Source organism: Python bivittatus, unplaced genomic scaffold, assembly GCF_059951505.1.
Source record: "Python bivittatus isolate LINGU-HERP-01145 unplaced genomic scaffold, Pbiv_v1 ctg000700_np1212, whole genome shotgun sequence".
Lineage (NCBI taxonomy): Eukaryota > Metazoa > Chordata > Lepidosauria > Squamata > Pythonidae > Python > Python bivittatus.
Window position 1 is genome coordinate 70,298,094 of NW_028277098.1, and position 144,179 is coordinate 70,442,272.

General features: G+C 37.6%; 1 protein-coding gene across 8 annotated transcripts; it reads right to left on the reverse strand.

The window, feature by feature from the left end:
• Positions 1–17,551: 17,551 nt before the first annotated feature.
• NGF (nerve growth factor) lies at positions 17,552–84,723 on the reverse strand. Of its 8 annotated transcripts, XM_088153587.1 has the most exons (5): positions 82,354–83,551; positions 81,614–81,663; positions 62,110–62,285; positions 29,581–29,733; positions 17,552–19,796 (listed from the first exon to the last, which is right to left on the reverse strand). In XM_088153587.1, exon 5 carries the CDS (start codon positions 19,782–19,784, stop codon positions 19,053–19,055), a length of 732 nt encoding a protein of 243 aa, XP_088009713.1. In that variant the 5' UTR covers positions 19,785–19,796; positions 29,581–29,733; positions 62,110–62,285; positions 81,614–81,663; positions 82,354–83,551; the 3' UTR covers positions 17,552–19,052. The 8 variants fall into 8 exon arrangements, with proteins under 8 accessions (XP_088009713.1, XP_088009712.1, XP_025022850.2 ...); XM_088153586.1 differs by lacking the exon at positions 29,581–29,733; XM_025167082.2 differs by lacking the exons at positions 29,581–29,733; positions 81,614–81,663; positions 82,354–83,551 and adding an exon at positions 84,131–84,723.
• Positions 84,724–144,179: the final 59,456 nt, after the last annotated feature.

Here is a 144,179-nt window from a genome sequence, read left to right on the forward strand (position 1 = left end):
CAGAACAGAACACCAGAGTATGGTCAGGGTGATATAATCAGAGTCAGGTACCAAGCCAACATTAAATAGGCACCATGTGGAGTTAGCTCCTTTGTAAACATCTCATGGAGTACAGTCCTAAGCATGTTTATGCAGAAGTCCCACAACACCATTAGGATTGTTGCTAATGATAGGATGAAGTTTTTGTAATGTCTATCAGTAATAATGTGTCTGATTTAGAACTCACTGAGAACAGTGATTAATCAAGATTTTTCTGTTTCTTAACAAGCCATTCCACTTACATCCAGTGGGAATTTTACAGCCAAAGCCAAATAACATTTTAGCAGATCAGCAGTGTTCCTTTGTAGTCTGCAGGTGTTTGGCTCAAAATTGCTACAGAATTCATGGTAGTGCAATCCATACTTAGAATGCCATTGGACACTTCTCCAAGAACAAATCTCAGTTTTTAGACATGCCACTCTCACTGGTACGTGTCAGGTAGCAGGATACACAAACAGGCTGAGGTCTTGCATATTCAATGGTTGTATCAAACAGGGGCTTTTTCAATTTCTACAAAAAGTACAGAAGACCTACTGTATTTTTCATCAAGCCACTGTACAGTGCATAGTGAAAAAAGGGCCTTGGAGAGGCTTGTTCGTATCATATTATCAAGGAGACTGTAACCATCCTGCAAGATTTAAGCTCGAACTTGCAAACTTTGGCATCTTTCCCAATCTAGCTATTTCCTATTTTGCTTTAGAGCAAATCTAGATTATTTAACCACCATTTTGTTTTTTGTTTTTAATTGTATCAGGAAAATCTCCTGGCAACACAAATTATGCAAATTGAAGGAGAAAGATTGTAGTTGTTCCAGGAATCATTAAATAAGTCATAATGTATGAAGCATAGTTAGCAAAAGAGAGGTCAGGGGTGGGTGTTTCCCGTTCAATTAATTGCCTAGTTGAGTGGGTAACTACAGGGTAGAATCATAGCATGCTCAAATGTGGGATTCTCGCTTTGTAAACTGACTCAGTGATGACACCCAACTTCTTTTCATTTACAGTAAACATTAAGACAAAGAATACAGGCTGGTTAATCTGCATCCTGAAATGCAAGCTGAAAATATTAGTTTTATATAGGTCATCAGTTATGTAATTATTACCCTTTCCCCATTAATATTTTCTTCTTTGGCAAAGTCTCCAGTAACCCATTACAAACTGCAATAATAAGATGAGTCCCCTAACTGCTGGTGGGACACTTGGATAAAAGTCATCTACCTTTTCCTATAAAGAAAGGTCTACGTCACATTGAACACAACTTCTTTTATAACTTTCCTCAATAGGTCTTTTTTAGATAGAACTTCAAGTCTGGTGGGGCTTGAAGTGAAGCTCTTACTGACCTGGGCTGTATTATGGAGGACTGAGTATTTTTCCATTGTTTATCTGAGCTTTAACAAAAGAAGAACTTACTGCAAGCATTTCATCTCAGGGAAAAATCACATTCATATGAAAAGCTGGGGGGAACCCTTCTCTTTGTCTTCCATTTCTTGCTCATCCAGGTTTTAAACAAATGCATACATATAGAAATAATTAAATTCAAGGAACTGAAAAATTATAGGTTTAAAATTTCATTATTGTTGGAAAACCAATCTTTGCTTAAAATATTTTGCAATTGAAATAAACTGTGCCTGAATAAAGTAAAATGAGTTTTCATTAAAAAAAATCATGTAATAATCTTTTATCTTTGATGCAGGGTCTAAATTCAAAAGTCCTATACTAGCACTAAAGTTAGCTTTGTCCCATATTTGAAGTCACAGACTGAAGTATGTTACATGTATGTTTGTATGATGATGATGATTAATTATATTTATGAAAAATGCCTTAATAGTTGACAGCACTGATAGTAGTTGACAGGACTGAACTGGAAAGCTAAGTAGGATCATTTTTGATTAGGAGAAAACTAGGAATTCCAGAGCTGGAGGATAGACTGGGAAATGACAAAACATTCCAGAAGGAGGTTGTGACAAACCACTTCCATATAATGCCAAGAAAATTGCATGGATGTGTCCATGCAAATAATCAGCAATTAAGATTATGATCTTAAAGAGATTTTTTATAAAATGATGTATTGGTACATGACATGAGACAAATTATCTAGAGTGTATAAAGGCACTTCAAATGTATGTTGGAAATGTGAACATGAAGGGACATTCTATCATGCTTGGTGGACGTGTAAAAAAGCTTTAAAAATTTGGATTCAAATACATACATTGATACAGAGGATTTTAAAGATTAATATTCAATTGAAGCCAGAACTTTTCCTTTTAGGATTGATGGATACACAGTTGAAAAAGAGTCATAGAAGATTATTTCAATATATGATTACTGCAGAGAGATCATTATATGCACAAAGATGGAAAGATTTGGCACTACCCACTATGGAGGAATGGCTGGTGAAATTGACAGATCTTGCTGAGATGGATAAACTGACTTCTTTGATTAGAGAAAACACAATAACTACATTTATTGGTGACTGGAATAACCTTATGGACTTTCTGCATAAAAATGAAAAAAAAATGAACGTGATTTATGGTTTTGATGATTAGACAGGATAGATTATAGAAAGAAGAGAGTCAGGATGTAACTTTAGAGAGAAAGGCTAACATAGAATTGTACTATAATTATACTGAACATAGATATTATCTTTCCTCTAATCAAACAAATTAATTTGACCATTTCAGCAAGTTCTATCATCTTCACCAACCATTCCTCTGCTGTAGGTATTGCTGCAACGTAACCATTTTTCAACATTCTCACCAGACTTAGTACTTCCTTTTCATCATTTTTTCTTGGATATTAAATTTATAGTATTCATTTCAATTCCACTTTTTAATATACCATTATCATTCCCATAAAAAGTCTCTCAAATACTCCCTTCAACATTCCTTCACTTCAGTTTCAACCCAAATCACCTCATCACTTTTATTTTTAATTTAATTCACTTTGCTAGAAGCTCCTTGGTTAGCCCTCTCCATCCACTTCCAAACCAATTTTTTATTTCCATCAAAATTACTCTTGACTTTCACAGCTTCTCTTAAATTTAATTGTTTCTTGCTCTCTTTGACTACAATTTTTGCAACTTTTTCCCTCTATACATATATCTCATCCTCCTTATTTTGCAGCAGTAAAGCTTTTCACATCCACTGCTTTTTTTCATCATTCCACCATAATCCTTTCTCATATTTTCCATTAACATAACTGTACACGTTTCTGTGCTGTTTTGTAACATAATTCCTTTCACTCTGTTCCAAAGAGTTTCCATGTCAACTTTCTTTATGTCCACTTTTCATTATTCTGTTTGCAGATTAATCTCTCTTCTAATATGGTTTCATACAGGATTGTTCTTACAGTTGTTCTAGATTCAGTCTCATTTCTTTCATGCCTTCTCTTTTCTTCCAGGTCCATTTTTCCCCACTCTTGACAATCCCACATTCAGAACTTCTCATCATCCTTATATCTTTCACAAATTTAGTCTTTCATCATACACAATCAAATCAATAATACTTTCAGATTTCTTTCTTTCTCTGCATATGCATGAATAGATTTAAACTACATATTCAAAATATGTACTTTTCTCCTAAGCATATACTCACCAAACAATCACCCTTCTCATTCGTACATGAATTTCTGAATGGCTCAATCACTTTTTCTGTATTCTCTCATCTTGCTCCAACCCATCCATTCACATCCCCTAATGGGATAATTTTTTCCTGTTGCACAATTTTCCCCAAAGCCCATTCCTATTCTTTCATTATCACCATTCACTGGAGTGTAATATGCAACTATGAATTCCTTTCATATACTGTATATCCATAACAATCCAGATAACCAGTTACATATGAGCTCTTTCATTCATATTTATACCTACACCTTCACTTCCATGCCTGAATTCATCAACTTTACTCTGCATAATCAAACCATTCAAACATATTGCATACTTCCCCTTTGTTTTAGTTTTATAAACATGCCATATATCTATTTTTCTTTCATTTCATTTCATTCATTAATATATTTATACCACACTCTAATACTTCAACATATGGACCACAATCAATCATGGTTGTGGTCAACTGAGCCTTTCGTATAATGCTTGTTAGTAAGATATAGAAGAGACTAGGTTACAGCCTTCACATGGAGCATTCCCTGTTCCATTTTACATCCTCTCCACATTCTCTGCTCCATGTTACAGGCTCTCCACATGGAGCATTCCCTGCTAATGGTAAGGATGTAGTCTGATCAGTATGCTTGAGATAAGATTAGAACTTTGCCCACAGGCATAGCCAAAACCCAGTTTTACCTAACCATGTTCACACTATTCTATGCAACCTAAGATTTCTAGTCTAGAGACTACCTTACAAGCCACCATACTGTTTTGTGGAAACCACCAAGAAGAATATGCAGTATACTGGCACAGTCAGCATACATACACACTCCAGAACATGATCAGAAATTGCTTGTAATTCTATTATCTTAATTATACCAGATCAGCAATCAGCGGCAGAAAGAAATGCATAGATAGTGGGAGGCTCACAGTATTAAGACCATTATTTTCTTAATCTTATTCAAAGATGTAAAAGAAATATGTAATAAATAATCAGTGATGGAAAAATAGTTCTAGCCCACAGCTAGAAGACAACCTAATAATATTTCTCCAATAATTATCACCATGTGTAAAGATTGCTTCAAAGCAATATCTGACAGATTTCACACTGCAGTAGCTTCAGCGTTTACATCTCCTCAGATATGGAATTTTCCACTCCCAAAGCAAATGGCAACAAATATTTACATCATTTAGTTTAATATCCCCCCCCCCCCGCAATTCTCATAACTCTTCAGGGGTCTGATCCCTACAGTGTACTTTGCAATATAATTTCAGCTTATAATAAAATGCATACCTGAGACTAAGTGAGAAAGGACTATTAATTTTTAAATTAGAACAATAAATACTAATGCAGTAGATCATGGTAATAGGGGCTTGTGTTGGTTTTGCTCTGCTATTGAAGTAGAAGATGGAGGAGGAAAGATATACTAGAGGAAATGGCACAGGTGATCCTTGCTTAATGACCACTCATTCAGCTACCGTTTGAATTTATGATGGTGCTGAATGAGTGGTACTTATAACCGGTCCTCACATTTATGTCAGTCGTAGTGTCCCCACACTCATATGATCGTGATCTGGGAGTTTGGTGCTCAGATAGCAGTTACAACATTGCAGCATCTTGTGGTCCTGTGATCACCATATGCAACCTTCTTTGCTGGCTTCCTACAACCAAAGTCAATGGGGAAGCCAGCAGGAGGTTGCAAATGGCAACCATGTGATGTCCTCTCTTAACAATGGTGTGGGATTTGCTTAACAACAGCAACCAGAAGTGCCAGAATTTCCATCACAAAGTGGTGCAGTCACATGACCACGTTGCTTAGTGATGGAAATTCTGGTTCCAATCACCATTGTGAAGTGAGGACTACCTGTAGATGATAAAATTAAGGATTTTCTTCCAGTTGGTCTTATCCATGTCCTGTCTAGGTGTGGTAGGGTTGTTGAAGCCAATGATCAAATCAGTAATGCAAAAAATGTTTGACTTACAGTAGGGTCAAAAGCCAGGCCAAGTTTCATTCATGGCACTTAAGCAGGTGAAGGTTCAACAAATCCAAATGTTGGATGTGAGTCTCAAAAAGCAAATTAATCTCCTGCATCAGTTTTCTATTTCTAGAAGGATTGTAAGCCTTTTCTTTAGGATAAAAAAATACTGGAAAAGATTTATTTATTTATTTGGATTTATTGGCCGCCCAACTCCAGTAATATTTGCCAATGCAGAGCATTAAAACAAATGCAACTTGTAGGCAAAATACAGGTAGTCCTCGCTTAACGACCAGACTTGAGACCGGCAACTCCATCACTAAGCAACAAGGTGATTAAGCGAGACATCACAGGACTGCGACTTGCGATTTTACTGCCGGCTTCTCCATTGACTTTGCTTGTCAGAAGCCAGCTGTGAAGCAGGCAAATGGTGATCACATGAATGTGGGATGCTGTGATGGTTGTAAGTGTGATGACCAGATGTAAAGTTATTTTTTTCAGTGCTGTCATAACTTCAAATGGTTGCTAAACATGGTAGTCATTAAGTGAGATCTACCTGTGTGAAGATGTCAGCCTTACCAGGTAGACCAGACAGGAAACATGACCAGATAAACTAATTCTACTTTATTGTAAAGCTACATTGACAGAATCTTGCAAGTCTGAAAGTACAATTTTCCCACCTTCACTTTTATAGCCTGAGAACTTAAGGAGGGTCCTTCTGAGCCTCTTGCTCCGCCTACTATGCTGTCTCTTATCTGACTGTTTCCTAGGCAACATCTCTTCACCCCATCTCCCAGGGTCTTTCCCACATACCATTATAGAAGATAACCCTGACCAAGATAGAAACATTCATTATGCTTCACTGATGCAAGAATTATATCCTCATTTGAAGTATGAATATGTGATGCTGGGGAATGGCTTTATGAGAAGATGGAGGATGTAGCATTCCAGGCTCAGTAGAACCTCTGAGTTCTACTGATATTGCAACTTTAGCTGGTCTTTAATTTAGAATGTCTTCAGACAATATAGTTTAGTAAAGTCACCCTCACTAATTTTCAGGCAAGAGTCACTTTTTCTATGTTAAGAGTTATATTAAGTACTAAAATCAGTTAATAAAGTAGGATTTCTGGAATATTCAAAGCAAAATATTAACAAAGGCATTTTTGTCTATTGCAAACTCCTTTTCCCCTCTTTTTCTATTTATTTTTGGTTTATTTATGAATTGAATTATTTTCCCACCCGTCTATGCAAATACCACAAAAAGCTCCCGTTATTTCTCATGGGAATTCCTGACATTTGTTCCTGATGTTCTTGCCATTTAGCAACTTGAGAAGCAGTAGCTGCAGCAGCTTGTTAAAAACTTAATTATTGGTTCTCAATTCTGATTTAACATATTGCACTCATAATGATTAGTCAGATACCTAATTCATCTGATTGCCTCTATTTTAACTTTCACTGAATACTAAAATAAAATGTATTTTATAACTGGGATAGATTTTAGCTTTAAATACTTCAACCTGATGTTAAGGCAAACTGAGTAACAAAAAAAATGGTTGAATGCAAACCCACGCATATACACCGTCTTTTATGGCAAATTTCTCTCTATGATACATATTTTTATGTTGCACCTCTCTTTACCCACCTCCAACTTCTCCCTCATCACCTGTGATCCAAGTAGGTTGATTACAACTGAATCATTCTTCAGCAATATACATTGATTTCCCTTCCTTGGTCCAATGCTCTGTGCTTTTCTCTCTCTTTCCCTCACCTGTGCCTTTCTTATTCATTCATTCATTCATTCATTCATTCATTCATTCATTCATTCATTCATTCATTTAAATTTCAGATTTAGTTACCACCCATCTCACTCAAGGAGTGCCTCTGGGTGGTTTACAATAAAACTTCTTGGCCACTGAATCCTACAGGATTAGGGTTAGGGTTCTTCCTATCATATTTGACATTTTCCCCAACACATGCAACATGTTGCTTCAACAACAGCAAATTTGACCACCAGCTCAGCAATTTTCATATAATTTGTGTGCTGGCCATGATATCTCATTTCAAATTTTTCCTACCAGAGTTTTTCGCAATGTAAAAATTAACTCTTTATCCAGCCATGCTTCATCTCAATCACATGCTCGCTACTATAAACCATGAAGCAAGATTCGTGCCATATTGTGAAACTCTGGGGACAAATAAAATATTTTTTAAAAGAAACAAAGAATTAAAAAATGTACAGATATAAAATCAATATTGTATTTTAAAAGTCCTTGCTAGCAGCTCAGCTGCTTAGGAAAATGAAATTGGGGAATGGCTATTTTGGTTAACATGTGTTGAATTATTTTTCCCTTTATTTCATTTGAAATCACCTGGAGTGATGTCCTTCATCTAGAATTATAGGGATAAAATTTAATCTGTTACTGATTAAACTATTATACTTGTGCCTCCTCCGTTAATCCAATATTATTTACTTGTGGGCTTGAAGCCCTGCTGAAAATCTCACAAGACCACACAATGTTCTTGCTTTTGTTCTTCATCCTTCCATATAGCTGGAAAAAAGCTTAAATGAAGCTTCATTATGAAAAGGCAGTTACACTGTCACCAGAACATTCACTAAGCCTGGAACCTTGCTAAGGTTATATGTTAAGAAGAAATCACATGTTCTTAAATTCTCTTCTTCTCCTATAATACTAATGCAAGGCTGTAGAGCTATGAATTTTGCATCCCTCATCATTGGCTATGTTGGGTAGAACACTTGGGAATTATACTTCAGCAATACCTGGAGGACCACACTTTCTTCATTCATGTGCTAAGAGCATTTATATAATGCTGGGAGTCATTAATAGAAGACAATGATCTTATTTGCCGGTTGTGACCAGCAAATGTCATCAAATAATTATTAAGATGTCTTTCCTCAGCCAGTCTTCTAACCAAATCTGTTGAGATCAACTGCACAGGGAGATATTTTTGCAAGTGGAAATTAGTGGGTATACAAGCATCGATTCTGCTTACCTGATTATTATGTGCCTGATTATTATGTGCCATCAAAATTAGTGCCCAATTTTTTTTTTAATGCCTTCAAGTCAGTGTTGACTCCTGGTGACTGCCTGGACAAGTCCCTCCAACTTCCTTGGAAAGGTTTTTCGGAAGTGGTTTGCCATTGCCTCCTTCCTGGGGCTGAGAAAGAGTGACTGGCCCAAGGTCACCCAGCTGGCTTCATGCCTAAGGCAGGGCTAGAACTCATTGTCTCCAAGTTTCTAGCCTGATGCCTTAACCGTTGCATCAAACTGGCTCTCCTTAATGCCCATATAGATAGATTTTCTCCATGAAATTCTGTCTCTGACCTGTAAATTCTAATCAATTCCACCTTCAGATTCTTGGAGCTTGGCAAATATTGGCCTGGAAATACATTTGTCAAGATAGCAGTTGATTCTGCTCTTAGATAAGGACCAGTTTATTTTAAATTGGAAACAAGAGAACAAATGAGGTGCAAATGTAAGATATAGTTATTTGTTTTGTGTACATATAGCTGAATATATTCATACCTTAAGCCAAACTATTGAGTCTAGACTAACCTGGTGTCCTCTAGCTAGTATTATTTGTTTCCTCTTCTGGGTTGTAGGTGCCAGGTTTTTAGGTGTATTGTGCAAATAATCAACCAGAGAAAGAATAGTTTTGCATATGCCATACTTGTCAGAATGTTCTCTTATGCATCTAGTGTTTGCTAATAGCTACTTTCCATATTCTTTAAACACCTTTTGTTTAGCCATCACTGCTTCTCCTTTACTGCCAGAACTTCCCTACCTCTTTAATTAAAAGTTGTCATTTTTAATTAAAATCACAGAATCTAATTAGGCAACAGTCAATGAGCAGGTCCACTGAAAAAGGATTTTATGCATCCAATTGTCCTAGGTAAAGGTAAACAATTACCCTTCTTTGGTACCAGCTCTTTCTAGCCCCATCATAGCTGAAAAAAACCCACTAAATATTTTCACATGCCATCTGCAAGGATTAATGTGATTTTAGGGACACTAAACTAAGAGCTGGACTGGATGAATGTCTGCCTGCAATGGGAAAGAGAAAGATTGTAGCTGAGGTCTTTAACCCAAGTGTTTTTTTCTCAGAAGCAGAGATTGTTGATAATAGACCGAATATTCTGAGCTGAAGATTCTGTACAGAGAAACACTAAGAGAGGCAGAGTCTTCAACAAGATAAAGTCAGTCTTTGAAATCCAGCAACTGTTTTGTGCTGTGGAAAATGGAGCTCTGGGAGACAGGTTGAGGGCCAAAAGCCAGGAAGAAGGATTTTCCTGGCACAGTTAAGGCTGCAGCTTTGTGGGAGGCTCTCTGAGTCTGGGAACTATGTTAACTATGTTAGTTTAAAAACACACCACCTCCTTTGTATAGTGTACAGCTACAACTGTGTGATACTGTATTAGGACTGAATGTAGGAAGTTTACAGGCAGGCTTGAGAAAATTTGTATCCCCAGCCAATAATATTTGACTGAAACACCATGATACACCGAAGGTAATGAATAATATTTCATTTGTGCTTCTGAGGATGCAACAAGAACTACCTGATTTTCTTAAGCAGGTTTTGGTTAAACTCCTGATTGGATGCTTAGCTCTTCATAAAAAAGAAGATATTTACTATTAAAACAATAACATTGTCTATGAAACTATTTTAAAGACACCCAGTTATTGACGTGAACTTCATTAGTTTGGTATTCATTTTGACAAACTGGAATCTTGTTATTTCTGGAACTGAACAAGAGAGTTCCTAAGTATAGAGAAATTTGTCCTGTGGAGGCTTCAGGTCCTTCTGTCTCTGTCTTCCCTCCTGCGTCCCTTCACCCTGGCAGTTCACAAGCAAGACAGGAGAACAACAATCTTCCGCTGCCACTGCGGCTACTCCTCAGCAACTGGTGCTCAGGCATTTTTCTCTGAATTATATGTAGCTACCAGGCTTAGCAGTCATGTCCAATCAGTTTGTCTAATCTGGCTTTTCTCAGCTTCCTCCAGCTGAATTGGGAATGCAGCCAGATTTAGTTAAGAATTCTGAGAACTGCAATCCCATATTTCTGCAAGGAGCCAGATCAGGAAAGGCTTGTGTAATACCTTTAATGTGGTAACTATTAGCACTTCTTATGGCAGCACATTTTGCTAGTCATTTTGAATTTTTTTTTTTTATCAATTCCTTTAAAGAAAAATACAAATAAAATGTCTTGGCCACTGTTTAAACTGTTAGGAAACCAGCCCAGGTCTGGCTCTTCTTACCCAGCTAAACAAATCAGGTTTACTTCATTCTAAAACATTATCCCTAATTGTACTAGTTTTTTCCCTAATTATACTAGTAATACAATTTCAGTACATTTTGTGCTGACTGATACACCAGCTCTAATCTGAAAAAAAATATGGCAAGCATTAAACTTTTGCATTGCAGTGTTCCAATTGGTGCAAGGATGCTAAAGTATGTAAAGTACATTTATGTAAAACTATTATTTGCATAATTTCAAATAAAGAATATGGGCTTGTTTGAACAAGGCATTTGGGGATTTATCTGCAATTACATAACTACTTACATTTTATCTTTAGCAAACATCTGTGATCCCAGAGTTTATCTGGAAGGATTAGATTATGTGACTGCAAAGGAACAGCTCACAACATTTTAAAATGTAAGGAATATTGGGTTGGACGTAAATCTTGGCTTTGAGACTTACAGGCTTGCACTAAGTACTGTGCTAAACCACAGTGTGGGTTTTTGTGTGTGTGTGTGAATCTATCCAGTGGGGCTTATAAACCATGATTTATGACATAGTATTCTGTGCTGTTAACTACCATGGCTTAGCATGTTGTGTTAATCTATCATTGTGCTTGTCTGTAACCATCCACTGTACCTGTTATCATGGTAAATGACTGAACCTTAGCCAAATACTATGTTCAGGTCATCATATACCTGATTACCAGCAATATTATTTGAAAATCATGGCTTGTTTCAATAGAGAATTATCTGCAACTTAAACATTTGTATCATCTAAAAAAGTTGGCACAATATTACTTTTTATTCTGTCTCTTTTATCATCTGGGGAGCAATATGACAATGAGGTTCATACCAAAGCAAACTGTTAAATTTGGGATTTTGAATTCTGTTAGTGAATCCTAGGATACCAAGAATATGCAACTGTTTTATATTTTCATTTTCCTCTGAACTTTATGATTTAAGGCAGATGTAGAGCAGAGACTGTTTTTATCTCATCGCCATAGGTGCAGATGCAAAATATAAGTGTTCAATTTCTTTTTAAAGCAACTTGAAAATAGTTTGAATTCAATGGGACAAATAAAGGGTGGCTGGTCATTTTAAAAGTGCTGCATCTTCTGCAAATGAACTTGAGTGGCAGCTGTCTCCCCTGGCAACAATCTGAAGTGGAGGTGGAACTGGAAGCAGCCTATGTTGGCTGAAAGTGCACCATATGCCAGTCCTTCAACTTATTCCAGCAATTTGGAGACTGAGTCTGTGTCAGAGTTCCCAAGCTCTTTGAAGAGGCGCCAGTTCTAACACATGTTTCTGATTAACCCATTACAGAGACAGCACTGGAGCTGCAGTTTTGTTATGTTGGTGGTAACCTCATGGCTGAGTCTTGATAAAACCCCTCAACTTTCACCATGCCAACAGCACCATATCCCTCTCCCAGCTGCTGGGACTTAGAAGACTGATCCGCATAGCATCTCTCACTTTAGGACATTTACTTGATGCTCTTGAATACTTCTTAATCCATTTCTGGGCAGTGTTTTAACTGTATCTGCAAACTTATTTGCCTTTGCCTTTCTCCAAATAAACCTATACATTCCGTCCATTGCTAGGACCCATTCCCAGTGTGGATGCCCTAGAATCGTCTTCTAAAGTTACCTTTTACCTGACATTTTATGTGAATTTTTTCCCACTGGAAAATGTGGTCTCAGATAATTACACAAAGAGCTACCAACCTTTCCACAATATAATATGCCATGTATGCATTTTATTTACTTTGCGGTTGAGAGCGGTTGCTCCAGCCTATCCCCGTCAGGTATCCCAAATGATCACCTGCCACAAGGGGGAGATGGAAAGCAACAATCGCTTTGCGTCAATTTCCCAGCCCCCAAATAAAAAACCAAACCAAAGAAACAAACACTCAGAAGATTGAATTCAGTTACAGTTTCACGGGGGAAGCTGCTAAGAAATGCTTCTATAAGATTGTACTCTGTATGTCAAGCATACATTTGGAAAGCTTTTCCAAATATGTATCAGCATGGAATTAATGTCAACAGCTACATAGATACTCTTTGAACTGTGATTGACTTTTTCAGCCATTTTTATCATGTCTAAAGCAGAGTCCTAGATTAGTATGATGTTTCAAGAGTTTGTGATTGAAATGCATTATACTCCCCCCCCCCGCCCCAGTATTCTTGCCAACTAAATCTAACCTCCTGTTTTGTGCAGGAATCAAAACTAAAATTTCCTCAATAAATGGCTGCCTAGCATCTGCTTCAACACATCAGGAGAACGGCAGTTCACCACCACCTCCATTCAGAATTTTGTCAGTAAAAGTTAATTACAGAGAGGCCTTTTTGTTTTTGTTTTCCCAATATTCCTTGCACTATGTGTGTAGACAAACATCCTAATATATAAACTTACTTCATGAAATGCTAAACATAGGAATTTACCTGCAGTGTGATTAAACACTCTAGTTTATTTAATCTTAATCTTAATCTTAACGTTAACATTAACCTAACCCAGTGTTGTCCAAACTTGGCCACTTTAAGATGAGTGGACTTCAACTCCCAGAATTCCCCAGCCAGCACTGAAGTCCACTCATCTTAAAGTGGCCAAGTTTGGACAACACTGACCTATCCTATCCTATCCTATCCTATCCTATCCTATCCTATCCTATCCTATCCTATCCTATCCTATCCTAATCTCACCTCTAAACAGTGGTATCAGTCTGGAAGCTGCAATCTATTCATATTCAGGGCTACAATGAATGTTCTTTATAACATAAGGACCATAAATGAAATAAAATGAGATTGCAGCTCAGATCTACAACGAAAAAGGGCTCCAGCTTGTGTAAAACAGTAGGCTAAGATGCTCTTTTAATGCAATTACTTTTAAGTGTATGTCTTAAAATACAAAAGAATATGTAGGCTTTATGCTTACTTACAAGTATCTCTTGCTTGAATCTTGCAAGCATAAACTATGAATGTGCAAAAAATCATGGCTCAGGAATATTCTTTACCAGGAGGTATATGAGAGTGCAGAATCTCAGCTCATGAGGCTTATAGAATCATAGGATTGGAAAGGGACCCTTGAAATTTCAAATCTAATACCTTGCTCAGGGCAGGAATCCTCATACTATCCCAGGTAAATGGCTGTCGAACCTTTGCTTGAAAGTCTCCAGTGATGGAGCATCCATTACCCCAGAAAGCAGACTGTTCCACTGCTTAATTGCTCTCACAGTCAAGAAATTCCTCTTCATTTCGAGTTTGGATCTCCCTCTGTAAAGCTTCCACCCATTGGTTCTTGTTCTATCCTCAGTGCTATGAAGAATAAATAAATCCACACCCTTCAAGTATTGGAAGACCATTATCCTATCTCCCTTTAGCCTTCTTTTCTTTAGATGAAATATACCCAATTCCTTTAACTGTTCTTCATAGGATCTAGCCTTTAAGCCCTTCACTCTTCTCTGAATTATTTCAAGTTACTCATCCTTCCTGTATTGTGGTGACCGGAACTGGATACAAAATACCAAGTGTGGTCTGACCTGTGCAGCATAGAGTGGAATTATGACTTCCTGTGATCTTTACCTCTATTGATGCAGCCCAAGATTGTTTTGGGTCCTTTGGCAGCTGCAGTTCATTGCTAGTCCATGCTTAATCTATGGTGTACCACGATACCCAGAGCCTTCTCATAAGTACTACTGCTGAGCCAAGTACCTCCTATCTTGTAAAATATTTTTCCTACCTAAGTGCAGACCCTTACATTTCTCACCACTGAACTTAAAGTGTGGATAGGACCCAATATTCAAGTCTATCAAGATTCATTTGAACCCTGAGCCTATCTTGTGAGGAGTCAGCAATTCCCCCGCCTTTGTATCATTTGAAATTTGATAAGCTTCTATCTCCTCATCTAAGTCTAGCTGATGAGTCTGTAGTTTCCTGGGTCCCCTCCACCCCCTTTTAAAACGATTAGAACGTGTGCCAGTGTTTCTGCAACTTCCCCTGTACTCCGGGGGTTTGAAGATTATAGTCGTGGTTCTGAGATAACATCTGCCTATTTAGCAGTCTGGGATGTAATCCATCTGGTCCCAGAGACTTAATTCACCCAAAGCAGCGAGATATTCTTTCCTTACCTATTTTGATCTGCATTTCTCTTCATGGCTTCTGACTGATTGGGCCACTTTTTCCTTTTGTGGAAGGACAGATGCAAACTAGAAGTTAAGCAGTTTAGCCTTCTCCACGTTGCAAATCACCATCTCACCATGTCCAACTAGCAGACCAACCCCTTCCTTGACTTTCCTCATATTCAACTCATATCCAAAGAATGCTTTTTTGTTATCGTTGGTGTTCATTGCAAGCCTTTGTCTTCCTTATAGATTCAGGCTATTTCCTGATATTCTGCTTTTGCTATATGCTTTTTTCATTTTTTTTTCATTTGTCCTTTTGTTTCTCAGTTTATCAGAGACCTTTTTATGAAACCATGCCAGTTTCATCAAGTGACTCCCATTCCCCCCTCCCCATCATTCCTATTGTTTATGTTTGGGCCTTAATTATCACGTTTTTCAGAATTTCCCAACCCTCTTGAATTGTTTTTCCCTTCAGGATTTCATCCATGGGATCCTTCCTACTTTTTCCCTTAGCTTATTGAAGTCATCCCTCTCAAATCTGGACCATGAATCTGACTACCTTCAGGTCTCCCTGCCTACAATATGGTGAATTCTAGAGTCACATGGCCACTCTCTCAAGGTCCCTACAACTTTCACTTCCTCAACTACTTCTTCCCTGTTAGGGAACATTAGGTTCAGTACAGGTGATCTCCTAGTTCTCTCCTCCATTTTTGGAGTTGAAGTTGTCTGTAAAGCATCTCAAGAATCTGTTGGCTTTCCCACTTGCTGTAGCCTTTCTCGGTTCATGTTTGGGTAGTTGAAATCGCCTATTATCACAGTGATGTGTTTCTTGGATACCTTGCATTTGTGAAGATTTTATCCACATCTTCTGCTTGATTGGGCAGCCTGTAACAACACCCACAGTAGTTTCATTTTCTTTTTTTCCTCCTTAATTTTCACCTAGACACATTTGACAGGATTTCACCTGAATGAAAATATATATGCGGAGAGAGAGAGCCCCCTCCTCTTTTGTTGAGTCTGGTTTTTTTGAACAAATTATATCTTTCCAGTACCATATTCCAATTATGAGTTCCATCCCATCAGGTTTCAGTAATACAGGTTTTAGTAATACCAACAATGTCTTATTTGCCCCTCCATACTAAGACTTCAAGTTCTCCTTGCTTGTTTCCCATACTTTGTGCATTAGTGTACAGGCATCTGATCCCTATAGTACTACCTTTCTTAGGTTTGTCTGTTGCATCTCCTGATGTAGTCCTGAACATCCCTTCCTTCTTACTACTTCCTTTGGTAACAATGCTGACTGTAAAGCAAAAATTGCCATTTTATATTTCCTAGAATGCCACTAATGGGAGAAACCATTTTTGTGATGTCTAGCATTTTACCTCTCAGGTGAGGCTTTATGGAATGAATTTTCCCCTAGAAAACTCTGGCCAATAATTTCCCAAAAATCTTCTGCAAATTGTGATGTTAAATCCTTAGACATTGAAGAATAAAACTATTTTTTTTCCTTTGAAAGTTCAGCTCAATGATACAACTTTGGGTTCCTTTGAGGGAGGCTGAAAATAAAATAAATTAGAATAAAGAATACAGCACCAAGAACTTGCACCTATGATGTAAGCAGTCTCTGTTCCTTGTGTCCTCTAGGGATTAGTTAATTGACTTCTGAGCTAAATTTGGCCATTTAAGTGATGACTCTTGGTGAAAGAGGGTTTTGAAGGATAACTGAACAGCTGTTGAAACATGACTTGCTGGCAATCCATTTGGAGGAGCAGGAATTGGAGACATAATCCATCTGCTTTCCCTTCTATTCCTTGTGGCAAAATTAATAACTGAGTAAGAACCTTGTGAAAGGCCAGCAACAACAGCAAGTTTAAATGCAAACAAAGTGAATTTTTGTTTCTGCATTTTTCACTAATTGCATTTCTCATTTAGAATTTACAGAATGTCAATGATAAGGTTACAACTACTTGTAAATACCAATATAGATGTAAAAAGCAGTTTTTTTCCCCAACTGAAATTTGTTTATTAGAACTGAAAAACTCTGTAGCTTGAAATTTGTATGATATTTATCTTGAACTGACTTCTTAAAAAAACAGATGCTGCTTTTTCAAAGAAAACAATGAAACTTAAGGTTTTTTTTAAAAAGCAGATTGAATGGGCTGAAACATACATTGTAAGTCTTACCCAAAGGGCTAATGTCACTAAGATTAAAAAGCTTTCTCTAGTGTGGGAGAGAAATTGAGAAAAGAAAGTTTGCTTATGGGTTATATTCCTTTAAAAATTGCCAAAATCTATTTTTAAAACTTATGTAAACAAACTCACTTCCAACCCCAATATTAGTTAGCCAAAGGAAGTCGTCTGCATTTTTACAACAATATTATAAAAAAGTATTTTCCAACTTGGCTCTGTCCAGATGTGGTTGACTTCAATTCCCATCATTTCCACCCAGCATGTACAAATGTAATACTAGTTGAGAATGATGGCAGTTGAAATGCAGTATGGATGGATGGCACGAAGTTTGGGAAAGTTTAAAATATAATAGAAAGAAAAACGCTTGGAAGGCCATACTTTTAACTCCAATGAATCATCATAACATCTTGGTGAACCAATTCTAAATACCCTACACATGCACACTAATCATTTTTCTTTCTGCATCCAATCTTCCAACTGCTGGCTGCAATCAATGATGTATTCAAGTTCATTCATCCTCTGAGTGAAAACTGTTGGGCAATTCTGGGCAGCACGGGGGAGGAATATCATTTGCAGCAGATTCATAGGTAACTTCCACTGACTTCAAAGGAACAAGATGATTTTTATTCCTAAAAATCAACAAAAATGTATCTTTTCATTGTAACAGAAAGAAAATACTGTTTCCTCAGGTATCCCTTACTACTTATTTTTGTGTATATTCAGCTTTGATTAGATGAAAATTATTTCACAAAGGTAACATTTGGGCTATAAAATCATCAATGTTTAGATTAATTCATGGAATTTTGCACTGGTCCCAAACCTAACAAAAGTCAGTGGCAATTGAAATGGAAATCTTGTAATTATTTACCATGGAGAAAGCCTGATAAATAGAACACAGCATGAATAAACTTGAAGTAAATACGTACTGGACTGCCATATGAGACAATAATCCTATGTATACTTACTTGAGAGCAAATCATATTGAAAACAGTGGAACTTATGTGTGAAATTGGATTTTATATCTCACAGAAACAACAATGAGGACACATTTGTTCTATTAATTTAAATGGGATTGACTTAGAAGTATACTTAGCTGGACTGAGGCTGGTTTTATAGTTTTGCCAGCAGCTGACTAGAAAGTAGCTGCTTTTAACTACATATTATAAACTAGATAGCAAAACGTTTGCTCAAATGTTTTCTATAATAGGAAAGATAAATTTTTATACAAGTTGAAAGAGAAAGACACTGTGATTGCTAATATTTATTCTATACATAGTTGTACAGGAATATCCCCCACTTAACTCAAAGGAACTTTCTTCTGAATAGATTTGTATGGGATTGCATTGAAGACAAATTTAACAAGAAGTCAGCTGCAAATCTAATATTTGGAGTACCTAAACAGAAGGAAGTCAGCATAGCTGAAAAAAAATGGCAGTCGTGCATCTTATCATATTGTATTTTCAAATGTGTAATCTGAATGAATGCAAGATTTCTGGCCAGAACAGGGAGAATTTTCCTAATGGACTTGTATAATGACTTTTGGTCTAATTTAGAGTAACAGAGCATTGCATATATAAATAAAAAGATCAGGTGCAGTGCACTGAAAACTGCCATGCATTCTCTTCAAAATCTTTTTTATGACAACCATGTTAATAAAGTAAGGGAAAGCTAAGAAAACATTTGCTTAACAGAAAGAAATGCCATTAATGCACACACCATATATTCAGTTTTCAAACAATTTAATAAATAATGAGGATTCATTTATTTCCTTGTATAAAGTATAAATATATCATAGAGTCCTCATAACTTAAAATAATTTACAGGCTGAGGTAGGGGGCTGGGAGAAAGTGGGTACTGGAGTAATGGTCAATCAGAGGTTCTCAGTTTTTCTACTGATTACGCAGACACAGGCAGTGTCAATCCGAATGAAGCGCCAGGATGCCTGCTTGCCTTCCATGGTTAATGCCTTAACAAATGTGTGTGTTGTGGTGCAATAAGAATTCCAATGCCTGGCATCAATGCCTCTGCACCCACTTGATACTGGTTTTGGATCTCTGCACTTGGTCTCAAAAAAGTACTGCTTATAGGCATTGTTATTAAGGTTTACATCCACCATCACAGTCACCTGTTTGCCTTTGATGTCCGTTGCTGTGGTTTTGTTGGCAACCCAGACGCTGACACTATCACACACAGAATACTCCCCTCGGTTATGCACAGGATGAGTTGCACGTTTGGCCCGGATATTCCTATTAAGAGAGTCTGCGCTGTCCAGGAACTCCACACTTTGGCCATCTCCTGACAAAGGTGGGGGCTGAGTGCTGAACAGAACACGAGGTGACTGGAACCGCCTCTTCTGAAAAAGCTTTGGATCCACAATGATGTTTGCTGCTGACCCAGTTTCTTGATCCTCTGCCTTCCTAGGAGCAGGATGGTTCTGATCTCTGTGTTGAGATGTTTTCAGAACATGGTGAGTTTTAGTCCAGCTGGTTTCAGAAAGGTCAGATGTTGCAGGGGAGCCCAGTGGGGCATTATCTTCAGATTTTGGTGCTGCCCATATGCCAATCAGAAATGCTATAATCAGAGTGTAGCACAGCATGGACATTACGCTATGCACCTAGGAGAGATCAAACCAAGATTATTACTGTGAGCAATGACAACATGCAAAAACATGCATTCCAAGATGAGTGGAGATGTGCTGATATAGCAACACCAGTGAAAATGTACAGTTAAGAAATTTCATCTTCTTACGAGGCCCAGCCATGTGGATACCAGATGTTGCTTTTCCCCTTCCCATTGCAGAAAGGATTATTGAAATAGCAAGTCTGCTTAATAAAGTGAGGACGCCAGGAAATAATACTTGGGTTACTGTTAATTCCTGAAGTACTAGAAAATAACTTATATTGAGCAGCGTTTTGGGTTTATGAATAGGGAGAACAGATCCCGGCAAGAATCTCTGTGGGCTAAAGTGGAAATTCTACAGTAAGAATCATGTAAAAAGGAAAAGTAGCTCAAATATACTTTTTCTTGCATCTAGATTTCCATGAGCCATATGTTCCCCAAAAGAGGAAGAAACAAGGCTATTGCCAGACTTGACACAGGTACCTGAATGGGCTGTGGAAGAATAATTTCTTCTAATCTGCACTTACTTCAATTTCTTAAAAGTTTCTCAGATAATAAGTAGTAAAATGCTACTTTTGCTACTGAAATAAAAGCTATATGCAAGTCCTGACCTGATGTTATTAGTTGTAGAATTGTCAGTTTCCCCAGAGAAGTATCAGTACAGTAGACCTTGAGAGAGAATCCAACACCCAGGTAAATCTGCTTAGATTCATTGACTTTAAGGTTTGTTTTTTTTTTAAATCTGTGCTCAGTCGTTACCGACTCTGCAGTGACTGCTTGGACGAGTCCTTTGCAGTTTTCAAGGCAAAGTGTTGGATTGTGGCCATGGTTTAAACTGAGTAAAAGTTCTGAAAACCGATTTCTCTTTCTCTTGCACTGAGTAGACAAAAGCCTAAAGCCTCTTAGATGGGAATGATTCAGACTTTGTTGTTATCTTTAGTTCCGCCATCCATTCTGAAAACTTCAAGACAAAGGCCAGTCACTATTGTGCGGGCTCTCTGACAAACCATAAATCCTCTTGTTCAGTGAAGTTATACTTTACTACAGCTAATAATTTGTGTCAAATTCAAAGCCCTTTTTTTCCAGAATTGTTTGGATAATTTATACTTTGAGGTATACCCAGAGATAATTTATACTCTTAATAGATAGCAGATTTAATAGATAACAGATCCTAGGATACTCATCAATTAGTCAGAGTGGTTGCTAAGGTTGCAGATTCTATGCAAAGTATTTGCTAAAATCACAAGAAAGGAAAATGCTAAGAGGCAATCTACCCAACTTTTCAGGTACAATATCTCAGTTTACAAGAATAGACAGCCAATAGATGGCAGCAGAAGGTTTGAGTTTTATCTTGTTATTGCCATCTAATGTCCATTTTGATTTATGCAACCCACATGTATCCCTACATCTTCACCATTCTGACTCCACTACAAAAGCTGGAGAGAAACAGAGCTTCCAGCTTGTGCTAGACGAGGGACATTAGTTCCAAACCAAATCATGTTACAGCTTAGAGAGGCACCAGATGCTTTAATTTCTCAGATTTACTTGGAGCACTGGGGCCATGGCAGCAATTCAGAACATGTCAAATGAGTTTCCTGATGTCAACAGACATGTTAATGAAAAAAGTTTGTGCAACAAAATTGAAAGACAATATAGGCACATCTTGAAATAAGTCTATATCAGTATTGCTTGCATGTAAGTCCTTTGTAGATTCATTGCTCTATACTAAATAGGAAAGAGAAGTTAGGTATGATAATAAAACGTTATTTGGGTTTCTAACAGTGTGGAGGAGGAGATGTTACTTTAACATATAGCAACATTAAAATAAGGATTTTTGAGATTTTTGACATAAAAATCTTAATTGGATCTTATTGTTCAGAATTAGATTAGCAAGAAATTTAAAAGAAAGAATTAAAAGGAGATAATGGAGAATATTGTTATTTACTTTTACATATTCAAGCAGAGCTAGGTTCTGCGAAACGATGTAGAGGCTTTAAGAAAGGAAACTGGATAATTTGTCTATTCAGAGTCTGGTTGTACACAACTATACGCTCAAGCAGAAGTGCAAGCTTAGTCAAGTAAGATTTTCACAATAGTTGAAACATTAATAATGCCACTGCTGTGTTAATAGGGAGAAAATATAGTGTGACAGGTGCAAATGTCAACTGGTTCAGCAACCATTAAAATAATAATTAGCAAGTTGTCTCTGCATATGAACGATCCTGATTGTCCCAAGATATTTTGTTATCTGACACAGAATGGTGGTCTGCATCCACTTGGCAGCCTGTCCGCACTTATGTCTGTAGGGGTGCTTCAGCTTCCCCCACCCACCTATCTCCCCCCCAACTATGCTCTTTTGGCCCCCTGTATTCCATGACCCCTGCCACCCGAGCATGCCTTACCTGGCCCTTCATGAGGCAACTGCTGGCCGCACAAGGCTTTCTTCCCAAGGTCGTGCACATGTGGTTCCCTCATAAGACCTGGGGAAGATGGCCTCACGTGGCCAGCAGCTGCCTCATGAAGGACCAGGGCAGGCATGCCTCGTCAGCAGTAGGAGCAAGAAGATGGCAAAGGTCAGCTGGGGTGGCTCAGCACAGAGCTGCAGGGGCCTTGGAGTGCAGGGTGGCGAGGGTGACTGTGGCTGGGTCTGGACTGGGGTGGCTGTGGCTTCACACTGCTGTGGCTTCCTGGGTTGCTGCGGCTTTGTGCCACGCTGCTGGGGCTTCTCAGGGTGTTGCAGCTTTGAGCTGTTCTGGTGGGCTGGGCTGGAGTGGCTGAAGCTTCCAGGGGCAACTGTGGCTTTGCATGCCAAGCAGCCCCAAAGCTATGTGGTTCTGGGGCTGCTTGCTGCCTCACAAGGCAGGGTGCAGGGTGGCCAAAAGGGCAGAGATGGGAGGGAGATAGGCGGGTGGGGGGAGTTGAAGAGGAGGCAGTCCCTTACTGAACCGAGGCTTGGGAGAGAGCAAGTCTGGAATGGCTTGGATTGGGGTGGGTCCTCAGCTAATGACTGGAGAAATTCAGTTAATGACAGCAACCGCTGTGCATGACCTTGGGAAGAAAGCCTTTATGAACACATTGCTTAGTGAAAGAAATTCAGGTCCCAACTACCATTCTGAGTTGAGGACTACCTGTAGTTTGGTAGCAATGCATTCATCCATGCTCTCTTTTCTAAAAATTCAAGGGCACACATATAATTCACTGAATCAGCCTACCACACCCTTTTAACATTCTTAGATTTGCTATCAATCAATTTTTAAAAATAATTGCTATTAAAGGAATATTTAACAAGTAAAAACTATAAGAGAAAATACAGATTATAAAAAGAATAGTAAACAGTGAAAAAAGAAAAGAGGAAAAGAGGAAAGGAAAGGAAAGGAAAGGAAAGGAAAGGAAAGGAAAGGAAAGGAAAGGAAAGGAAAGGAAAGGAAAGGAAAGGAAAGGAAAGGAAAGGAAAGGAAAGGAAAGGAAAGGAAAGGAAAGGAAAGGAAAGGAAAGGAAAGGAAAGATGATAAAGAAGGAACTTCCAATCTTCTTGATAGCAGTTATAGATACATTTTTACTTTGCCCTTTCTCTCTAAGGTTACATCATAATTTCCTTCTTTCCATAAACTACCCTTTCTAATCTTCAAACCCATAAATCACAAGTTCATTTTTCTCTGTTTTCAGCAAAAAGTCCATAACGGGTTCCCAGTCACTAATAAATGTGGTTGTTGATCTTTCTTTAATCAAACAGATTAATTTTGCCATCTCTGCTAATTGTGTCATCTTCACCAACCATTGCTCCATTGTGGATATTTCAGAGTCTTTCCATTTTTGCACATATAATAATCTTGCAGCAGTAATCCTATAAAAACATAATCTTCAATGGCTCTTTTCTAACTGACTGTCCATTAATCCCAGCAAGAAAAATTATGGTTTCAGTTGAATGTTGATTTTTAAAATTCTTTGTATCATTATATGTATTGGAACCCAGAAATTTCTGGCTTTTCTACAAGTCCACCAAGTATGATAAAATGACTCTTCATGTTGTGCACATTTTTAACAGAAATCTGAAGTACGTTTATACATTCTATACAATTTTTCTGGTGTCATATACCAACAGTACATCATTTTATAAAAATTCTCTTTTAAGTTTTAACATAATATAAATTTCAATCCTTTTAACCATATATTTTCCCACTGTTCCATCTGTATATTGTGTCCAAAGTTCTTAGCCCATTTTATCACTTATTCCTTTCATTTCAAATTTCAATACAAGTTTATACATTTTAGCAATTACATCATCATACAAATTCATCATTTGTATATAGTTCAACTTCAAATGTCTTCTACTGCTCAATTCCGAATGTCCTATTATCTACCTTAAATCTTTCTCTTAAGTATGCATACGAAAACCACTGAAAACTAAATCTCTCTGCAGCCAATTGCTCTTTTGATTTTACCTTATATTCTCCATGTTCCTGTTCTAACAACTCTTGATAAGTTAACCATTTTTCTTTACCTATTGTTTCTTTCCTTTAAAATGCTTCTCTTGTTGAGACCCACAAAAGCATTTTCAGGCACAGTCTGGGTTTATATCTGTTCCATTTTCTCAATATGTATAATGATTCTTAAAGTCTACATTAATATTAACTTTATCATACCATAGGAACCATGCCATCTGAACCTCAGATTCAGATGCCTTTCTAATTCTAAAATTCTCTTGTTTCTCAGCAGAACCCACTCTTTCACCCTGACTAAGCAGCAGGCTGCAGCTATCAATCAAATTATTAAAAATAATTTAATGATGTGTACATCCTTTACCTTAATCAAATGGTCTTTTTGGACTAATTATTATAATAATTAAATCATATAAATGGAATCCTCATAATGCAAACCTATTAGTATAATTGGTATTCTGTTATGATGAAGTAATTTTGAGTAGACAAAAGAAGACAATCGTTATTTCATACAGATAAATATAGGAAAATCACACTGTGTTTTAAAAAGAACAATTAGCACTTTGCAACTCAAATGATACACTAAGGAAAGGTTAAATACAAAACAGATGAGAAACAAAACAAAATGAAACTTTCCATACTGCTAAAGGTATTATACCCAAAACACAACATATTCTTTTCCTAGTAGCACAGTGTCAAATAACTGATGGCCGGCCGGCCGGCGGGGGGAGGGGGGGGAGACAATCCATTTCCTCAACCCCACAGTGAAACTAATGGCTCTATAGTTCTGCAACATCAAATTATTAAAAGAAAAGAATCTGAATTTTTATAAATTCAGAATACTTCAGCAAATTATAACCTGGCTTTATGTTTACTTTTTCAAAAGTTTCCCTGAATGCACAGGAGCTTATTTAAAAAACAAAGAAAAGTGTCCAGAGTAAGTTTTAAAGATTAGTTATAAAATCACAGTAAGCCTTTTTAAAAAACATAAAAATCATTTGCATGCCTCCAAACTAAAGGTAGTTAAAATTAATTAAAGGAGGCAACATTCAGGCAATAATTGTGCCACAAACAGGAACTATAAAATGCCCACAAAGTATGCTACAGATCAGACCTGTGAAAGTCTGTGGTAGATTCTGCTACATAAAGGAATTAAGCATGTTGAAAACATCCAAAAAAATAATCAGTTAATCCTTGTCACAATTCATTAACTCAGGTATATCCCACCATTCCTCAAAGAGTTCAAGATGCTACAGAATGTTCCCTTAATCATTACAACAGCCATTTTGAGATACAGGTTGGACTGAAGTAATAAGTGACTTTAAGTCACCTGCTGAATTCCATATCAAGTGGGAACTTAAGCCAGAATCTTCCTGGACTCATAACCATCACTTTAACCAAGATTCCCCAAGATAAGGTTTTGGCATTGGAGACAATCAAGCCTAAAATGCATCAGTTTTGAAATCCCAGACTTGGACTATAATTGAATCACACTCTCTACTCTCTCAAGAGAGACAGGAGATGTAGTTGGGTATTTTAAACTTTGTGCTCAGCTTCTGTTTCTTGGCTATAATCCCTACCTTATGCTGGGAATTAACAAAAATTGCCTAGTGTTGGTCAGCAATCCATAAATTTTGTGGTGATGACCTTCCTTCTTCCCAAGCTCAGGGTCTTGCCACTGATCTCACTTTGTACCTCTGAAGCACTGTACAGCTCACAGGAAATTCTCAGGCCCTCTCTTCATCTCTAAAGTTGGAAGGGAGGAGGCAGGTCCTTTTCAATGGGGGGAAAACAGATACCTCTTCTGTCAAAGAACTGTGGGAAGGAATAGGGATTTGCCAAACATACAGTATCTGTCAGGTACAGAGGAATGGCTGCCCGTCTCGACCTAGAAAAGGAGAATGATCAAGCCCTGCCCCTATAGATGACAATGTTAAATTGGTCAGTCTCTACAACCTGTCTCCAGAAGCAGCCTGCATCGCTCTGTTTCACACATATTATAGAATTTAAAGTAGTGAACTACATCAGTTACATCTGTAGGACAGACAACCACCTCCGCAAAAAAAGCTACATTTAAAACAAAACAAAAGAAAAGAAAAACTTGTATCTATTCACAGTCCTCATTAATGTCAAAGGTCCATTAAAACAAATACAGCCTTAAGACTTGGAACTTCTCCCTAGACAAGGAGTTAAGTTAGAGAGGAATACCGAACAGCAAGAGGATCTTTTTTGGCCCACTCTATCTTGTGGTTTTCTGGTCACTTTGGGAGTCACCTTATTATTATAGTCTATGGCTAACAAGGCATTCAGCTGTGGTTCAGGGACAAACACCATTTTTGGGAAATGCTGGCACAGTGCACTGAATAGATTCTGTACTGGGTGCTCAAGCTGGTTCTCTCTTTTCTTCTGGGTCATCCAATAACAAAGATTCCAACTGAAAACTCCGACTGCAAATCTAGTCTTTTGCAGCAGAAGGGGAAGCTTATTAGCTGATGCATTTTTCTATTATCTATTTCTTTCTTCTAATTCCTTATACTTCACTTCCCTATGTATTCAATTGTCTTCTTGCCTTCCACCATCATTTTCCTTGCTTTTCCTTCTCCCTCTATTGTCCCGTGAGCTTCTTTGTGCCTATTTCCTCCTGTTTGGACTATCCATTGAAATAGACTCCCCTTATCAGTCCACACAGCTTTTTAAATCTCAGCAATAGACATGCTCTTGCTGAGATTTGCACTCACCAGCAAATAGCAGCAACTCCTATTAGTGATGTCATTCAACCTGGTACCCTGCTCCATCAGGAGAAGGCAATAACCTCCAATGGTGTTTGTTCCACCAGAATGAGGTTTATTTAAACTGTGGAGCAGAATATTTTTGAAGAAAGTTGCAAAAGCAAATACACTTATATCATAATGGACTGATGGCTTGATTAATTACATATACAGAAGTAAAACAACTAGAAAAGCTGATTAAGATAAGAATAAGCCATACTGTGTCTTTCGTCTTAATGTCTCAAATACGTTTCACTTTTGCATAAATAACCAATTTTCATACATTGGTATATTCTTTTTCCTTCCTTGCCACAGCTTGGAATCTTAGGCTGGCAATATATTGGCAGTCACTAACATCATGTTATTGATCAGAGAGCTGCTCCATCATCACAATCTTTACTGCAATCAGATATGAAAATGAGAACGGCTTCAGTTTACTATGAGGCCAAGGCGAAACAAAAATAAAGTAAAACTGCTTGGAGTGGGTGCTGTATTGAAGCAGAAGTGTTGATTTTAACAATAGTTCTAAAATTTAAATCTTTCAAAGCAACAGCTTCCAAAGTTTAAAGGGGACATGGGGACAACTCCTGAATATTGTGTCTTAAATTCCCATATAATCAACATATGGATAATTTTTTCCCTGAAATTACAGACTTACAGGTATGGACTATCTTATGTCCTATCCTAATAACTGGGGGTGGGGGTGGGGGAGAAACAACCAGCAGAAAATCAAACTAATTATCTGATCTACTTTCTTGCATGCAAACCTTCTGATTTATTGATGTACATGACTACCAACAATATTCATTTTCTTTAGATTTAGGCTCCTGGAGACTACTAGAGTTTTGTATCATTTGAACTTATTTTTAAACATGCAGTTTGAGAACAAGTGATGGCTCATACTTTAACACTCCAACCAACACCCCAAAATCTTCCAGAATGCTATTAAATGTCTAACTCTCATCCTGAATCTAACACTTTAGCTTCAGAAAATAAAAAACTGCATGTTTTGTTCTTTCTTTGCTCTGATCTGTGCATTAACACATTCCATAACTGGGAGGAGGACGGAGGGAAGCTAAGCCATGATTCCCAAATGTCTTGATCTGTTCCAGAAGAGTTCAGTTATTGAGAGCAATCTCCATAACAAAAAGTATTTGGCCATTCTGCATGGGCCTTTGAGAGGACTCCAACAGTCCTACTAGTTCTATTAAACCCTGTCCAAATATAAATCTTATCATCAGGAATTACAGGGTTGGAAGGGATCCCAAAAGGATCCCTAGCCAATCCCAATCCCTTTAACAATATATTTTATTACATTGTAATCTATGTTCTGGACTACAGCCTTTGTTAATCAATTTTTTTTTTGCTCCACACATATGCCAAAATTCAAGTGTTCTCATCTTCCCACAAAATACAAAATGTACTGGATTACATTTGTGTAGGACTATCCTATTAAAATAACATTTTTGCATAAAATCTGCCACATTAAGCATTGTTAATCACAAAGCTACTAGCATTGGCTTATGCCAAAAATAACTGAATAGCATTTCCAAGCGCTGCCATCCTAAGCAAACACAGTCTCTATTTCAACCGGCAGTTTGTTTTAACAAGAAAAAAGTTCCCATTTCAGCAGTATCTTTAATATTCTTTTATTCTGTATTTTCTGGATAGTGTAACAAGGATAAATCCAATAAATGCAGCTCTGTCAAGCAAATGAAATTAAGGACAGTATCTGTCAGTATTTTCTTAGCCTATCCAATTTACAGGGATTAACATCATATACCAAAATGAACAGTTTATTTACAAGTTGTCAATCCAGATCTAAATTCTCTTTTCCCCTTCCTATTTGAACTAGATGAAACCTATTCATTTTAATAGTAAGCAGCCAAATTTATGCTCCTTGCTTATGTAGGATATCACTGACAACCAAACTAGGTCATTTTTTAAGTGCAGTGGGGGAGAAGAGGTGTCTACTCAAGAACAATACAATAAAAAATAAAAATCCTATTCCAGTTATAAAATATGATTCAATAATTATTAATGCATGCACAAATAGCCAATGCTAGTATCCAAAATCAATATAAGCACTTAACATTTCTAATATTCACATCAACAATGTTTTAGAAACTTAATTTACAACATATTATTTATTATACATTATAAATATTACAATAGAATGCCAGTAACATATACATGCTTTTCCTGGGAAAAGTAGATGCTTTTGTTTCTGTCATGGTGAGACCTAGTTTCTTTGACAGAGTGACTGGTAAGATTTAGAAATATGTAAGGTTAAGAATTAATCTTTATTCCCAGCATTGCAGCTCTCTTGCAGCATAATTTGTTTACCATTATTGGTGATCTGATTAAAACACCTTTTCACACTCTTCCAAGTAGTCTACCAGCTCTCTAGAACTTTGTTTGGATACATATCAATATTCTGAAAACTTCAAAATATTCTCCTAAACCTATGCAATTTTTACTGAAAAATTACTTAGCAGTAGTCAGTCAGATGCTAACACAACAAAGAGTCAAATACTATTAACTTCTGCAAAACACTACCTGGATTACTTACAGTATGTCAATCAGAGGTTGTGTCTGATGTCTTGCAGTGGTTGTGTCTATTTAAAACAAATGTTTATCCTGAAAATGTCTATAACACTTAAAATTTGTCTCTTTATGAACTAGGATTGGATAGCTCATATTCTTGATCTTTGCAGATGAATTCCTAGGGAAATTTGAGAAAGTTTTGAGTCACAGCAGATAGTATCACTTTTAAGATCTAAAATGAACAATTTATATCTCTGAAACACAGATTTTTGCCTTGGTGAAACCCCTCCAGAAGCTAAAATCAGAAAATTCAATGTGAAACATCAGTTTGAATTTATTACAAAGAAATTGCTTAATATAACTACTGTATAGTGTTAACTTTGTCTGATGTTGAAAGCTAAGCAGGGTCTGGCCTGGTTAAGACTGTGATGAGAGACTACAAGCAAATTTCACAACAGTAGGACAGACTGGGAAGTTAAGAAACCTCCCAGAAGAAGGAAATTGCAAATCACTCCATGCTATTTCCCAGAAAACTATATGGACCTTTCCAGTCATTTAGAATCGAATTCAGTTCAAAGGAGACTTTGCATTTTACAAAACTCACTGTTATTTCTCAAATTCTCCAATGACAACTGTCACAATATTACATAGCTATAATTTCAGTGGGGTAAAAATATTGCTTATCCTTGCAATTGTCTTACATTTCAATATTACAAATATTTCTGCACATCTAAGCGCAGATTTCACCAGACTGGTTCACTTCAAATGCATTGGACTTCAACTCATATAACATCTTGGGGGATTATTTGAATTGAAGAACCAAGTTGGCAAAGCTGTTTGAGTTTCCCATGTATTTCTCAGATTTTGTATAGTGATGTTGTTGGATGCTATGATCAAACTCTGGTTTCATTTTCTGAAATAAATGGTTATTCATATTGCTAACATGAAGGTAACAGAAGACTTGCTCACATCCATTCTACATTCCCTTTCCTTTTGTGGTTTTCAGAACAAACAGTTAGTTTTAAATAATTCCATATAATTTTGATATACACTAAAAGATCAGCTCATATTATCACATTACACTGTGTGCCTAATTTCACAAGGCTACACCAGATGAGGCAAAGATAATTGTTAGGGAAGAGTGGCCCTTTATTACACATGATACAAAGGATATACCTTCCTCATAACTTTTTCAAAAAGGACTCAACAACTACTTCATTCAGTAGACTTATAGTTCTTGAACCTGTATTCTTGAAGTTACTGTTTATGGCAGTTTACCCCAATGTTGTTCAGTTGAGATCTGTTGGACTATAATTGCCCTCATTCCCAGAAGATAGAGAGTAGGTTGCAGAAAGCTGGTTTGTGGTTATTTTAGACTGGAATATAGTGACTCTGGTACAGGGTTGTTAGTTTTAATTTTTTGGTAAAAGCTGTCTTGAGCCCAAGATATTTTATGCCCAGGCAAACATGTCTTTCACTATTCCATGAACAGAAGACGAGCACTAATAGTCTGATTCAAAGGGAATGAATAGGATCCTTAACTTAAACTTCCAGCACTTCACTCCTACCCTTCTCCAAGCCTCTGTCAATTATGACCACTGCTTGATTCTGCCTAGAATTAGGATCAGCTTGGCCTGAGCTTCGAAGTGGGAGTATATAAATATTTTAATTAAATAAAATACACTATTAGTATAATATACTATAAGTATCCTACCCTATATTTAAATAATATCGAACTATAATGCTTTTGATTTCTGACAAAATGTCAATGACAGGGATGGCTGGGCTATCAAAGAGTGGTTTCAGCTTGTCAAGAGTTTCATTAACTCAGTAGCAAAGGTCAGGGGGAGAGATGAAAGCCTGCTATCCTAAATTTCCTAGATATACATATAATTGCATTAAAAAACCCTCACAATCTTCTAGGGTTTCGTCTTTCTGGTTCCATTTGACCATGACATCTTGAACAAAGAACAACACTCTAGCCAGGGAACTGGCTCGGGGTTAACAAAAGTGCCATAGATCCCATCTGCCCTGAGAGACGTGGTTTATTTGAGTAAGAGAATCCTTGAGATTAAGTGAAGTTTTCTTTTTTTCCCACACCTATAGAATGAAGGAAACCCGGCACTCTCTCCCTCACCACTAACCCCATGCAATTTAGACATTTAAGACTAAAAAAAAAAAAAAAATGAATTCAAACAATTTCAAGCATAAATTGGAATTTTTCTCCACCCCCAATCACAGCAATGATTTTCTTTCAATAATCAATGTCCAGTACCTAGTCATTCACTTTTGGGAAGAAAAATCATCTTAATTTCTTAATAAAGAGTGACCCCTCTGAAACAGCCAGATGAAACAGAATTCTGGTAGATTAAAAAAAAAGTTCAGTTGGAAGTCTGGCTTTGGTTTCATGTTATCATCCTAGCTTAATAATGATGTAGCTAATTCCAAATTTCTATTTCTCTCTAAGAATCAGTAATTGGATAATCTTGATATCTCATTTTACAATCCAGATTTGGATTACACTTTTTTGGAGGTACTTTCACTGTGGAAGTCTAATTCATATTAGAGTTGTGCAAACATGTCCTTTTGAAATTATCCATTCTTTTTGTGGGCAGAGAAATTGGGGAATCATTTCATGGAATTTCTTCAAGTGAAAGAAAAATTCTCACCAATTTCTCAAGTATAAGGATCACCACAGCGGTATTAATAGGATATTTTATTTTCTAAAGGAGCATTGTAGCAATGTTTTGGCAACCTAGCCACCATTTTGTATCCTCCGCAATTCCTTAAGTTTGTTTGGGGGCATAGTGAGAGAAAATGAAGCTTCTAATGAAAAATGGTGATGAATATTCAGATAAATTCTACAAAGGGCTGCTTTCTTTTTCTGGGCAGGTGAAATGTAAGGCAAAAAACAATCTGAGAAATTTTCTCAGAAAAATCTCCTTTGAAAAATAATGGTCACTATTTTCACTCCCCAATCCCTCAAAAGCAGTTTGAAGACAATCTGCAATTGACTTCTGCCAACCTCAAAATACTGAGACCAAGAACCAAGGACTTCATGTAATCACTGTCCTACCCTAAGCTCCCAAGTCCTAGAAAAACAAAAAATCCTCTTATTCCATTCCATACAGAAAGGATACAAACAAAACAAAACAAACAAACAAAAAACCCAAAATAAAACACAACCTTGACCCCCAGCCCCCAACAGCTACATCCTTACTTCATGTTAATAAGGACACATGTACCTGGCCATATGCAAAATAAATAAAAAGGGAAAAGAAAGGCAGTTTCTGTGAAAGGGAGATGAAAAGCCATCAAGCTGCTTCTCCCTTTAGAAAAATCTGCTAGGGTCAGGAGCTGGCAGGTGAAGTGAGGAAAGAGTTCCTGCAAATGGAGAAACAGAACACCCACAAGCTCCACAGAGCAACAATATTTTAAAAAGGGGTAGTTTTAGTGCAGTTTTAAATACACTGCAACTGAGCACAGCCAGATTTTGAACACATCTGGCAATGGGGAATTGCAAAGCTTGAGAGCTGGTTTTGAACTGTTGCAGAGTCCTCATGTGGGAGAGCCCTTTGGCCCAGCCCCAAATCTGTCACTCTGTGTTGCTGCAAAAGAGCTATCTCAGTTATTACAGTTATGTATTAATTACAGAGCAACACTTCTTAACAGTTAAATGTAATCACATGGACAGGAATATAACATTTTTAGTTATCATTTTGAACGTGATGTATTTTGCTTCTCTTAAGCGTCTTTCAGATATCTGGCAGCAGACCAAAGTATTCACAGGCAGTGATTCCTAATTCACCTTCATTACTGCAACCACCAACTTTTTTGTTTTGCTATACAACTGTGTGACACCGAAGATACTATAATACACTGTGACAAAAAACACTCGTTTAGTATGCAACTGGATACACATTTAAATGGGTGCAGATTCTGCCTATATGGCTATAAATGAAATACATACTTGAATGGGAATTCTAACATGCGTAGAGCTCAGTCAGGGATTCAGAGTGACAGCAGTACCATCACTGCAGATCTAAGTGTGAGGATTGCCTGGCATAGGGATGTGTAATCATGCTCATTATACAATCTCCTCATAGGCTAGAATCACCAGGTGAAAGCAGAATTTTAAAAAATGGTATCAGAGTAGGAAAAGAAGAGAACAGTGAAAAAGACACTAGTAATGTTTGGGGATTGCTTATGCATCTCTTAAAATGCTCAATAATGTTTAAAAAATGTAATGCCATTCTAATGGATTATTTATCATGAGGATTTTTTTCCTTGTTTCTAGTTGGAAAAATCATGGAGGCCTATGTTTTAGTCCACACATATGAATACAATCTGTTTCAAAGGTATTATTTTTGACAGTTGATTATGTGATATGCATGCTGATAAAGTGCTAAATCCTAGGCAAACATGAGGCCTAAAATATTTTAACTGATCCTCTAATAAAGAGAAAATGTGCTGAATTATTTGGTCATAATTTTCCCTTTGTCTCGTTATAATGTATTTGGCTACATTTTCCTTGTGGTCTGTAATACTATAGTTTCCTTTTTGAGTTCTTACCCTCCTTAGTCTCCTGCTTTGTAAAGTAGGTGCGTTCATTGCTTTGTTATGGCTTCAAATACAGAACATGAAGAACCGAACAATGCATTTAAAACCTTAACTGTGCAATCAGTAGTTAAAGGCGCACTGTTGGACTGTGTGGTTTTCAGTAGAAAATCAAACCAAGGTTTTGAGGTTATGTAAACTCGTGAAACCTTTGTTCAGTTGATGACATAGTCCATAATAGGTCTAAGTGGCACCAATAGGAATCTGGTAAGTTTTTAATGGAAACAAATGGCAAAGCTGCTTCCAAGAGCATCAACATATATATACATACATACATACATACATACATACATACATATATATATATATATATATATATATATATATATATTTATGTTGAATAATGTACTATCAATTCTCTCCTGCTTCTATTTAACAGTCATAAGAATGGATAAGCTTTTGGGGATCAGAGCCTGCAAATTTATCATTTTTTTTTTAAAACCAGACATAGATGTCTAAAATTTGGAACTCCTTGAATAGTATTTTTTTTAATTTGGACTTTGTTTCTCAAGGACTACAGCCAAATTATCCAAAATGTCTGTCATTATTTTGGGTAATGTAGAGCTGGCAATTTTACCCCTTTCTCCTTGTAAACAGCACTGCATACATTAGGCTTTAATTCCTTCTTTATCTCATCTTATCTTCCTTCTGCGGTTAATATTTTTTTCATACAAATTTTAAAAGGCTTTATATTTTGCAGAGGGTTTTTCTTTTTCGCTCAAGCTGCATAGCAACAGTTGCATGGTTGTACTCAGACATGCAACATCCTGCTCATTTATCTGTATGAGGCTTCTAAGTGTTTCTACAGAGGAATATTTTATAAGAGCAGAGCTATAGAGAACGAGGGTGGCTGAATTTTCTGTTTTATAGGAAGCTGGGTGTGGATAATTGAGATATGAAACTATCTACTTATTCAATTTTAGCACCCAAGCCAATCTACAGTAACTATAATTTATGGCATTGTTGGAAGATAGTGTGCCCTGTTTCTAAAAATCAGATTAAAATTGGTGATGCAAGCATTGGTGGCATCGGGAGCCAAGTTTGTCTTGTGAGAAAAAAGACAGCAAAGGGCAACACCCTCGAAGAAACTATTACAAAACTGGACGTATCTCAAAAGGTGAGCAGAATGTTGAATCTGATAATCTCTATCCTGTGAAAGTTTGCAATGGAGAAGCAAACCCATATTAATTAAGCAGTTCATATTAATAATGCCTTTCAACTTGATAATCAGCATGGATTCATTTATCTCTGGACTAAAAGTTGAAATGTAAATAATATGCAGATAAATAAACTGAAAAATTCCATATGTTTCTAAGTACCAACAATAGTCAGTGTCAATCCATCCCTTTTAGGCCATATCATTTTCTGAAGAGTTGGCCACCGAGCTCTGTATTGTTGCTTTGACAATTCTAAGTGCTAACAGGGTGATACAGCCACTGCTGAGTTATGTTGACATATGAGATAATTTAATCCAAATTAGATAATGAAGACGAAAATGATCTCAGAACAAACAGTTCTAAAATTAGCACTGTGGAAGCCAAGCGTACGTATGCTCTGTGGCAAATGGCTTTTTAAATAAATGGTAGAAGAATTGTGTACGACATTCAAACAAGAATGTGCACTTGCTATTCTGGATTCCACACACAGACACATTTTATAGTCATTTGCAACTATCCCTATCTGATATGTCTATTTAATATCTGATATATACTGGACTTATTACTGAATTCCAATTCAGTACAGCCAATTCTAATAGCTTTAGTCTCAAACTATCTGGAATAGATCAGGTTGCACTAGTAAAAATATAAATGATATAAAAACAAGCCACAGAGTACATTTATTCTGTGAATATCATCATAGTATTTTAAATGGCTAGGAGCATTTCAGTAATGACAAATGTTAAAAAATACTTCCGACTATTTATCGATCCATTGTCCAAGCATATCCAGAAACTAGAGGAGGCCCACGTATCCTGAGAACAAAGTTATTCTCTTTTCTTTTTGTCTATTGAGTAACTTTTGTGATCTGCTTCTTACAAACATGTGTAGTCCTACACATACCTATTCAGATCAATTAAGCTTACTCCTAAAATGAGTGGATATAGAAATTCAGTCTCAATCCACTACATACCCAGTTAAATGAACTGGAACTGAGAAGTTTATTATTTATACCATCCTTTGATGTAGAAGTAGGACAATATAAATAATTCAACTAAATCAACACATATATTAATCTGAAAGTGAGATTTATCAAAAGGTATGAGTCTTAAATTATACAGAGATTTCTTAGAGTCAAACCTAATGGGAGCTAGGATTTTCTCACAATGCAAACTTCACTGCTGGCTCAGGTGACATAAATATAAGCAGAATGCACAGATCATATCTTAGGAGGAAGAGGAGAACATCCAAATTCTTAAGAAATAAAGCCTTTTTATCCACTTTATCTGCATAGGGCTAAAAATGATTATTTGCAAATACTACTCGTTTTTAAAATTGTTTGCATAATTAGTAGGACTGTGCACACATTCAGAAGCGTTTTGGACTTTATGTGAGCACAGTACCTATATGCTATTTACGAAAGCATGCCTACTTTTGCAGGCTTCTAAATAAGCCTGGAAAAATGTTGCAGTTGCTTTTAAAGTCATATTTAATATGCCCTTTGGAGCAGCAACCTCCAGGAGATTTGTACAGCCCCTGCCTTGTCTGCCTTCAGCCAATCATTGGAAACTTTTTCCCCCCTCATGCTTTGGGTTAGGTGTTTGAGCAGGGCTCTTGAAGTTGCGGGTGATATATAGGATGTTATGTTGTCCTCCGGCCAATGGTTGTTGTTATATAATATTCTTTTAACTTATGAAGCCACCCAGCATCATTTTGGAATTGGGTATCATAAAAATCCAGTCAGCCAGTCAACTCTCTAAAGCAGGAGCAGCTTTTTTTCCCCCTAGGATGCACAGAAGCCTGAAAATGAGGTTCAAAGCTCTTCTTCCTAACCATTTTCCAAGCATGTACACCCCAAATAATTAGCCATCTGTGGTGGAATAATCAGATTTGATGTTTCACTCTTAATTTATGTAATTTGTATTTTAGCTTTCTAGAAGAACAAATCTAAGGGTAGCAATGATGAATTATAGACTAAAAGACAATCATATCACATTATCATAATACGAAACAGGATATTTTAATGTATAAGAATTTGCTTTGAAGTACAGGACCTGGCAATACTCCTTAGGAATATTGAGTCAATAACCATCTAATTAATCAAGATAGGACTGGACTGTGCACTGAGGCCAATAATCACTGAACCATTGTAGTGCAGACAAAAGCTGTACAATTAAGAAAGGTGAGGCTTAGCCGAACAGTAAATTCCATGAATCATCAGGGTGGAGTTGAGGTTGTGGTAAGAGAACTATTATTTCTTAACTATATTTTCTTCCATGTGATTATGAAATTATGTAAACATAAAATTATATAAGTGGCCATGCCTTAGCTATAAACAACCCACTGTCTATTAGTTGCTTATGGCTTCTGAGGAGTGATTTCCTGACCACTGTTAAAATTATTCAGAAAAGGCCAGCCTTTTTTAATTCCCCCCATCCCCATTAATTGCAGAGATAAGCCATATAATCATATTTCACAAGAAAGAGTTGATTATAATATCTACAATAAATCTGCCCCCCCCCATCATTTTCTAAATTTTAAGAAAATTCAGAACAAATGCAATTCTTCAAGTATGCTGAACAACATGGGTCAGTTTTTTGTACACTAATTCTTCATGCCTCATTGGTGGTTTTTGTTTTAAAATGTGTGTAACAAACTGGAAGAGAATGGCAATGAGAATGGCCAGGGTATATGAATGAAATACAATATATGCACACACTAATTTCAGCAAGCTATCTGAACAGGTACCACATGATATTCTGAGCAGGAAGCTCATTGTGGACTGGGTGGCATGTCACTTAAGTGGATACATTACTGGCTTGAAATGTGTACCCAGGGAATGCTTCTCAGTGGTTCTTCATCAAACAAGTGGGCTGACACAAGGCCCAGGCCTCAGCTTTCTACTCATCAACATTTAACACATAAGAAAATGAACTAGGTTTAGAGAAGGGCAAGAAGTATGATTAGAGGATTAGGAACTGACAGAGATGGAAGAAACTGGACATATTTAGACCCGAGAAGATGGGGGAAGCATATGATAGCACTCTTAAATACCTGAAAATATACCACTGAGAAAATAGTCAAGACCTGTTCTTTATAACCCCAGAGCGCAAGGTTTAAGTTATGGAATGGAATAATGGATTCAAGTTAAAGAAAAGCATACTGCAGTGAAGTATTAAAAAAAATCCTAACAGTAAGAGCAGATTGATAGTGGAGGCAGAGGAGTCCCAAGCATTCAAGCAGAGGCTGGCTTGGATTTCTTGTGGATACTTTAATTTGGATTGCCACATGAAGAAGTAACTGAATTTAGCATCTGCATCTGCTTTTTTTGGCACTGTTTTCATTTTCACATTTTCTTATCTTTGGATGGTCAAGGGAAACCAATTATGATTCTATAATTCTTCCTTGCCATTTTTTTCTGAATATTTTCAGGCTGAAAACAGGCATTCTGCATGAATATAAGTTCCATTAAATCAAGTAAGGATATGAAAAATAAAGAATGTGTTGAACTGATGTCTGGAAACAGCTATAGAATAACAGGGCTATGAAATTTTTCCTCTCCAGGACTGAAATTGAAATAAGTTGCATTTGGCAAACCAAAGAAGATAACAAAAGGGAGAAAATTGGAAAATGCAGGAATTTCAAGGGATCTTAAGTTTAATATTCCATACTGTCAGAGATGGGGAACTTGAGGCCCTCTAGATGCTTCTAAATAGAGTTCCCAGCATCCCTCGACACTGGTCACACTAGCAGATGTTGCAGTTTAGCAACATCTGGAGAGGCACAGGCTCCTCAGCTAAGATTACGTTACAAATTAATCAACTCTAACCTGGGGCCCTCTAGATATGTTGGAATTTAATTATTTTCCAGATAGGAACTCTGGTGATTGAAGTTATAAGTAATGATCAGCAAATCCATCGTTTTCACTTTTCATTCTCACTTCTAAGAATCTGTCAGTTTCTCTAATTTCTGTACATTTTTTCATGAATATATCCATTTTTGTACAGATTTTCCCTTAATAACTATTGCTTTCTTTGGGAAATTGCAAAATTCAGAGAAATGTGAAATTTGAAGGCTAACCAAATTTCAGTTCATGTATAGGTTTGAAAATGCGAAATTAAATGAGTTTGCAAAGTGAATTTCTCTCTGTCTCCTAACTCAGCATATCTGAAGGGCATGAAGACAACCGAGCTCAGAGAACCCCAAGGACTCCACAGCATCTGATTCACCTGAGCTTTAAATATAAATTCAGATATTGCTTGTACAGCACTGTGGGATCATAAATACCTAGTACTTTAGGCTTACATCAGCTTGTCCAGTAATATTGTACTTTAAATTAAAGTAATTGGGTAATGATTTTAGCACTGTATTTAAGTAGAAATTAAGAGTTTGTCACAAAATCCCTAATAAGGATGAGTATGGTTACAAAAGCCATGCAAATGGATTCAGTTTGAAGAGAAACTGAATTAATTTCTAAAGGCCATTTGAGTTTTTCTAAAAAGAAACAAAATAGCTTGAAACAAATAGTTGTCTGCAAAATGATTGCACTGCATAAAGGATGGAGAAACACAATGAGTTAAGAATACAAAGGATGTATTTTTTTCTTTTTACCAAAGTTTATTTTCCAAAACCTGTTTCATTAACAAAATGGAGTCTATACAACAGTCTCAACCACTTCCTCGTTTTATATGCTGTTAAGCCACTTAGCACCAGAATCATTAAAGTGTTAACATTGCAAAAAAAAAAAAAAAACCTATTTCAGAAAAATATTGGGGAGGGAGGGAACTGAAAATGTTTTTGATGGCTAAGATTCATTCTCCAACTCTTTTGCAATATAACATGAGAACATGAGCTGGGCAAAATGCATATTTTGAGAAGTTCAAACAGAAAATCACAATATACTTAATTTCAAATACTGAACAAAAATGTCAACTTAGAAAAGCATTTCAAATATGAAAAAATACAATTTTTTTTGCAGAAATTCATTAAGTATTTCCAAAATAAAGTCTACATTCCTTTAATAATGCCTTATTGATGCAGAAACATCTTGGAGTTGCAGTTGGACTCGGATTTAATTATAGGCTTACAATTACTTCAAATAAGATCTATTTAAATATATCAATCCTGGAAAATTGCAATTTACAACTAAATGGTTCAAGTGGTTTTCACTAGAGCTACTGTATGAAGTTCACAATAATTTCAGTTAGCAAATGAGAGAAATTTGTATGAATAACCTTACATTTCTATTATATAGCTGAACATTTTATGTTATTTGGCTACATGATACTCAGACAACATTCAAAGATTCTGTCATTAGCCACCTGAGTAATATGGCAGCTCCTGCTGGCCCTTGAATTTTAAAAATATGCATTTCATATCAATCAATCAATTTTATTTACGGCCAAAAGGACCAAAAGCAAGTTACAAATATAATCTAAACTTGGCATTAGATAAAACAGTTTAGCAAATAAAATATTTAAAAAATATTAGTTAATACACTTAAAACCCTAACTCACTGATTTATTACTAAAAACCTTGTTTTTATAGCCATAGTTAAAAATCTGGCTGTTGCCACTGTAATCTCAGGATTTTCATCCGTGAGTAAAATTTTTACAAACTCAGAAGTATCTCTTCCTGGTTTGGATTTTAAAATAGGCCAGATAAACTTCCTGACAAAGACTCTTATAAAATTTACAATACAATAAATCCATTGTTTCAGGATCAGTACCATTACAGGGATAAAATCTTTGAGAGATGGGAATTTTTTGAAATCTACCATATAACATATTTGATGACAACACCTTTAATCTGGCTTTCGAAAAGGCTATTCTGTATTTACTTAAATATAAGCTATTCAAATATTTAGGGAGTTGAAAAATATATTTGTAGTTATTCCAGAAGTTACAGGTGAACACAATACTTTGGCTTTAGCCATTAATTCCTGTACTGAATTATCCCATAGTCATTGATACAATGAAATGCTGATGACATAGCCTTAGAAAATACAGTGGGGCAAAAAAGTATTTAGTCAGCCACCAATTGTGCAAGTTCTCCCACTTAAAAAGATGAGAGAGGCCTGTAATTTTCATCATAAGTATACCTCAACTATGAGAGACAAAATGAGAAAAAAAATCCAGAAAATCACATTGTCTGATTTTTAAAGAATTTATTTGCAAATCATGGTGGAAAATAAGTATTTGGTCCCCTACAAACAAGCAAGATGTCTGGCTCTCACAGACCTGTAACTACTTATTTAAGAGGCTCCTCTGTCCTCCACTTGTTACCTGTAGTAATGGCACCTGTTTGACCTTGTTATCAGTATAAAAGACACCTGTCCACAACCTCAAACAGACATACTCCAAACTCTGCTATGGCCAAGACCAAAGAGCTGTTGAAGGACACCAGAAACAAAATTGTAGACCTGCACCAGGCTGGGAAGACTGAATCTGCAATAGGCAAGCAGCTTGGTGTGAAGAAATCAACTGTGGGAGCAATAATTAGAAAATGGAAGACATACAAGACCACTGATAATCTCCCTCGATCTGGGGCTCCACACAAGATCTCACCCTGTGGGGTCAAAATGATCACAAGAACGGTGAGCAAAAATCCCAGAACCACATGGGGGGACCTAGTGAATGACCTGCAGAGAGCTGGGACCAAAGTAACAACGGCTACCATCGTAACACACTATGCTGCCAGGGACTCAAATCCTGCAGTGCCAGACGTGTCCCCCTGCTTAAGCCAGTACATGTCTGGGCCCGTCTGAAGTTTGCTAGAGAGCATTTGGATGATCCAGAAGAGGATTGGGAGAATGTCATATGGTCAGATGAAACCAAAGTAGAATGTTTTGGTCTAAACTCAACTCGTTGTGTTTGGAGGAGAGAGAATGCTGAGTTGCATCCAAAGAACACCATACCTACTGTGAAGCATGGGGGTGGAAACATCATGCTTTGGGGCTGTTTTTCTGCAAAGGGACCAGGACGACTGATCCGTGTAAAGGAAAGAATGAATGGGGCCATGTATCGTGAGATTTTGAGTGAACACCTCCTTCCATCAGCAAGGGCATTGAAGATGAAACGTGGCTGGGTCTTTCAGCATGACAATGATCCCAAACACACCACCTGAGCAACGAAGGAGTGGCTTCGTAAGAAGCATTTCAAGGCCCTGGAGTGGCCTAGCCAGTCTCCAGATCTCAACCCCATGGAAAACCTTTGGAGGGAGTAGAAAGTCCATGTTGCCCAGTGACAGCCCCAAAACATCCCTGCTCTAGAGGAGATCTGCATGGAGGAATGGGCCAAAATACCAGCAACAGTGTGTGAAAACCTTGTGAAGACTTACAGAAAACGTTTGACCTCTGTCATTGCCAACAAAGGATATATAACAAAGTATTGAGATGGACTTTTGATATTGACCAAATACTTATTTTCCACCATGATTTGCAAATAAATAAAATCAGACAATGTGATTTTCTGGATTTTTTCCCCCATTTTGTCTCTCATAGTTGAGGTATACCTATGATGAAAATTACAGGCCTCTCTCATCTTTTTAAGTGGGAGAACTTGCACAATTGGTGGCTGACTAAATACTTTTTTGCCCCACTGTAAATAATCAGGATCAATGCCAATCTGAATAATCTTTTGAGTCTCCTGTTTAAACCACATATCTACAAAGGATTCATTTGGGATTTCCTGAAGCAATCCTTCTTTGTTCTTAAAAACATATATTTGTAACTAAAATTTAATAGTGCTTACTCAAGCCTTTGTTTTCAAAGGGCATTGCCCAGTTTCCAAGAGAATAACAGAATTTGGAACATAGCTTGGAACACTTAAAAGAGATCTTTAAAAATTCACCTGCAATTGCCCTATGTTATTATTAGCAAATGTGATCCAAATTGAAGCTCCATATAAAATTTGAGATGCAATTTTGGCATTAAAAACTTTTATTGCTGCAGGGACAAATCTTCCTCCTTTTGAGTAAAAATACTGAAGCAATGCCGTCGTAGCAGATTTGGCTTTCAGAAGTATTGCCTTACAATGATGTTGCCAGGTTAGGGCACGGTTAAATAAAATGCCCAGATAACTAAAATTCTCTACTTGTGTTATTATATGACCTTGCATTTTCCTGATGTACTTTTAAACTTTTTTTTCAAAAACCAAAATTTTAGTTTTATCATAATTAATCTGTAATTGTTTTTCTTGGCAATACTAGTGCCTCAAGTAGGTGTTTTAGACCCAATTGCATTTCAGAGAGCAAAAAGAAAAACAAAATATTACAAACCTTTGTACCTCTTTGTATTCAACAACTTCAACAGTTGGATATTTTTCTGAATACAGCTGGCTTCTTATAGACAAGGGCTGTGGGGTGGCAAGGAAATCTCAAGAATTGCAGACTTTACTTAAAATGAAGCATTACTTTTATTTCCAGAAAAGGGTTTGCTCCTACCAAAGTATTTGCGCTAATAGTGCAGATACGCACTTTGGAAAATATGGCTCACAGGTTAAGTAGTATTAATGGTACAACACTGACAACTGAATGTTTGCCACAATTTACCCCGCTGCTTCCACCAATATTGGATGTCAGCATGTCTTTAACTCACCAAGTTCACTGACAGAAATGACAAGTGAAATTCTCTCCTTGGCTGTGCCAATTCTACTTTTACAGGTAGGCAATATGGCACTAAGACAAGCATAGGAAGTGCTCTCAACCTGCCCCAGCTGTGGGATTTCCGTAGCTCAGATATGCTGGTTAAGCAGCTCTTGAACTGAAGACAAAAAAGCCCCACAAACTAGAAACTGTGAGAAATGTGCAGCTGCATTTTATGTGCTTCTAAAACAAAGGGGGGGGGTGGATTTAGGGCCACAGTGGATGGAGAAAAAGCTGTAACCCTTTCCTGCACACTACTATTTGTATGGGGAGAAAAGCAGCCTCTGATGCTATTGGAAAACTTGGGTGTTTCACAGCAGATGCAGTAACAAAGGAACTGTTAATGATAAATAGATCACTGTGCATTAACCTTTACTTCAAAGACTAACGTTAGTTTATAAACCCAGGTGATCTCACTCATTTCACAATTATATCCCTAAACAATGCTACCAGAACACAGCCCTATGACAGTATCTTTTAAAAAATAGTTAATTAATTAATTAATATGTCACATTTATATAGCTGCCCATCTCACACAAAGCGACTCTGGATCTGAATCTTTTCTTTATGGATTCTGGATAAAGAATCTTTTCTTTATAACAGATGCATATTTGCTCTCTATGTTCAGGAGATTCTTTCCTGTTCCTAAACGAGAGAGGTCTGTTGTCCATATGAGACCTTAGGGACTAGCTGTTTCTACCACATGAATTCTCTCTTTGTTGCCTCGTATTACAACTCAAAAATACTCTTAATCTTGGAAAAAAGTTAATAAAAAAAATCTAGCAAGAGCTTAAATTACATTTAGTTCAACGATGGATCAAATAGGTGAACAGATTCAAATCTGGGTAACATTTATTCTGTGCAAAGAATGCCCATAATCATTTTTGATTTGGTTTTAATCATGCTATTTAAAAGCCAACCCAGTTTAAATTTTGTAAACAGTAGTCATTATATATGATAGAAGATTCATTGTTGATTTTCATTACATTCTGTCATATAACCTGAAGTCAGTTATCAGCAGGGATACATCCAATGCCTTTCCTCCAAATACAGGATAACCAAAAAAACCTCACACCCTTCAATAATACCTTTTTTATTTGCCAACATGGGCACCTATATATCACTTGGGAAACGTAAATTTGAATTTTCCTGAAAATATGCTTAAATTCCAGAGATTCTACAGTTAAGCTACTAATTATAAAGATGAGCTATGGCAGTTAGCGAAGGTGACTTTTTTAGTCACATTGATTTCAAGCTATTGTGACTGTACATATTTACTTTCTTGCACTAATGTTTAAAGTTGCATATTATATGACCACATCAATTTGCAGTTAATATCCATGCAAACAGTACTGCAGTATGCCTATAATCAAAACAACTACAGCTTTTCAGGTGGCAAAATCAGATTTTAAAAATTACTGGACAGAAACATGTTTGAATGTTCATGTTCTAGTAGCATTTCTTCTGCTGTTCATTTAAATTCTTACATTTTTTGTAGATGCTAATTCAATTAAAGGTCCAAAAACCTCATTAACTTAATATGCTTGGAACCAACATTCATTTGGCTCTGTTCAGATAAGGAAGGTAGATATGGGTGCTTGAAAATTCAGAAAATGTAAGTATTTTGAGGAGTTATTGATCCTTCCACATTTGAAATCTGCCTCTAGACAGAGGAAAATTAAATGCTGGAATACACAAACACACACATGCACACACACACAAACAAAATGGATTTGCATTCCAGAGAAAAAAACAAACTGCTACTGTAATTCTATCATGTTATAGGTTTCTATCCATTATTATCTTGGTTCTGCCTGGAGGAGTTAAATTTCTTGTTTTCCTTGTTTCTCATTTTTCTATAATGCATCCAAAAGTAGTAGTGAATACTTTATTGTACTTGGTCTAGATTCTGGAAAATTAACTTAATCTGCACTTTTTGGATTACTATGCAGAGCTGAATACAATTATTCTTCAGATAGCACAGATCTCTGAATAGACTTCTCCATTCAAGAATTATGTCCAAATACACACACACACATATACTGTATATGTACACACACATATACATACATACTCCATTAAATGTATTGTACTTAATTACCTAATTTTACCTCTAGATAAGATCTTTTATATATGTATAATAAATAAAATACTTATTAAATACTCCTTGCTCAATGAAACTGCAAATGGAGTTTCCTGATGGTAACACGACTATCTGTATAATATATAACTTTTTCTTATTATGGGATTTATTAACAAATCTATTAAACTGAGGAATTTTGCAAAGTAAAATGCATATATTGGGGAAAGTTGTATACATCAAGAGAAATTGGAGACAAAATATATGTGTGTTGAGACAAGCTACAGCTGGAATTTTTTTAAAATAAATTTGAAGAATGATGCAAAAGCATGATAGAGTAAACGTGAATTGACAGACCAGATTATCAGCCATTCAAATACACCTAATGGGCAGAACAGTAGGAGGCACGTGCAGAAAGACGGCATTATACAAAGAATAATTCCTCTAATGTGCAGAGATAATATAGCCCATGAGAATGTCTTTGTTTCTTCAGCACGGTTAGTTTATTCACAAAGCTTTCCAGCTGTGTTAGCTGAGGTCTAATCAAAAACCAAGAGGAATACTATTCAAGCCAGAAATACCTTTAGTTCTAGGCTAGAATCCTATGAAGGTATCAAACGCAGCACAGGCCACCCACTGTTGCTTGGTTCATGGCTCCCATTCAGGGAAGTAGAAAAAAAGGCAGGCTTGAATTGAATCTTGGCATGACCTCCCCAGATCCTGGGAACAAGGATGAGTGCGTGTTCTCATTTTTTGTTTGCCAATGCTGGAGGGAAAGCAGCTGCTACAGACCTCACAAAACAGGTCATTTTGTTGCCCATGGAATACATTAATGAGGTCTGGAAAAAGAAACTGATGAGAGTCAGCAAGCAAAATGGAACAATTTCAGGAGATAGTTTCCTTTGACACCTTCTTTCACAATACACTGTAGATATCTTTTCCTTCAGAGCTACCAAAAAAATTATGGCCTTAGGTGTAAGAGTCAGCAGATAAAACTCAGAAGTTTTCCAAATGCCAGAATACATCTGATACTATTCAGAAAGCTATCCATGAAGGCTTTGTTTATATTTTTTATTCCTTTTGGCAGCATCCTTGTACATTATCCAATATACATTGTTATGGTAAATGCTGCATGGACAAGGAGTATGAAACGTAGCTAAATCTAATTTGATCCAAGACCAGCATAAGAATATGTTTAAAAATATGGGATTATAGATTCTCCCAAATTCATTCCTTCCTTCCTTCCTTCCTTCCTTCCTTCCTTCCTTCCTTCCTTCCTTCCTTCCTTCCTTCCTTCCTTCCTTCCTTCCTTCCTCCCTCCCTCCCTCCCTCCCTCCCTCCCTCCCTTCCTTCTCTGATTGTATGTACCATCAAGTTGTTGTGAACTCTTAGTGACCACATAGGTAAATTTTCTCCATGATGATCTATCCCTAACCTGGTCCTTCAGGTCTTCCAACAGCACACTCATCGCCACTGTAACTGAGTCCATCCACTTTGCTCCTGGTCATCCTCTTTCCTTTCACCTTTCCCAGCATTAGAGCCTTCTCCAGAGAGCTAAGACTTCACATAATGTGTTCAAAGTAGGATAATTTGAGCCTGGCCATTTGTGTCTTGAGTGAGAACTCTGGGTTAATTTGTTCAATGATCCATTTGCTTGTTTTCTTGGCTGCCCACAGTATTCTCAGGAGTCTTTTCCAACACCAAAGCTCAAAAGCATCAATACTCTTCCTATCTTGCTCTCTCAAAGTTCAATTTCCATAGAGTATCACAGGGAATACTGTGGCTTGCACAATTCTGATCTTTGTAGATACAGACACATCATGCCATTTGAATATATTTTCCAAGGACTTCATGGCTGCTGTACCAAATGTTACTTTGTGGTCTATTTCCTGCATGCATGTTACTTTACTAATGATGGTTGATCCTAAAAGGCAGAAGTACAGTATCTACCACTTTGATATCTTCATTGTCAGTTCTAAGGCTGGTTGTTCTATCTGTTGTTCTTAATTTAGTTTTCTTTATATTTAATTTTAGTCCCATTTTTTCACTGTGCTCCTTGACTTTTATTACTAGGACTTGCAGATTCTTTGCATTTTCAAGTATCAGGGTAGTGTTATCAGCATAGTGTAGGTTATTGATGTTTGTTCTTCCAGTTTTAAAATCATGCTCATCTTCCTTCAATTTCCTCCATGCTCATCTTCCTCCAATTTTAAAACCATGCTCATCTTCTTCCAATCCATCTTCCCTTAATATATATTCAGCATGTAGGTTGAATAAATATGGGGAGAGTATGTAGCCTTGTTCCACTCTTTGCCAACCTGATGCCAGTCTGTTTCGGTATGTTCTGTTTGTGGCTTCCTGATCTGTATATAAGTTTCTCATGAGGACAATGAGATATTTCAGGATTCTCATTTTTCTGAGCACATTCCACAGCTTGATGTGGTAATCACAATTGATGAAGCACAGAGTGACTTCTTTTTAATGCTCTTTGGCTTTCTCAGTTATCTAGTGTTCATCAGCAGTAATATCTTGGGCTTCTCTAAAGCCAGCTTGAACATCTGGAATCTCTTTTTCCATGTAGGGCTCTAATCTTCATTGGATGATCCTAAGCATTATTTTGCTAGCATACAAAATTCAGGAAATTCAGGACACGGTGGCACGGGGCTTAATGACACTGGAGTTTGCTGGTCAGAAATGGTCGGCACTCCAGCGGTTCAGGCCCAGCTCCGCGTGACAGGGTGAGCTCCCATCACTCGTCCCAGCTTCTGCCAACCTAGCAGTTCGAAAGCAATTCCATCTGCAAGTAGATAAATAGGTACTCCCATTTTGGTGGGAGGAGCCAGCAGCATTGCGCAGGGAGCAGAAACTGGTGCAAGACCCGACCTAATGCTGGACATGACCGACGTGACTGGCAGGAAAAAGACCTACAAGGAAGGAAAAAATGTGCTTTGTGCTGTAACTCCCTAGCGACCGTTGCTGGCTGGATAGCATAGCCATTAAATTGTTAGATAGAATTAAAATTGCTTAATTGTATATGCTGTACTTTGTGAACCGTCCAGAGTTCCCCATTGGGGGGAGATGGCCGAGAATAAATCCAATGTATAAATATAAATATAAATAAATATAAATATTGTACAATAGTTTGCACTGTTAAGACACCTTTTTTTTGGTATTGGAATGTAGACTTACCTCTTCCAATTGGTTGGCCAGTGGGTTGTTCTCTAGATTTGCAGGCATAGCTTGGTTAGAACCTTTATTGATTCTTCTTATGTTGCTTGGCATATTTCTGTGGGTATTCCATCAGTTCCTGTAACCTTCCAACTTGGTAATAGTGTGCTGATCTAACTTCATCTTCTAGTACTAGAGGTTCTTGTAAGTAGGGAATATCTTCTTAGGTATCTTGGATGTTGACATCTCTACAGTACAGTATTTCAGTATACTACTTCCACCTTTGTTTGATCTCCTTTGAAACTGTTACTATCTGTCTATAGGCATCCTTTAGCATATCAGTTCGAGGTTGGGACCTCCTTCTGAGTTGAGAGATCTCTCTATTTATACACAGACTATGTAAGATAACTAAAAGATGAAATTTCTAGCATAGAATTCTAAAGTATTTATAGGACAAAAACCTACAAAGAACTACCTAGTAAGTTATATTTGATATATTTGTACCATATATAGTGATATATTAAAATATGAGACAAGAACTGTATGCTATCATAAAAATAAAATTATGAGAAAGTGTTACACTATACTGCTTAAAAAATGAATAAAGGTGAGAGTATTACTAATACACTATAACAATAAGACTGTTAAACAAGGTGACTAGAAAATGAAACATAACAGATAATAATACAACAACGAAATTACATAAGTGCAGGTTTAGTGAGATCTATTTAACTTTTACCAGCAGTCAGTTCCCAGTGAATGTTATAAGCTACTGCACAACACTTAGGAACACTGTATGTTCTATATCAGTTTGACAATTTCTTCCTCTTCCTTCTGAAACAGTCCTTAATCTATTCATTTTGCCCCTCTCAGAGTCACCTTGGACACTACAACTTGAAGAAACACTTATCTCCTATAGTCTCTTAAGCATTGCCTCACCTTTTCTCTAGTGCTGTTCCTATTTCCTGAAAGGTTTTCAGATTTATCAGACACATAAATACAGAAGATACTGGCCTATGTGCAAGTCTTTCAAAGGGTGTAAAGAACTGACTGAATAGGTAGTTCCAGTTTTCTTCAAAGAGGAAGAGTCATATAAAGGTTGACCATGCCAGAGGTTGCTTTTTAATAAAGATGCAAACGAAAATAAAAGTGCATGGAGGAACTGCCAATTTGAAGTAATGTATTTTCTTCCTAGATATAGCCCTACAGTGTCTGAATACAGTCTCTTCTTCGAGAATGGAGCCAAATATTGAGAACTTATTTCCCAATTCTCAAGACCCTGCGTATTATGAAATAAAATACATGTACCTAATAATTGGCAAGGCACTTATTGGTACTTTATTTCTAAATAAAAATTCATGTGCTTCCAAACAAAATTGATTCTAGACAGAAGTTAAAAGAGAATTTAATCACATATGAATCTAAAGGGAATCCTGGAATTTTTACCATTAAATGTTCAAGGTTCCAGACCGCTGGAGATTCTCTCTTTCTCTCTCTCTCTCTCTCTCTCTCTCTCTCTCTCTCCACCACCCCCTGCCCCCAGCTCCTATGGGTGGTATGTGTCTTCCTCAATCTTGGGTCCTCTACCAGAGGCCTGGGAGTTTGAGGGTTCTGTGCAGTATCTTAGCTGTTCTTAGCACTGCATTCTCCTGGACAGAGAGCTTGGATGTTGTTCCTGGGATCTGTTGGAGCCACTTTCCCAGCTTAGGAGTCACAGCCCCAAGTACTCCTATCACCACTGGGACCACTTTGGCCTTTACTTTCCATATCCTCTCTAGTTCTTCCTTCAGGCCCTGGTACTTCTCCAGGTTCTCATACTCCTTCCTGATGTTGCTGTCACTTGGCACCGCTACATCTATCACCACTGCTGTCTTCTGGTCCTTGTCTACTACCATGACGTCTGGTTGATTGGCCAGTACCTGCCTGTTCGTCTGGATCTGGGAGCCCTGTTACTCTCCACGACCTTCTGTGGAAGCTCCCATCTAGACTTGGGAGGGTCCAGCCCATATACTGTGTAGATGTTCCTGTTCACAATGCCAGCGACTTGGTTGTGCCGTTCAGTGTATGCTGATCCTGCCTGCATCTTATACCCTGCCACAATGTGTTGGACTGTCTCTGAGGCCTCTCTGCACAGCCTGCACCTTGGGTCCTGTCTACTGCGGTAGACCCCTACTTCTATGGATCTGGTGCTTAGTGCTTGTTCTTGTGTCTTTTAGTCCAGCCCTTTCCAGCCACTGGTAGGATTTCCCAGTGTCAACCACCTCAGCTATCTGTCGATGGTACATCCCATACAGGGGCTTGTCTTGCCATGGCACTTCCTCTGCTTAAACTTCCTCCCATGAGCTGCAGGCATTCTCTCAGCAGCTCATCTTTGGGTGCCATCTTAGTGATGTACTCCTGGATGCTCTGGGTTTCATTCAGGACAGTGGCTTTGACACTCATCAGACCCTGCCTGCCCTCTTTGTGGCTGGTTTACAGTCTCTGGGTGTTGGACTTGGGGTAGAAACCTCTGTACATTGTGAGGAGCTTCCAGGTCTTCATATTGGCAGCCTTTATGTCCTCCTTTGGCCAGCTCACTATACAGGCAGGGTATCTGGTGACTGGCAGGGTACACATGTTGATGGCGTGGATCTTGTTCTTCCCATTGAGCTGGCTCTTCAGGACCTGTGTTATCCTTTGGTGGTACTTGGATATTGCTGTCTTCCTTGCCTCCTCAACATGGTTCCCATGTGACCGTGGGATACCAAGGTATCTGTAGCTGTCTTGAGTTGACTTCCAGTGTTGTCTTCCACAGTCCCATTGAGTTCTTGAGGAAAGTCCTTAGTGTCCTGTTGACTTTATATAGTGCCAGGCATTCCCATATCCATGAGTGTGGCACTGAGTTGTAGTCAGTGTATATATATAAAATTTTTAGGGCTGCCCATCTCACAAAAAGTGACTCTGGGCAGCTTACAACAAGATAAAACAGGATTTGGCATTACTGTATTTGTACACACTTGTCAAACACATAGTTAATTTCATCCAGTGCAACTTGATTTGTACTTGTTGGGTTCTTGTCAGGCAAAGTTAAGGGTAGCCAGTGCAACCAGCCAGATACAATTCCATAAAAAGCACATATTACAATCAATTTTGCAAATTTTAGATACAGAAAAGAGCAACCAAATTGCACGACCAATAATTCAATGTAGGGATGTTCTGGAATCACATAATAAAGATTAGGCAGGTAGATGCAGTCTACAGGTTGCCCATGCTGTGCTTTATTATAATGTTCAAACTTTCTGTCATGATATAATGATTTACCACAAAAACAAAGTTTACTGAATACAGGAATGAATGAATGAATGAATGAATGAATGAATGAATGAATGAATAAATAAATAAATAAATAAAAAAATAAATGTTTTAAAATTCAATGGTATAGAGACTATGATTTGATAAACATGAAAAACGGTAACTCCAGAATTTAAACAGTTATCCGGCAAGCTATTTTCTCTATAAGAAAATCTTATCAAAGGTTGTTAGATATATACAAAATTGCTTTATGCTTCTGTGCAATAAACTACGTTTCATCTTTGATTTCCAGTCTTCCTGCTGCAATCAATTTATGTGGTAGATGTTTGTTGCAGAATATTGACAATAAAATAAGGTCTTTCCAATACTGAATAGGTTGGCTGATGATTTTGGATAAATAACCAACTCCCAGAATTCATTTACCACAATATGTTCAAGCTATATAGGTAACAGAGGTAAAGTAGAGCCCTAAAGAAAATGCTTAAATATATTACAGAGTAACAGGTTTCATAAAATATATAAAATGTAAATTATATTATTTGTTCTGATACTGTTTTTTAAAGAGGGTATTGATTCAATTAGTGAAATTTTGATAACTGTTTCCCATATAATTTTCAAACCTGGTGTCTTATCATACAACTACTGTCCAGACTCCTATTTTTGAAAACTGAACTTTAATATCCCAAGATATGTACAATGCGATTCTAATTTTTTTGATCCAAGGCAGCCTTCTCCAATCTTGGCATCCTCCAAATTTGTGAAATTCAACTCTCAATATTCCTCAGTCAGTACAAAAGGTGCTCAGAGTTGGGAAAGCAGATCTAAGGGCTTTCTCCTCTCAAGCTTACCTTTTATTCAAAACAATTTACAGTATATTTAGCACCAATTCTTGCAGCTTTTGGGATCCCTACCCTAAAATTGAGAACCAGTTTGGTGTAATGGTTTAAGGTACCAGACTAGAAACCAGGAGACAGTGAATACTACTCCTGTCTCAGGCACAAAGCCAGCTGGGTCATACTAGGTAACTGTCTCTTTTAGTCTTAGAAAGAAGGCAATGCAAACCATTCTTGAAAATTTGTCAAGAAAACTGCAGGAACTTATCCAGGTGCTCACCAGGAGTCAAGGTAAGAAGTCAAGAGGTCACCCTGCCCAAACCTACAGTGGCAACTATATTGTATCTAAAAAGAACAATCCATCCACTGAAAAAATATTATACAATTCTCAGGTATATTGCTACCGAGATTATGGGTGTTGAGTGCATACTTATTATTAAAGCAATCATATTTATACTAATGCTTCAGTAAACATGCATTTTTCTTCTTGCCCCAAGAGAGCATTCCATGAATTAACTACTGCCTCTAGAAAAGCCTCAGCTCATGTCTTCCCTCCTGCATTTTTCATGGCACAAGCAACATAGCTCTGATGTTGATCTCAATGTGAAATCAATATAGAGATAGTCCTTCAGTTATTCTGTTCTTAGACTATTCAAGGCTTTAAATAACATTAGGCAACCTGTAAAGATGGAAGAAAACTGGTATAATGTATTCCATATGGTGTACATCTGCTAATAATCTAGCTGCTACTTTCTGAACCAATTGAAGTTTTCGGATACCCTTTGTAGAGCATGCCACAATAATCCTTTCTAGATGTAATTCGGCCAGATTAAGCCATGAATAACCATAGGTCATTCCCAGAAAGGGGATCATCATTTTTTTGTGGGAATGCTACCCTACACATTTATTCTTGGATTAACCGAAAGACCAAATCAACTTTACTTCCAACTCCCCTAGATCAAAATTTAGTTTGTACACTCAAATATTTTTTCCAGGCATCAGTTTAACGACATACTCTACCTTGGTATCCAATAGACAAGATAAGCAGAACTATGTCCACCATCCAAAGATCTGATTTTTTCCAGAAGTTTTTATGACATATTGACTAGAATGAATGTTAAGATAGACCCTTATGGGGCCACATGTACCAGAATTCATGGAATGGAGCAGCAATCCCCATAGCACTAATTAACAAACACTATCACTTAAGGTATGCTATATATGAGTCAGGGGATAGTAGACAGCAATTAATATTAATAGCCACTGATAAAAGATGTAGGTTTTCTGGAAAACTTTTGAATGTGAAACTTTTCCTATGAAAATGACTTTGATTCAAATTAGCATATTTGTCTCAATATCCATATTGCATGAGCTTTTGGACTACATTATTTGATGTGAAAAAAAGAAAAGAAATCAAGGCCTATTTCACGAGGTTCAACCTATAAAGAAAATAAAAGTTTTGAGGTTTGGAGAAAAATCATTTTTACTGGGCTGTGGGAAATAATTTAGGCAACAAGCAATAAAATAATATGCAACTTCAATGTAATTTTAGCATCTCAATTTTGTAGAAGATCACCTGAAATGAAACATGATACAACTTTGAAACTCTCAAACTTGGCAGAATGGAAATTTTTCCATAAGGCTTTTGACACCCCACCTCAAAATTTACTGTAGAAATTTCCAGCTCATATTTCTGCTATTGATAACCTGATGTACCACCACCATCCAGTCTCCTTTAAAACCTTTCAAATCAGCTATTTTCATAACAGCTGGCAGTGAATTCCATAGTTTATACACTCTACACTATAATTTTTTTTAGTTTCAGTGGATGATCTTTTCTCTTTTCACATTATCTGTGTCATACATAATATAGTTCTACTACATGAGCCTTTATCTTCATTCCAAACTAGAGACCTAACAGCTGAAATTTACTGGAGTAGGGAGCTGCTGCAGTCCCCTAATCATTTGGTTTGCCCTTTTTTGCAGATTTTCTAGCTCTGTAACAGAAAAATGCAGTGATCAGATTTGTACATAATAATCCTTCTTTGGTCTCACTAAGACCGCAAAATGGCTTTATTTAATAATTTATTAAGTTTATGTGCTGCTCAGTCCAGAACTACTCACTCATTATATTGCTAGTTTTATTTTCAATTCTTTTCCTAATGCTTCCAAGGACAGAATTCACTTTTTTTCCTTTTTTTTTTTTTTTTAACAGCAGCAGCATGCCGGGTTGACATTTTTTGAGCTATCCTCCATGACTACATTATTCCTTTCCTGCTCAGTCACTTCCACATGAGTTCCCACTAATATAGTTATAAAGTTTCGATTTTTGTGCCAACTTCCATTACTTTATGCTTTCTGATACTGGCAAAAACCTGAGAAGGATATAATTATTCAATGGTGAATGCTACTGAAAATCCAGATGTCCAATGTGAACTCCCCATGTTCATTCATCACTCCCCTGTCCATCTTATGCCCTTACAGGAACAATCCAGCCACCCAAAGTCACAATTCCTAAAGCAGTTAGACTGAAGGATTTTAGTCCAAGCTATGATCTGCTTAGAAAGAGGTAGGTTTACAGTCATAGACAAATCCATGATCCCTACTTCAAAACACATTTGCTGCTATGGATAATAATTTATGAATCTTATCAGCTTTTATCGAAATGTAAGGAGACACATTTGGCAGAATTTGTATACATATTCCTACCACTATCTGGTTTAGAGTAACTAAGAATTCTGGCTTAAGCAAAAGAAATGCAGTCCAAATGATAATATTCAAAATATTATACTTGACACTTCCTTAAGCAGAGGAAACTCCCAATGCAGAATAATTATAGATAATATGCCTTTAGCAAAGAGAGAACGAGAGAGAGAGAGAGAGAGAGACGCATGTATATGGTGTTTTTAAAATGCATGATTCCTTATCCTGCTGTAGGCATTTAGTTTTAAACAGATGTCTTAAAAGGAAGCTGAATTGGTATCTGATGATAGAAATGGGCTGGATAATAGAACCGTGTGAAGCTTCAAAGCAATACTTTGTTTCAGCAAAGATTCAAATGAAGCATCCTCAAAGCTGTTTTGAGAAGCAGTGTGGTCCCCTTACTGCTAAAGAAACAAAGTGATTGTGTTTTTTCATCTCACATTGTGTGGTGATGCTGGGTCAGCCAAGGGCTAGCTTAGCATGGGTTGGAGGTCTGTCTGAGATGCCTTGATCAAACACTATAGGCGATCCCAGAGTGGACATCAAAGCTGCCTATACCGGGGCTTCTTCTGGACCACTCAACAGAACTTTTAGCATGCAATGCAGAGGCAGTGCTTGTCGAAGTTTTCCAAGCTGGGTGACTTTGGTGCATGCTGTGGGTGATCCTGAAGCTGCCTAGCCTGCAAACACTTCAGCCAGGGGAAGACTGAGAGGGGCCTTGTTCTGCGTCACTGACCCAAATTGCTTTGCTGAGGTCATCTGGGTCATTTCTTCACTTCAGTGAAGAGAATCATGTTGCCTCCAAAGTGCAGATCACTTCAGGCAGACTTACTAGAGGCAGACTTACTAGATAATAGCGAACAGGTTGAGTCTTAACACTTATAAGTTTATCACTTCTAGGTAAACAGAAATTGTAATAAGAACTCTTTTGGATGGGATAACACTTCTCCTGAAAATCAGGTCTGTATTTTGAAAGTGCTTCTGACCTCAGCTTTGTACCTGGATTCCTAAGTTGTTGTTATTACAGGTAGTGTTCATTTAGCAACTGCCTCAAGACAGCAACCGTTCGCAGTTACAACAGTGACGAAAAAGTAACTTTGTGACCAATGCCCGCATTTACAACCTTTGCAGCATCTCTCTTGGTCACAGGTTCACCATGACAGTTACTTCATGATGTCCTGGGCCTGACCCGTTTTTTTTCTCCCCCTCCTTGCAGAGCAGAAAGAATGCCTAAACAAGCTATCTCTTCCTGAGCTGCTTTTCTCTGCAAGTTAACAAGCTCAACTTTGTGACCTTAATTAGTTGATTAGAACCCTCCAGCCAGCTTGCACTGCTATCTCAAACTGACAAGACCCTAATCAGTTTCAACTAAAGGCTTTTGTTTGCCTCCTAAGGGGCTCCTGTCTCACAGCCACCAGTACGCTAGGCAAACAGCCAGCACTAGCACATTGCTTTCGATGTATATTCCCCATTGTGTGCCTGCTTACTCTCTTGTAATCCCTTCCTCTCCAATGAATGTAAATACAAATATCAATTCTCTTCTTGCCAGCACCAAGATGAGCATTCCAAAGGGCAGGGGAGGGGGGGAAGGGCTATAAATTTTCCCTAAAATGCATTTTTATGGGCGCATTTCCTAATGCATGGATTTTTCAAGGCAATTTTCTCTAATATAATGCATTTTTGTCTATATAACTCAAATACATGCACTTGTAAGCATACATTTACATTTAACTTATACAGATATTACAAATGGGACGTGGGTGCAGTTCCATGAAAATATAGGTGCTCCTTCTAGCTAAGCTTGACTTCTGGTAACTTCATATCCATGGAGGATTGGTTTCCCCCTCCCCCCCTTGGTGTGGAGGGGAGGCAGTAATGTAGAAATGGTTGGCCACTGCCTTCTTCCAGGATTTTTTCCAACTTCCCATTGTAGACTAAGTCGTGGAATTCCCCAATGATCCCCCATCCATGTATTAAGTAGATTTAATGGGCAGGGTATTATGAACCAAATGTAAATGAAGGAAGGGAATGGAGGGAGTTGCATTTAGAAAGATCTAGAAGACCATGAGCCAATTATTGGACTATTATGCTGTTTAATCTAAATCTTCAAAACAAAACAAAGATACATTTATCAAAAGAAATAAAGTAATCTGTAAAATATAATTCATGAAATGTGAATGTGCTTGAATTATGTGCAAGAATGCAACCCTGCATTTATTTATTTGTAAGTAAATTCTAGTAACTAAAATGGGATTCACTTCTAAGAAACCATGTATAGAGATTGCAAGGCACAGTTACATTTTAACTCCCACTGGAACAAATGGAAATTAGCTTATTTCACTGCTCACTAGGATGCTATTCATATGTACTTTTCACACTAAAACAGCTTTTAAAATTTAAAAAAAAAGTTTATTTTGGTTTTATTTTCTATCATAGCGCCAAAGCTGAAAGCAGATCTAGCTCCCTGTGCCAGGAAAGTAGTAGTAGTAGTAGTAGTAGTAGTAATATCCAAAAGATCTGGAAAAGTTTTTGAACAAAATAGGAATAGATAGAATCTTGACTCATAAATTACAAAAAGTTGCATTATTTAGAACAGCATGTACATAAAATAATAACTTTAACTATCCCAGATCTTTGGAAAGGGTGTGATAATTAAAAGTACCAAACTGAATCAGAACTATTTGGTAGACTGTGTGTAAATAGCAATAATATTAATAATATGTTTTAATTATGATAATAATCTGATATCCCTGAGGGAATTTGTGAAGGAGGATAGGAATGAGCAGCCTCTGATGAAATACATTTCAGTGTATATCTGATTAACTACACAAAAGGTCTGTGCACCTGCATCACAAATGAAATTCTGGCTTTCCTAAAAATTGGAGTCAGATCTTTATTATTTTATTTTTTGGCACTGTTTTTATTCTTCCTTAATACTGATCAAGGGGATGGGGGAGAATTTGTGGCCTTCCAGATGTTGTGAACTACCACTCCAGCATAACTTATCATTTGCTATAATATCTAGGCCTGTTGTAGTTCAGCAATATCCACAGGACCTGAGTTGCTCACACATTGTTTTGGTTGTAGATAGGAATGGCAAAATTTTCCATTTTATTCAATAATAATCAGTATGAAGAAATATTACAAGCCATCCTGTCTAGCAAGATGCAATGGTAGAACCCTAGGATGGGAGGGAAGGGAAGGAATAGCATTGATCACTGAAATCCATAAGTGATAAAACATATAAAACACATTAAAATGGTAAAATCTCATATCTAGTAGAGTTACATTAGCATTTGGCGAAGGATTAAAATGAACAAGTAAATACTGTAGGCCAATTAAAGGAGATGTGTTTAAAATCTTCTTAAAGGCCAATGTGAATGGCAATCACTGCATGGTACTGCAAAGTGAATTCCACAGACAAAGCTTGATCCTAAGTGACAGCCACATGGGCCAGATTGGATGCACAGCTCCCTAGATGATTTAGGCAGTGGAAATCTTGCAGAAGGAGGAATACTCTCTGTGTCCCAGGCTCAAACTGTTTAGGGTATTAAAAATAATAAGTAACACCTTGTATTGAATCTGGAACAGCCAGCCAAAACTGGTGTAATACTCTGGAGGCCAACCTGGCTGCAACCTTTTGTACTAACTGAAACTTCCAAATGGCAGCCTCACATAGATCATATTACAGAAAGTAAACCTGGAAGTTATTAGTGAATGTACAATTGTTTTGACACCATTATTATCTAAGAATGGGTATAAGTAGAATGAACAGATAAAAAGAATTTCTGGTCCCAGACTTCACCTGAGCAATCGGGGAGAGATTTCAATTCAGAATCACTCCCAAGCAGCATACCTGTTTTTTCAGAGTGTGACTTGGTCTAGAACAGGCAGATCTATCACAAGTCTAGAATTATGAGTCTTCACAGTGAGCATTTCTACCTTATTTGGATTTAGTTTCAATTTAGTTTTCCTTGTTCAACTCATTACAGTCTACAGGCAAGTATGCAGAGAGTCCCACCACTGGCGGATGATGCTGGTACAGAGAAATGGATTTTATTGACATCCAACATATAGATAAGCTCCAAATCTCCTGATAACCTCATCCAGTGTAATGATATGTGGGAGTGACCTTGGGAGACAGGAGGGAGAACCACATACTGGACAAGTGGCATGTGAAAGATGTCTCAGCCCACTGAATGGGGAGATGTCATGGGAAATGTTTCAAAAGGGGCCCTCCCTAGTTTTCTGGAGAGTAAAAGGAGAGGAGGGGAGAAATACTTTCAGTCTTGCAAGATTCTGTAATGTAACCTTACAATAAACACAGAGCTAGTACTCCCAGATGTGCTACTTTTCTGGGCTACCTCACAGGGCTAACACCCAGCAGTTTGTGTGTGTAAAAAAGCATCAGATACAAAATGAAGCTTTGAGGGACCACATAAATCAACTTCTGAGTGAGACCATCTGGAAGTTTCCTGATAGGAATAGAGCAGTACTTTCAATTCCCAAAACTTCCAGGTGGTCCACAAGGATTTCCAAATCTAGGAAAACCAAAACAATAATACTTTCTCTATCTCCCTCCAAGGATCATCCATCAGATTGACCAAGGCAGCCTCGACCTCACAGCCTTCCCTAAAACACATTTGAAATTGATCTAAAACATTTGTCTTGACCTTGCCCAATCATGGAAGAAACTGGCCTACAGTTGCCCAAGTCTGAAAGGTCAAGGAAGGATTTCTTAAGAAGTGATCTAAAAGTGCCTTCTGAAAACAGGAAGGTAACTTCCCTGCTGTTAGAGAGGTATTTATAATACTGTACTTACTAGTCAACTCCTCTCAACAGGGGATGTCAGTTATGTTGGGTAATGAGGAGGAGGATTATACTTTTTCTTTTTTTCTCAGACCTGAATCATTTACTGATTGTTATACAAGAAGCATCATTCAGAACCTGAATCCCCAAAGTTTTCATCCATTCAATTCTCAAAACTATTAAGATATATTGATTCTAAATAGGACTCTCTGGAAGGGTCAGAAACCCAATTTTTCGGTGGGGGGGTATCTACTCTGGAAAATGTACTATACATGACAGATATTGAAAAACAAAAGGACGCTTATTTGCAGCAACACACATCTCCCATCCCTGGAGATGGGAGATAACTACTACCTAGAGAGTTTATTGCTAGGTCCTGCCAAAGTCAAGACTTAGTGGAATTAGTATCAAAACATACCGACACATTCTGACTCAAGGAGGAGGTGGGTATATAGGCTCTACTTTATAAATTCATCCAGCAAGTGTAGATTACAGTGTAAATCAGGATCAAATCTAATTAGTCAGACTTACGGATACAGCATATGAAAACAAGAAACATTAAGACTCTGTACACTTCCATTGTTTCAGAGCAGCGATTAGGCAAAATCTGACCAAACATCCATATTCCAATCTACCACAAGTCAGTATCAAAGACATAAAAAGAAATACAGTCATGGTTATACTTTCCATCATTTTACTGCAATGACATTTCATTGCACAGCTTCATACAAACTTTTTTCCTTTTTTAGTTATTTAATACGTATTTTAAAGTGTGTATGATCCACCATTTGTGAAGCATTAACACAGACTTCCATCACTAATCCAGTGTTCACAATTTTTAGCTAAAAGTCTGTAAATCTAAGAAAACCCATTATGGGCAGACATGCCAGAATATATTAAAATTGATTCCTATTAAGGAAACACAGACTTTGATTCCCAAGTTCATTTTACAAAACTATTCAGGTATTTAAGAGTGCCCAATACAGTATTAACCATACCTGTACCAGAAAACTATCAGGTGTTCATTTGGATTTGTCTTTGCAGTTACTTTTAGCTTGTAAATATATTTTGAGGCATTTTTTTGTCAGTTACAAGTTGTATTGGCTTTAAACTATTAGTTTGTGGGCAGAAAAGCACCATATTCACTATTCACATAAAATAAAGGAATTAATCAATAGACACAAAATTGGGATTATTGGGAAAAAGAGAAGAATCCCAAACTTATTACACAGAGTGTGAGAAAAAGAAAATACCTTGTCTAAGCCACATGATCCATTTAAATCAGGTTAAGTGTAGTTGAGCCATTTGTAACCACATTCAGTACCAGCTTCTTCCTGTTTGGTTCTGGGAAGCCCTGGTAACCTTGTCATACTTTACCCATCACCCAGTTGACTAGCCATCAACAGGCGGGAAGATCATGGTCATGGTGCTGAAACAGAAGTGCAGGGACAAGACATGTAACATTAGCGCTACCATACCTGGGTTGCAAAAAGTCAATATGACCACTAAATGGCAACAAAGAGATCCATACAATTTTAATTCTTTGCTGCCATTTAGTGCCTGTCCAGATTTTTGCAGCCCAGATATAGTAACCCTGCTCAATACACATAAGCATTACAGGCAGGACATAACACTTTATTCTTATTTAAGAACCAGCAATCCTAATACAACCAATATTCACAGTTTAATGTTTCTAAGTGAATGAATGGAAGAACAATGGTTGAATTAATGGGGGTGGGGTGGGGGGCAGAAAGGCTTGTCCCTGTCTAGTCTTTGTTTTGGCCCCATCTCCTGCTGACAAGAGGCTTGCCTGATCACTTTTCTACATAGGAATGCAACCTTCAACTTTAAGACATTGCTGATTCTTGGTTCAAGGCATTGTTTCCCAAAATGATTTCCTCCTGATGTACTGGACAGGTTTCAGGCTAAATTCCAAGTCTTTCTTATCTGACTTCTGCATTCTTTATACCATGGTGAGTTTTGAACCAACCACTAAACATGGTACTTTATAATATAAGTCTCTGAGAAACTTATACAAGATGGTAAAATCTTTTTTATTAATCTTCTACAGTAGTTAAATTTGAAGAAATGGAGAAAATACTCAGTGTAGTAGTCACAACCCCATAAACCATCTATTCTGTGATGGCAAGAAACCCTCTATAATATAAAAGCAATTTTGAGGTAATTGTTGTGTTCATATATACATTTAAGCCAGGATTTTAAAACCATGTTTTGCTGAACACAGCCTAGTTTGTACCTGATGCTAAACCATAATGAGTGAGTTCATACTTCAGGTTTAAGCTCAGCTAAAAGCAAATAGCCCATATTATGTGTAATAGTAATATGTGTAAGCCAAATTCAAGAGTTGCATAGCACAATAACTTAAAAACAATATTTATGCCTTGCTCCCAGCTTTCTGAAATCCAATTAAAGCCAAATAATTTTGCACTTAACCATATTCTGAAACTGAAAAAAATATTTTCCTGACAAAATAATGTTTTTCTCTTCGAAGTCTTTGTTATATTGACAAAAGTAGAGAAAATGAAAAACTGTTAAGTTTCTTGCAAATAGTGATGAAAAACATAAATTCCAAGTGGGAAGTCCTGAAAATTATTAAATGTTCCAGAGGGAGATCACTTTTAAACAAATAAATTGCTAAAATTGCAAGGATGGAAAACAAATTTCTACTTTTCTTTTAAAATTCCTTTTCTGATTTCATTGTTTATCAGAGGGAACCCAAAATATTTGAATATAACACTGGTTGATGCTTGCCATGTGAACATAAATACATTCACAATCCAGCCTAAAACATAAGAATTGAACCAAGGAATAAAAGATTATATAGTAGGAAATTTGTGCATGCTGCTTTGAATATATGATTGGGATGAAAATATTACAGAAATATTTACAATAGTAGCCTGGATGAGGTATTCAGATTTGGATGGCACCAAGTTTTTTGAGTATTTATCAAACTGATGCAGTATAGATAAAACATGTGAAAATTAAGTTGTCTCCAGGATAAAATCCCAATTGAGCTGCACCTAGCAAATACTTCAGGTTCAAACAGACTCAGCAACACCATGGTTGAAAGGAAAAATGCAATCACAAGAGTTCATTCAGTCTTTCTCAACTACAGTATTACTAAAGCTGCACCATCCTATACATTTCCTATAATTAATGTTTGCCCAAAAGCCAGGGAACTAGCTTCTCAGCATGCCTACATGCATGTGTCACTACATTATTAGCAACATGCCTTCAGGTAAAAATGAACTCAATGCCATGTACTTCTCAGTAATATGTATCACATTGCACTTCTTGCTTACTATAACAGGAGGAAAGAGTCATATACAAGTAGTCCTCATTTAGTGACCACCTGGTTTAGGGACTGGCAACTCAGTCATTAAGCAAAAAGGTTGCTTAATGAAACTGTGACTATATTTATGATCTTACTTCAGTTTTCCTTTGCTTTACAGACCTGTGGTTGTAAATATGAGGATTGGTCATAAAGTTACTTTTTTATCACCATTGTAACTGCAAATGGTCGCTAAATGAGGCAGTTGCTAAATGAGGACTTCCTGTAACATGATATGGCTTATAAGCATTTAGCTTTGGCTAGCTCCTATGACTTCAGTTTAACTATGTCGTTTTCTGAAATGTAAACCTAACATTGATGCCATGCGTCCACTGGATCACTCAGTGTAGCTATTGTATTAACAGCATGGCTTCTGGAAAACCTGATTATCAGGGCAGCCCTTCCCAGTGATTATATCAATGTTAGGATGAACTGCCTACCATAAAATGCTAGGCAATACCACTGAAAGAAGGCAAACAGGGGAAGGGAGTTAGCTTCCCCCCCCCTTTTTTTTTTTGGACTGTGATAACACCTCAAGGACACATGTGCATATTTGGCAAACTCATTGGATTAATTTAGCAGTTACTATTATTATAAACACTTAAACAGCATGTTTAACAAGCATGTAGACTAAAAGACTTGAACATTTTGTTTAAAAAAATAATATTGCTAATAGTCATTAAAAACTTCAGAACAGAAAATCACCTGTACTATTCTTAAAATTTAGAACTGTTTTAAAATTTAACCCAATAGTGAATGTTGTATTATATTGTGAATATTAGATTTCCCACACAGAGTAGATGTGTAATTTGTTTGGTTTACATTTTCATATTAATCAACTGGATTGCACTTCCTGGACTAACATGCAAAATGGATAGCAATTACTGTATCCTTTGGTTTTGCATATATTCCAAATTTTGCAATATACAGTTCTCCAAAGATGTATATAAAATGCATTCATTAGGAGAAGCTGCACACAAAAACAAGTACATAAAGGAAAACTATAGGAATGCAGAAGAAAGCCTACTCAATGGCTGTTCCTGACCTCCAGAACTCCCTGACATCTTGGCTAACCTTCTCTTAACAGAAAAAAATATTTTTATTCAAACTGGCTTTGGCAATTAATCTGGTTTGTTGACAGAATATGCTTTAGCCTGCTGGATTCTGTTATTTCTCTTTAAATGTATTTGAATGTTAATGTTTTAACTATGATTTTTTAAAATTGATCTGCATTTTAATGAAGGTCCCCATGACTTCTGTGCTAGTGAAAAGACAAAACATAAATTTATTAATAAAATGGTCACAGAATAAAATATAAAACTGATAGGAAGAAGAGGTTAATTGAGAAAGGAAAGCCAAATGGCAAGATATATCTCATTTGAGACTAACTTAGTGATATGAAATTGTTAGGCATGCAGAGGTGAAACATTTTATCATTTTACCTTGGAAACACTACTTGCATTCCCTTCCCTAGCCAATAATCTGAAACAATTCACAGAGGGAAAATATTAATTTTAATTACTTTTGGATTTGAGTCTTAGGAAAGTGACCACATTTCTGGACTACTATTTTGTTGAGGAAAACTGATCAGCTGGTAGAAGTTGCATTAGAAGGAGAGATCTGAGAAGTGCTTTCCCCAAAGCAAAATCAGATTTATGCATTTTCTACACAGCATATTACCATTTACTTATTGACTGATAATAGCATATGCTGAAATAGGTGAGTTTTATCAAGAAAAAAACAGAAATTGTACAGTAGAGGAATCTTTTCCCCCTGATTTAGCATGTTTCATCATGAAATTCCTCTGCCCAAGAAAAATTTTGTTCTGCAAATCACCCAAAAACCTGGGTCTTTGATTCTTTCAAGTAGACCACTGGTGGATTCACACATTCCATCCTTCCATGCATTTCTTACTGATAAAGACAATCATGTGGTCTCTTCCCTTCCTTCTCCCCAGACAATATTGATATTAGCAGGGACTAATTTGTTGCTACCATCCACTGTTTCTGCTGGAATAACTTAGGGTGAGGGACTATCTGGACAAAGCACTAAATTCCCTCCTTATAAAAAGGCAAACTGATCTTGGCCTTTAGATGTTGAAAGTTAAGTATGGTTAGTTTTATTCAGAAGTCTTCAGCTACAACAACTAAAAAATAAATATTTCAAACCACACCCACCCAGAGTATTAGAATGGGACCACACCATGGGCAAATAGCAATGAGCTTACAGCAATTTACATATAAATCAATAATATATGACAACTGAGATGGTGAAAAGGAACACCATTTAAGTACTGAGAAGGTGAATGGGCTATTATCAGCTGTGCATTTGTAATACAGAAAAGGAAGTACATGGACACAAGTGGGATCATAACTGATGAAAATCTTTTAAACATATGGATAACCAATAAATGCATTGAAAGCAGTGGGATAAGACTGGTCCACATGGCATCATCATCTGTGTTTTGAAAGCATGGAGGGTTTTGCTGAAATGCCTGCAGCTTTCTCTCAAAGTGTGGTTAATTAGACTACTCATTTTTAAAGATTTGGGACTAAGCCTGTATGACTATCACTAGTGATAAGTAGATTTGTGGATTTTGATATCTGTGCTTATGCTGCTCTACAGTGATATTGTGCACCCAATTTTAGCATAGATCATTTTTACCCCCAGCTTTATGTGAATAGTTTCAGTTTGTTACATAGCCCATGCAAAGGCAAAAACAACAAAATCCCATAATTTAATCCACATCGATTTATACTGGCAGCTACAAACAGTTCTCTGAAGGAAGCCATTCCTTACTCTTAGGTAAGATAGCAAGTCTATCAACTTCTTCAAAATGAAATTTTACTGTCAGCCTAAATTGTACAAAATGAAAATTTACTTTCAGCCCAAGTTTTGATTATTGTCTATAAAGTCTAAAAAAAGTTGGGTTCATATTGTTTAAACAGTTGTGTTATTCCACAAATAGGTTTCTTCCTCTCCTTTCACTGTGTTCACAAAACATGTGATTGTAGGGCCATATTACAGAAGAGCTACTATCTTATACAGAACCATAAAATCCTCTCTGTTTCAACTGGCCCTTAGCCTGGATTGAGTTTTTGTTCTCCTGCTGTGCAACATTTCTATGGTTTTAATTGTAGTCTTCTTTGTTTTATATGAACTGAATTGAAATTTGTTTTCAATTATTGTAAACTGCTTTGAGGAGGCCATCTAGCTTAAAAGGTGTAATTAAGCTATTTACATAAAAGGAAATGGTTTTTAAAAAAAGAAGCTTGGTGTTATACATGCTTATCCTTCACTCACAGAAGAATACACAACCTAAATCAGAAGATGGCAGTGTATTAGATAATATTTCTTTACTTTTTTGATGGCTGGTCAAATGACTATGAATGCAAACATCACCCAGTCATATTATTAATAGCTTCTTGCAGTAAAATGTAAGCCAGTGAGTAGAAACCGCAGCAGCATTTCCCAACCTAATGTCTTGCACATTTGTTGGTCTATAGTGTCTGTAATTTTATTTTGTGCCTTCAAGTCAGCGTTGACTCCTGGTGATTGCCAGGAGTAGTCCTGCAGTTTTCTTGGCAAGATTTCAGAAGTGGCTTGCCATTGCATTCTTCCTAAAGCTGAGAGTGACTGGCCTAAGGTCACCCGGCTGGCTTTGTGCTTAAAGCGGGACTAGAACTCATGCCTTCTCAGTTTCTAGCCTGTTGGCTTTAACCACTACACCAAACTGGATCTCTATAATTTCTAGCCAGAGAAATAAAGATTAAGCTTGTTGGTAATTATTGGCATTATATGAGAGTATCAGATGAGAAATGCTAACTATCAGTATTGCCATACTTGAAATTAGAACACATAGCTTTACATACTTTTTTACTGCTTCAGATGAAGTTAGTAAAATTACTTGGGATAAATTTGTTTGGCATAATGACACGATGTTTCTGTTCCTAAAATGCAGGAAAAGAGTATCACAGTTGCAGGCATTTACTAACGATAAATGTTTATAAACATAACTCAATTATTTATAATAGTCCTTAGGAAAATAGTGTTAATTCTGAGCTATTTTTTGAAATTGGGTATTTTGCTCTTGTTATTTTTCACAAATACTAGGTGCTTCTGCATTCTGGGATTTTTAATACATTAGTACATTAGTTCCTTCATTAAGACTGAATTGTTCATATTTTCTAAGATGCTTCTCTCTGTTACACAGTGATTCTTAATTGTTGTTAATCCAAAACAAACATACATTTCCCCCTAAAACAGAAGAGAACAACACCCAAAAATGTTCTATCAGCCACTGAATCAACTTAGTTTGCTTTGTAAAGTAGCTTTCATCTGGATGGAACATGATAAATCTTCAAGGCTGTGCATTTCTTCACACATTAATTTCTATCTAGTAGTGCAATAATTCATAAATTAAAATCCACTATACAGTGCAATCATTACTACATACTATTAAAGTGTTACCATTAAATTCATTGGAACTTACTCCCAGATAACTGTACAGAAATGCAGACTCAAATAATTTCATCAAAATACATAGGAAGACCTCAGAGTTGGAAACCATGTTTCCAGTAAGATTTTAAAGAATGAATTTACAAATAGCCAACAAAGATTGCAAGAATGACTGGATGAATAATGGAGGCAGCATACCCAAGCAGAACAATAATGAAGGGAGAGATAAGACTTCTAGATGGAACACAGAGCAGAGCTTCAAATAAAGCTGTTTATTTCTCTTTTGATTGAGGATTTTACTGGCATAATGTATATTCTACCTAATTATGAGCAATTAAGAGTTCTAGTTAGCATTATGTTTTGGCAACACTGCCAAACTAACTTTTTAAATATCTATAGACACGTATTTGCCTTAGAGGACTGGGACTACACATACAGAAATAATTTATGGCTAGTACTTAAATCCTCTAATTCATAGGCAGTCTTACCCCCAATGACCTGAGCAGAACATGATTTTGATATCTTTATGTTGATTAAAATGACTGTTTTTGTAATGCCGTTCGATACAGGTACTCCCTGGATTAAGAACGCCCAGGTTACAGACAATCTATAGTTAAGAACAGAACCTACTGTAGCAAAATTCAGGTTAAATACACAATGACTCGATTTAAATACACGATGGTTTGAATTCATTACACAATACTACTTATACAGTATTATACAATAATACTATTCTGGCTTACATACAAATTTGACTTAAGGACAGACCTTGGGAATGGAACTTATTTTTAAACAGGGGACTATCTGTACCACATTTCATGGCAAAGAACTACTACACAGGTAGTCCTCATTTAGCGACTGTCTCATTTAGTGACCATTCACAGTTATGATAGTGATGAAAAAGTAACTTTGTGACCAGTCCTCACATTTACAATCTTTGCAGATCTGTAAAGCAAAGGAAAGCTGAAGTAAGATTGTAAAATGGTGATGTTTCACTTAATGACCACTTCGTTTAACAACCAAGTTGACGGTCCCAATGAGTAGTCTCAAATGCCATGGACCAGTATGTTTTAAGAAAGTCATTTGAGTTAATCATTAACTATTTTACATATTTAAGATTCATTTTTCTGCTATAATTTATAAAATGTGTAATCTGAAATCCTTGAACATTTATTTTCAATGTGTGTATTTACCTACCAAATAATTAAGCCATGTCAAAATCCACACTGCACTGGTTTCCAGTGTGCTTTTGGGTGCAATTCAAGGTGCTGGTAGTTGCCTTTAAAGACCTTCATGGCTTGGGACCAGTCTACTTATGGAACCATCTCCCTCCAATTGTTTCTACCTGTTCAACTTGGTCCAGCAGGAGGGTCGTGTTCCAGGTACCATTGCCAAGGAGTGTCAGCTGGCAGGACCCAGGAAGAGGGCCTTTTCTACCATGGCACCCACCCTTCGGAACATAATTCTTTCTAAGTTTAGGTTAGCCAGACACTGCTGGGCTTTTGAAAGGCCCTAAAATTTGGTTTTGTGCCCAGGCCTGGGGTCCCAGAAGTGTGATAGAGCCTGTCTTGGCTTTGTTGATGGTTATTTTATGGTGCTTGGCTGATATGTGTTTTTATTTTATTTATGTATTTTATTTGTTTTTATTTATTTTATTGTAAGCTGCCCAGAGTCATGCATGTGAGATGGGCAGTATATAAATCAAATCAAATCAAATCAAATCAAATCATGAATAAATAAATAAATAAATAAATAAATAACATTCCCAAGTAACTGAAAGAAAATTCTGTCCTTATTCATTTATAGAAAATTCCTTAAATTTTTTGTGATTGTGGTTTTACCATTCTTAACATATGCTACCTTATCTCTTATTGTGAACCACAGGTCTTTTCCCTGAAAATCCTGTTGCACATATGCTAATCGAGCCCTCTGCAATATATTTTCTCTTTTGATTACTATGATCAGTCTTAAAAACTAGCAAATGGTATAGTTAAATACATAAAGCTAAGGAGTTAGATACTGTACCACAGGTGAAGCATATTACAGCAGAGACAATTTGCAGTAGCTAGATATATAATTATTATTATAGGATTTCCCAATCATCCTCATTATAGTTAAACATATGAAGCAACTTATAACAGGTCAAGTTGCCTATTTTGCCTAAAAAACTTTCCAAATAAGTGGTTAACCTATTGTGTTATACATAGTTTACAAGTCGTCCCAATAATTGTAGCTCAGTGCTCTGCAGTCTTCTCTACTAAAGAAAACTGAGCTCCAGTATTAATATTTTAAGCATCACAAGTGTCAGTGTACTGCCTATACCTCTGAATTGGTGGGATGCAGGCAACAATACTTTGACTTATAAGGTAGTCTCTAGAGTAGAGATTTTAACTTGGAAAAAAAAATAGTGTGAGCATATTTAGAGTAAAACTGGGCACTTGTGGCATATTGACCAAAAGGTACCAAACTGACTGGTATGATTGATACCATTGCACATGTGTAACTAAGGCTGGTAACCTAGTCAACCCTTTCTCACTGTTAGTATACAGCAAGACATGAAAGCCTTGGTAAACTAAAGCCATGGTAGTCAGCAGAAATCAATATCTACGGTCCTATTTGGTGAAGACTATGGCATATGGAACGTTATGACTGGAAACAGAAGCAGAATAAATGGTAAAGAATATGAATTAATTAATACAAGAAAGGAAAATAGTATATTGAGTGCCTGTGAAACTAAGAGAAAGGGGAACAATAGATCTGGATGAAGGTAACATGATGTTGTGGGCTACAGCAGATAAATATTTGTTGGAAATGGTGATCAGAATGTGGAAGATACCAGTTTTTAATCAAAAGCAGATCTTGGGAAAAATGGACAGAAAAGAAAGAAAAACAAAAAGGAAAGGAAAGGAAAAAGGAAAGGAAAGGAAAGGAAAGGAAAGGAAAGGAAAGGAAAGGAAAGGAAAGGAAAGGAAAGGAAAGGAAAGGAAAGGAAAGGAAAGGAAAGGAAAGGAAAGGAAAGGAAAGGAAAGGAAAGGAAAATGACTGCAGGAAAAGAAAATTTGAGTGCCATATAGGAAAAAAGTATTAGAACACAAATAAATCTCTCAGTGGAATGAATGTTTCAAGCATTCAAAGCCTTGGCATTCTTCATCCATGCACCTGCATAGAAGGCTTGCAGGTCAGGATAACAACAACAAACTGACAGCGTGTAGTACTATAGTGGCAATGACTCTATGGTGAAAATACAGTAATTGTTTTCTGAAACAAACCTGGATTGGGTCTCCAGGCTATTAAATGAAGACTTTTTGTGAACTTGATAGCCACGATCTAATTAACTGGAGATGGCATGAATGGAACCTAAAGCCATCACCTTTGTAGCCAATAACAAAAAAAAGAAGGAATGAAGGTGAGAAGCCTTCTTTACTCTCACTGAGATTTGAGGGGAAAGAGTAAATGAAATCCAGCCCTAACACTACCAAAGAATTTTACTTCTCTCCCTCTCTCATACTCCTCCCCCATCAACACAACATTCACAATCCTCTTCATTATGTTATCATGTACAATAAGAATAATGTTCTCCTTCTAGATATTGAAAGTTTGAATGACCAACACTATGCTACAACTTGCATTTCATTTTCTTAATTTTTATTTCAACTGGCTGCATAGGAAGCAAGCAACGACATATAAGCGAATGGGGTTTTATCTATTCAAAATATTTGATCAATATGAACCATAATCATAACCCAAAGAAAAAGTTAATGATCTCTCTAAAGGAAACAAAATCACAAATAGTTGCAATACTGTTTAGTATACTCAAAGAAGCAAGAAAAAAGAAATTTGTTTCATGCAGTATTGAAAATGTCAAAGCAGTAATTCACCACTCATTGTAATAGAAAACTTGCTAATTTCCTTCATGTGGTTCAAAACTGTCAGAGTCTAATCTTCTATCACTTTCCCAAGTAGTCACCATCTCACTGTGAAATTAAATAAGCTTTAAGCATAATAGCTCTAAAATTGTAACCTGTCTTACAAGTAAAAACAAAATAAATGACCCACTGCTAGGTTGCAAGTTTTAGTCATGTTTACTGCACTTCAATGTTAGAGGAAAACTTGTGTGAGAGATATTCCTTCATTTATAACAGTTGTCACGTTTAAATAAGACAGAGGAAAATCCCCCAAAGCACAGCCAAATAAATCACTGTATCTGCTGTTGGGTGAATTCCTGTATCTTTGCCTGAACGTGTTCAGCTGGAAGTCAGTGCATTCTCTGATAACTAAGTATCAACAAAACAATAGTTGAACTGGGACAGCAGAAAGGAATTCACCAACTGCCTGCATAATACTATTGACTTCAGTGATATCTACTCCTAGCATATTATTATTTTGCTTTTGACAGCTCCAGGTCCTACTTATATTACACCAAGGAAGTCTTTTAGGAGCAAAAAGGAGTTGGACTTCTGAAATTTAAAACAAAAACTAAAACCAGGAATGTAAAGTTCTATTTTGAACAAGTGAAGCCTGTCTTCATTGTGAGTTATGTAAGGCAGGTATTTTTTTTCAGGAAAACAACTGAAAGAGCTGGAGCAACTTGAGGTTACAAGAAATGAACTTTGAACCTTTACTGACAAATAACAAATGGACAAATCACTGGATACCATCCACTTGAAAGTTCTCAAAGAACTCAAATACACAATTGATGATCTTATAACAAAAATATGTAATATTCCCAAATATTCCCAGCCTCAGCGTTAGGAGAATAAATCTGTTTTCTTCACTATTATTTATGTATTTATTTATTTCCAGTATTTATATCCCACCCCAGTCCTGATGGGTTCTGGGCAAGTAACAATAAGCTAAAACATTCAGTTCAACTCCTCCCCCACACATAAACAAAATAAAACACATGCCCAAGACTCCTAAGGACTCCTAAGGCCTGAAAGAGTGTTCAAGCAAAATGGTTTTACCTTGCTTATGAAATGCAAGCAGGGTTGGGCCACCTGGACCTCCAGTTGAGCATATTCCAAAGGTTGGAGGGTATGACAGAGGAGACCTGTTGGTGGTTCTATGCCCTGTAAGCTCCACAAAGAAGGGGTAACCATGACAGACCCTCTCTAGATCTCTGGACTGATGGGTAGATTTTGTCCTGATATTTCCCAGTGCTGTGCTTCATAGGGCTTTAAAGGTAATCGCCAACACTTTTTAGTGGGCCTGGATGCATAGTGGTAACAAATGCAGTGACCCAAGGATTAGTATTATTCCACACTGTTGGGATACTCCCACTGTTAAACTGGCTGCCACATTCTGCACCATCTGCAGCTTTGAGTTGTCTCCGACTCAGCCCAATGCTGAACATGCTACAGTAGTCCAACCTAGTAGTGATTAAGGCTGTGAGGTATCATTGCAAAGAAATTCTGGTCCAAATAGGATCATAACTGGCACACCAGCTGAAGCTGAGTGAAGCCTCCCTCACCCTGGCGTCCACCTGCTGCTTTAGCAGGAGCCAAGAATCCAGGAGGTCTAAAAGTCACAAATCACTTTCTTTAGCAGGAGAGTGACTCTGTCCACAGGAACTACAGATGTCAAAGAGCAGCTCTGTTTTGGTAGGATTTAATCTGAGTTTATTTCATCCCATTGAGAATCTCATAGTTTCCCAGTTTTGGGATTTTTTAGACAAATTATCTGTGAAAAAAAAAATGGTTACGCCTGCACCTATAAGAAGAAGGTAGAATAAGGGTTCTGTTAAAGCAAGAACCATTGGGCTTCCAAACACCAAGCTGTGATGGAAATTCACTGATCACACCACTATAATACATTCTATCTGCCTGTCAAAATATTAAGGTATATTTATATCACTCACTCATTTATTTATTTGATTTATATCCCACATTTATAATCAAATAAGTGCTACCAGTGAACCTCTTTACTGTTTCTACAGTGCTACTGGCCTAAAGTATTTACTCCATTTTGGAAGTAAAAATTATGAAAAGTAATTATGCAACACATGTATAACAACTGCCTATCTCTTAGACGTAAACAACAGCATACAGCAATACTTGATCACAGAATAGATTATTCAGTTTGGCTTCCAAAGCATTGTTCCCTAACTATATGAGCATTAATTTTAATAATAGAACAGGCTGGTTTACCTGTGTTGAGAACAGAATTCTCCCTTAATTGCATTATGCAGACTTTGAACAAATTATCATTAATGAAAGCATATTTTAGGCAAGGTAAATCATTCTGTATTCTGTATTTAGGCAAGGTACATCATTACTGTATTTTATCTTTACTGTATTTTATCTTTATCTTATCATTACTTTTATTTTTATCTTTCAAAGCACTCACTGACATTTTTAAATGTTCACTTTTAAAAATATTTAATAGTAGAAGCTTTACTAAGCAATTGCTTAGAGAATTTTCTGTTTTAAAATAAATTCCTTGGATTTCGGGTTAATACAACTATGACTTGGAAATGTGGATATCACATAGAGCAAGTAAGAGCACAGAAAGTGGTCTGTGATTGTCCACTGTTTGGCAATTAATCAGAACATATTCTTACAATGCATCTTATCCTTCCCAGGTTTGGCTGAATAATCTGGAAAGTGTAATCATATGGAATTTGATATGGCTACTTGCCAAAGGGCCCCTTTTCTCTATAAATCCAGTAATACCATAAACTCAGAATCCTTGGAAAGAGAAGAAAGATTGTGTCCTGGGATGCAAATATTTCTCTTGATAAAGGAGTTCGTTAAAGTGAACACTGACACGTACAAATGGAAGAAAAACTGAAGCAGAGCAGTCCAAGTTCATATTCTTTTTAGATTTTCAGAAATTTTGCTTGGTACTAACTTTTCTACAGTGTTTAAAAATATTGCCTACAAAATTCTGGGCATTAAATCAAGATCTGTCTTCATCTGATAAGAATTTTAAATTTAAATTCTTTAAAACATGTCATCTAGTATACCAGACAGTCTCCTTCAATCTGTTGACCCCTACAGATGTTGAACTAAACCTCCAAGAAGCCTGGACTTTTTCACAAATGTTTGTTTGTTTGTTTATTAAATTTCTATGCCGCCCATCCCCCTCAATGGGAGATTATGATATCCCTTGGAATGAAAGAGCTTTAAATAATTTCATATTTTTTTTAACATTACATTTTGAGCTTCATTTTGAACTCACTGAACCCTACCATAATAAAACTCACAAAATTACATTCAAGGAATATCATAACTATGATTTTATATCTGAGTAAGAGAGTTCAAGAAAGATATAGTCCAACCTTTGGCCATGGTGCCTTGGGATGATGGAAATCATAGCCTAACACATCTGAAGGATATCTGATTGGGGAAGACTGTAGATATAGTGAATGAGTTCACAGAAGGATAACAAAAACTGACAGCAGTACAGAAAATAAGCTCTATACACAATGTGAAGGAACTGCACAGGTTTAGAACAGAAGAATAAAACAAGGCATGAAAGCAGTTTTCTCCCCAAAGAAAGCCAAAGACTCCTTTACCAATCAATCAAATAGACTTAAGTTATAAGAGGGCAGATTTCAATTAAACTTTCAGAGAAATTTCCTATCAGTACATGCAGTTCACAATGGTGCTAGGTAGTCAGAGGTGTAATGGATACCTTGAAACACAAAACAAAATTAACATGAAGGAAGAATTCAAACTTGAAAAGAGCAATACAGTTATTCTGTTGGAAGACTTGAGTGGTATGCAGAGTATATATCATAAATCAAATAAAAGAATTGTGACCATTTTTGTTATCTGAGAAGTTGCAAAATTAGTAGAGACAGCAGCATCTTCTTAACTCCAATATGCATTTTCTTGGGACTGTATGGCTACATGAGCTCAGGAAAGACACAGCTTCGTACAAGCAGAGGTGCCCCTCTGAAGCCCCTTTTTGGCTTTGGATCCTTAGTGCAACTCATCCTAAACACAAGTATTATTTGCTAGAAAGTGCAGAGTGGTAATATCTTCTGTTAAAGTATCATATAAACATCTAGACATTAGCTGACAGCCCTAAGTGCTTCAGAATCCCCTCTAGTAATAGAGGATTGAATATGTGTTGCAAAATAATATGTTTAATTAACAGATAAATAGGTAGTATAAATAGTTATTAAATACACTAAATGAAACATTGAAGAGTACAGAGACACATGGAACAAAGAGCTGGTGTATCTAATAACTGAATGTCAGCAGAAACCTTTTTAATAGTCATGTCACATTTTCATAGAGTTAAAATCTATACTTCAGCTAATTTTTAGAAATGTGGGGTTCATAATGCAACTTTGGATCATAGGATGAGTTCTTGGTTTTATTGTGACAACCTTTTAGACAAAAAGTTATTTCACATATTAATTTTGTTTTGGAAGGCTCACTGAGTTTTTAGATACATGCAATATTTTGAATGTTATTAATGGTTTGGAAAATAACAGAAAGTTAATGGAAATGGAAGGTATCTGCTTTTACAATCACAAAAAAATGATACTACAAGGTTTGATTAATATTCATTCTTCATAAGATCTATAAGAGTCTGATGAATTCACTCTGCTTTCTGTATTCAATTAAATACTTTACTCCTGGGAATCTTGATTAGAGGCCTATTTAGAAATTGGCCCACAGTACTGCAGTTTATGTAAGGATGGGTGTTTTCTTTTTAGCACACTTGGTAAGTATACTTTTGTGGTTTTTTTTCTTTCTCTATTTTTCTTTTGTATCTTTTTGCATATAGAATTTTTAAAAACTTAAAAAAAGCCAACATCAATGGGGAAATTAAACATCGGATCTTCTGTAGTAATTAGACTGCTACTTTTCTTTAATTGCTTTTGTAGTTTTCCTGTGAAAAACTGTTAATTCCACAGCCAAAACATATTTTAGGCAACAGAGGCTAATTATTTGCTTAAATTAAAGCATGTGCTTAATGCTGTTTTGAAGCAGCAATCCTAACCAAATTCACCACAAAATAAGCCATGCTAAATTCAGTGGCTTGTCTCAATAAACATGTTTACGACTACGTGCAAATCCCGTCCTACATATCTGGCTCTATGAGTTTAATCTTACATCATGCTATAAAAGTAAAATATTCTTCAAACCAACATTTAGATAATTCACATTGCATTTCAGTTACAAAGAATTAGACATCTAGCTTTCACTTCTTGCCACACTTTTTAATGTTGTCTAATACAACTAAAATAATTCCAGATTGTTTACGCCTTTATTCATTTACAGCCACAAAAAGTTGTAAATTATATCTCTGTATAATGCATCTCTGCTCACAATTAAACACAATACGCAGCCTCCTTCCTATGCTTCATTCTCTGGAGGGAAGGAAATTAATCTTCTTTGTGATTAATCCTAAAATATACCAAGTACAGCAACAAATCTTTCAGTGAGAAATGAATTAGCTGTATTTATGGAGTGTGCTAAATTCATCATCTTTTTAAAAGCAGAGAAAAAACTATAGTAACAAAATGAAAAACTTACAAGTAAGAGAATATATTCAGAAAGTTGAATACTTTTTTAAAAAAATAAGCAACTGACTTTTCTGATTTTGGACAATAATGATGCATTCAAAGTGGTCAATAACATCTTAATATTATGACATTTTAAATAAATGAAAACTGATATAATTTAATTATATTAGTTCTTACAGTTTTCTGTAGATATAGATGTAGGAAAAATATAATCCTATTCATCTAATTCTGAGTGTAAGGAAAAAGAATGAGAAAAATAAAATCTTCCAAGAGAAATTGGAGGAGATAAAATACTAGGGACAACCAATTCAGGTTCTACTAAATTAATGGGATTTGGACACAAAATAAATGTGATGCTTGCAATCTCTCTCTCTTTTCTCTACCACCACCACGCAACAGGAATCCTATTAAAACAGCTTACTGATATACCTGTTACAAGTAGTCACTGGGTTAAGAATGCCCGGTTATGGATGACCCATAGTTAAGAACAGAGCCTATTGTAGCAAAATCCGAGTTAAATACACAATGATTTGAGTTAAATACACAATGGTTCGAATTCATTACACAATACTACTTATACAGTATTATACAATAATACTGTTCCGACTTACATACAAATCCAACTTAAGGACAGGCCTTGGGAATGGAACTTGTTCTTAAACTGGGGACTACTTGTATTAGTATTAGCAATCAGATTGTAAAGGAATCCTCATATATAGCAGGAATCATTAGGAAGAGCCATATAAATAGAGTGCATCTCAGTCAGCACTGCGCAAGCATGAACGGACTGCCTAGCTGCTTCTACATGGGTTGCTACTCATTCGCTCATATTCATTTTACCCATTCAGTAAAAACAGCTAGCTATTTTTTTGGAATAAATGCTATTTTTATCTCAGAATGAGAATTCATTTTCCTTGATGTCTCTGCAGCAGAAGCCAGAGCATCCCCACTTCAGAGTAGCTTGACCCACTATTACTGGCTAGTAGCATATTAAAAATACATGTGATTTAGAGATGGTAAGTTGTGTGTACACTACAGGCCTGGTTTAAATGAGATGGTGACTTCACAAAGATCTGTATGGTAACATTTGCATTATTACTAAAAGGAAAAAAATGGGGGTAGCTTAAAAGTTAGGAATTCTAAAACAAAGGTAAAGCAAAATTTGAAACATGGCTCAGTGATTTATACTAATGATTTTAAATGATGTCTGATAGAACAGTGTTTTTTATTAAAAATAATAAAATTTACATATTTTATTTATTAAAATATGCTCCCTCTTCTAATTTCCAATGTGGGCTAAAATTACCATCCATGACTTCTTCATCACAGGGAGGTTCTTTGGGGAACTCAGAAGAGACCAATAAAACAGGGTTGACCAACTTTTTCTCTTAAAAGCTGTATAATTCAAAAAGGAATTATCTGTTGGAGACTGCATGATAGATGTGGTTAAAAAATGTAGTAAGTGGGACAAGTACAAAAATAGTGGAGAATACCCAGTCTAGCCATGATATTCTTACTTCTCTCTGATACTTTCTAGAGACCTCTTTCTTGTGCAAGATGGTTTTGTAATTAGCTGAGTTTGGAATCATAACATGAAGGCCATGGGTCTCAATTCATGATTTATAGTTATGGTTGAAAATGATAGACTAGGATCACCTATAATTCCTCAGTAAACATGGCTGAATCTGTCCATTTCTCATTCTTACAGCTTTAAGTTCATTCTATCCCATTTCCATATCAGTTTGTGATTTTTAAAAGAGATCATATAACCTTGTATATTTCTCCTAATGTGTCTTTGTATATATTTTAATATAAACATTTTTGCAAGCTATTCTTCCTAATACAATGTTTTTTTAACCATACTTTCCATTAATATATACACATTTTGTACAGTTTTTGAACAGCAAACTGCATCACAAACTTCAAAACATAGAGATAACTATTTCCCATCTCCATGTATCAGTTTGGGAAGTGCACACTGGATATGTTTGCATTAAAGTGAGAAGCAAATAAAATTTCCCCATCCCTATTCAAAAGACCCTTACAAATAAGACACAACCATAGTAAATATTGATCATGGCACACTAAATATAATACATTGATATCAGTTAAGAAGGAGGGATTTCAGAATTTTATAATTTTAACAATTCAACTTTAACCATTCTTTTGGAAGTGACAGACTAAGCATTCTGCAGTGATCTTAGACAGAGAGCAAATGATATTTGGTTCCAACTGAGGGTCACATATGCCACAGTGAAAGGGCCAAAAAGAGGCCTTGCTACACAGAAAAGAGAAGCCAGAAAGATGATTTCAGAAAGTTGGACTAGTGATACATCCAACTGAGTAGTCACTCACACTGAAACTGACTGAAATGGCTTTTTTTTTTTTTACTTCCCCTCACTTTTCTCCCAACTAGTTCTGAATGAACATTTATATATTGTAAAAGCTGTAATTTAAACAAATCTTTAGAGTATTTTTCTTAGATGAATACTAAATATCACAGCACAATTTGGCTATTTTCTATTAACAAATAGCTTGCTTATGCTCTAAAAACAGCAGCTTTTATCAGATGTAGCCCTCCATTCTGAGCCAACAGAATGGCTGTTTCCTTGGCAGAAATCTAATTTTGATCAACAGATGTGTGCATGTGCACGTGGGTATATATCTCCTAAGCTCTAGTTTACTGATATTGCTAAAGTTCTTGCTATTTGGCTATTTATTGCTTGCATCAACCATCATTTACAATCGTACATGTTGTCTATTTTGACTCAAGTTTTACTTGTTCAGGAGGTTAAAACCAAAATATGGGTACATTTAGCAAGCAATATTAATGGAAATTCTCAGGGTATTTTGGGAATAATTTCTCATTTTCTTTTAATTTCCTGCAACTCCATTGATTTGTCTCCTTATAGTAATGCAAAGCTAAAAAATAAAGCACAAAGCTTAGATATTCCTCCTGCTTCTACCAGTGATTTATTTATTTATTTATTCATAAAATCTGTCAATGACCATTTTGTGAAATTAATTCTAGAACATGATTTTTTAAAAAAATTAACCTATAACAAAAGTAAAATATTTTCATCTGAACAATGAGATATTCACATGGAGTTTTCTCCCTGACACTTTGTTTTATTATTATAATTACTCCTTTACCATGAAGAAGAATCACAAGGGCTCCTGGTGGAGGATATAATTAAAAATTAGGTCCTATTCACAGTCTGGTTTACAACTCGATACATATGCAAAAAACACACCTACAGAGGTAATCTAATTTTGGCTTGTTTCAGTAATCTACTTTTGGCTTATTTCAATTTTTTTAGCAGCATGATACCATGTATATCTTGGGCAACACAAACCCCATTAATTTAAATGGAATTTAGTATTTGATTGATTTACTTAATACCTACTTAAATGGAATTAATTAAAGATGAATTGTTCCTGAAACATTTATCAGATTACTTACACAGGACATATATGGGGTTAGATGGAAATTGCCAGTAGAGGTCACCATTGCTGTAACAACAAAGTAGACAAGGACATCATTTTTTTTTAAAAAAAGATAATATCCGAGGGTTACATTTCCCAAGATTGGGCTGACATTATATGATCAAGGCTGTTTTGAATTCTTTCTACGCATGTTAGTTTTTGATTGCTAGACAAAAATGTTTAGTGATTACAGCATGGCCAGAAGGCAAACAAGATTAAATGATTTAGTTGTAATAAATGTATCTCTTTTCTAGGACTTACAGAAGTATATATTAGGTTCAGAAGATGAACCTTGAAACATACATAATTTTGAGTGAAATCTAAACAATACAACTAATATACATTCAAGATCAACATATGAGTTCCATTTCATCAACAATTTAATCACATATTTTCTATTCATACAGAAGCTACACTGTCTAACAGATTAAAGCAAATAAAATGAATTACTTTTTTCAAGTTAGAGTTACTACTTGTAGTCATATAATAACTTGGTGAAAGCACAAAACAGTGGAATCACCAAAATTTCTCCTATGAAACAGTGCTGTCCCTTTAGGGCACGTTCCCTGCATTTCTCAGGTTTTGAACAATCATTATCCCAATTCCACATAGTCCTTTGAAAGGGACTGTATTGCTCAACAATGTTTCCAGATGTTCCCCAGATCTTTTAACAATGATTTAGACATCTAACATTAAGACCAGATCCAAATAACTTGCCTTTTGCTCACGATCATCCTTCTGTCACGAAAGTGAGATAAGGGGTCTGTAAGCTCTTTTTCAAGAAGAGTTCTGTGGATCCTAATGACATGCGTCTCATTTTCTTTTAAACTATACAGCAAAGCTCCATGTAAAGCCACAGAATGTTAACATAACATATGTTATTTAGTTATGCCAAACAGTCCTACACTGAAGATATCATAAGAACAAGGCAACTTTAAGTTATCAACAAATATGAAGCTCTCGCAAGGACTTTAGAAATAATCTTAGCGCATTTTAACAACCAGGACTTCAGGTGTAGTTACGTTCTCAGATGGACTAACATATGAGGCCACATGATGCTTCAGGTTAAAAAACCACGGCAGCTTAGCTAATACAGTTTACAAGCTTCCAAGCAGTGACAGTTTGGAAAAACCAGACTGGCAAGCAAGCATACAGCTATTTATAAATTAAATTATTTGTGCAAATTTCAGACTAGACAAGGAAACAGGATGTCCACTGGAAACATTAAAAACTATCCAAAAATCCATAGGGAATAATAGGAGGTGAGAATGGCTACTGACATGACCAAGTTTTAGTCAATATAAGCCATAAATTAGTTACAGTAAAAATAAAGCAAACAGTGGATCTTCAGAGGCCATGGAATGGGTCACACCCAGGGACAGTAATAATTTATACTGCTCTTCTTATTGTAGTTTTAACAATGAGGACAAAAATTATGATCTTGTCTTATTCACAATATTGCATTTATGTGTGCTTTATAATAAATTGTTCACGGATCAACAACACTTTTGATATTACCACCCAGATAATGATAAATGGTGGGGAATAGCTATAATATTTTATGATCCACCATTTTTCTTTCTTTTCAGTACAGTTAAGACATCTTATTTGTGAAACTTCTAAGCCAACTGCAGCATCAAAATTAACAGAGTACAACAGAAAGGGCAACAGAAACAGTATTGTTTCATTTCTATTCCATCCTGTAACCTTTCCATCCTCTGACTTAGTTTCAGTGGCCCCTGTTATGTCAATAGCCATGCTCAGCTCTCAATGATCTCCTACAGACCTTCATATGGTGGCTTTCCTCCTTTCCAGTGGATATTCTTGTCCTTCATTTTATACATCCTTTGGGAGGGAAACCTCCCCCCCCCCATAAACTTCCAACAAGCTACAAAAACAGAGAAACTTCTCTCTACTGATCACACCTCTTTGCTCCCTGTCTGGCGTTCTCTTCTAAAAATACAGCTTGATCATCAAACATAAATCAGCCAGCAGCGCCCTCACTTTCCATCCTTTTTGCTAGGCAGTCAGCAGAGAGTTTGGGGAGGGGGGGGCGGTGGAGGGAAGGAGAGAACCTGACTGCAGAAATGTAATCCGACTAGTGTCTATCTGGTGACTAAAAAGTAGAAAGCACGAGAGGAGAGCTTGCCCCGATTGAAAAGAGTAAGGCCCCTAAAAGGGTTTAGCGCAGAACTGCTACCCAACGAAACGCGCGCCGCCGAGTCCAAGTCCAGATGTCTGCCTGGAGATGTTACAGGAGGTGGACTTTCCTGCTCGCAGAGACAAGATCTTCCACCAAAATGCTGGATACAATCAGTGGCAGCCGACGGAACTGGCTGCTTGGAATGGCAGGTTCAGAGTTTGCTGGTGCCCACTAGCGTGAGCGCGAAGGTTTTCAGCCCTAGAGCCTAGGAGAAACTCTGTGGTCCGCTGCTTCCGCCAGGGTGCCCGGGCCCCCGACCTTCTCCCTCGCAACGCTTGCAAGCCCACTTACCTCAGCGCTGCGGCCGCGGGCAGGTGGAGAGAGACCCCCTAGGGGCTGCCGCTGCTGCTGGAGGCGCCGTTGCCCAGGCCGCCCGGGATCCTAGCGCGCCTTGCTCCGTGGCCACTTTCCCGACGCACCCCAGCCATTCACTTTCACACGGTCGCCGTAGCCTCATTCGGAACTCGCTCCGCTCTGCCTGGGTCCTAGCGCCATAAAACGCGCGTCCGGGGAGCCGCACAGACTCGCCCGGGCGCCAAACGGAAGGCCCCGACGGGGCGCTGCCTGACTCCTGAGGAACGTCGCGGACCGAGGCCGCCCGCAGCTTTCCCGCTGCTCCGCGAGACCAGCTTGCTTCGCTCCGGAGGCACGCGCTCAAATCCCGTCTCCTGAGGAGGATTAGTGGAAATGTGAGCCACGACTCCGGAGCCTTCCAATTTCTGAGAGGAGGAGGAGGTTGGACCCCAGGAGAACCCCCCGCCCCCTGCCATCACCACCCGGCCAGCGGGCGGGTCTTTGGCATTGGCCTGATGTTAAGTGCAGTTCAAGCCTGTATTGGATGAGAATTCGAAGTCGTCTCCCCTCCGCAACTTCTTGTTTAAGGGACCTGCCCTAAGACTGAAGCAGCGCCTGACGAAACACGTGACGGTCCAGTTATAAAAGCGATGCTCCGTAATAGTGGTCGGAATTCACGTCGAAGAACGCCGTCTCGAGCCGCCGGGAACTCGGCTGGTAAAAGAGTAGCTATTAGGTGAAAAGGAAAGACTCGGCAGCAGGAGGCTAAAATATGAAGAAATAACTCGACAAACTAACTGAATTAAAGTCAAGGCCAAAAGCGCATTGCAAGTTCATACAACTTGAACAGAATGGAATTTTGACGTGGTCTAGTGCTCTTACCTTGGCCCACATAACTTCCCAACTGTTTCCAGATGGGTAACGGTCTTAATGTCTTGCAGCCAAAATAGTAAAGACACTTTTAGACGTTGCACTCAACCATAATATGATTTGCTACTTTGTAGCTTAGTGTGTTGTTCAAACCAGGCCAATGTTCAACAAACCATGGCTAGTGTATTGCATGAAAGAGGCTTGTGGCATCCAAAAGACCAAAGCATTTATTGCCTAATCAGGTACTGTGGATTGCAGCTGACTTCGGGAAATACATGAAACATTAACCTGAGATATACACCCATTCTTTGGGAGGGTGGAGATAGGGGGACAGTAAAGAAAGGAAATGCTGAGACCTCAGATGAAAATTACCACCCCCGTCTTGCACCCAGAAAGCAAAGAGCTCCCTGTAAAATTCAGTACAAAAGCCACAGTGTATTTGGTATCTCACGATAGTAAGTCATGCAATCTGGTACCACTAACAAAGCGGTATATCATTCCTTCATGTAATAATACAGTATTGGCAAAAAACACCCTCTTACCATTTCGTAGAACGTACTGAATGCTCCTTAGGTCTGATGCAGCTTTCTCCAAACAGAACGCCCTCCAGAAATGGAGACCTCAGGTCCCTGAATTCCTAGGCCAGCGGAGTTATTGCTTGAGCCACCTGGCAGTACCAGCATGAGGGAAGGCTGACCTACTTGCCATTGAAAATCACCCCTGTGTCTCTGATAAGACCTAGGTTTGGGCAACCAGATTATTGCAAGATAAGGACCCAGGCCAGTGGTGACGGCCATCAGTTGCTGTCCATGGATTGTGTGGGTTGTCAAATACAGATGGCATCGCCTTTGCATGGAGCCTTAAGTATATGGCATTTTCTGGTTGTTGCATCAGCTGTACCAAAAGATGTTTAATATTAACTGAGCTGGCTCTTTTTTCATAGACTACATCTCCAAAATACTTTCCTTTACAAATTTCTTATATGACAACTATACAGAAAATAAAAGAATAATTTTGAAGTGCTGCAGAAATGGTCCATAATACAAGTAATGAGAAAAGACAGCTGACAATAACTAAATAGGTACTAGATGTGGAAACAGAAAAAACAGAATATGAGGAGATCTTGATTAGAACAAAACAGAATGTGAACTCTCTTGCTTTAGGGCAGACAGCCCTCAGTTCCCAATATCAAATGTTCATAATATAATTTAACATTTCTGATTCCATTCAGCAGAGGGCAGTGTTGTGAGATATGGACCATTTCTTTCACTGTTAACAAGATTACAAAAGGAAATTCAGATTACAGCCCTGTATCTTCTTACCAGAGAGTAAATCCAATTGAACCAAGTGGGATTTCCTTTCCTTTCTCCCTGACATGAGAGGGTGCTTTTATAAATGCTGACGATACTGTAATATGATTATGAATTTAAGCTGTATTTCTATTGATTCCTATCCCTGCTTTCCTACCTGTCAACCTGTTGTTTTCTCTCAACCAGCAATACACAACGTTAAAGTTATGATATGATTATAGACTGGTTTTATCCAAAACTTTGGAATGAATTATTAAGTAGTCAGGTTTGTAACCATGTAGGGAAAAAGTATTGCTTGTCAGGACAAGTCATGCCAAGCCAACCTGGTCTCCTCCTGATAAAATATCAGTTTAGTTAACCAAGGGACGTGGTAGACATGGTACACTTCAGCAATACATTTAACAAAGTCTCCGACAAAACCTAGTAGAGAAGAATGTGGGCTGGAGTGGGCTGTGCTATCATTAGATGATACAAAACTGTCAGCTGCATGGACATGACCATGCAGTTTTCTTGGCAACTTTATTAAAAATCGTTTGCCATTAGCTTCTTTCTAGGGCTGAGAGAATGTGACTGGCCCAGAGTCACCCAGCTCACAATCTCTCAGTTTCTAGCCTAGTGCCTTTAACCTCTACATCAAACAGGCTCTCATCACTTCAAATTTATTTATCACCACATAAACTTCCATGTATGATAATGTTGTTTGACTTTAAGGTTTCACAAGCCTCTTTCTGTTTTTACTGTAGAAGATGAAAAAGTCTCCCATTCCAGAAACTCATTAACTGCTAATCCTGATACAAAAGTTGCATATATTTTTAGCTATCAAATTTTCTCGACAGTATGAGTGTACCACCAATTCTGTGGAGTGGTATCCAATAGGCCCCTTCATGGATTACTGCCTTGTCATGGCGAAGGGGCTTGCGTAACTCAGTGAAGCCATGAGCTATACCATGCAGGGCCACCCAAAACAGACAGGTCATGACAGAGAGTTCTGACAAAATGTGGTCCACTGGAGAAGGAAATGGCAACCCACTCCAGTATCCTTGCCAAGAAAACCCCATGGACAATGTCAAAAGGTTAAAAGATATGACTCCGGAAGATGAGCCCCTCAGGTCAGAAGGTGTCCAATATGCTACTGGGGAAGAGCGGAGGGCAATTCCAAGTAGCTCCAGAAAGAGTGAAGCGGCTGGGCCAAAGCCGAAAGGACATTCAGCTGTGGATGTATCTGGAAGTGAAAAGAAGGTCCGATGCTGTAAAGAACAATATTGTATAGGTACCTGGAATGTAAGATCGATGAACCAAGGCAAGCTGGATGTGGTCAAACATGAGATGACAAGATTGAACATCAACATCTTGGGAATCAGTGAATTGAAATGGACGGGAATGGGTGAATTTAATTCAGGTGACCATTATATCTATTACTGTGGGCAAGAAACCCTTAGAAGAAATGGAGTAGCACTCATAGTCAATAAGAAAGTGGGAAAGGCAGTAATGGGGTACAACCTCAAAAACGACAGAATGATCTCATTGCGAATCCAAGGCAAACCATTCAACATCACAGTAATCCAAGTCTATGCCCCAACCACTGATGCCGAAGAAGCTGAAGTTGACCGGTTCTATGAAGACCTACAACACCTTCTAGAACTAGCAGAAAAAAAAGATATCCTTTTCATCATAGGGGATTGGAATGCTAAAGTAGGAAGTCAAGGAGTAATCAGAATAACAGGCAAGTTTGGCCTTGGAGTACAAAATGAAGCAGGGCAAAGGCTAATAGAGTTCTGTCAAGAGAACAAGCTAGTCACAGCAAACACTCTTTTCCAACAACACAAGAGACAACTCTACACATGGACATCACCAGATGGTCAATACCGAAACCAGATTGATTATATACTTTGCAGCCAAAGATGGAGAAGCTCTATACGGACAGCAAAAACAAGACCAGGAGCTGACTGTGGCTCAGATCATGAGCTTCTTACTGCAAAATTTAGGCTTAAATTGAAGAACGTAGGGAAAACCACTAGAGCACTCAGGTATGACTTAGATCATATTCCTTGTAAGTACACAGTGAAGGTGATGAATAGATTTATAGGATTAGATTTGGTAGACAGAGTGCCTGAAGAACTATGGACGGAGGTCCGTAACATTGTACAGGAGGCAGCAACTAAAACCATCCCAAAGAAAAAGAAATGCAAGAAAGCAAAATGGCTGTCTGATGAGGCTTTACAAATTGCTGTGGAAAGAAGGAATGCGAAAAGCAAGGGTGAAAGGGAAAGATATAAGCAACTGAATGCAAATTTCCAGAGAATAGCAAGGAGAGGTAAGAAGGCCTTCTTAAATGAACAATGCAAAGAAATCGAGGAAAACAATAGAATGGGGAAGACTAGAGATCTCTTCAAGAAAATTGGAGATATCAAAGGAACGTTTAGTGCAAAGATGGGCATGATAAAGGACAAAAAAGGCAGGGACCTAACAGAAGCAGAAGAGATTAAGAAGAGGTGGCAAGAAGACACAGAAGAACCATACAAGAAAGATCTTAATGTCCCTGATGTCCATGCTGGTGTGGTCACTGATCTTGAGCCAGAGGTCCTAGAGAGTGAAGTCAAGTGGGCCTTAGGAAGCATTACTAACAACAAAGCTAGTGGAGATGACAGTATTCCAGCTGAATTATTTAAAATACTAAAAGATGATGCTGTTAAAGTGCTGCACTCAATATGCCAGCAAGTTTGGAAAACACAACAGTGGCCACGGGATTGGAAAAGGTCAGTTTACATTCCAATTCCAAAGAAGGGCAATGCCAAAGAATGCTCAAACTATTGCACAATTGCACTCATTTCACATGCTAGCAAGGTTATGCTCAAAATCCTACAAGCTAGGCTTCAGCAGTATGTGAACCGAGAACTACTGGATGTACAAGCTGGGTTTCGAAGAGGGAGAGGAACTAGAGATCAAATTGCCAACATTCGCTGGAACATGGAGAAAGCACGAGAGTTCCAGAAAAACATCTACTTCTGCTTCATTGACTATGCAAAAGCCTTTGATCGTGTGGATCACAACAAACTTTGGCAAATTCTTAAAGAGATGGGGGTACCAGACCACCTTACCTGTCGCCTGAGAAATCTGTATGTGGGCCAAGAAGCAACAGTTAGAACCGGTCACGGAACAACCGATTGGTTCAAAATAGGGAAAGGAGTACGTCAAGGCTGTATACTGTCACCCTGCTTATTTAACCTATATGCAGAGTACATCATGAGAAATGCCAGGCTGGAAGAATCACAAGCCGGAATTAAGATTGCAGGGAGAATCATCAATAACCTCAGATATGCAGACGATACCACCCTAATGGCAGAAAGTGAAGAACTAAAGAGCCTCTCGATGAGGGTGAAAGAGGAGAGTGCGAAAGCTGGCTTGAAACTCAACATTAAAAAAACTAAGATCATGGCATCTGGACCCATCAATTCCTGGCAAATAGAAGGGGTAGAAATGGAAGCAGTAACAGACTTCATTTATTTGGGCTCCAAGATCACCGCAGATGGAGACTGCAGCCATGAAATTAAAAGACGCTTGCTCCTTGGGAGGAAAGCTATGGCAAACCTAGATAGCATATTAAAAAGCAGAGACGTCACCTTGCCGACAAAGATCCGCATAGTCAAAGCTATGGTTTTTCCAGTAGTAATATATGGCTGTGAGAGCTGGACCATAAAGAAGGCTGAGCGCCGAAGAATTGATGCCTTTGAACTGTGGTGCTGGAGAAGACTCTTAAGAGTCTCCTGGACTGCTAGGAGGTCAAACCAGTCAATCTTAATGGAAATCAACCCTGATTGCTCATTGGAAGGATTGATAATGAAGCTCAAGCTCAGATACTTTGGTCACCTAATGCGAAGAGAGGACTTTGGAAGGGACCCTGATGCTGGGAAAGATTGAAGGCAAAAGGAGAAGAGGACGGCAGAGGATGAGATGGTTAGATAGCATCACTGAAGCAATGAGCATGAAACTGAGCAAACTCAGGGAGGCAGTGAAGGACAGGAAGGCCTGGCGTGATATGGTTCATGGGGTCACGAAGAGTCGGACACGACTTAACGACTGAACAACAACAACAAATCCAATAGGCTTCCAAATCCAATTCAACATCCTGGTTTTGACCTATAAAGCCCTGGATCCCTTGCTCCAGGATACTTCAGGAACCATTTTCTACAGGTGGAATCTGTCTGGCCTGCGTGACCATGTAAGGAGTGAATGTTTACTACCTTCCCTATAAGAAGTCAAGGGGACATAGGCCCAGAGATAGTCCTTCTGATGGCCCCAGTGCTACAGAATGCCTTCTCCCTACTGGTCTTCTGTAAGACAGTCAAAGAAGTAGTTTTGAATGGGCATTTGGTCTGATTTGGGAGCTCTTTATGATTGGCTGCCCAGTTTATTCTTATTTGTATGTTTTTTTTTTATAAGTTGTTCATAGTGTTGCTTGAATTCGGTGGCATAGAATAATTAATTAATTCATTAAAGTGACATTAGAAGGGATCCCTGATCTCTTTCCCCCTTCCCTCTGGACCCTGCACCCAATCAGCTGGCGGCAAGGCCTGACGGGTGAGTGGCAAGTGGCTGCTTTGGAACTGAGGCCAACATTTTAAATCTGTTAATGGCAGTGGGTGTTGAGGGAAGGACAAGAGAGCAATTCCCAGATGCCTGCTGGCAAGGTAGGGCTGGCTGAGGGGTGCTGGTGGTCAACGGATGAGCCCTCTTCCTCCCTGGAGGGAGGAGGCCCTTGAGGACATACCAGAATGAGGAGTGGGGGTGCATTTTTCCTTGCAATCGACTTCATTTGTTCCACCTCCCCCCAGCAAAGTGGCAAGCAGTTCCATGGGTCAGCTGAGGAGGAGGCTTCATCAGGGCTCTCCTGAGGGAGGGAGGGAGGGAGGGAGGGAGGGAGGAAGGAAGGAAGGAAGGAAGGAAGGAAGGAAGGAAGGAAGGAAGGAAGGAAGGAAGGAAGGAAGGAAGGAAGGAAGATTTCTGATGCTCACTGCCAGCTTCCAACAAACAAAGTCAATGGGGAAGCCGGCAGCAAGTTGTAAGTCACTCCCATTCCCACTGCTTTTTTGCCCTTGGTCATTCTGTTTCTCTGTTTAGGTAACGAAGTATCTCTGAAACAATGACCCAATGGGTCACGGGTTGTCTAGTTAACCTTAAAATGAAAGTACTGTACAGTAAATGCTCTACGAGACAAGAAATAGTGGATTGCACATTCCTGTTTTAATAAACTCTAATCACAACCTCTTCCTTTATGTATGTATTTACATATATATACACACATACATACATACATACATATACATACATACATACATACATACACACACATACAGTATATTTACATACGTATGTGAATTCAGTAGTTAAGCATTTGAAAAGTAACTGAGATGTTACTCAGGGGATCTTACTAGTTTATTATAGGATTTGAATAACATTTCAAGTTGACTAGTATATTTAGAGGAATTGAGAATGAGAAATCAGCATTTCCCTCCCCACCACCCCATTCCTCCATTTTAAAGCACTGCATCTTATCAAACAGTCATACCCAGCAATAATTCCTTAAGCTCCGTTAGTTGTACTGTTCTATTCATTCTGTCTCATGGTTAAGCCAGAGAATTGAAAATCAGAGTAGTAACTCTTACACAAGATAAATAGGTCCTATTACAAACTGCAGCAAAAGTTATTCTCCTGTATTTTCTTAATGGTTCCTGCCATATGAGTGCATTACACGCATAGCTGAACTGGGCAGTCAAAGCATCAGTTCTCTCACTTAATGTTTTCTTTTTTTTAAGTAAGAGATTACAATCCAAGCAAGGCCATGCTCAGTAATGCTCTGAACTGATGAACCCAGTATCTCTATAGGACAACATGTTTCCCTTCATAGAAGAAAATAGCACTGGAGTTATATAATGTGTCATTTATATTTTCTATTTAAAGTGCTGGTGTCATAAAGGCAGAGGGAAAAATTCTGGTAAGTATTTGAAATGAAATAGTGGTCAGGTTTCACTGTTTTTAATTGGAGTGACCTCAAAACAATTAGCAGGCAAAGTATTCATTGACCTAGATGAATAGTAATTGTAGTTCTCAAACATACAAAGGCCTGGAGCCACATAGGTCCTTGTTAGCAACAACTGTTTATCAGTTAGCTACTGGCTATTATTTACAGTGGTGCAGCTCAGGGCTGATTGCTATTTCAAATATAAACCATATTGGGAAATCAGACATAAATCAGCAGCAAAAAGAGACAAAAGACCCAAATGCCTTAAGATTGTCTATGCCTTAAGATTTCAAGGTGGCTATTAAAATCCAGGGATAGCTAACATATTCTACACTATTGCAAATATTTGAGCGTAGCATCTTTGAGATCAGTACTGTTTATGGGAAGGGAGGAAGGAAGGAAGATTCTGTAAGCCACAAAGTCCAGTAATCCAGGTTTCACAGTTGTGTTGCAATTACAGAGAGCAGAGAATAACATTCCTAAATGCATCTTTCCAATACTTTCCTTTAATATTCACCATTTCAGCTGATCTCATTAATATTCCATTATGCAAGTCCCTGGCAGGCTAATCATGACAGCTGTTATTCTGCTGTTTATTCTCTGTCCAGAAGAATTTTGTTATCAAATTGTTATTTTAATTAATGGTGGAAATCCTCAGGAAGAATGTATGAAGACTATTCTTTCAAAATGATCAGCTCAGGCAATTTGGCTCAGCTTAGAACAAATTCAGAAGTGGGTTCACCTATCATATTGCATCATGGTTTTTAATAATTAAAATGATTTGTTTAACTGGTAATTCTTAATTATTGATTAATACCATTAGAGCTTATTATTAGGAGTTTTACAAATGGGGCCTGTCATCCCTCTTAACAGGATGGCTCCTGTTCTTCCATATATAGGGCGTGATATGAATAAAATTTTGCTCACAGGAAGACCCATTTTTTTCTCCTTAAATATTCATTCTAGGCAGGTGATTGAAATGGACTCTATTATGACAGAGTTCATAAGATTGTCTTTGGGGACTCAATCTCATTCTCAGGATAAGAAAGGATACCTACTCTGCATCCTGAAGAAATAGATCCAATAACCAACATGACATTAATGTACAGGTAGTTCTCGACTTACAAGCACATTTGGGACCAGAACTTCTGTTACTAAGCAATGTGCTTTTTAAGTGAATTACACCTGTTTTACAACCTTTTTTGCTGCGGTTGTTAAGCAAATCATGCAATCCAGCTTTCCCCATTGACTTTGCTTGTCGGAAGCCCCCTGGGAAGATCGCAAATGGCGATCACGTGACCCTGGGATGCTGCAACCATTGTAAATACATGCTGGTTGCCAAGTGCACAAATTTTGATCATGTGAACATGGGGATGCTGCAATGGTCATAAGTGCGAGGACCAGTTGTAAGTCATTTTTCTCAGGGCCATTGTAACTTCAAATGGTCATTAAACAAATGGTCATAAGTCGAGGACTACCTGTATATACATATACATATACATATACATATACATATACATATACATATACATATACATATACATACATACATACTGTACACACGTACGTGTGTGTGTATGTAAGTGTGTGTGTGTGTGTGTGTATGTGTATATATATATATATATATAAATATATATATATATATATATATTGGTGTTTAATTATTCTGTTCTCTGGGCTACTTTGTAGTTATCTCAAATATGTGATATCAGGTTTGACACTGATGCATTAAACACTTTGCACTTTCTCCCCCCAACTAACTAACCATAAATTAACAAATGTGTATATTCTCTCTCCTTATGTCAATGTTACCTATGTTCAAAGCAGTGTTGTTGATATCTGTTCAATAAATATTGCTCAAGTAATTAAGTAACATGCATGTCAAAGCTGAATTTAGAAACTGCAATCTTAACAGAACAAGTCTGATGGTTTTTCAGGGATTAATACTTAATTTATATGCTAATTTATCCAGGGTCTTAAAATATTTCTGATTACTTATGAAAGACATAGATAGATACCCATTTAGTTTAAGCCATACATTAATTTTAATTCTTAGAAATTAAGGAAGGGGGAAATGGCTGTGGCCAAAAAATGAAATGTCACAAAAGAAATAGCTTGGACTTGGAACTGACCAGCAACGATATAGAGGCTATGACAACATAATAAAATTGTTCTACTAGATGATGAATGATTTGCTTTGTGTTCCTTTAGATGTTTGATGGAGAACAGAACAGAGTCTGAAGAAAATACAGAACATAGGTGGACAGTGTTTGCTACTCCGTATTTTGCTGTACTACAACTGCCAACATCTTTCACCATTGGGTACCTTTATTGGGGTGCTAGAAATTGTAGTTCAGCACCATATATAGTGCTGCAGGTTGTCAATTTACTATAGAAGGTCTATGCAAATCTCTTTGTCCTCAAAGTATTCTCAGTTAGTTCCCAGCACAGATTTTTCTGACACTATAAAAAGTATCCCTAGATTCAAGAGGCCTATTGCTGATTTGTGGCTTAGAAATGTAATTTTAAAAAATAGATTCTAGAATAGATTCTAGTCTACAAAAGCTTAGGTCATCAAATTCTTTTGTAAGTCTCTGAGGACAACTATGCATGTATGCATGCAGAAAAAGGGATGTTAAACCATGGTGGACACATGTCACTGGCTTAAAAGATCCATTTCTGTGCCCTTCCCTCCAGGCTGGAGAGTGAGAAAAATGGGGGCAACTTCAAGGTTATGTCTCCCTCCTCCTCAAGAGGATTTGTTGAGATCGCTGGTCATGCAGCATGAATTAAGCTCTCTTGAGGAAGATCCCATGGCTGTACAGGTAGCATTAGAAATTGCAGGTAGGGTTGTTGTGTGTCAAATATGCAGTGGACTGGGGTGAGTTAGGGGTGACTGAGAGACCCTCAGGTGTGAAGCATTAGCACAGCCTTCCACAGCAGGTGCCCTCCAGAAGTATTTGGATGGCAACAAAAAGGATTTCCAACCAGCATGTATGGACAAAGAGTGATAGCACCAAGGTAAAGAAAGCTTGGGCTTCTGCGTGCTATTAGTCAGTTGCATGTGATTGTTGTGATTTTAAGTGCTCTCATTCTATTAGGATAGCACCTTCTCTATATTTATCTCTTCATCTCTTTACTGTGTTGTTTCTGTATTTTCTGTATGTTATTGCTGCTTTTTATGCTTTAAATAACATTAAGTATTTTAAATAACTTGATCATCCACCACAAAAACTTAGGGTATTTTGCAGCTTAAAAATATAACAGGCAATATTTAAAAGCAGGCAAAACTAGGCAATAAATGAAGTGGGAACAGCATGGTTAATATTAGAATAAATGTGGAGAAGTAGTCTGTGGAAAAGAGCCCAGACAAGTGGAATTTCCAGGAGACCTTAATTATGGCAAAGATTAGAAGAACAAAAGAAATCCAAGAGTAAGTTAATGGCACATAGCTGCAATAATGTTTCCAAAATGTACTGTGCAAACTCAGGAAAAATTTAAACCAATTTGATTTGGGAAAAGTTGGGTTTACTCCAGGACATGCATTGCAGTGCCTGAAAATCACAGGCAGTGCAGTGTAATACAGATCATGTCTTTTTATGGGACATCTGTGTTCCAAAGAAAGCAAATTCCTTTGAAACATATTGTGTAACTTAAAACTTTTCAATACCCTTTGATATTCATAGCAAACACTTTACATAATAAAGTCATGTCATAGTATGCCAGCAGTAATGGATTCTGTCTACATCTGTCTTCTTTGTGGATAACTAAGCATTTGGTGCAGCATTTTTTTAAGGTTAACCGAGGTAGATTCAATTAAAAGGTTAATTGAGTTATGAAGGACAGAGTTATATATGTTTGCCATGTTTTTTTTTTTTTTAAAACTAGACTGTACTGGGTGTTCTTTAAAAATAAAAGGCTTGGCTGGTTTATATGGACTTATGAGGGTTTTTTTGTTTGTTTTGTTTTACTTTAAAAAACACTTCTGGTGCACATCTTCTTTTATCACTGTACAAGGAACTGGGACATCCTGGAAGGGTTTCTTTCTTTTAAGAATGTCAATATATAGATTTTTAAAAATATATAAGTAAGAGAGGGCTGCAGCTTCTGTGCATGTTGATAAAACCAGATATCATTAGGCAGAATGAAATCAGTTTTTTTTTTAATGTTAGTTGATTGTTAGGTATTAACTTCATTATTGTTGAATTTTCACTACCAGGGAAGAAGGCAAATGTGAGTTTTCTTTTTCACATGTCAGAGTAATTGTTGATGTGGTGAGTCATTATCTAGACTTGGATAATGGCAGGTTCAGCTTGCTATATGCTTGGGAAATCACCAGAAAATACCACGTTTGTAGGGCAGACTGGGAAGTAAAAAAACACCCAGGAAGAATCCATACATTTGTACTATTGCCAAGAAAAGATGATGTTACTAGGATCAAACTCAACTTGAAGGAGATTTCCTTTACTGTTAACTGCACAGGATACAAAATGTCTTGGTCAGGACCTAAACTGCCTTCCTGATTGCATGGCTTTTTTTCCACTAATTACTCTTGGCCGAAGAGTATGTGAAAGATGCTGGAATACTTTCAATAAGCAAAAGCTGATATTTCAGACTCAAACTAGATTGTATAGAGCAAACACATGCTTTGTATCATGGGTTCATGATGAAAAACAGTGGCATGGAAACCTGGTGCTTCTGGTGGAATTAGTGTGAAGTTCTGGGGAGAGCTATAATCCATCATATTTTCTCCAATTTATTTTTATTTATTTATATTTCAAATTTAGTCACCGCCCATCTTACTCAAAGAGCAACTCTGGGAAGTTTGTATGGTTTCAAGATCTTAGTCATCTTTACCCAAAATGAGATTGCACTGTGGAAATACAGTATATCACCTAAATATTTGAAACAGAGAATTCTAGTATAAACACCAGAACTGCTATTTTCTTTCTTTCTTTCTTTCTTTCTTTCTTTCTTTCTTTCTTTCTTTCTTTCTTTCTTTCTTTCTTTCTTTCTTTCTTTCTTTCTTTCTTTCTTTTTGGTATTCCACCCTCCAACCCACCCACCCCTCCATTCTGGGGCAGCTTAAGAAATGTGCTGTCAAACCTAGAGCAAGAATGGGGATACAAACAACCATAAAAAGGGAGACTGGACTTAAAAGAAGCTTACAAGTAATAACCTGCTCAGATTGCTATATTAGCTTTCTGTAAACCTTTTCAATGCTGTTATTTCAGTCTATAGAAGCAGACTGTAAAAGCAGCAGGGAACAGAATATAAGAAGGAAGAACTATGCATCTCTGTACTTCAGGTAAGGAAAATGTATTCTAGAACCCTGTTTTTGTTAGTCTACAAATTCATACCTAGTTAACAATCTGTATTTATATTTTTGATTCCTTTTGGTTATGATTTTTAAATGAATATAATAATCCAGTTATATGAAAATGCAATACTTTCCTTTGTGGAAGACCTGAAATCGACTATCTGAACAAAGTGTTCTGTTTTTGTTTTTTCTATTCACAGATGTACAACTCAAGAGCTGATAAAAACAAATCTAATTAGTAATTGAAGGCCTTCTATAATATTTTTCTTATTTTTAAAAAATCAACTTTTGCCAAAAATTACCAGAAAATGGAATCCTTGCAAATGTATTCAAAAAATGTCAAGCTATAGGTTAAAAATCTGAAGGGCCTTTTGTAATACCTGAATATGAAATTTCCCTTCTTTCCCAAAGTAAAGAGGAAAATGATAATGATAGCCAAGAAACAATCTGATGGTCTTGCTAATTGTTCGTCAAACTAAAAACAGAGTAAGCCATCAGTCCAAGAACATCTCCTCTAGATAATTTTGCAGTCTAATTAGGATTGTGAATCTCTGACGTTAGAGACTTTATGAGGATTTTGAGAGGAACTCTACACCGAAAAGGCAATGGGTCCTCCCACAGGAACTACAAATTTCTGCCTGAAGGTGTAGGGGAGTTTTTTGGCTGAGCAAAGCAATCAGGCTGAGCAGAGAAAGTGTGCCCCAATGGTGGCTTTCATTGTATCACCGAAGTACATGAAAGGCAAACTTTGCTGCCTCCTTCCAACCAATTGGAAAGTAGCTGGAAGAGAGACCAGAGGTCCCTTCCTCACTGTTCCTGCTTTCATTCTCTGAAAAGTCAAGAATATTGCATGAACTGTCAACGTCCTCCTGCTAACCAACAGGAGTATGCAAAAATTGGCATCTAGCCCACACCCAGCCACACCCTCCATTTCTGAAGTTCATGCTGTGTTCTCTTGTCTGCTTATCTTTGGGAAAACAGCAAAACATGTATTAGGGAGCTGCAAAGCTATCCCTCTGTTTTATTTGAAAGCAGTATAGTATACAGTAGTGGATAAGATACTAGATTAGGACCAGGAAGATTCTAATCCAATTTCATCTGCAGTTTTGGAAGCTCACAGAACATCATTACCAGAATTCTGCTGGATATCTCCTCCTCCCCCTATGAGGAAAGAAATCTGAAGTCAAAGATACAGTTCCTGTTGAACTGCCAAGTTCAGAGAGGGAGGAGGGAAAACAGTCCAGAGTCCTGCATCTTCCAGAAATACATCAGTTCAGATCCCCAATCCTGAGTCACAGCAAATGAGCCAGAAGCAGCCCCACCCTGCAGAAACAGCAGAGCTCAAGGCTAGAGGACTAGAAGAAAGGCTGGAGGAGCAGCATTGCTCAAGGCTAAGGGGGAAAGCACCTTGGGAGAGATGGCTGCCTTCATGTTAGCAGTCATCAGATGGGCCATCTACAGGGGCCTTGAAAATAGTGCTCTAGTGAAAATATTTGTTTCAGCCTCTTCTGTTCTCTATGTTGTTGCTGCATTACACTGAGTCTAGTAAACTCTAGTTTACTAGACCCCACTCCTGCTTCTCTGGACTATGATTCTGTTTCATCCTAATAGATACAGATATTGTAGTTTCCAGATTTGGACTGATGCACTGGCTGAACGTTATAGTTGCTGCTGCAGGACATAACATTGGGTGACTTTGTGCCAGTCAATATCTTTCAGCCCAACCTAACCACTTGTGGAAAACAGTGGAGTAGAAGTGCTATGCATACTATCTCCAGCTCCTAAAGGAATAGTAGGATAGAAAATGAATGAATGAATGCATTTTAAAAGAGTCAGTTAAACAAATAAGCATGCACAAGAAGGAACATAGCCCTACTCATGGGGCAAGAAGTTTCCTAATTATGGTATTATTGCTGAAAAGGCCCATTTTTGCATCCTGACTCTTTGTTCTTCAAATTCATTCATTTACTCATTCAATTGGTACCTTGTCTTTTTATTCTTGTGAGTACTGAAGTGACTAATATAATATAATATAATATAATATAATATAATATAATATAATATAATATAATATAATATGATATGATATGATATGATATAAGCAAAATTATTAAGGATTAAAAGCACACATTAATGGCAGAAACCTTTAGTTAGACAATTCTATGCTATATGGCCAGGATATTATGGTCTAGGAATTATTTCCCTTTTACTTTTTTAATCACCAGGTTAAGGCAGCACAGGTTCTGGGTGTCCTATTTCTTATACACAGGGGAGGCAATCTTGGAAGCTGGGTGGTGGTAGCAGGCACTATCAAAGCAGTAGGTCAGAGTGAGGGTATGAAGAACCAGAAGATTTCTAGAAGGGGAGATTTGAGATATCCTTCCATCCTACCGGCTTAACTACACTGCTGCAGGATGGAACTCAACCCTGTATGTACACCATTTTTTTTAAGCCCCTTATTTTTACTTCCTTCTCCAAAGCCACTCTAGAGTTTTAGAGAAATCTCCAGAATGGCAACTGATGCATTAAATGGAGCTGTAGAGGGAACTGGGAAGTTAGCAGAAGTATTTAATTCACGAGACAAAATATTGTAGGGATGTTTATATAGCTTTTGGATTCCATTCCATGTTTATGGAAGTTCACAAAAATTCATATGAAAATCCATGTCCTCTTTTCTGCTATAAGTGCATATCCAGAAGTTAATCTATTTAAAATACTGCATATACTATGTATATGCACATGTGTGTAAATTTAAATAGTACATACTTCTTCCTGATCCTTTTGGGAGCAAAACCAAATCAAGGGATGAATTGCTGGATACTTACTCTAGGCACTAAACTAAAAGAAGGGCTGACCTTGTTGACAGTACTGTCTGTAATAAACCAGGGCAAAGAGAAGCAGCAAGTAAACAACTGGATTCACAGATTATACTAAACCTTAATGTGGTTTGGCTTAGTTTATGTAATATCACATAGTGATTTATAAACTACTGTAGTTTTGCCTGACTTGAAGTCTGACAATATGGTTTATGACTTAGTGAACTGTGCAAACCAAACAATCCGTTTAAAAATATGTATTGATATAAGAGAAAATTAATTTTTGATTCTTCTATTGTAATTGATAGTCATATGGGAAGAAACCACATCATTTCTCTCTTCATTATCTGTACAGATGGTTTGAATTGGTGTAGGACAGAATCATAGCAAGGTATCTCCCATACCACTCTTACAAGATATGAATTAGGTCCATATCTCATTCAATTCTTCATTCGGTGTGGTTTATAAGATTATAAAGACCCAATAAAAACATTTGTTTATTTTAGATACTTTGAACTCTCTCGCTATCTTTGTTAACATTGTTTTGGATTTGTTTTCATAAAACTATTTTAAAGAGTTCTCTGATCAATGTGTTCTTTTTATGGCTCTGAGTTTTATGATGTCAATAATTTCTTATTCCTATACTCTCTTTTGCACTGGGTCTTCCTTTCATCTGACTCCTTCTGTCTCTGGGTTGTCTACAAGTTTAAGCAATGCATTAGCTTTCCCTTCTTATACTTTTCAAGTACCTTCTCCATTCCAAATGTTTTTCTTCTGAAAATCTTTTAAACTCTGACCCATATAGAGGAGATTTCTTGGATGTTTTGTCTTCAAATAATTTGATTCATGCCACTTGTCACAAATCACTTGCCTGCTGTACCAATTCCTGTTCTTACAACTGCTAGCAGACCAGGTTGTCTCAGAGGTCACACAGGTAGTACAGTTCTCATGGAGGCCTACTATACTTCCTATTTATGGTACTATTTCTCAAAATTACTTCTCAGTGATGAACTGTCTGCTTGGTAAGCTCCCATGTGGACAGAGCCCTAGATGGAGCTTGCTTAGATCAGAAATGGAGCTAGACAGTTTGTTTAAATTGGCAAGGATATATCTGGGAAGTTTGTTTTATGCTATGAACTCATTTGGGCATGTGCTATCAGAAAAGCAAAGCAAGCTGCAGGGAGAGGTGAAAAGAAGAGTACATGCATCTGCTGAAAATAAGAGTACATGCAATACATTAAACTTTGAACTTAATGAAATCTGAACTTAATGAAATCTGTTTCATAGCCAGATTGCTGGAAGCTTGGATCTTGTGTAGTATATATTTAGATTGACTGAAAGCCATTCTTCTGCTTGGTCTGAGCAATCTGGAGGATTTTTCTGAAGATATCATTTTGACTGATGAAGTGAAATATCTTGGTTAAGAAAGATGATAAATTCTCAGTTGTTGCTGGTACATCACCTGCCTTAGTAAGAAGAATAAGCCCTGTTTATTATTCCATGGAGCTCTAGGACCAATGTGTAAGTTCTTGCTTTGGAACTCAAAAGATGTATCCATAGTACTTTCTCCATATACCCAGACTTTCTGCTTCCTCTAGGGATCATGAAGTTGAAACCTGATTCATGTATACAGCCAGATTGATTGTTACTTATGGTACTATTATGTAGTTCAAAAGCACTCATAGAGTTATTTTAGGGAAAAGAAAGGAAACTGGAAAAGAAGACTAGGAACATCATAGTAGAAATAATTGTTTCCAAATCACATGAAAATGAACGGAATAAATGTGCATTCAAAGGTGTGCTTACATGGTACTACTGTAGCACCTCTTACATAGCACTATGTAACCCTCTTACATGGTGATTCAGTGTCAGATAACTGAATAAAACAAGGACTGATTTGATTATATTGATTATATTATATATTATATTGGGTACATCCATCTTGACTGATATCAAAGACACTTTTGAAGCAATCACTTCCTAATTTGGAAATTTTTAAAAATGTATATATAAAAATAAATCCAAGATGACTGGATAGGAACACTGCATATCCCTATGTTCCCATGAGGATTAGGTGAATAGTTCAAAAGAAAAAGAGGACCAACCAATGTGGGTAGGGAAGCACATTTCACGTTAACTTCAATGAAACCTTCTCTTCCTAGTCCAAACAAAAAAGAGCCCAAGGTATAGTAAGTCACCCATCAACTAAATTTGGGTACCTTATGTGGTTTATGTGCTGTGCTATAACTATATTTTTTCCAAAGTTCAGATGTGAATCATATGTACAGACTTTAAATTACCTGGCTGAGTATATCATGCAATACACAGCCACACAGTTGTGTTTTAAGTAAGGAGTACAACAATTTCATTAGTCACTGGCACTGTTTGAGCTAACCTTGAAATTCCCAAATATGCCAGAACCAAGACCTGATACTCATTTCATATTTTACAGAGGTAAAGTTTCAATGACAATCTTAGAAGCGACATGAAGAATGTCTTCCTAGAAAAGTAAGCTAGGCTAGGAAGCAGTTAGTCATCTGCTAACTAGTAAACTTCACAGGCTTGTGTCACCTAAGGTAAGAAGGATTTCTGTTGGGATGGGAGAAGGGATGAAGAAGGATGGGCAAAATTGCTTGCTTTTGATACATGTGCTTCTCAGGAATCATGCCTTGGCTGATTCAAGATCACTTACTTCTTGAACTTTTTTAGAAATTTAGGTCTTTTGAATTCAGTGGTCTTAGGGCATTCTCTTTTCCCCTCCATTGCTGAAATGCCATGTTTCTGATCTTACTTAGTTAAAAAGGTGAGCAATAGATGTTTTAGGGCTGAAATATCTTTTAATGTTATTAATCATTTTTATTTTGCTGCTAATTTTTTGTCAGATTTCAGATTTTCTCATGCTTTGCTTGAGAGATAACATTACTATTATTATCCATCATTTCTAGTATAAATTTTATACTGCATGTAGAGTCTTACAGAATTCTGTGGTGATCACAAACAAGTCCATCTCTTCTCTAAAAGACTGTAGACTGAAATACAACAGGGAAAGAACAGATACGCTCCTTCACAGTTTAGCTTTAGGTGAAATGTGGGATATCTTCATAATAATGGAAAGACAATGCTGCTGCAGCTATGGGTTTTATTTATAGTTGTTGGATTTTTGTTTTGTTTTTGCCAGGCTATTTTGCTGGGGTTGGGTTTTTGATTTGTAAATTTAATAACATTTGTGTACTGCCCAGTGTCTCTGAATGGAGTGTCACACAAACATTTGTATAAATAAATAAATGAATAAATATGGAACCTATGGAACACTGATTAGGGTATATAGTTTATCATAATACTATAATTTGCTAGCATTCATAGTGTTTTTTAAATTATATTTTTCATTTGCCCAATAACATTTATTTGGGCAACATACAAATACTTTTTACCCCTCATTTTAATTTTATTACAATTTTTAGTTTACAAGTACATAATACTCAGGTGACTGTGGGACTGTAGTTCGTGTTAATTTTATGTGTTTATTTAACTGTCTTTCAACTGTATTTTCAGGGAAGGATAACTATGCAAACAAAGCATAATAAATTAAAAGTTCACAAAGTGACAAAGCAACATAAAACAGATTTTAAAAATTAAAATTGCATTTTAATAGTGTAAGGGTTTTTTGGTTTTTAGTGCTTTGTCTGCTACTGAAATTATGCTGTGCCAGGCAACTATCTTTGGGTAGATATTTCTACAGCTGGGGCTCTACAGCTGAGAAGGCCCTCTGTCTGGTGGCTACCCTCCTAAAATATCAGGGCATGTATGTAGAGAGACAGTTTCCCCCCATTCCAGGCAAAAAATAGTACTTTGAACTGGAATCAGAAATGATTAGGAACCAACAAAGTTGGTATTTAACTAGCATAATCTGATCATTATAGCCAGATGGTAGTTAACCTTTAATAATTATATATGCACTAGCTCTAATTCCAAAAATTATTCAAGGGCAGGCTCATTTGAACACACTGTAGTGATCTAACCTAGAGATTACCAGAGCATATACAGTATAAGTAAGATCAATACCTCTTGCATTATTCAACTTTCTCCTTGTTCCACGTACATCATGTGTGTAAATATAAAGTACCCCCTCCTGTTTTCCCGAGGAGAGACATCTTCAGTTGCCCCTGTTTCTTATTGTACACATCACAGTTCATAAAGATTATTTTCACTGCAGTTATGGTTCCACAATTTAGTCTGGATTCTACATTCAAGCTGTCAAATGGGTAGTCATCCTGCCTGGCAATTAACCTGAAAATTACAATAGCTGCTACAATAAGAGAAGATCTCAGACTTATAAATTGCATATCCTATAAATTCACTTCAACTCTTTCTGTAAAGAACATGTAAGGCTTTTACTTCTGTTATAAAGTAACAGTTACCCTTTTTAAAACAATTAAATCAATTGTACTTTGCTACTTTCTACAAAACACAGGTTCTAAAGTTTAATTATTTAGATATCTGAAATACACCATGTTTTTTTAACAGCAAGAGGGAAAGATTTTTTCCCATAGTTTGTGTTCCTGATGTAAACCAGGAATAGATAGCATACTAAAAATCCCAGTGTAGACAGTGTGAGATAGATGACAATGTAATATTGTGCCAGAGGAGAGTATGATTCAGTTGCTGCAATATAATCTCTGCATTATGTGAAACTCTAGATTCCTGATCCAATTCACAAGGTGCATCATGATGATATGACAGCCACACGCAATGCCTCAAGAATTTGTACAATGGAAATAGTTTGTACAAGAATGGAAGAAGCTGCCAGATGTGAGACTTTTATAAGGTACAATAATGTTTTGAATCGAAGCAAAGCTGGTTTGTCTGTGTTGAACCCACATTCCAAAAGTATTCCTTAAGAAAAAAGGACTGTGTGTATATGACTGAAACAGGCCTTTGGGGTTACATGTCAACATAATGTATTTCTGCAATGGGTGTTTAGCATTTGATGAAGGACTATATTCACTTATTCACTGTGAATAAGCTGAAAGAGGCTTTGAAATGACATCCAACGTATTTCAGGTCAGCAGTTCAGAAATCAAATGTAAGTCTGCCTTTAACTTGTATTCTAATGGTTCCATGAAATCTCATCAGCTGTTCACAACTAGTTCATCTCTCACCTGAACATGCAGTTCATTATAATATGCATACATGGAATCATTGGTAAATTTACTAGCACAGGGCTATAGCCGTAAGGTTTGTTTATACACACTGCATCTTAGCTGAAAAGCAGTTATAAAATGAATATGAATCACAAAATAGGAAACGATTGGAATGTAGTTCAGAAAGTTATGGGTAGATGAAATCATACCCCAAAGACCTGCTGATAAAAAGTATAGAAATCAATGTCATCTTAGTGTTGGAAATTATATTATATAACATTTGATTTTAAGCTGATTGCTGTTATGCTAAAATAAAATTTTGGGGGGAAGTAATACCTTTTTCATAATAGAGGTTGTTGAAAACTTGTTGGATTTTGTTGGATTTTTTGGTAATGTTGTTCAGTTTTTAAAAGCAGTTTTTATATTCTGTGTAAATGATAAATTGGAATCCATTAGTTGTATAAAAATTGGAAATCTAGTTATCTATTGTGTATTATAGATTTATTTAAGGAAATGTTGCTTCTCGGTGTATCAACCTAGGGAAAGGAAACCGTCTGGATAGTATAATACATAGTGGGTAAAAGGTGTTCATTGCATAGGATGTGTCCTCACTGGCTCTCTTTCTCTCTGCTGCTTTGCTTAACTTTGCTTTTGCTTAACTTTGCTTTAACTTAAACTTAGCTTAACTTTGCTTTTGCTTTGTTGTACTGCAAAAGATTCCCACCGAGTTTGAGAGAGTCCAAGCTACAATCCCACTTAAATAAGAAGAAAAATAGTTTTTATTGATGAAATCTTACCTTCCATCTGTAAGGGAGGACCCTGGGTCTACCTTGAGAAGGAACTGCTTAGGCCTGGGTAGGATTTTATAGGTTGATTATACTAAATGTATATGACCCCAAACCATGCCTCTTGCTTACAACTGCTACTTACAAGATATGATCACTCTTCTAACTCATGCAGATTATTTAATGGCCATTCATTGTTTATGCTGGAGATTGAATTACCCTGGAATCAGCCTTTCCCCCTCCCAATGATGGGATTTAGGTTGACTTCCCAGTGAACTTTTAATCCTATATCCTATACTAAGATCATTAACTGATTGTTTTGTGACAATAACTTCTGGAAAATACCTTCATGCTACAGTGAGAGAAATGGATAAATTAATAGAAATTATATTTATGAAATGTAACTGGCAATGGGAAAGATTTTTTATTAAGTCACTGGGAGTCAGGCAGCATATACAAATTTAGTAATAAAAATAAATAAATAAATAAATAAATAAATAAATAAATAAATAAATAATATTTGTGACAGATACATTTTATGATATACCAGATGTTTGGTAATCTATAGATTTACAGTATATTAATGAATATTGCTTTATAATGTGTATATGAAAATATTGTCTGGTATTGTATTGAAAAAGAATGTGAAAAGATGGAAAACAATAGCAGATGAACTAATGGATTAGACATTTTATCATCAATTATGAATCACAATCAATAATGTTAAATGCCTTCAAAAAAAGCAAGCAGGGATTGAGCTATGAAGGGCTACTAATGGAAATTTATAGGAAAGCTCAGGGGACACTTCATATCATTCGCTTTTCTTTGGATCTTATTTCATATTTCAAGGTAGAGAAGGAATCTGATGAATTTAGGATACTCTGAGATAAGTTGGTGATGCACTGTTTTGGGAAATAAAGAAAAGCTAATGCTAAATATGACATTGCAGGCTCTATCCAACTCAGCAGATTGGACTCAGACTATAATTTAGTTAATCTGCACTTTTCTGGAGGAAGAGAGCCAAGAGCGGGTTTTAGGATTCATTCTTCTGCAATATTTGATGCATGCTATTTACAGAATAGGCAATCTGGATCCCATCCAGCAACTATATTATTGAAGCATTTGTAAGAACTATTAAACTGGAAATTATTTCTGTAGTGGAATAAACAAATGAGTATTTAATCTCCTCTATTCTCAATCCAGTGTCAGAAAAGGGTTGTCACTTCCTTCCCCAATTCTTCTGTGTTCTAGAAGTTTCCTCTAGTGAAGATTATGTTGTAACAGATTTTTAAATATTTTGAACATATTCTTTGATGTTAAAAACCAGTATAATTTGTTGATTCTGTGCATGAATAATATTTGTGCATTCCCATATATTGCTTGCAAATCATCTAATACCAGCTATTCTTAGAGGGAGATCACTTGAAACATTTCAAATTTTCTTTGCAATATTTTGGAATGCTGAAGTCTACTTACAATCACTGGATCGACTGGAAGAAAACATTTTGATATTGTTGATGGCAAATTGATCTATCCTGCCAAGTTTTGGTGGGTTCTATCAAGTGAGCTATGTGCTGTTCCATACCAGCTACTTAGTGCTGGCCTTAACCTCATCTCTGGGAACAAGAAAATCTTCCTTTCCCAGTAGTTCCTCTTCTGCATCTCCCTTTATATCAAGAGAACTTCAGTGAAGACATGAAAAAACAAGTCCTTCATTCCAGTGGCAAATTTGCAGTGAGAATCTTTCTATTTTTGTCCAATTCCAGCTGGACACCACTCAAGAATCTGATACTTCCCACTACTTTAACTTTTTTTCTTTATACTTTAGCTAACTCTCTGACAGCATGGATTCTGAAACCAAGGCAGAACCTCAACTTCAGTTAAAGCAGGAGGAACATGGATTGTGTGTTTGTGTGTATGTGGAGAGAGAGAGAGAGAGAGCGAGTGAGAGAGAGAGAGAGCGTTAGAGTCTATAGGTTATAGTACATTTCCTATAAACATTTCAGGCCATCAAATATATTTTTATTTTATTTTAGGGTTACGGATGCATATTACATTACAGACATTGTAGAAGGAGAATTGTCTGGCTATGGAAGCCAAAAATCAGGACTCTGGTAATACCTTTTCTGACTAAGGCATTAGCTTTTGTGAGCTACAGCTCATTTCATCAGATGCATTGATGGTTAAATCAATACAGGATTTAAGTTAGGATGAAGTGGAGGGGGAGGGGGAGAGAGGGGAAGACAGGAAAAAGTCCTCATGAAAGCTGGAGCTTGAGCTTTACTATATCAGTCTTAACTATGGAGAAAGCTGCAATCTATATATGCCCTATGAAGCTTCTGAACTGTGGAGTTGTTACTTCTGCTCATGCTATCTCCCAAACCCAGTGTGTTTTATGTTAACTTTTGAACCATTCTCTTGAGTTTCATACCATGTAGATGGAGACTAATATAGGGGTGCACCTGGTTGTCACATGCCACAGAGGAATATGGAGGATTTATAATACAGATGAACGCATTGAGCAGATGATGTGTTATAGGTGGAGTCAACAAGGTAGGAAGCTTTTTAAGAATCCTGCTATGAATTTAGTGTCTAGACTGCATTATCGTTTCTCTTCAACTGTTTTAGCAGAGCAAATGACAAACAGATGAATGCTTTGACAGAGAAATGCATATATTTGATACTCTCTCTTTTTAGAGTTTTCTTAGAATAAGTCTTCTCTATGGCAGTCATCCAGAAATGGTCATAAACACATCTCCCTCTCTTGGGGTAAGTTTGTTTTTGTAGGAGAAGAGGAGAATGTAAAAATTCCTCAGAACAGTCACTGCAGAAGCCGATCCACCACTGAGCAGCAGCAGGCCAGCACCACACATGGGCACAAGTGCAGGCATCTGTCTCAAATCAGGTTCAGAGGGATGGGATCCAGTTTGTTGTCTGAACTCTTAGAATCTCAGTATGGTAAATGGATGTGAACACAGATAATCCACTTTTTGGCAGGAGTACCACAGATAAAACCCCAACACACAACTTCTAGGCCACATCACAGAAATGTTCCAGTTCAGCAGAAAGTGTGGCTTAGGAGAGCTATGGAGGTCACATTATTTATACTTATATTTGTAATGTGAGGAGTAATTTTTCAGTCCCAGAGTGTAAAAAGGCATTTTTGAGTTTTGCAAAGTGCAAACCGTGCTCAATAGCAAATACATGGAGGATTTGTGGTTATTGTTCTTATTAGAAATCTAGCCTCCATTATATTACTTGAGAGCAAACGGTGCCAAAACTTTTGTTTTTCCTTCCAGTATTCAGTTAATTGCACTTACAAACACAAAAAGAAAATAGTTGCAATTCTTTGCTGGGGTTGCCCCTCACAAGAAATATTAATGGAAAACTATTATTAACAGAATTTGACATCATTCAGTTTTAGGAATCAGTTATTATTTATAACTCAGCTTATTATTCAGTCATTACTCATTTATAATTCATTTTGGATAAATTATTAATTTTTCTGGTTTGTAAGCTACTTTGGATAATTTTAAATAGAAGTAGGATATAATTGTGAAGAATGTAAAATAACATCTGGATTTCAGGTACAAGCATTTCTGAAATTTCAACAAAATACATATAGTAGTATATGTCAGAATTACTTAGGTAGGATTATATAATGGAAGAATATAGGCTTGGGAGTGGGTGAAAAGGTATCAGAAGTAGGAAGTAAGCAGAGAGCTATAGAGAGTAAAGAAGTCTTATACCCACTGAATATGTTGTGACAGCATTATGCTCCTGTATTTCTAACTCTTTACAACAACTCGTTAGAGCTTCAGATTTTATTTTATTTATCACAACATAATGGCTAGAAACCTTCTTGAAAAAAGGAAAGTAGAGTTTCTCAGGAAAACAAAATTTATATTCTGATCCCTTTAAAAAAGCATTTCTAGGAAGGAAGAAAGTATTCTAATGTTTTTCTTCTCATAGTCTTTTCATTGCATGCATGGATGTCTGCAAGGTGTGGTCAAAAAAGTCAAGGTGTTGGCTACAATTGTGTGAATCAAACTTTTTTTTTATATGCATTTTGTGTGTGATGCACCTAGAAACCAGGCAGAGCTTCAAAGGCATCATTGCAGCCACTATCTTGACTTTTTTGACCATACCCTCAGATACCCCTCCTGGACATGGAACAAAGTGCTTCAGACTTCCTGTAAAAGTAGAAGAAACAACAGCCAGGGCTCCTTCTGAAGACGCCTTTCAAGTTCCTGTCCCTGCATTGTACCTTTATGAACTATACCTAGAGATCTGTACCTGTGTGGAGGGTGAGGAGGGAGGTTTGGATGAAAGGTGCTGCAACTGCCTTGTCACCTGTTTTAGTAGAAAACTGAAAGGTCAGTGTTTGGTGTTTGGTACTTCTGTTGAATCATGACAGCCTTACCCTGCACTCTAGTTTTCTATTTTGTATGATCCCGTATTTCTATAAACAGAATTTAAAGCTGAATATAAGCGTTGTTTCCTGCAGGAAATGAAAATGAATTTGCTTCATGTTTTCTACTCCCTGCTAAGTTGGAAATTTTTGTTTTGTGAGTGATTTTCATTGCAACATTTTTCAATGTGTGTGTGTACGTTCTCTTTCCCAGCACCAGCACAATAGGCAGAAACATTTGTACAGTATCTGCTTTCCCTCCAAAACTCCAAAAAGAGAGGCATGGGGGCAGGGTGAATGGAAGGTTATGTGTATATCATATAATATTATGTATATATATATATACATGTATAGATTTAAATGTCCTTTTAGGGCAAAAGCCCTGGATTAAATTGTGAAAACAGTTTAGAAAATAAAGCAAAAGTCAGTTTAAAGTCAGCAGTCAAAAATAATGCCAGAGCCTATAATGCATCATTTTAAAATAAATCAGAACAATTTAAAATAATTTCAAGGCCAGCAACTTTGTTTCAGCTCAGCTTAGCAACTGACAAATAGGCTTCGGAGTATGTGGAGCCCGAATATTGTTTTTTGTATGTTTGATAAACGTGGTCAGAAATAATTAGAAGTGAAGACTGCCAAGTCTGAGGGACAGTTTGTATTGTGCAAATGTGTTATCAACCTGAAAGAAAAATCAGGAGCTCCTTCCCCTGTTGTACGTGTGTGCTTTTCTGGGATGACTGAGTACATTAAAAAAAAACTTAAGAAAAAGAAAAATGAAAGAAATGCACAGTACTAGGACGGAGGTGTTTTGACAGTTCTGAATAGTAATTTTATCACAAGGGTTTAAAGATACTTCATTAGGTCTTGTGGTAACAAGCCAAACTATGCAAAGCGTGTTCAGAGTTGCTGGTGCTGTGGCTAAAATAAGAGCCTCTTCACAAGTCTGAAGTGCCTCTTTTGGTGAGGGGGAAAAACACACACCCTGGAATCTCTAAGCTTTTGGATTCCAACAATCCCGCAGCCCCCTTTTTTTTTTGTAAAGCACAGACCACAAGACTTTGACTGGAGCTCTTGATTTTGCGACCAGAAATATACATTAATGTCTTTATTCTTCTGGTTCATGACACATTAAAACATTTTACATACAAGTGAAAGTATGTTTAATTCTTTTTAAATCTAAGTTGCTTCCTTCAAAAGAGTGATCACCAGCATTCAGATTGTAGTAGACTGAACATATGTATTTCTTGGTCCCAACAATATATGATAGATGTTTGTCTTTACAAAATGGTGTCAAAACATCACCAGAAATGAGATACACTAATATTTATTTTAATTAGTTAATTATGCAGTTGGTTAATGCAAAGTAGTAGATCAAATACACTGGTATTTACTTAATTATCAGTGTTACCTTTTCTTTACCTCATAAACAATTACTCCTTGGTAAATATTTAGTCAATGCCAGATTATCCATCACCGTTTCTTAATATTTATAATGAACACCCATTAGCATTTGAAGAGCCTTTACTTTTCTTTCTGTTATATCTACTTTTCCTTCAAGCAAAGGATGGTGGAATATTGTGGGCCTATATGAGCACATTTAAAGTGATATTATCTTAGAAAACTGAATGTTTTACTCTATTCTGCAAACTTCAGAACAGGTCAGACACATAGTTTCAAAGGGGAAGTACAGAAGGTTGTGTCAGGCCTAGCCCAAGGAACTCCAAGAGACAGTGCAAATTCAGTCCAGTTATGTGTATTAGCTACAACCTCTAGCAAGAATCTTCCCAGACTGAAACCCCAGATCCCAAAGTCAGCCAGCTACAACAGTGTGAATTCCTCAGGGAGGTGCCAGTCTCATCCTCTTGTTCCTTCCACGCTGTTCTGGGGAGCTAAGAAAATGTTTATCTCTCTGAGCCTGGCCTTCATAATTCCATTCCATCACAGGTTGTGTATCGAGGGATTGCAGTTATCATAAGATTTGGTTCAGATCCCAATTTGCAATTTATAAAACATCCATATTTCAATCAACTGAGTCGCAGCCTGATTAATTTGATTCATAGGAGGATCTGATTAAATTGAAAGCTTCATATATCTCATTGAAGCCCACCAACATCTGTAACTTTTTCCTTGTTTGCTTGTTTGTTTTACCTCTATTGGATGGTATTTAAAAGCATATTAAACTTTTCTGAGAGGATGAAGTCTGCCAATTAGTAGACAAACAAGTGTAGAGGTTTTGGACAGACAGTAATTATATGAAGATGTTTTAAAAAACAAAGTTTCTTTTTGGTGAATCGTTAAGATTAGATGATACTTGTAAATATAATTTCCTCTGCTAAATTTCAGGCAGTTCTAAGACAGAAGATTATGCTCAGGTGTTTACAATTTTTGCCAACAGTGAGTAGCATATGGTGAAGATGGGGCAGGGGGAGAGAGACCTTAGGTCTAGTACAGACACAGGGTCTGGATCATGCTTTGAAAATTGACAGCTTTATTATAGTAGGTGGGTCTATGCAAGGGCAAAAAGTTAGACATAGGTGAGTAGTCCAAATAGTGGTATCTGCCAGTTTATATTTGGGGTTATTATGGGTGGTTCATGGAATTCTATTCTTTGGGTTCTTGGCTTCAGTCTTCAAACTCAGTAATCTTGCATAGCTGGTCTTGGAATATTAAAATACAGAAAGGAATGGAAGATTGTCTTCTGCGACTTTTCATATCATAGTCATCTTGTTTGAAATATTGGATTCAGTGAGACTTGTTTCTTCCACATAAAGAAATCCAGGATTTGGCTTTTATTATACCAATTTTTGTAGAACAGAACACAGAGGCAATAAATAATTTGTGGTGTGGCTTTCCAAAGCAATGGAGGTGACATTCTAATGCTATATGCTGAGTGTATGTGTATATGAAAAGCAAAATAAGCTATACTTATGGAATCACAAATCCTTTCAAACCAGTTACACATATTTTCAGTACTTACCTAGCTGTTTTCACTTCACAAAGCAACATGGATGAACAGAGCATTTAGCAAAAGGTATGCTAAATCCAATCAACTTCTATGCTGTCCTTACATGTACTTGGAATACATGCTGTGTGCCCTGAAGGTCTCAGAGCTTACAAGATTTTTGTATCAAATGATTCCAGGTAAATAGCTCAGCTTGTTCACAGGATGAAACTAGAGAGGGTGGCTGAAAGGATAGCAAGTTCTTCCAGCACTGAACATGGCAAGTGGCTATTGGAGAATACAAGCAGTAGTACTAAGTGTGATTTCTTGTTCTTGTTTTACCGGCCATATATAGGAAGGGCTTGGACTGACTGGCAACTCTTGCTGTGAATACAAACATGTTCTTCATCTCTGACAGAGCTGAATATGTCACACACATATCAGGAGTTTAAAAAAATATCTGTGTTATGGTCAATGCATATTATACAGACTTGAGACACTGATTGGAGAAAGGAAGCTGATAAGGAGCAATTTATCTATGTGTGCTCCTTAATGATATTTATACTGCCACATGCTGCTTTCCACTTTCCACTTTCTGTTAGTAATCTTTTCAATGGAATTCTAACCAGTCTTAAGTGCAACAGGATGGTTTGTTTCTTCTTCCTCTCATAAGATACAAGACCAGCTCCCTTGGTGCAAGAACATACTACATTCCCAGTACTAGGATCAGGTTCTTGATTATGAAATAAGTAGGGTCAGCATAAAATGTGGGGAAATTATTGGCAAATACCTGTCAGTTTTAGACAGCATTCGTTAACTTTAACAGTTCCTGTGTGCTAGTTCCTATGGCCTAGCTCATCTTGTTTCTCCACTCATTCCTTCCTGTCCCTGTGAAAAAGACAGCATGATGAAGTGCTATCATGTACACCTTAGATAAAGAGGTAAATAATATTTAATTGTTGCTGAGTTAGGAGTTATTTTTATTTTGCGATATTAGTGCTCATCTTGTAGAAAAATGGAATTTTTTTTTTGTAGTAAGCAGTAAGAATTGTTTTAATGCATTAAACGTATCTATTATATACATATACATATTGATGTTATATTCATTTCAGACACAAGCTTATGAGAATAAGCCTCCTTTTGGGTGTTTCTGATCTGTTTTTTGTTTATTCATCTCCCTATCTTATGAATCTGTTTCTACACATTCCCCACCCCTGACTATCCCACAGAACTCTTGGCAGTTTTATAGGCATGCATAAACTTCTACTGTAAAACATCCATTGTCCATTTGAAAATAATTAAAGTCTTCTGGAACAGGTCTGTTTTTAGTTACTTCCAGAAGGCAGCTCAGGTCAGAGTTAACTTAAGTTCTAGTAGGAGGCCATTCCAGAGGGCTGGCACTGTTATGGAAAAGCAGCACCTCCATACTTTGCCCTCCTTCCTCCCCAAAGTAGAGAACCACCAGCTGCTTTTCCTGGTAAGGTCAAAGTGGTTGGGCATACATGGGTCAAATTCTACTAGGCATATCCAGTTCTGAAGGTACTTGGAGCCAAGCCATAAAGATCTTTATAGGTTAATACCAGCATTTTAAGTTGCACCCAGAGGCCAATCAAAAATTGATTAAAAGAAGATAGAATAACTTTATACAATTATTTGGATTGTAGTGCTGGGAACATTCCTAATCATGCACAGTGGAATAATCTAAAGTGTTCTTGAAGAACAACTCTAGTCCAGCAGAGTTTTGATCTGGGAAACCCAGTTTCAAATTTCAGTCACTGAGCAATAATTTTTTCTCAGCATGTGTTTCAGAATTCTAAGCATGACAGATAAATATCGAAATAAAAACACTCTGGATTTAGACAAGTAGCACATCAGGGACTAAGGCTCTATCCCAGCCATCCTAGCTATACTCTTTCTACTTGCAGGAAGATTAAAAACAAAAACAAAAAAAAAAAAACCTCTGGGGGTGGTATTTAAAGATATGGCCATCCATCTCTTGTTATATTCTGTCTGTAACTAGCACCCACAAGGCAAACAGGCTGATGGTTGCAGCACTGTGGATAGCTCCGAGTGAGGAACTTGCTTTAAGGAGGACTAGAGGTGAACAAAGATATGACAGACCTCTGTTTCGGTGTTCAGTACAGTATTCTCAAGGCATCCGCATCTGTTCCAAGAATCAAGACTTTTAAAGAGTGAATGGCCAGGCCTGGAAGGAGACACTGAGCATGCATGGCAGCATAGGGAATAGAAGTTACCTTCTAAGGTCCAGAGCTGGTGCTTATGGGGGCTTAATTTTAGTTCTTCACCCTCCTCAGCAGATTGGCCAAGGTCTTGACACTGCAGTCTGAAATGTTAATCCATTTTAGACCACATCCAGAAGAAACTTTGACTCCATACTGCTGCATGTACAAAGTAGCCTTGAGATAAAATAGTTAATATTGTCTTTTTAGGATTACCAAGAAGATCAGTTAAACATATAACACATAACAAAGCCAGTATCTTATTTTTCTAGGCATTGGGCCAGGATGGGAATTGAGTGCAACACATGTATGTTTGAGAGAGGAATGTTATGGCACCTTGGTTGTGTGAAATGGTTTTATTTATTTATTATGTACTGTTACTTTTGTATGTTGTGGTGAACTGCCCAGGATTATGTTGTATAAATATTTTAAATAAATAAATAAAGATGTGGCGGTTAAGATGTAAGACTGATTCAAAAATATTCTTGACCAAAGAGCTCTCAGAAGGGTTTTGGGCTAATTGTGATCTCTAAACCCAGCTTTCTTAAGGTCTCAAAGAAATATAAAATAAATGAATGAATTATTTTATTCATACATTTCATTAATAAAAAGCTGCAAAAATAATAGTGTGCCAACACTGCCAACAGAATTATATAGAAATGAATAACATGAACAATTCAAGTGATAAAGAAATATCCATTTTACTCCCTCTACTTTGGATCCAGAATATAAATACAGATATGACAAGAATTCCTTCTGTATGTCATGACTTGTGTCAAATAATTGCCACTAATAAGTCCATGGGAAATAAGAAAAGTATGAAGATTTGGAATCCATTTCAACTGTGCATCAATATAGTTCTACAGACACTTGCATGCTGAGAACCGTATGCTATTTGATCCCTCTTAATTCAGTATACTTACGTACAGAAAAATGCAAATTAATTCTGTGAACTTTATATATGAGAAACTTTAAGAAGATGTTGAAATAAACAGTAAAAATAGCATGCTGTTGGGAATCCACTAACCAACATTAGCCATAAAAGTTGGCTGGCAGTGTCAGCAGCCAGCTGTGAAAACATATGGAATTTGGATGGGAAACACTAAGAAATGTGGAACCATAGATTAGTACTGCATTAGTGGCTCAGTTGAAAGCAGTTTATGACATGGTCACAGGTTCATTGTGAGGTATCTTTAAATATTCTTATGTAGTAGAATTGTGAAGGATATCTGTTGGGCATGAGGTAATAGGCTAATACCGGGCTAAAACAATAAACAATCGTCTTATACTTACTGTATAATTTTCAGACTGTTCAGAGATAAGCCCATAAATCAGTGTTGTCCAAACTTGGCCACTTTAAAATGAGTGGACTTGAACTCCCAGAATTCCCCAGCCAGCCATGCTGGCTGGGGAATTCTGGGAGTTGAAATCCACTCATCTTAAAGTGGCCAAGTTTGGACAACACTGCCATAAATAGTTTGGTGACCTAGCACACTGACCAAAAGAGTGAATGGGCTGGCAGTGGGGACTGGATGCTGGGTAGGCCTGCAGTTTTGAAAAGTAAAAAGAACTTGGGAGAAAGAAGCAAGGGGTCTGCTGATATGAGAAAGAATACACGAGGAGGAAATAAGTGAAAGGGACTTACCTGCACAGGATTGACTCTAGATCTGTGTGAGCAATCACTAGGTAAAAGCAGGTCCCTGCTTCTCTCTCTAATCTTTCAGAACGTTAATCCTACAAAAATCTATTATTGACAGACAGATGAATATGATATTTACTCACACAGAAGGAAGGGAGGGGAGGAAATGCAACTTTGCTAGTGTGTGAAGAATGGAGAAAAGAAATGATATTGCATTGGTGAGAAATGAGCAATAAGCCCTGGACAATTGCCTGATTGTATATTACCTGGTTCTACTATGGTAGATCTTTACCTGTAAGATGCCTAAAACTCCTTTCAGTGTTGCCAGTGATTGAATTCTCCTTCACAAAGGGACCAGTGGCTGCACAGAGAAAGAACATGGCACGTCCAACTGCCTAATGTTATGTTTTTGGATAGCACGTTCTCTGAGATTCCTCTGGATGGCATATAGGAAAGAGCTTCCTAGCAAGAGGAAAACATTTTTTTCTAACCCACAGGTTCAATTATTTTCATAGTGTTCATTGATCGATGTAAGGAATTATAAGTCTTTCATAGACAACTCAGGACCCCTAAACATAGATTTCTGAAGATGGCTTAAACCTTTAAACATGTCATGCTCCCTCTGGAGGCCTTCTCTTAGAAAGGGGAGCTAAAGTTCTCTCCATGAGACTAGCAAATTACTTCTGGAAATTCTGAGGTGAAACAAGGAGTTTCTAGACAGCATAATTGACAGAGGGCACAACCAAAATTAATAAACAAAATGCCTTTTTGAGAAACAGAATGCCTCATGACTAATGTTCTATTCACAGGTAATGCTTTTCTTGGGAGTAGGAGTGCTTTAAATGCCTTTCTGATGGCCTGGACTTTGGCAGAGCTTTTGGGTCCAAACTACTGATTGTTTGGAACAATGTTTACCAATTCTTTGATAATTATCTATGGGCCTCACTGTGCTTGATCTTGATCTTCCTGCCTCAAAATCAGATGCAGTCTTCTACCAAGCCTGCAAAATAGACTGTGGAACAGAAAAAAGAGAAATGTGTTTTTGTGAAGACAGTCTATGAATGAAGAAAGATGTAATAACTCTAAAGTAGTAGTCCTGTTCTGAAATACATTTTTAATATGTACAAATCTAATACAGCTTCCATTTCAGGAATTTTGCTTGGAAGGAGGTGGGCGGGAAGAAAGTTTTGCTATTCTGTATCAGTCTCCAGCTATCGATTGCACTATACTCACTCCCATGACCCAAAAAATATTCCAGTGTCTAAAGCACTGTATTTATACTATAAAGTTATGTTTGTTCATTAATAAACCAATGGCTTAATAATAATACAATGCTTTTAAAAATGAAAAGTGGGACAGCCCACCTAAAGCATGGAAGAAAGAACAAGAGTGATGGCTGAGTGAGTCTTTTGTTGTTTTTGCTGATGTGTCCATACAATTTCAGTTAGAGAAACAGGAAGAGAAGGGGCACCTGGCTGGGATTAAAACTCCCCCATGAATGCTCTTTTTGTTTTACTATCTTTTGTCTTACAATCTTGCTGATCTTTTCAAATGGTCTGGTTGTCATACTTAAAGCAGGTTAATTCTGATAGCATTTGGGAATGGATATTCTATCAGTTGAACATATTGTGTTTGCTTACATCAAGTTCAATTCAGAAGTATCTGATTATATGATGCAGCTATTTAAGCATCTTCATTCTGGGCCCTCAGAAACTAGGAGATCAGAGGCAGAAATCTTATCCTGATGTCTCCAAGATAATAGGTCTGTGCAGGTCTATAAAGAGGTGCTTCATTTGAACAAAGCCTCAAGTGAAGCATTCCTTCAAACTGCTTCATAAAGCAGCATGGTTTCTGAGAATTAAGCTGTGGGTCTGTGTTGCTTCTCCTCTTTGGAGAAGAATTGTACCATCTCTGAAACATAAAGGGCCTCATTGAGACAAGTCAAAGCTGCCTCTTGGAGGCCTATAAAATATTGTTTGGCACACAATTATAGAATTTGTTACCGTGTTCTGTACACAGACTACACACAGACATTTGATTAAAAGATTAAACTGACAACTCATGCATAATAGGGCAGAGAGCAGCCTGATGTGCATTTCCTGAGATTGTTTGGCTTTGGTGCAAATTTGTTTTCAGGTTTTTATTAGTGTTTATAACCTAGAAACCAAACAAAATACAAGCCTCTATTCATGATTTCTATCTCATCTTCTCACCAGCTGCAAAATTATCTTTCTTCTGAAGAAGTGCATTTTATTATAAATACTGGCCTGAACACTTAACTTAAAACACCGAAAAATATATCTCAGCCATGCAAAATGTCCCCTGAAATGTCACATGAAACCTGTTTAACTTCTTTATATTCTCTTTCCAGTCTTCACATATCCATCTCTTTCTTTCTGATTGCTCTACTTTCCAGCCTGACAGTTTATGATTCCTTTTACTTAGCTTGGATGTAGGCTGTTGTGAGATTTTAACAAACAGTTGTGATATGTTTATGTTGGAGTCTGCAAATCTACTGGCTCATATGCTTTGCTGACAGAAATGTTCATTCTGCAGGGAAAGGACTGTGTCCAATAAAAGCATCCCTTGTTGGACTGAAAGGATGGTTTAGCAGCTCCTCTAGACAGCTTTGCTGTTGCAGTGCTGCGACAATACCAGCAGTTCAAATGATGATAAGCTGTAGTGTCCTTTGAGGAACTCTGAAAATTGATTCAGGGCCAGCCTTAACATTAGATGGAATGAAACAGCTGCTTCAGGTAGTAGACTGGGAAGGCAGTGAACTGGGACCGACCCCTATTTTCTGTCCTCCCAACCCAGTGCCTGAGGCAGCTGTTTTATTGCATGCAGCTTTGCAGACAAGCTTGCTGTCCCAATTAGCTGCTCTATGCACATTGCTCTGAAGGACTCCTAAGGTGATACACTTTGAGATGGCTGCAGTGTTTGCCTGTTCAGATAGCTATCCCAGTAACTTCCTAATGCACCAGTCAAGAGACTTCTACAGTGTCGCTGATAGGGTAGGCCAGAGGTTGAAGCAAGGGAGTAGCTGATTCCTTGCTCAGGTGACAAATGCTCTTGGGCTGCCCGTGGGCAATGCATGAGCCATCACTCTCCTTAATACTTGGCTTAAGTTATTACATGCCTCCATATCAGGAGCTGGCTCCCTTAGGCATCTGATATGATCCAGACATCAGAAGGAGATCCTCTGCCAGTCCCAACATCTGCTCTTTCTTGTGGTGGTTATTCTGCTCATTTGTTCCTTCTAAGTAAGTGAGGTGTGTGTGTGGGTGTGTGTGTGTGGGGAATCAGGCGAAAGGGTAGTTGCAGCTTCAAATCTCTTTTCTCCATCTGCACAATTTGAATCCTTCATATATATTGGGCCCAAAGCAAAAGAGATAACTAGGCCAGAATACTAGATACAGGTCAAGGACATCATAGCCCACATTCAGGATTTTACACATCATAGCAGTTTTGTGCTATCTTTTCCTCCAGGCTACTGTTTCAGAAGTAACTTTTTACTTCATGTAATTCTGACCTTTCCATTCATCTTCAGCATTTACAACCAAACAGGATTCAATTCTGAATGAGATATTTTTGCAGCTATTGTTGATAATAGCAGCTACCGAAGAAACTTTCCTCCGGGACAGATGCAGAATATATGTCACACAGAAATGTCACAAAGGATTTAATGGAATGCCCTGCTATGTTCTTCTGTTGTTTATTAAGTTCAGTAGTCTGCTATTTCACAGACCAAAATATTTTATATAAATGATAATGATTTTACAGAAGTGCCAGAGAGCTGCATACTACCCTTGACCTTACAAGCACAAAGAAACATGTAGTTTGTAATCGTGATGTTGGAACAACAATACAATAGAGGATACAATAGAGTTAAGCTGTAAGGGATATATCACACCCATAGCAATGCCAGTGGTAAAACATCTACTGGATTCAAAATTGATTGACTCTCTCAAAAAGACAAGGAATGCAGTGCAAACTTCTAGTTGGAAGACCACACCACTGAGATTTAAGAAAATTACTGCTATAAACATTGATATAGGATTCACAAATATTTCTGCTTCATGAAGTCTGCAGGCATTCTGAACTTTACCTAGGAATCACATTTGTTCTTTTAAAACTCAAAACAGTTTTCTTAATCTGCCACAAAAAAATCTAACTTCGAAGAGGAGGAATGATTTAATTACACTTACTGAACTTTTCCTATGCAGCAGAGATTGTACGTGCAAATCTATTAGGCTTGGTTAATGTGCCATAGCTTTTTGTCCTCTACTCTTTCTTTGCCTTAACATTTCTACTAGTCCACATGACAAGTGTTTGGAGTGTTACTGCAGCACAATTATCTGTATGAAAAATTAAAACTGTGAATGAATGTTGTGAAAATGCTCAGATTCTGGCAGAGGCATTTGTAGAATCCAACAATTTTGTCAGAGTGATGAAATGAGTGTTATGACATTCCAGTCCAAACTCTGCACATTATTTATGTGTGTGCAATGTCACAATGCACATAGGGACAGAGCTTGTTTTGTCATTTACCTCCCTGTGGACACCCAGGGATCCTGGCTCAGAATAGATAAGCTATATAGGCTTCCTCTAACCAAGTGTTTGCAAAACGTCTATAGAATTTTCTCTTTTTATTGCATATGGTAATAGAATAATCTATTCGCTGCATAACCTAAATCTTCTCATATGGTGAGAATCATTTCAAACATCTGACATTTTAGCTATGTAGGAGTGGCTATGAATAGGAGTGCCAAAAATAATAATCATGAGACCAGAAGATAATATAATAAAGAGATAACGTAGAGAATGGAGAATTTCAAAAAATTCGTCCCATGATAATAATCCACATGTGTTTATATCATATAAACTAAACACCAAAATAACATTTAATCTACATAAGAGGAAGTCAGTAACACAAGTCAGATATGTGAACTTTCTTTAGCTTTCAAGACACAGAATCATCCTTCACTGAAAACTTAGAAAGACTAAAAGCAGGATGACATTCTTGGCTATGCTTATCTTAGAACAGTGTTTCTCAACCTCAGCAACCTTAAGATGTGTGGACTTCAACTCCCAGAATTCCCCAGCCAGCATGTTGAAGTTGAGGTCCACACATCTTAAAGTTGCTGAGGTTGAGAAACACTATCTTAGAACACCATGACCAGCTTCGAAAGGCTAGAAGTCCAAGATATCAGCCTTAAAACCTGATCCACAAAAACTAAAATTAGGGAATTGTGGCATTTACCTATCCTTTACTTTCTTAGTCCATATTATATTTCTATTAAAATGACAAAAGTAGAGGGTGATTTACTTAAAAACTAGATGACTCCTTGAGAACCAGGAAGATTTAACATGAGTTCTCATGTGTAGAGGGGTAATGGGAAATCAGTGGATGTTGATAATACTTATTAAACCACCATTCAGAGTGATTTTATTTATTTACTGTTTAAATTTATATGGCTGTGCACTCAACACATGACTCTGGATGGCTAACAGTCAATTTTTAAAAAAAATAGCAATAAAGATAACAGAAGAACATAAAATGCTCAGAGCAATTGAGCAACAGTACCTGGAACACCAATAGCAAGGACTTAGCCAATAGCCTGGCCCAGTGCCTGGGGGAAGAACCAGGTACTCAGCCTTACGAAAGGCTGACAGGGTCAGGGCCATCTGAATCTCAGAGGATATCTTATTCTATAGGGCAGGCACTATGACAGAGAAGGTGGACTTCTTGGGTCCAATTAGATGGCACTGTTTAATAGAGGGGTCCCAGGGAATATCCAACCTGTCAGACCTCATGGGATGAGCCATGATGATTTGAGATACAGTAGGTGATCCTGCAAATAACCTGGCCTTATGCCATCAAAGCCTTTATAGGTGATAACCTGTGATGGAATGGTTTGGTGAAGGCCGCGCTCGGGGAGATAAGCATTTCCTTAGCCCCCAGATAGAGCGTGGGAAGGTGAAGAGGATGAGACTGGCACCACCCTAAGGAATTCGCAGTGTTTGCTTGCTGGCTTGGGAAGTTTAGATTCAGTCTGGCAAAATTCTGTCTTGTAGGTGAAAGCTAATAAATGCTATAGAACTATATCTGTACTGTCTTGTGGAGTTCTTTGGGCTGAACCTGACATAACCAGCACTTTGAATTTCACCCAGAGGCCCAGTTGGAGCCAGTGCAGCCTTGCAAAGTAGAGGTGTTACATGGGTGTACTGAAGCATGCTCACAACTACCCATGCCATTGCATCCTGAATAGCTGTAGGTTCTGTGGTCTTCAGGGCAGCCCCATGTTGAGCCAGTTGCAATAATCCAGATGGGAGCATGAGTGACAGTGAGCAAGATCTTCCTGATCTAGGAATGGTCACAACTGGCACATGAGATGGATCTGTGCAAAGGCCTCCTAACAATGGCTGCCACCTGCTTCTTGAGTAATGCCCATTAAAGGATACCGCAGTGTTAGAAGAACCAACATCCTCCCACTCTAGACTCATAAAAATCATATTTAACCCCACCTGCCAACACCTCTACCCTCTTCTACCTGTGTATCTTCTCTGGAGAATCCCACCTCCTCTCTCTTGCACGTGCGCTCTCTCTCTCACAGTCTCTCTCTCTCATTCATACACACACAACACACAAAAGTATTTGTGCACGCTCTTTCTTTAACTTAGCCAATTGTACTCCTGCCATTGAACAATAAAGAAAAGCAGCAATAATTTCTATGTCCTAACTTGAGGCTACTCACTAGATTATTATTGGTGCTGGCTATGAATCCCTTTATTCATTGTTTGGTGTTCTCGTTATCTTGATGTACGTGCCCTGTGCAAAGTTCCTTTGGATAAATGTTGCTTACAGATGGAAATCTGGTGTGTAGAACTTAAATTTCCCTTATTTTATTTTTATCAATCCATATTCAGTCAGCCTTTAAAAAAGTGGAATTAGACTGATTGGTGCACACTTTCTTCAATGATGGATAAAATTATTTCAACTTCTTACCATATAGCAAATATAGTAAATTTTGTCAAAGAATTTGATGGAAGGCATTTATTTATTGGATTTCTACCTGCTTCTGCCTCTACAATCAAGAATCTCAGCCATTTATAATATATGAGTATTTCATTCATATATATTTGCCTGTATATCTGTTTCAAATGATTTTCTTGCTTATATTGTGTAATTTCCATCCATCGTTGGTACCACTAGGCGCTGTGATTGCTGAGGCCTCCTTTGCATTCTCTGTCTTATATCTAACTCTAGATGCAGGGGTTCTACATCATTGTGTCTTTATTTTGTTTTGTCTTTGCTATAATTGGATGATAGTTCTAAAATGTGGAACTGCAAAATGTCCACTCTTTTAATCACTCAATTGCCTTCCCAAGAAAAGACAAAATGGATTGCAAGATACATAAATATGGTTTCCTTAGAAGTTACAGATACGTTATTTTGCTCTTTTTGTGTGTGTGACGGTTAAGTGTAAATATTATTCAAAGACTTAAAAGGTACCTTCCACCATAAGCAGAAGAAAAAATGAATTAGAGAACACAGTTTAATGTTAAGCTGATTCAAACAAATTTTCTTGTCCTGTTGTGTTAAATACATTTATGAAGTTGGTGCATCTGCATCTATTGGTAAGGCATTAAAGCCAAAGAATTTTTTTTGTCTAGCTTTTGCTTATTTAGGAATGCATCAAATACTTTCAACATGATTACACAATTAATATTAGTGCATTTGTCAGGACTTCCAATGCTAAGAAACATCCTGTGAGAATTATGGTAGTAGGTAGTAAAACAATTTTATAGTCTAGAGATACATACACACAGACACACACACACATTCTTTAGTGATGTATTATATACACACACACACACACACACACACACTGTTTATTGATTCATACTAATAAAATTATGTAGTATCTTCAAAGTCATTTGGTTGCTTTAGGTGAGCAAGATTTTGGCCGCAACAGTTGGCAATGCCTATCCTATTTGGATGGGAAGTTTTCCTCTTTAAGTATTTCTGCAGTAATTTCCAACTGTGCAGAAGCAGAAAAATAGAACAAGGGAATGGGAAAAATGAGGGCAGGTGAAAGGAATGGCTTGGCCTAGCAGCACTGCTGCTCTGTACTTCAAAGAAGACATAAAAGATTATTAAGATCTTTTTCCCCAAACCCAGCTCAGAATGTCATCCTTATCCAAGACAAAATAAAAAAACAAATGCAGTACAACTATTTGTCATGAATATGGAACTGTCACACAAGAAAAGCCTTTCACCACAGTTGCTCTTAATTAACCCAGATAACTTTATTTTTCTTTCAAAATACTTATCTGAAAAGAAATGCTTGATAGGAATGAAATAAGCTTCTAGAGATACAGCCACTTCTTTTCTTGGGCAATTCCTATAACAGTAATAACTACAAAATGTGCTTCTGAATATAATGGAGATTAACTCTGGAAAGTTCTGGATTTTTCCATTGAGATCCTAGTCTGTGCTGCACAAAGGCATTTGAAACTATCATGTTGAAATGAAATTGATTGTGTGATCTGACCCTAAGTACTGCAAAAACAAATGAATAGGTAATTAAATGAACAAAATGTTTGGTCTGCTGTTGCCTTAAAATTATGCTATTCTGCCATATTTATTCGTTCCTTCGTCAAGCTACGTTTTATAATAATTTTACTCAGACATCTCAGGTTTTCCCCACAGAATTGCTTGGTTTGACAGCTTCTGATGTTTTTGTTGTTTTACATTGAAGCAAGTTGCTAGGGAAAAATTAAATCTTCTAATTAAAATACAATGGGGCTGCTAGTTTCCCAGAACTATTCAGGCGCAGATCCATAAGAGGAAAGAATCACAAAAAGAAACAGATTCCCCATGTCATATTGTAGTTTTCCAGATCTGAATAAAACATCTTAGGGAAAATATCCAGCCAAAAGCTTTGATCCATACAATTCCTACTAGGTGAATCATCTTGGCATAAACAGCATTCTGGAAACCATGTAGCAGATGACAATTCATTCACTGAAAAATACAGAAATTCATTCTAGAAAATGCTGATTAGAACAGTGTCCCATACAAACAACCAATTATTGATACTGGAAAATTCATTATCATTTTTTTTGTCTAGAAAATTGTTCTTCAACCTGATGTTTAGAGACTAACTTCCAGAGCAGAGTGACAATGTAATGGTTTCAAACTGACCTGTTCAACTGCTGCTCCTTTATTAGCACCAACTGCCAAGTTTTTTAATCTCAATTTTTAAAAATTAGATTCTTTTCCCCTACTGATAAAGATCTAGAAACTGCAAGTCTTCTGATAGGAATGATATCTCAGTTCATTAGGGAAAAAGACTACATTACAATTATATCTCTTTAAAGATTAGATTTATTTAATAAATGTAAAATACTAGGGCTGTGTAAAATATCCAAAGGGGAACTTCGTAAAGGGACAGAAGTCACTTTCTGTACCATTGCTCAAATTCTGAGGCGCTGCATATTCTTGAAGGCCTATCTGAGCAGAAATATCTCCAGAGATGCATAAGATGAGATGCATCCTGAGATGCATCCTGAGACCCTGTTTGGTCTAGTGGCTAAGGCACCAGGCTAGAAAGCAGGAGGCTGTGAGTTCTAGTCCCGCCTTAGGCATGAAAGCCAGCTGGGTCACTCTAGGCCAGTCACTTTCTCTCAGCCCAACCTACCTCACAGGGTGGTTGTTGTGGGGAAAATAGGAAGAGGAAGGAGTGTTATGTATGTTCATTGCCTTGAGTTAAAATAATAAAGGCAGGATAAAAAAAATCTAATAAATAAAGTTCATATTTACAAAATTCATATAATAGGCAGACAGAACAATCCTGCTGCTTATTCAGTGTGCTGATTTTGGAGAGATCCTTTAATTTCATGCTAGTAGGATAGAAATTGGGGAAGAGCAATGTTCTCCCAGGTTGTGCTGTCACAAGAACTGGCCATCAACTCTTTCTGGAGGGCAGAAACAAACCACATAGTCCTTTACTCATCCCCAGCCCACTGTGACCCCGTCTGTGTTCTCTTACTCTGCCATTCAAGTGGTGTCCTGGCTTCCAGCAGGTAAAGGATTGTCATAGGGTTTGCCTGCTACACCTTACTTTCTTTGGGGCAAATCTCTGTGCTTGATTGGCTACTGGATGCAGGGACAGGAACACCCCCTTGCCCAGATCAGTGGTTGCTGCCCCATTACTAAACAGTCCTTCCTTACCTTTTCCCAGGTTTGGCTCCATCATCTCTGATGCAACTACTGTTAATCTCTAAATAATGTACTGGTTATACCACGTGCCTGATGTTCATAGGGTCACTGGTTTGCATCCGGTCAGAAATATTTTCTTTTTCTAATCACTCTTTCCCTGAGCTATGTACTCTTCTGCTTGGCTTAAAAAAAACACCAACGGTTTATTAGTACATTGTCGAAATGCTGGAGCTTTCATTTTTTCTTTTTACAAGCACCCAAATAGCCCAAATAAATAAGTACTGCCAATAAAGCTAATTGGGAGCTGGGATGAAACCCTTCTAACTCAAGTAACAGCAAAAACAGTGAAACACAGCACCAGTGAACTCATTAAAAATGAAAAAGCAGTAAAGTGGGTAACCCAGGAAAAGAGAAATAGTAATTAAAAAAAAAATATGCTGGGTTTCACCCATTGACCCTGTACTCGTCAGGCAAACATTATAACACAAAGCTACAGACAGACTACCCTGAGAGTTGCTACAGCAGAGATTAGGGATCTAAACCTGGGAAGGAAATTTTAAAACTGATTGCTATATACATATATATTTTGATGCTTTAATTTTGTAAACCGCATCAAAAAGCAGTTTTTCCAAAAGTATACATGTGTAGTAAAAGCTGCTCAGAGTAAGAAAAGAGATCGCTTTTCTGGTGTGGAAAATTGGGACGATGCAGCAGCATGGAAACTGGGTGAGCGGATGGGTGGCATTCTGCAGTAGCTGACAGTCTAGGCTAAACATCTGGCAAGCCACTACTGAAATATCCCAAACCAGACAGAATTTTCTTAAACCAGCTTGGAGTCCAGCCAGCATCAATATGGAACAGGAATAGCTTAAGGGTGCAGTGGAGAACTAACCTAAATCTTCCCTTCTGGAGAAGTGGGAGAGCTTGGGATCCTTTGGATATATAGGTCCTTCAAACCGTTCCATTCCTCAACCCATTCTACCTCCTACTTCCTTTCAGGGTTTGATGGGAGTTAATTTTCCACCCCATTATTGAACAGTGCCAGCCAGGAAAGTATAGGGTTGCCCCTTCTCACCCCTATGGATGGTATGTGTCTTCTTCAATCTTGGGTCCTCTACCAGAGGTCTGGGAGTTTGAGGGCTCTGCACAGTATCTTAGCTATTCCTAGCACTGCACTTTTCTGGACAGAGAGCTCTGATGTTGTTCCTGGGATCAGTTCCTGTATCTCGGATCGCTTCCTGTTACCCAACGCTTCAATATTCAATACACACACACACACACACACACACACACACACACACTGTATATACAGTATATATTGCAGGTAGCTGGATAGTGTAGTGGTTAGAGCGCCACCTTTGATGCGAGAGACCAGGGTTCAAATCCCAGCTGGTACCTACCTTACCAGTAGGGGTCCTTGGGCAAAGACCCCCTACCACTTCACCTGCCTACCTCAAATATGAGAGTGACACGACCTAACAGAGTCATGCCAGCTTGGCTGTCACCTGGATTAACAAGGTCTGTGTCAGATGCTGGGGAACCAGGACAATCTGATGATAAGTGGGCTACTGGAACAAACCGTACATGGACAAGACAAGAGAACTTGGAATCGATGGAATACAACAGTAGACCTAATGAGAGGGGATATATGAAATGTATGAGGGAACTATGGATGGACAGAAGACCTACATCCACACTAACTGAGAAACAACTAGTTACCCAGCACTTCAACATAGTGAAGAGGAAGCTGCTCTCACAACTTGAGATAGACCAACGCCATATTACAATCTGGATTCAAGCAGACCTGGAAGAACAACTGGATGTGCAGCCAACACCTGAAGCTGGAACGTCACTGCCACCCCCTCCGTATATAGCACAGCAGCTGATATGAGGCATAAGATCATGGATAAACTACTGTAGCTGCAGTCAACCCTCAAAACCAATTACCAAGGCTCAGTGGAGATGTACCATCTGTGATGGACTGGAATGGAGGAAGGGGGGTGAAAATGGTGCTCTTGTCTCCAGAGCAACGCTCTGGAGATAAGCGGAGAAAGCTGGTGCATCCCTAAACATTCCAGAAGACAGTAGAGAATTGTGCCTGGGAACTACTGGTCAGTCTGAAAAGATTCTGTAAATAAGCGCTAGCTAATAAACCTTGTTGATTGAACCTACACGGTCTCCAGGAGTTCCTTGGGCTAGGCCTGACATCAATCTTTTCAGACTCACCAGTAGTTCCCAGGCACAACTCTCTACTATCTTCTGGAATGTTTAGGGATGCGCCAGCTTTCTCCACTTATCTCCAGAGCGTTACTCTGGAGACGAGAGCACCGTTTTCACCCCCCTTCCTCCATTCCAGTCCATCACACCATCAGATGGTATGCTAGAAGATGCCAATAGAGCCCTCACGGCAATCCCTACTACCACCATAACTCAAACCAATGAACTGGTATATGCTACAGCCGCTGTAATCCTGGAAATGCTTGGCTGCACGATCATGAAGAACAGCAGTACATACCCCCTTTGGAAAATGAGGTTGGAGACTAAAATCAAGACAACTCGGAGAGATGTTAGTGAACTGGTGGAACTACAGAAAGGTGTGAAGATTAAGGATAAGACTCAGCTACTGAAAAAATACATGGGCCTGGCTCCATCTGAAGCCCTAGAGACTGCTAAACAAATGCTCACAGCACTGGCTGCCAGGCTAAGGAGATAAACTAGAGAAGCAGAAGCCAAGAAGATAAATGCCCTGTTCTCCAAAGAACCATCCAAAGTGTACTCCCAACTACTGTGCAACCACACAGTAACAGCAGAGCCACCAGCAGCAGAAACTGAATAGTACTGGAAGAACATATGGGAGAAAGAGAAGACACATAACACCAGTGCAAAATGGCTGCAGGACCTGAAAGCAGACCACAGCAATCTCCCAAAACAGGAACCAGTCACAGACATCCAACAGTGGGTCAAGAACATGAAGAGCTGGACAGCATCTGGCCTGGACATGATCTACACCTACTGGCTAAAGAAACTAACAGCAGTGCATGAATGCCTAGCAACAGAGATGAACCAGCTGCTAGCAGCAGGCTCCCACCCAGACTGGCTAACACAAGGAAGGACAGTGGTGATCGTGAAAAACCCTCACAAGGGAACAGCACCATCCAACTACCAGCCAATAACCTGCCTCCCCACAACATGGAAAGTCCTATCAGGCATCATAGCCATCTAGCTACAAGACCATATGGGCCAGTACATGAACAGAGCTCAGAAGGGCATTGGAACAACACCAGAGGCTCAAAACACCAGTTGCTCATAGATACACCAGTCGCCCGAGACTCAAGGTCTAGGCAGACCAATCTGAACACAGCCTGGATTTACTGCAGGAAAGCCTACGACTCAATGCCACAGACATGGATCTGTGAATGCCTGGTGCTGTACAAAGTCAACAGGACACTAAGGGCCTTCCACAGGAACTCAATGGGACTGTGGAAGACAACACTGGAAGTCAACTGAAGACAGCTTGCACAAGTTGCCATCAAGTGTGGCATATACCAGGGTGATAGGCTTAAACCCCCCTCAGCCAGATAATCACAAGGACTGGATACGAGTACAAGTTCCAGAGTGGAGTCACCATCAGCCACCTCCTCTACATGGGCGACATCAAGCTGTATGCTAAGAGTGAACAAGACATCAACTCACTGATCCACCTGACACAGATCTAAAGTGAGGACACTGGGATGTCATTCGGACTGGAGAAGTGTGGCCAGATGATAGTAAAGAGAGAGAAAGTAGTTAAGATTGATGCGGTGGAACTACCAGTGAGCCACATAGTAGACATAGAGACCAGCTACAAGTACCTTGGTATCCCACAGTGACATGGGAACCACGATGAGGAAGCAAGGAAGACAGCAACATCCAAGTACCATCAAAGGATAACACAGGTCCTGAAGAGCCAGCTCAATGGGAAGAAAAAGATCCATGCCAGCCCTGCCAGTCATCAGATACCCTGCTGGTATAGTGAGCTGGCCAAAGGAGGACATGGAGGCTGCCAGTGTGAAGACCTGGAAGCTCCTCACAATGTACGGAGGTTTCTACCCCAAATCCAACACCCAGAGATTGTACACCAGCCACAAAGAGGGTGGGCAGGGTCTGATGAGTGTCAAAGCCACTGTCCTGGATGAAACCCAGAGCATCCAGGAGTACATCACTAAGATGGCACCCAAAGAGGAGCTTCTGAGAGAATGTTTGAGGCAGCAGCAGACATGGGAGGAAGTTCAAATGGAGAAAGTACATGGCAAGACAAGCCCCTGCATGGGATGTACCATCAACAGATAGCTGAAGTGGCTGATATTGGGAAATCCTACCAGTGGCTGGAAAGGGCTGGACTAAAAGACAGCACTGAGGCACTGATCATAGCAGCACAAGAACAGGCACTAAGCACCAGATCCATAGAAGCAGGGGTCTACCACACTAGACAGGACCCAAGGTGCAGACTGTGCAGAAAGGCCTCAGACAGTCCAACACATAGTGGCAGGGTGTAAGATGCAGGCAAGAACAGCATATACTGAATGGCACAACCAAGTATCTGGCATTGTGTACAGGGACATCTGCACAGTGTATGGGCTAGACCCTCCCAAGTCCAGATGGGAGATTCCAAGAAGGTTGTGGAGAGTAACAGGGCTAAGATCCTGTGGGATTTCCAGATTCAGATGGACAGGCAGGTACTGGCCAATCAGCCAGACATTGTGGTGGTAGAAAAGGACTAGAAGACAGTGGTAGTGATAGATATAGCAGTGCCAAGTGACAGTAACATCAGGAAGAAGGAGTATGAGAAGCTGGAGAAGTACCAGGACCTGAAGGAGGAACTAGAGAGGATGTGGAAAGTAAGTGGTCCCAGTGGTGGTAGGAGCACTCGGGGATGTGACTCCTAAGCTGGGAAAGTGGCTCCAACAGATCCCAGGAACATCAGAGGTCTCTGTCCAGAAGAGTGCAGTGCTAAGAACAGCTAAGATACTGCGCAGAACCCTCAAACTCCCAGAACTCTGGTAGAGGACCCAACATTGAGGAAGACATATACTAACCATAAGGGTGAGAGGGGATTTTTTTTTACACACACACACACACACACACACACACACACACACACAATTATATACTATATATACTATTATATAAAACTCATAAAGAATTCTTTTGTATCCTACTTCACTGAAAGTACTGTGGCTAATTGGCTCTGTCAGACTGAAATGCTCAACAAGTTGACCTGCATATCTATGAATGTAAAAAATCCCATTCATCCCTAGTTAATATGTTTCCTCTTTTTTGATGTCTAAATAGTCAGCAGATTATTTGCTTACATCACTTTGCTTCTTGAGAAGTCTTCACGTCTCTCTGAAGAATTAGAAATGATTACAGATTCAAGCTCCAGGGCTCTAAAGATGTTAGATTTCTTTTGTGAACTGCTAAAGAAAAAGTCTCAGTTTGAAATTCTAGCATTTGTGGTTTCAGATAGGCTTCTCATCAGTCAGGTATGTGGTTCTGTCCTGTTTATCACAGTTCAAAATTAATTATAGCTCAATTTAGTCCATTGTACAAGTTGTTGGTACAACAACTTAAAACAATTACTTCTAAAATGTTAATGAAAAATAATGTGGATTTCCCAGTGGTTTCCTTTTGATGATCAATAGGGTTCTAAGAACTGGATCAATATTCAAGGGAAGAATAATGCAATATTCTTATCCAGATATATGAACCTTTGTCCACACATTGGATTTGAGCTCTTTGGTCCCTTCTAGAATTCTGTCCTGGCAGAAGTGATCATCGTATCATCCAAACATGAAATTTGCCAAGAGTCTCTGCTTTATACTGATGGCTTCCAAAGGCAACATAACTGGAATGATCTCCTGTGATGGATCAGTAACAGGAAAAGCTTCCCTGAAATATCCTTAAACAGAATCAGTCTGTTTCCAATGCCCAAGCCCAGCCTTCCCTGCTATGGTGCTATCCAGATAAGCCGGATTTCATTTCCAAAGGCCCATGTTGGATGGATATTAAGGGATCTAACATACAACGCATCTGCACCATTTTTGGGAAGACTGCCCATGACCTGCAAAAGAATATTTGTGCAGACATGTGTGACCAGTGTACTGGTCACACTATAATAGTTGGTTCTTTAGTATGATTAAACCTTGCACTGTGGTGCGTCATTAACTGCACTGCTTTATTAACAATCACTTGATGATATTCACCCTCTATGGAGCAGGTGCTGCTTGTAGTGCCATCTGATTTTTTTCTCAATTATTATGTGTGAATAATAATCATTTGTAACATATTTCACCAGCCAGTCATTCATTGCATAATAAATCTTCTGGAATGAATGCCTTCCTTGTTGTTGTAAATGGATTGAAGAGGAACACAATGGTTTCTCTCTTCACAGTTCTCTCTTTTGATTGCTTAGCTTATGTCATCTCTATAAAGATTTCCTGATGACAAAAATTCTTTCCTACCAGCATTAGCCAAACAGATGAATGAAACTTCACTGTTTTCTACTGCAAAATTATAATGTATGTCAAACATGTTTTCTGTAGTGAGTTTGGGCATGTCTATCATAGCTGTAGTTCCTCCTAAGCTCAAGTGGGCAACTTCAATCACTCATCACACCAAGAAGTGCTGGCTTAGTTGTATATTAACAGAACTGAGAAACCCTAGGAAGCAGCTTTTCATTTGTCTAAGTCTTGTGGCAATGTGCATAGAAGAAAACACGGCTAATGCAATGCATCTGTGGTAGAGATCTGTACTGCAGTTCACAGTGAGCAAGAGACATATAAGGCAGACATGCCTTCGGCTGCTGAAATTTTCCTTTGGTGTCCCCCACTGCAGTTGCTATTGGTTGCTTCTCCTCATTCCTAGCAGAGTCTCACCAAAAACAACCATGCAATAAGGAAACAACAAATCAGACTCTTCCTGGTGGGGCAGGTGTCCAAGGGTCTCCCTGCTGAAAAGTACCAGGTTTATGCTTTTTAGTTTTTTCTATTTCGGCCATGGGTTGCTTTGCTTTGGCATTTACTCCTGCTTCCTTCTCCTTTTGTATTGGACAAGAGAGTATCAGTGAGGTCAGGGGCCACAACAATGTCCAGTTGGCTCCACAGCACAGCACAGCTATAGATCTGACAAACCTATTTGTTTTATGCCTTGTATCTCTAGCCTGTGTGGGGCCATCTTTCATGGAGTGGGTTTTACCTTATATGCCTATATGAAAAAAACTCAACAGGAAATGAAATCACAAAAAATATGATGCATTCTTTTTTTAAAAGTCATAGCCTAAAGGAAGAGATTTAGGCATTAATCTATAATTTCAAAGCATATCCATGTGAATACACCCATGAATATGAATGCCTGCCATATTCCTCCTGCTTAACCACTTTCTGTCAATTAAAGAGATTTGCATAAACAATAGTGACAAGTTATTTCAATGCCAGATATGGGAAATTCGCATACCAGTTATAACAAATATCCTATTTTAGAAATGCAAAACAAGTTAATATGCTATGCAAGCAAGATGTCTGCAAAATTCTTTTCTTCAGGCAAACATGTTAACAATAGTTATGTATTTTATATTTTCATTGAATAATTTTATATTTTCATTCTATAAATCTTTCTTAAAAATGGTCAGCTCTGAAATTTCAGCAGCAGGTAAAGCTAATGAAGCAACAGCCAAATGAAAGTCTGCTGGAAGCTTCCAGATTTGAAAATGCATTTAACAACATAATCTGTATTCTCATAACATTGTGAATTCTTCATTCTTTCAGCTAGAATTTCACCAAAAGTTGAAATTAAGTTTAGAACATATTTTGAGGTAAAACTGAAAACTTTTTGTTGTTTTTTATATGCTTAGGTGGTTTTGGAAAATGCTGAACTTCACTTTTTAAAATTAAATATTTGGAGCCATTGTCATTACTACTGAATATTTGTTGTCCTTGATCTTTTTTTTAAATTTAGTTCAATGGTTTTGTCTATGAATGATTGCAGTTATTGTGGTCTCATTTGTGTTGCCATCTGAGGCAATTGTCAACTTTATCAATTAGATGTTCCCTAAAGGAGGAGAATGAGGAGTAGGCACTCCTTCTCAATAAATATGTGATTGCAGATAATCTAATGAAGCTACTTACCCAGATCCAGCTGAGATAAATCTAGCTGGAAAATTATTCAATCCCTATATGTGCATGATCCCTCAGCCAGGTAAATTTACATGTGTATGTGAATGAATGACTTGGAGTCTTGATATTTAAGTAGAATAAAACATCTTAAGAGTTAGGGGTCTCAAAATTCACCTTTGTTTCAAAAATCATGAAGTAATAACTTCAGATTCCTGCCATACCTCATAATTTGACTAAGGCCAAAATCCTTTTTTTTCCCCCCATTGGGAGATTATTTTCATTGGTTCTGCATTTCTGGGAAAGTTGATTCACTCTTGAATCTTGAAATGAAAGTCTGCTGGAAGCGTCCAGATTTGAAAATGCATTTAACAACATAATTCGTATTCCCACAGCATTGAGCTCAAAGGAATTGACATCCTGGATACTGTGGTACTAAATAACCAATCAGATTGGCTAATGTTTTATTCACTGACTGTAAATGAAAAGCACTTCCACGCCACCATCAATTGTCCTCATTTCTGATATTTTTGGAACACAAACAACATGCAGAATATGAATCAATGAATATTTACCTTCTTTCTATTCTGCTCACTAGCAAAAGATTACTGCACTAAGAATATTATTCAGTTAGTAAATTGTCACCTGAGTTACCATTGGTCATAAAGTAACAGAACCCCCGCCCCCCCAACCGCACTCTGCACAAAAGGGAAATAAAATAAATTGCTATGTTCCAATCTGTATTTCTCAGTATATGTATTTGTGTGCAGTTGTATGGTGGTTTGCAAATACCATTAATCCGTTCTGGCGTGGAGGACAGGGAGGCGGCTATTGCTTGGAGGGAGAGTCCCCCTCCCTACGACCATGTGTCAGGGGTGGAAAATGGTTGCAGACCACGTGTCAAAGGCGGAAAAATGGCTGTGGACCACATGTCAGGGGCGGAAAAATGGCTGCGGACCACGTGTCAAAGGCGGAAAAATGGCCACGAACCACGTGTCAAGGGCGGAAAATGGCCACGGACCACGTGTCAGGGGCGGAAAAATGGCCACGAACCACGTGTCAGGGGCAGAAAAATGGCCACGAACCATGTGTCAAGGGCGGAAAATGGCCGCGGACCACGTGTCAGGGGCAGAAAAATGGCCACGAACCATGTGTCAAGGGCGGAAAATGGCCGCGGACCACGTGTCAGGGGCAGAAAAATGGCCGCGGACCGTGTCACGGGAGGGAAAATGGCCGCGTATCCTGTTTGTACCCCGAGGTACAAACCGAGGTAAATTTTTGCGGCCGGAGCTGGTCGTAACCCGAAAAGTTTGTTAACAGAGGCATTCGTAACCCGAGGTACCACTGTAGATAAATAAATATTGAGATGTAGCAATGATGAGGTACAGTGTCAGGGACAATTGTGAACATATAAACAAAATGCTTTGCAGATACCTTGCTGTAACTCCTACGTTATGTTTAAAAATCTTCTGGGAGTTGTGAAGGTGAAAGGGTAGCATACTGGTAATTCTACAACCAGATGCTTTTTTTATAACTATTATGATGGGTTGCATGTTGCTACAGCATCTGAATTGGGTGAGGTGGAAGATAAATTCTAACAAATGGCTACAGGCAGAGACAAGTATCAGGAACAATATGCAGAAATTCTCCGGGAGTGACAGACAGAGAATACTGGCTTGAGACTAAGAGTCAGGAGTTTCTCCTAATGGGAAAACAGACTGCTCATAAGATTAACAGAGCTGCAGATTCCAATGAAAACATCAGCTTTGCTGCAGTTTCAATAAACCAAAGCAGAATCAGAAATAAGTTGACTCAGCTTAAAACCAATGAAATAACATCCAGCAGGCCAGAGCCAATTTCAAAATGGGGCAAAACACTGATGTGGAAGTACCCAAAGCCTATACAGAAAGAGAATAACTCCTTTATTAAGCTTCCTGTTTTTGTTTTTAGACAAAAAGAATCCACTTCAATATAATTCATAAAATGTGTGGAACTATTTTCATGGGATCTGAAAATGTTATGGAATTTAAGTACCCTTTGTTTCTGTAGCTTTACAGAAGGGGACTTTAAAGGAATCAAGCCACCTTTCTGCCTGAAGACCAGGAGCTGGGCAGTGTGGTAAGGCAAGAATCGTCCATCCACATGGGCCACTGAGCAGTACTATGGTTTTTTCTAAAGCATGTTTCACTGCAGTTTCAGATATACCACAGCTAAGCAATGCATCAATCCGCTTAGTTCTCAAATAGAACTGATGTGGAAGCTCTGTAGAAACTGTGTGGAAACAGAGGTCCAAGGCTCAGCACCTTTTAAAAATGATCCAGGGAGAACCACCACCGACACATTAGGAGTGAAGGATTGTGGCCAGAAGCAGACAGAGAATGGCAGAAAACAAGCTGGAGAGTTAGCTAAGAGAGTTGTTGACAGATAACATTTTTCAAATTTGTTATCAACTGAACAATATGATGTTACTGACTCTATTGAACTATGATAGCATTCATCCATTCATAAAGAAGTGGGTGAGCACCTGTTAGCTCTTTGAAATACTTTGCAGAATGTATGCTATGATGTCTAAATAGTTTGCCTGTTGTATAAACATAGCCAATATCTTACATGTCACCACATGCTGATATAGAACAATTAATAGATCAGTTCAATTACAGGTGGTCCTCACTTAACAGTAACTGTTTGAACTTACAATGGCACTGAACGAGTGGTACTTATGACTGGTCCTTGAAATTCTGACCAACACAGTATCCCCATGGTCATGTGATCTAGGTGCTCGGTGACCAGCTTGCAATTATGACATCACAGGATCCTGCAGTCATGTGATTACAATCTGGGCACTAGGTGACCAGCTCACAGTTATGATGTCTCAGTGTCCCATGGTCACATGATAGCCATTTGCGACCTTCGCTTCCAGCTTCTGACAGGCAAAATCAATTGGGAAGCCAGCAGGAGGCTGCAAATGGCAACCATATGATGTCAGACTTAACAACGGTGCAGGATTTGCTTAATGACAGGACCTGGAAGTATTGCAACTGCCATCTCTAAGTGGTGCAGTTACGTGATGTCGTGCTTTATGACTATGTCACTTAATGACAGAAATTCTGGTCCCAGTTGCCATTGTTAACTGAGGACTACCTGAATTAGCCTAAAGTTGCAGTCTTATGGCTCTTGGGCAGTGTCCCAAGACAATGGCCGTGGTGCAGTTAAGCTCTGGACCCAATTGACTTTCTAAGATGTAAAACATACAGTTAAGCCAGCCTGCTGAATTTGGGCAATCCCTTATTTATTCTGCTGAGTAAAGCTTGGAACAAAGTCCTTAAGGTGTTGCTAAATATTAGGCATTTCCCTTCTAAAGTCAGGGAGTTTGCCACATGACCAGCCTTTCCATTTACCTTCCACTGCCCATCATATTGTTCCTTATATACTTATGCATGTGGAATTTGCAGAGAAAATCTTCAGCCAATCATTGTTTGTGTTTATCAGCCTGTCTCAACCAATAGCTGAACACTGAAAATGCCAATTGATTAGTGCGCACTGTTGTTTCAAACTGGCCATTGACTAACCACATTGCTCTCAATAAACACATTTTCACTCTCTCTAAACAAGGAGAGAAAATTAGCATAAACTCCACATATTCCTAAATTTGTCTACATGTAATTGCTTGGGTTTGCCTGGCAGTTCACAAAATACTTTTTTCTAAGACTGAAAATGATTGTTAAAACTATTGCCAAATGCATTGCAGAGCTGCAAATTTTTCTATCATATATCAGATCTGATTTGCAGAGCATTCTAGCAAGCTCAGTGAATATGGCATCTCAGCAGAGCCTTTGAATGTGACATGGCAGCAGCAGTGAATCTATGACCCTGAAAAAAGATGCCACTGCTTTAGGGAATCCAGTCATTAAAATTAATGCACTTCTTCTGATTAATTTTTGAAGCAGGCAGTGCTTTGAATATATCAGAAAACTTCAACATTGCAATGCTGTCTAGGAATTAGAACTGCTGTGCAGGAAAATGAATAACCATGACAGGGCAGTATTTGTTTTAAGAAAGTTCTTTCTAAGCTTGTCACAATAAACACAGAACTCTGTGGGTGATGTGCTTATTTTGGTTTCCCATTAAAAAACAATTTTTGTTTAGATAATTCCCCAAACATGGGCATTTTGTAAATTGTGACAGTTTGTTATTTACTTCCTTTTCATCCAAATTCTTGAAAAGTCTAGTGCTACAGAGAACTGTGAATTAGATCTTTGATTTTATGATGAACACTCAATGCTATTAAAGTACAAAATACATTTTTTTTTTAAAAACCCATGGACGCAATTCCCTTCTTCAAAGTAGCTGAGATCTTTGGAAGTGATGGCATAGTGTATCTGCCTCAAGCAACTGGAATACTATTCCTTTTGTTTTGTATACAGAGCACTCATTTATTGTTGCAGAGTTACAGAAATGACACCTAACCCCCCTGATAATGCTGTGAGATGAAGCTCAAGATGTTCAAAGTGATTGAGGGGATGCAAATTCAAAGGAGACAAAATAAAATATGTTTTGAGATAAAGAAATGTGAAATAACTAATAACTTTTTATAAATAATACCATGGTGCCCAACCCTCTAAAACACTACCCCAATGTTAAAGTTTAAAAAGAAAAGTGCCTGAGCAAAAAAACCCAAAAACAAAAACACAGCCTTTTACTTTCCCCAATAAACTTCTATCTAAAGATTTGGCTTTGTTACAATAAAAATTCTTGTAATGAATTCTTTCATTAAATACTTCTCCATATCCAAGACCACATGGTTGCACTCTCCTTTCTTGGATTGGCACAAGATATTGCTATAGAAACTTTTGCACAAGTCGGGATATTCAGACTAGGTGTGTTGTTTCTGATCACACACCCTCTCCAAAATTCACCCTAACAAGAAATTCACTCTATTAAACATAAAGGTCTCCCCATATATAACTGTGAATTATGTAGTTTGGATAACTCACCATTTGCATGATGACATAAGTTGTACATGACATTATAATGGCTTCTACAGGAGGCCTATGTATGTAACAGCTTCTATATTGGCCTTCTCCATTCTGAAGTCCTGAAAATATTTTGGAGTACAGTTCCCAGAATTTCCAGCTTTCCATAGCCTGAAAAATATGGAGGCTGCCCAGATAGGAAAGTCTGCCATACTAGCTGTAATTCAATCATCAACCCAGCATCTATTTATATGAATGTACGAACTGAGATGAAAAATTAATACTACAAATTATGATGTGATATAACCTTGTAACAGATGTTAGTTTGCTGGAGTGATAACCTCTATTTTGCAAAATTATTGTACATTTGTAAGCATAATAGCCAGGCATTTATAAATGCAGTCAATAGAACCTGATTGGGTATTTCTCCATTTATTAATGCTGATAAGTGAAAGTTAGCAATTAAAAAGCCATTTGCTAAAGACAGTTTCTTTGATGAATTTTCTTTAAACACAGTCCAAGTATTTAATACAATCATGTTAGAAAGAAAAAAGTAAATATCAGCATTTATAAATAGCTGAAACTTCTCTGGACACAAAGAATATTTCTAAAATGGGAGCTACTGCTTAATATCTTTTGACTTTTGTGTGTGCCCTGAAACCAATTTCCTGCCAACAACTCCTCACTATATATCAGTATTTTAAAATATTTAAAATGAGAGCTGTTTTTTCACTTCTGAAAAATGTACTGTATTATCTGAGTCTTAATATATACTTAAAATGATGTCTGAAACCATTAATCAATTTTACTTCTAGAGAAGACTCGAAGTTGTTTCCTTTAAAAGCAGCCTTAAGACAAAATCCATCTGCCAAAGGCTGGCATTGTCTCTACATTTACTTATAATCTATCCAGACCAACTTGCTCTCATGTTTTCTACCATACAATAAATGCCTACAGAAATTAATTCTGCAGTGCTTTTTATTTACATATTTTTATACTATAAATGTTTATTACATTTCTATTGTTATTATATTTTTTATCTTACCCTTTATTCTAGGAGGTCAGGAAAGAATATATTTGATATTCACACCAACACTTAGGTTTACAGATAGTAAATTGCTTAACCTCACCCATGCAGTTTAAAGATAAGAAGTGATTTGAAGTCTTCCTAGCTCCAAGCTGACATTTTATCCCCCATTACTGCTCACCAGTCTAATGTAACATTATTGAATCTAAGTAGTAGCACAGATAAAGAGCATATTTTCTACTTATGCAAAAAGAGGAAGATACTTCATCATGTTAGCATTTCTGATTGAAATGTAACTCAGCTCCAGAGTCCATTGGAGTTAAAAGAAATGAACTGGATGATAAAGCAGTAACAACCACTAAACAGCTGAATCATATCCCTGAAGAAGAAAATGTACACCAGCTGAACAGGAGAATGATGGTTTCCATAAGGAACTATGTGATAGTTATACCCTAAGCAAGAATTTAACTAATCTTTAATTTAACTAATTTTGTCTCAGCTCAGTAACTGTTTCCTGCCTATTTGATTATTGAATCTGATGTTTTCAGTCCAATAATAGAAAACCTTTATTTTATGTAGATCACTTGCCTGCAAATGCTGCCATAATATTGGATCTGGTAAATCTTCTGGCCAAACACAGTTCTATCAAGATCACCTACAATGGATAAAACAGATCTTTAACTCTTCTACGAGTTAGCTATCACTCCAGGGGCCTTATGAACAAGATTTTGTCTTCTCTTTTCTGTTCTCCTCAATGTGAGTAGCAGAGATTCAGAAATACCCCATGTGATAATCCATGACCTGAAGATGAAGATGCAAGCAAAGCGAATCACTTACCTACACTGATTGCCCATATGCTTCACTTTTCTTTTATAAGATTCACCCAGTTGTTGCCTTAAGCTTGTCTGAAGAAAATTTAAATTCAGATGGCTCACAGTGACATATTCCCAAGCAATGTAAGATATCAAACTCCATAATTCAGATCCTGAAGTAAGAAAAATGAATGGAGAAAAAGAATTTTCTATTTCTTCTCCTGCCTGGCACAGCAACTGACACTTTATAAATGCTTTGGCAACAGAGCACAGACTTTTATGAATCTTACATGGGCAGTCCATACATGTTAATTTATACCATATGTGCTATGTCATTCCCAGAGAGATCCTATACTTAGTTACTAGGATGTTATTCAATTTCCATAGAAGTTTCATTGATTTACATGGAAGTCAGCATATATAAGATGGTACAATCAGTCCCTTTCTTAGGTTCCTGCACAGAGGTGATCATAAGAGTCCTATTTTGACCTATTTCTTCATTTGTTTCTGTGCTTGCTGTTTCTCTCTTCCCAAAAACAGAATAAAACCCTGGGAGAATTGGAAAGTTCATCTGGATTCAGCCAATGGCACTTTGGAATGTGGCCATGAAGCCCACTTGACAGCATACAACTAAGCATTTCCTGTTTTCCTTCCCTTGAGAATTTCCATGCTGATATTTATCAAAATACAGTTTTTTGTCAATTTCAGAAATAAACGACACTTTTAATGTTTTGTATTATATATCATCAACAATCTCTCCAATCTTGTTATAGAATGCAAAACCATGACCGGGACTGGACTTATGCCCATCCCCAGAGACTTCTCTCAACAAATTCTCATGGCATATTGGAAATAGCTTCTTCGTAGTAAAATGCCCTTTTCTGTAAGCAATCATGAAAAATAGAAGGACCAAGCACTTGCTTTCACAAAACAATTTATGATCTAAGAATTTAAGCACCCCCATAGTTCTCATCCCAGATTTTTTAGAATTCTGGTTTCCCAGGAAATAAACTTTCATAGATTACCTAATTTATAATGTAGTTTGGGTAAACTTATTACTACACGTCAACAGTATGTTAGATCATTACAAGAGAAGCATGCAACGGTATGTTGCACTGTGAAGTATGCCCATTCAGTATGATCATCCAACTGATTCTCTTTCACACTCAGTTTTCTGTTCCTCTTTTCCATCCCCAAAACTCCACTCTCTTTAGCCCAATAATCACTTTCTTCATCTAGCTCAGTGTTTCTCAACCTTGGCAACTTGAAGATGTGTGGACTTCAACTCCCAGAATTCCCAGCCAGCATGCACTGAGCTAGCTGTTTATGCATTTCACTGCTTCCATTAAGGTTTATCTGCTTTTTTA

Bases quoted from the DNA above. Each gene is read 5' to 3' on its own strand.
- NGF (XM_025167081.2), bottom strand. From the start codon at position 81,661: ATGGTGACCTCTACTGGCAATTTCCATCTAACCCCATATATGTCCTGT. The intron at 19,797-81,613 runs GTAAGTAATCTG...GATCTCTCCTAG, and splicing joins TAACCCCATATATGTCCTGT to GTGCATAGCGTAATGTCCAT.